Raw genomic sequence first — 144,179 nt, 5'->3', positions numbered from 1 at the left:
GAAGGGAGCTGATGACATCACTTTGGGACCCAGTTAAAAATGGTTCAAAGTGTAAAGCAACAGATACAAAAAATTTCAATTTTGTGCCAAGTAATTTATGTGTGATGTGCTCTGAAACTACTTTGAAAGTCTGACTGGTTTGACACACAGACTCTGATCATCATCTGTAACAAATACTGATAAATTTGACAATATAGAAATAGCTCACTCAGCTACATTTATATTTTCTAGCCATCTCATTCAGCAAAGCTTAAGTGGGAAAGTACTGGAACTTGTAGAGTTAATATAATTACCTCTTCTTGTGGCATATCCTTGAATAAATAATACAATGGTCACAAAAACTCTACTGTATTCCAAACAGCACTTCTAAAATATGTATTACAAGAATAATGTAGTGTGTGTAATACACAAGTAACAATTTTTAAAAGAACTGCACCTGTTATTGTTTTAACTCACTTAACTCTTGCAATACCTTCAAAGTTGAAATTAGGACCAACCATTAATATTTGAATAAATTTCTTCATGTTTTCTTCATACAAACCACTTTTTAACCCATTTAAAAGGTTTCATGTTGTTATTTGTCCTAAGAAACAGGTGTTAAGTATCTCAGGGAGACCTCGTTTTTCTTGGTATTCCAAAATCCTTTTGTTGCTTCTGAGTGATTATATTTAAACTTTTGTCACAGCATGCAACAACAGTAACTTCTTTTACAGTTTTTGAAATAATGTCACTAAAAAATTGTGTGTACAACTTTGGTACACTATAGCTGCAGTTTTGATGCAACAGCACTATCTGGAAACAACAACATAAAAAGAGAAACAGTATCTGCTGTGTTGCAAAAAGATCTTGCTGAATCACGCCACTCAGACACCACACTATTTCAGCTTTTGTCAATTGCTCCGATGATGAAACATGTTTACAGAATTTCTCTTGCACAAGTATCCGAAGTGGCATTTGACGAACAAAATGCTTGCACTGTACTTAGTCATCACTTTCCAGATGTAAAGGCTCTGTGACTCAACCAGCTTCTAAATCTTTTTTGACAAAACGAGGCCCAGGTAAACATTTCTTTGAAAGCTGAAACGCAAATTTATGTTTCTTCCCTTCCATATGGCTTGTTAATGCATCTCTACCCACATTACTTAAACCAAATGATCTTTGCTTAGTTTACAGTAGGCAAAATACTTGTCTTTTTTTCCATTTCATCTAACCATACTCAGTATTCTTCACTGAGCTACCACAGAAGGTTGAAAGTACATCTGCTACCAGCACTCATCTGTGAAAGATGTTTTCTTATTATTTAGGTACTTAATTACAAAAACTGCATGATTAATCTTATGCATATAAACATTAAAAACACAGAACTTGGGTATTGTGCTTAATAAAAGTTATACCATAACCTTAGCTCAACAAGTATAAATAAATATTGCTGCCATGTATTAACTGTTAAACAAAATTGCAATTCGTAACTTACCTTTCAACATATACTGAAACAAAAATGGTGACATGAAATAATGAAGCACAGCTCACTAACACAGGTTTTGCAAAGTGGAGAAATTGCACATTTTGTGATGTCACCCAGCTCAAAAAACTAATAGATGCCAGCCGCACTGCGGACGAAACGCCTTGCTTCACGCGACATCACCTGGTAGCAAGGCTCACATGTACTGAATATTTTTGTCTCCCTCTTGGCAAAACCTGTCTTAGTGAGCCGTGTAACACTCGCCACTAGTAGAGCATTTCAAACACTTCAGCATCTTTTACACGAGATCTGTATGACACTAAAAAAGTGCGCCTTTTTAGAGCTATAAACTGAAATCCCAGAAATAAGAAATATGAGGCCTGTCTATAAAGTATCGGACTTTTGGCCAGAAAAAATATTTCTAATATGTGATGGGGTTGGGATCCTAATCCCCTTCAATGTAGGCCCCTTGTGGCTGCACATACTTAGCCCAGCGATCCTTCCACTGCTGGAAACACCTCTGGAATTCTTCTTTTGGAATAGTGTTCAGCTTCGTTGTCATGTTCCACATTATCTCTTCTCTACTCTCAAAATGGGATCCTTTCAGAGGCGTCTTCAATTTTGGAAACAACTAGAAGTCTCAAGGTGTCATGTCTGAAGAGTAGGGAAGTTGGCGCATGGCTGTAATTTCATGTTTGGCCAAGAAATTTTTGATCAAGTGGGATGAATGTGCAAGGATGTGGTCATGATGCAGTTGTCAGTTTTTCGCCGTCCACATGTCTGGTCTTCTGCACCAAACTGTGTCTTGGAGAACATCTTGATAGTACTCCTTTGTCACTGTTTGTCCTTCTGGTGCGTTTTTGTGCTGCACAATTCAACAACATCTACACTCCAAGCAGTCTGAGGACTGCCAGAACGCTGATCACTCTCAGCTGATGTGCGGCCATTTTTGAATTGGTTCAACCACTCCTTAATTTGTGTTACACCCATTTCATTTTCTCCACAAACCTGCTGAATTTTACGAACTGTTTCACTTTGATAATCATCAAGCTATTGACAAAATTTGATGCAGTATCTTGCTCAACGCATTCAGTCATTTTGAGAGAATCAGTAATCCGACAAACACGTTGTTTAGCACCTCCCTCAGTGACCGACAGGCAGTGACTGATGCATTGGAAGGTGGGGACAACACATACACATAATGGTATCTTCCTTTACAGTGTACAATGGCACCGCGCTATCGTCTATTTTGCGCGGGAAAATCAGAGGTCGGATACTTTTTACACAGACCTCGTATGTGAAAAATTCCTGCTTTTTCCCAGAATTTTACAATTCCCTGATGTTTCTCAATTTTCCCAGTTTCTATGTTGAGTGGCTACCCTGCAGTTTGCTTTTCCTCAGCACAATGGCATCTACCAGCACGACAATGCAGCAAGTCACACAGCCCACAATGTACATGCTTGGTTACAGGAGCACCAAACTGCCTGGATTTAAACCCAATCAAGAATCTGTTAAACCACCTCAATCAGGCTGTTCACACCATAGATCCTTAACTGAGAAACACAGTGCAGCTGGCCACAGCACTGGAATTGGCATAGTTCCACATCGTTGGTGGTAACTTCCAGAACCTCACTGATTTTTCCTGCCGAAGCGCATGCAGCAGCTCACCTCACTTTACATGTAACTTTGTTTTGGTTTTTCAGTAGATCTGATGCAAACCTCACTTTACATTCTGTGTCAATTTCTTTACGTCTGTAAAGTTACAACAGCTAACACCATCAATAATGCATCTATCGGAATGGTGATCAGCCAGGCCATCATATTACACATGTCATCATCTCCTGACTCAAATCCTGTTCCTTTCATGAGTACCAACAGTTTGAGAAATAGCCAAAAATCACACGGAGCCATGTCAGAGTAGTAGGGAGGCTGCCTAACCATAGCAATGAGTTTGTTGTGGAAAGTCTGAATCAGACACGCAGAATGGGCAGGTGATTTATCACGTTGGAGCTAGTTTTTGCTGTACATGGATCTGGTTGTTCGCACTGCTCTGCACGAAGGTGACAAAGGGCCTCCTGATGCTGAAGAATTTCCACAGTGATGGATTGACCTTGTGCTGTGTATTCATGAAGCGCCACCCATGAGTGTCAAAGAAAACAGTCAATCTTGTCTTGACATTGCTGCAGATCTGAAGAGTGTGTGTGTGTGTGTGTGTGTGTGTGTGTGTGTGTGTGTGTGTCTCCCTCACTCAGCAATTCGGCAAGAATTTATTGACACATTCTCCTTGCACAAATTCTTAGTCAATACTGAGCGTACCGATCCCACACTGAGCTCATCCTGTTTGTGAGATATCGTAATGTGATATGACACACTGATGTGTGCCACTTCTGAAGCGGTTGTCCCTTGCGTTGCTTGTGGCATTGGCCCTAAAAGCCTGCTGAACTTTGCAAATGGTTTCCATTTGCATATAGCCAAGCCTTTGGCAGAATTTGATGCAACATTGCCACTCAATTTGTTCCACTTTATAACTTACAATTTGATAAGCACTCACTATGTGTCCTCAGTCACAGAGTGGCTGGCAGTGATTGATTTCTGCTAGCAGGAGAAAATTTGCAACTACACATGTATGTCCTCCATCAGATATCCACTGAAGAAAGGCTTTCAAGCTTCACAAGGTTATGAAGGAACACACCCCATATGCAGGGTAAGGTAAGGAGAAGTAGTGAATCTTTAGCAAGTGAGGGAATGGAGATGGATGGGTTTCAACAATAGTGGTAAAATATGTTTAGAACAATCAACAACCCACCATTTTGTCTGTTGTCAGTTCCACAATAAAAAGTAGTTCCACCGAATACCACATCTACAGTAAAAACTAATATTCTGATTATCTTGCCACAACTTTTACACATGTTGACGCATATGTTCATATACTTTTTCCATAAGTTTAATGAACACCAGAGATACATACAACAGAGACTTTAGTCATCAATATTGTATTCTCTGTCATTATTTACAACAGTTGGCCAATGCTGAGGTAACTTTTTGATTCTGTAACTGCAGAAATCACATGGTTCTGCGTTGAGTAATTCCTCTAGCTATGTTTGGAACACATATTCATCTGGAAAAAGTGTTCCTTGAAGGTTATTCAATAGAGAGCAAAAAAGTTGAAAATCTGAGGACTCAAAATCAGCTGAATAAGGTGGGTGCAGAATGACTGCCCAATCTAACTCCTCTATAGTTTTTATCAGTCTAGCAGAATGTGGGTAGATAATATCGTGGAATAGCATCCCTACATGCAGTCTTCTCGGTCATTTTTCCTGGGCTGTGTCAGCAAGACATCTCAGTTGCTGACAGTAAATGTCAGCACTGATAGTTAAACAGCAGGGAAGCAATTCATAGCACTCCACACCGTCAGTGTTCCACCAGAGACATAACATTATCTTTTGTGGATGCACGAAGGTCTGTATGCAGGGAGTTGCTAAGTGGAGTCACTAATGTCAAGATGAACAGCCTTAAAAGGAGATTTTTTTTTTTGCCGTGCTGTGTCCAATTACATTAATGCCACACACGGTGCAAATGTTTCTGGCTGTCTCCACTGCTGTCACCCCTCCACTGAACTCAAACAGAAGAATATGTCCTGACCAACTAATTAAGCAAATCTCTCAGGGCACTTCTTCCCACATCTCTGATGTCATCCTCACATAGGCCTACGATGCTCATCATGAAGCAAGCCAGACACACATTCCACAACAGCTGGTACACGCTTATAAGGAGGAAGAGGGCAGCTTGCACACATGCAGATGTGGTGCTCTTATACACCATATTTTCATATGAGGTAAGTTGTAACACAAAATCCTACAAATGTGTGCTGCTTCTACAAATGATGTAAACCGGTAAGGAGTCTACTTAGTTCTGCTTGTGACACGGAAGGTGATTCTGCATCTAACTGGCTTTATTCCTTCCCTGAAGCAGAAATCTTATGTGATTTATTCAGTCTATCATGCTTTGGAATGCACTGGAACGAGAAATTCCCTATTGTTTAACTTGTCGCAAAATTGAAGTAGATACTTCCTGTGAGTTAGTATGGGCAGAGGTCATTTTTGGCAACTGGAATAAAATAATAATTGGATCCTTTCACCGACCTCCCAATTCAGATGATACACTGGCTGAAAGGTTCAAAGAAAACTTGAGTTTGATTTCAAAGATGTACCCAGGTCATACGATGATAGTTGGTGGAGACTAATTTACCTTCTACATGTTGGCGAAAATATATGTTCAATTCCGGAGATACGCATAAAATATCATCTGAAATTGTGCTAAACGCATTCTCTGAAAATTATTTCGAGCAGTTAGTTCATGAGCCCTCACAAATAGTAAACGGTTGTGAAAACACATTTGACCTCTTCGCAAAAAATAATCTGGAGTTAATAACGAGCATCAAAACTGATTCAGGGATTAGTGAACACAGGGTTGTCGTAGCGAGATTGAATATTGTAATCCCCAAATCCTTGAAAAATAAGTGAAAAATATACCTATTCAAAGAAGCAAATAAAAAATTACTTGACACCTTCCTGAGAGAATCTCCACTCATTCCAAATTAATAATATAAGTGTAGACCAGATGTGGCTTAAATTCTAAGAAATAGTACTAGCAGCAATTAAGAGATTTACACCAAATAAATTAAAAAACGACAGAGCTGATCCTCCTTGGTACACAAAATGGTTTAGAACACTATTGCAGAAACAACGAAATAAACATGCCAAATTTAAACAGACACAAAATCCCAAGATTGGCAATCTTTTGCAGAAGCTTGAAATTTAGTGCAGACTTCAATGTGAAAGGCTTATAACAGTTTCCACAACAAAACTTTGTCTCGAAACCTAGCAGAAAATCCAAAGAGATTCTGGTCGTATGTGAAGTATGTTAGCGACAAGAAACAATCAATGCCTTCTCCACGTGATAGCAATGGATATACTAGTGAAGACAATGCTACCAAAGCAGAGTTACTAAACATAGCCTTCTGAAATGTCTTCACAAAGGAAGATGCAGTAAATATTCCAGAATTCAAATCGAGGACAGCTGCCAACATGAGTCACACAGAACTCAATATCCTCGGAGTAGTGAAGCAACTTAAATCAGTTCATAAAAGCAAGTCTTCTGGTCCTCCCTTTCGGAGTATGCTGATGCATTAGCTCCTTACTTAACAATCATATACAACCGTTCGCTCGACAAAAGAATCGTACTCAAAGACTGGAAAGTTGCACAGGTCACACCAATATTCAAGAAAGGTGGTAGGAGTAATCCACTAAATTACAGGCTCATATCATTAACGTCGATATGCAGCAGGATTGTGTTCGAACATTATGAATCATCTCAAAGAGAAACAGTCTACTGACACTTAGTCAACATGGATTTAGAGAACATTGTTCCTGTGAAACACAACTAGCTCTTTATTCACATGAAGTGTTGAGTGCTACTGACAAGGGATTTCAGATCAATTCCGTATTTCTGGGTTTCCGGAAGGCTTTTGACATGGTACCACACAAGTAGCTCATAGTGAAATTGCATGCTTATGGAATATAGTTTCAGTTATGTGACTGGATTTGCGATTTTCTGTCAGAGAGGTCACAGTTCGTAGTAACTGATGGAAATTCATCAAGTAAAACAGAAGTGATTTCTGGCATTCCCAAGATAGAGTTATAGGCCCTTTGCTGATCCTTATTTATATAAACAATTTGGGAGACAATCTGAGCAGCTGTCTTTGGTTGTTTGCAGAAGACAATGTCGTTTATGGACTAATAAAGTCATCAGAAGATCAAAACAAACTGCAAAATGATTTAGAAAAGATATCTGAATGATGCAGAAATTGGCAGCTGACCCTAAATAACAAAAAGTGTGAGGTCAATCACATGGGTGCTAAAAGGAACTCATTAAACTTCGATTACACGATAAATCAGTCTAATCTAAAAGCCGTAAATTCAACTAAATACCTAGGTATTACAATTACGAACATCTTAACTTGAAAGGACCACACAGAAAATGTTGTGGGGAAGGCTAACCAAAGACTGCGTTTTATTGACAGGACACTTAGAAAATGTAACAGACTTACAAAGGAGGCTGCCTACACTAAACTTGTCCGTCCTCTTTTAGAATACTGCTGCGTGGTGTGGGATCTGATGGAGTACATTGAAAAAGTTCAAAGAAAGGCAGCACATTTCATATTATCGCAACATGTGGGAGAGAGTGTCACAGAAATGATACAGGATTTGAGCTGGACATCATTAAAAGAAAGGCATTTTACGTTGCGCCCGGAATCATCTCACGAAATACCAATCACCAACTTTCTCTTCCAAATGCGAAAATATTTTGTTGACACCAACCTACATAGAGAGGAACAATCACCATGATAAAATAAGGGAAATCAGAGATTGTACGGAAAGATATAGGTGTTAATTCTTTCCGCGCGCTATACAAGATTGGAATAATAAGATAATTGCGAAGGTGGTTCGATGAACCCTCTGCCAGGCACTTAAATGTGATTTGTAGAGTATCCATATGTGATGTCATAAAACTAGAATATTTCATCTATGAAAACTTTCACATATTGTATGTGGACTGCTTAACAAACATTCCACCACTACTTGTCACCAACTGGTCACATCACCCAAAATTACCCAGGCCTTGAAATATTCAGCTGTATCTTTCACTTGTAATGTGTCTGCTGAGAAGGTGATATCCTATCAAAAAGTTTCAAGCCCACGTCCCTCAACCTCTCATATACACTCCTGGAAATTGAAATAAGAACACCGTGAATTCATTGTCCCAGGAAGGGGAAACTTTATTGACACATTCCTGGGGTCAGATACATCACATGATCACACTGACAGAACCACAGGCACATAGACACAGGCAACAGAGCATGCACAATGTCGGCACTAGTACAGTGTATATCCACCTTTCGCAGCAATGCAGGCTGCTATTCTCCCATGGAGACGATCGTAGAGATGCTGGATGTAGTCCTGTGGAACGGCTTGCCATGCCATTTCCACCTGGCGCCTCAGTTGGACCAGCGTTCGTGCTGGACGTGCAGACCGCGTGAGACGACGCTTCATCCAGTCCCAAACATGCTCAATGGGGGACAGATCCAGAGATCTTGCTGGCCAGGGTAGTTGACTTACACCTTCTAGAGCACGTTGGGTGGCACGGGATACATGCGGAGGTGCATTGTCCTGTTGGAACAGCAAGTTCCCTTGAGGGTCTAGGAATGGTAGAACAATGGGTTCGATGATGGTTTGGATGTACCGTGCACTATTCAGTGCCCCCTCGACGATCACCAGAGGTGTACGGCCAGTGTAGGAGTCGCTCCCCACACCATGATGCCGGGTGTTGGCCCTGTGTGCCTCAGTCGTATGCAGTCCTGATTGTGGCGCTCACCTGCACGGCGCCAAACACGCATACGACTATCATTGGCACCAAGGCAGAAGCGACTCATCGCTGAAGACGACATGTCTCCATTCATCCCTCCATTCACGCTTGTCGCGACACCACTGGAGGCGGGCTGCACGATGTTGGGGCGTGAGCGGAAGACGGCCTAACGGTGTGCGGGACCATAGCCCAGCTTCATGGAGACTGTTGCGAATGGTCCTCGCCGATACCCCAGGAGCAACAGTGTCCCTAATTTGCTGGGAAGTGGCGGTGCGGTCCCCTACGGCACTGCGTAGGATCCTACAGTCTTGGCGTGCATCCGTGCGCCGCTGCGGTCCAGTCCCAGGTCGACGGGCACATGCACCTTCCGCCGACCACAGGCGACAACATCGATGTACTGTGGAGACCTCACGCCCCACGTGTTGAGCAATTCGGCGGTACGTCCACCCGGCCTCCCGCATGCCCACTATACGCCCTCGCTCAAAGTCCGTCAACTGCACATACCGTTCACGTCCACGCTGTCGCGGCATGCTACCAGTGTTAAAGACTGCGATGGAGCTCCGTATCCCACGGCAAACTGGCTGACACTGACTGCGGCGGTGCACAAATGCTGCGCAGCTAGCGCCATTCGACAGCCAACACTGCGGTTCCTGGTGTGTCCGCTGTGCCGTGCGTGTGATCATTGCTTGTACAGCCCTCTCGCAGTGTCCGTAGCAAGTATGGTGGGTCTGACACACCGGTGTCAATGTGTTCTTTTTTCCATTTCCAGGAGTGTAATTCTTAACATCCTGAGTTTACTCCTACAGCCATTCTGCAGTCATTATGCCATTCCATGGCTTCAGGCTTCATACAATCACAGTCTCTCTCTCTCTCTCTCTCTCTCTCTCTCTCTCTCTCTCTCTCTCTCTCTCTCCCCCCCCCCCCCCCCTCTACTTGTCATTTTCCATCACTACTCTGTATCATGGTGACACAGGACTCTTAGCGCAGCCTTTAACCGAATGCTGTTCCTATGTTTGTAATAAGGTGTTAAATGATTTTTCTGGAGATATGCACTCCATTCTGAGCAATGATTGGTGAAGAGGAACACAGGTTTCAAATTTTGGGAGGGTTCAAAACTATTCCCCAAATTGTTAGGGATTGCTTTCAATGAGCAAATGACTGCATCTTCTGTGTTATTAATGTTAGTGGCACCCTGCTATACGTCAACTTTATCCTCGCACAGCAGATACATAGGGTAAATATTGCTAGACTCAATACTCCAAAACTTCATATAGCCAATAACATTCAACCCCTAAGGAGGTCAAAGCCCATTTACGGAACTAGCACATCCTGAATTGTTGAAGTGATTACATGGGTAGAGACTTTCCAACAATTCCATACACAATTTGTTTTTGTTAGGGGGAAGACAATAAAATGAGGGGTCTGTGAAGCTGTTGCTGCTTTTAATGATGGCAACATGGAATGTGTGACAGTGTACAGGACTTGATCCTGGAGTAAATAGCATCAGAGAACTTGAACAGATAGACAAGATCCGCAGCAATAAAGCAAAGTATGCTGCAGTAGAGGCCACCAAGGAGTCCACAAGAAATAAAAGAAAAGATTCTTGGAAAATGGTCAAGAGATGATACACATTGTAGTGTACAGTGCTTCTGAGTGAGGGAGAGGGGAGGGGGATTTATTTGTTATTTCAAAATTTAGAAGCAGTTGCAGAAAATTTACACTTTCTGTTAGAGTTTTCCCTAAATCTCAGGAATTACTTAAGGTAGTACAGCCAAATTTTCTGGGATTTGCAGCAAGCAGATACTGAGTCGAGCGCAATAAAATGAAAACAGTGTAATAATACAGAAAGCATAGACTGTTACCACAAAGAAGGGGGCAATGAGTTGCAGACTGGCACAATGAAAAGAATGCTAAAAATGTTTCTATCATTTTTTCATAGCACATGTTGCAATGCAATGTCTCCTGTATGTGGTGAGGAACAAACTAACCTTTCCATATTACCATTATCTTGCAACTTTCCACTGTTTGAAAAGCACAATGTAAAGTGTAACTAATTTTACTTTGGAGCAAGTACACAAAATTATAAAAAAATTTAACTGTATGGTTAAAAAACTGTATTTCCAAAACCAGTCACTGAAATGCAATAGTTTTAGTACATTACACTAAGAACATGATGTACAATGCCCATTAGCAGATCCAGGTCTATTGCTACAGTGATTTCTGAGATGCGAAAAAGCCAGTTAACACAATTTAACATTGATAATACAGGCATTCCAACTCCCCTTACTGTGTTGCGCTTCTTGCAGGTTTTTTCCACACCCTCCCAAAAATTGACATTAATTGTTAATCCATCAGGAAATGGTGGACAGTTAAAACTTGGCACAATGTGAAAAAAGTGGTGGTGGAGCGCCACTTAACAAATGGCGGTGGCTAAAAAGGCAGTGCTCTAGACACAATCTAGTTAACTCTCAAGCAGGCACACTGATTTTTGCAACACGAGCGAGCAGGCAGCCCACTTTGTACACATTTAAAGAATAGCTCTCTTCATGTTACCAAGAGCAATACGAATGAACAAAATCACAGTTTAATCTAACGACGGCGAAATAAACTTACGTTAAATGAGGTAACTGTTTCATTAGAAAATAATAAAATAGACTTTCATTACATGACTTACGCCATGTAAAAGTCTTACCCACAGTGACGCCAAACCCTACACATTAAATAGTGCAGTTGCATCCTATCATAGCCAACAGCTTATTAGATTGCTAATTATTTTGTATACAATTGTCTCAATGTGGGATTGTGCGACTAGCTCAGAATCTGGGACATTTTCTTGCATGATAGTACATTTTTTCTCACCTAGCGCACACTTTATTTTATACTACTGCTGGACATATGACAGCACAACTTAACACTGGTTTAGCTGAAGCAATAATGAAAGATTAGGTATGGGCTCACAGTTCCGAAGCAACAATGGAGCGGTACAAGACAATGTTATTTATGATTGGCATACTTTATACAGAATGTTTTTTATGATTTATACAAAGATGTGTCCACTTGAGGGTTAAAGAGACCTCCTGTCAGCAGAGGGCCAAAGGAGGTAGTCCAAGCTACTGAGAGAGGCTTAATAATCTGAAGCTTATTCCCATGAAGGGAGGACCAATGGTGATGCAAAAGTGACATCACCTCCTGACAGATGGCAATGCAGAGAACATCGGAGCGAATATACGAACTAGTGGGCTGAGGTACGAAGACTGCAGCCTTAACAGCAGCAGCCTCGTTCCCTGGCAGGCAGACATGACTAGGAACCCACATGAACAGCACAGTGGCTCTATCAAGAGTGAGCCAGTGACAGTTTTCATGGACCTGTTGTACTAAGGGATGGGTGGTGTACAGTGCACAGAGTGTCTGAGCAGAGGACACAATTGAAAAGCCTGTGTTGCCAGATGTACTCTGTGGTCTGAGACACGGAGAAGAGCTCGGCTGTAAATACTGAGCAGTGTGCTGAAAGCCCATACCGAAAAAAAGCAGCACCAATGACTAAGGCACACCCGACACCACTGTCAGTCTCTACAAAAAGATACTATCACGAAGTTCCATGCGGAGGTTGGTTGGCTGGTTGGATTGGAGAAAGGGACCAAACTACGCAGTCATCAGTCCCTCCGACTTTGGAATAACTAAAACCAATAAAACCTCACACTATAGGAGGGAACTACAATGGCCATAAAATTACAAACTAATGACAGAGAAGGAAGGAAGGAAGGAAGGAAAAAGGCAGAAGAAGAGAGGAGGGAAAGAAAGTGACTAATGACAGGAGGCTGAAGGAAGAAGCACAGGTATACAAGATAGACACTCAAGATGAAACAGACCTCACAAGGAAAGGAGAGGGAAGGGAAGGCAGAGGGCGGGGGTGAACCACCAAGCCCTGTCAAAGCCAGTCCAACTGGGGCAAAGGGGGCAGCAAGACAGGCTGCCTTCCCCTCCACCCACCGATAAGGCTGAAGGTCCCACCCTTAAATAAGCAATAAAAAAAACCATCACGAAGAAATCGTAAAACTAGATCAGCTGCTGGGGCATTGTCAGCTAACGCCAGGGGAAGCAAGTCAGGAAAGCTAATAGTCCGTCGAAGGGCACCTAAGTTGGATCAGTCCACTAACAGGTGAACCACAGCCAACATTGATCCATGACAACAGAGAGGGGGGGGGGGGGGGGTGTCCTCACGACGGAGGAGATAACCGTGAGTCAGCCAACTATGGGTGATGCGGAGCCGGCAAAGGATAACAGAGGAATGGAAGGAGGACCAATGCCAATAGCAAGAGATGCGATGGCCTCTTAGTAGCCAATTTAGCCAGTCGATTAGCAAGTTCATTACCAGAGGTAACAACATGGCCTGGGGCCTAAATGAAAACCACTGAGCATCCACGTTGATCAAGGAGAGAAAGGGAGTCCTGGATAGCTATGACCAATGGGTGGCAAGGGAAGCACTGTCTGATAGCTTGCAAACTGCTCAAGGAGTCACTACAGATAGTGAAGGACAGTCCTGAGCAGAAGCGGACATGGTCCAGTGTGCGCAAGATGGCTACCAATTCTGCAGTAAGAACACTACAGCCATCTGGCAAGGAACAAAGTTCCATGTGTCTCGCATGGGCATAAGCATAACCAGTGTGACCAGCAACCACAGAGTCATCAGTACAAATCACTTCTGAACCCTGGAATGAACTGAGGAGACAGTAGAATTGGTGTTAAAGGGCCTCCGGAGGGACAGAATCCTTTGAATTGATGGAGAGATCAAGAACGCGCTGTGGCTGAGAGATGCACCATGGAGGGGTACGTGTGTGAGCGGAGAAAAGAAGTGGTAAAGGGAAGTGCTGGAGCTCAGAAAAGAGTGACTGAATGTGGGCAGCTGTGGGAAGCCCACATAGCGGCCACTACCGCTGGAGGTTGATCTCCATGTCTGGATAAAGGAGACCATAATTAGGGTGCTTCGGGGCGCAGCGAATGCAGAGCACGTAAGATATCAGCTGTTGTTGGCACAAAACTCGCAGTGATGGAATCCCCACGTCTGCGAGAAGGCTAATACGGAAGGCACCAGTCGTAAGTCATACCTCACAATGGTGGATGGGGGTCTAACATCTGCAATGTCGAAGGCAACGTAGAACCATAGACAGGACTCCCGTAGTCTAAACAAGACTGGACCAGGGCTTTGTACAACTGCAGTAGAATAGATCAGTCTGCACCCCAGGTGGTATTGCACAGACATGTAAGAACACTGAGATGTAACCAGCATGGCCTTTGCAGCTGGCGAAGATAAGAGAGCCACGTCAACCAGGCAACGAAGACCAGACCCAAGAAGTGATGGGTGTCCACCACCTCGAGGGATTGGCCATCGAAGAACAGGTCCTGATGGGGATGGACTGTATGAAAACAGAAATACATGACACACAACTTGACCATCGAAAACTGAACGCCATGGGAGAGAGACCAAGATTGCGCCTGGTAGATTGCTCCCTGTAGATAGTGTTCTCCAGCACCCATGACGGAGGAAGCGATGTAAATACAAAACTCGTCAGCATACAAAGAGGGGGGACACTGCTGGCCCAGCAGCCACCACCACCAGTCCATTAATGGCTACATGAAAGAGAGGGATGCTCAGCACGGAACCCTGTGGAACCCCATTTTCTTGCCAATGGGGAGTGCTGTAGAAGGAACCAACATAGACCTGGAAAGAGCGACAAGAAATAAAGTTACAGATAAAAACAGGCAGAGCCCCATGAAGGCCCCATTCGTGAAGGGTGGCGAGTATGTGGTGGTGCCAGGTAGTGTCATAGGTATTATGCAGGTCAAAGAAGACTGCAATGAGATGTTGCCGAAGGGCAAAAGACGGGCGGGTAGCAGACTCCAGGTGGACCAAGTTATCCACCATAGAGCAGCCACAGCGAAAACCACCTTGATTCAATGATAAAAGTTTGCGGGATTCAAGGATCCGAGAACAGCTGCCAACTCACTGGGCATTCAAGGAGCTTGCATAGGGTGTTGGTAATGCCAATTGGACAGTAGCTATCCAACTGAAGCGGTGGCTTCCCATTTCAACACCGGAATAACAAAGCTTTACTGCCACTTGGTATGAAATACCCCCTCACTCCAATATACAAAGGTGGGCAGCCACCAGTAAGTGTTGGAGCAATTGGTTATGTATCCGATCGAGTCCACAACCCGGGTCAGGACAAAGGATGATGGTGCTGGTGAATTCCCACTCGCTAAACAGGGCATTATAAGGCTCCAAGCAGCGAGAAACGAGAGACAAAGGCAGTCGTTCCGAGCTCTCTTTCAGGAGGAGGAACGTGGGCAGATACTGAGTTGATGCAGAGGCTTGGGCAAAGTGTTGAGTGAAATGCTCTGCGACAAAGTCCGGATGGATAAGGACAACACCATGAACAGAAATTCTTGCAACGCTGGTGGGAGGATGATGGCCAAAAATTCGCCCAAGTTTCACCCGTATTTGTGAACAGGGGGTGTGAGGTTCTATGGCAGCCACGTATCATTCCCAGCAAACCCGTTTCTGAAATTTGATTAGGTAACAGGCCCGGGTGCGGAATCATTTAAAGACCAGAAGGATAGCAGAAGAAGGGTCCTGCTTGAAGTGTTGAAGAGCATAGCAGCAGTCTTATGGCCGCAGCAATCTCCAGAATCGACCAAGAGACCATCTTCCAATGGGGGAACCCGAGGAAGAAGGGATGGCTGAAAAAGCTGCGGAAAGAATGGTGGCAATCAAAGTTGTGTAGACTCAAATTCTGCTGTGTGGCAGTACAGGGGGGATGGTAGCAGAGGAGAAGGCACCACAATCAGCTTTAGAGAAGGCCCACATGGGAGGGTGGCGGAGCACGATAAACTAAAAGGAGGTCAAAACAATCGGGTAATGATCGCTGTCACGTAAGTCATCGCGGACACCCCACTGAAAGGAGGGAAGAAGGCCGGGACTGCAGATGAAGAGGTCAATCACAGAGAAAGTGCCGTATGCCACACTAAAGTGTGCGGGAGCACCGGTGTTCAGTAGACAGAGGTCAGGCCCTGCCAGAACAGCTTTAACTGTCCTGCCCAGGGCACTAGTCTTGTGACTACCCCAAAGATGGTTGTGGACATTAAAGTCCTCTAGAAGCAGGAAGGGAGAAGGGAGTTGTTAAAGAAGGGTGGTTAGGGCAAGGGATGTGGGCAGCCTATCAGGTGGGAGGAAGAGATTACCGATTGTGATTCGAGTGGCCAGATGGATTGTGACGGCAATTGCTTCCAGAGCAGTATGGAGGGGAACCCATTTACTAAAAATGTCCTTGCGGACCAAGGTGCAAACATCACCACAGGCCTGCAAGGGGTCAATTCAGTTCCAACAGAAAGTGTGGAACCCACAAAGGGTGGGTGAGTAAGAATTGATAAAATGGTTCTCCTGGAGAGCAATGCAAGCAGCAGAGTAGGAGGAAGGAAGGTGCTGCAACTTCAGGGAGTGCAAATATCCACTGGAGGATTCTCAGGCTGGAGTCCAGATGGGAAGCAAATGGACCAGAGACAGTCACGCCGCATAGTTGCCATCCATCATGGATAAGGATGGAGTTATGTCCATATAGGTGGGGTCAGACTCTGTTGGTTCATTGGCTGGATGGGGGGGGGAGGGGGGGGGGGAAGGCGGCACTTCACGGTGTACCAGAGGGGCCTTGCCCTTGTTCTTGTGTTTCTGCTTCTCTTGTGAAGGAAGAAAAGAGCAGACTGCAGCAAGGTCAGGCACGGAATTACACCTAGCAATCTTGGCACCCACTGGCCATGGATCGCACGGCTAATGTGGAGCTGCAGATCACCTTCCTGGGGGATGCTGTGAAAAGGAGTCCTGGGAGGGAGCTCCAATACCCGCGTCTACTGAAGAAGGGGAGCATTTCTCTGGCGGGAGAGGGGGAGCAGCACCTGAAGGGGTTGGTATGGGTACTGATGGAGAGGGGGAGAGAGAGGGTGAGGCAGAAGGTGTGGGACAAATGGGGCGCGGCTGGGAAGAGGAGGGATAAGAGGGTGAATGGATATAACTGAAGCAAAAGTAGAAGTTGTAGGCACGGGATGGAGCCGGCCGTACTTTCAACAAGCCTCTGTGTAGGTAAGTCGATCTAAGATCTTGTACTCTTGAATCCATCGTTCTTTCACATACACTGGACATGCTGGCAAGCATGGAGAATGCTGCGCATTATAATTTACGCACACTGGCAGGGGAGCACAGGCATTCCCCTCATGGAGCGGGCGCCCACAGTCACTGCAGAGGGGTCATTGGTGCAGCAGGAAGACATGTCTCCAAATCTTAAGCATTTAAAGCATCTCATCCGTGGTGGAATGTAAGGTTTCACATCACACCGCTACACCATCACCTTAACCTTATCTGGGAGGGTATCCCCCTCGAAGGCCAAGATAAAGGCGCCTGTATCGGTGAAATTGTTTATAGGGCCTCGCTGTACATGGCAGATAAATCTAACTCCTCACCGCTCGAGGTTTGCATGGAGCTCCTCGTCAGCTTGGTGGAGGAGAAGATCCCGGTGGAAAATGATGCCCTGTACTGAGTTCAAAGATTGGTGTGGTGCGACGGAGACTGGGATGTCACCGAGATGGTCACAAGCACGCAGGGCTTCAGATTAGGCAGCAGAAAATGTCTTTATGAGAAAGAACCGCACCGCATTTTACTCATTGATTCCACTTTGCCATACTTATCTTCAATTGTCTCCACGAAAAACAAAGGCTTGGTTGTGGCAAAACTTTCGCCATCTGTCCTGGTACAAACCAGGTACCGAGGGAAAGGTTTCAATCCAAGCCAGTGAGCTTGACCCTCTTCCCAGGGGGTGGTCAGGGAGGCGAAGGCCAAAGGATCAGAAGAAGGAGTGTCACTCTCAGAGACGGCCACAGAATGGCCAGGATGTTGATCCTTTCGTCGCTTCATGTGCAAGGCATCCAGCCTAGTACCACCCACTCCAACCAGTGGCTCGTCCTGTGGGCACCACCCAGCCACAGCAAAGGCCGTCTGGCATGGCGGCCATTGCCAGGAGTTTTGATGCCCCAAAGTGATGAGCATCGACTCCTTGGCATACACAAGGCATTAACAGCTCAGGTACTAGCAGTATGATCCCTGTGTTGTCATGGGGCTCTGCCAAGTGGGCACTTAACAGCCCCACCACAAGGACTGGCTACAGTGCTGGAGACCCAGGAGGAAGGGGGCCAGGGTGCAAGGGGGAAAAGAAGGAGATAGGGAAAGGAGCCTGCACCATGGAAACTAGGTTGGGAGTTCATCCCCCAATTGGCTCACACTGAACAAAAAACGGAAATGGCGGTCGAAGCCCAAGAGGACCAAAAACGCTGAAAATGAGATGGAAACAGAAAACCAAACAACAGCATATACCAAAACAAAGCCGGGAGGATACCCAGGTCGATATAAAGAAGGCCACCAAGAGGGAAAGTAGGGTGGCAGAGAGAAAGTAGCAAGAACAGGGAAGGAGAGGAACCAGGATGGTAATGCAGTCTGGAAAAAAGGAGACTGCAATAGCTCGGGGCCCTGTGTGTGCCACACAAGTACCCACAAAAGGGATTGTCGGCCCCCTGGGGGTTCCATGCGAAGGTCATGAAACTGAAAGTGATAGATAAGGCTGGAGTAGTGTCCTTAGGAAGCAAATGGAGGCCAAGGTAAACACGGGCCACCGTACGAAACCAAGGTGGTGAAGTGTTCACACCTAAAGGCAAAGTTGCAGGTAGCGTGAAGTTAAGCCACCAGAGCAAGTGCCGAATGTGGACTCCAGGAGGTAACAGAGAGGAGGCATGCACCCCACACTGGTGATCGAAGGAGCCATCAAAGGAGGAGGCATAGGATGGGTGGCCTCATGGCAGACAAATGGCATGCACATCTGCTGAGGAGAAAATCACGGCAACAGGACAATGGCAGTTCAGAAGCTTCAGGATACAGAATCTAAACTGGGCACGTGTAAAAGGCGCCAGTGGCCAAACGGATGCCACGATGGTGGCTAGTGTTGAGACAGCATAAGAGGAATGGATGTGCAAACACGTAAACAAAGCACCCATAGTCTATTTTCGAACGGACAAGGGACCGGTACAAACGGAGGAGAGTGGTGGTGCGATCTGCACCCCAGGAAGTACCACTGAGGACATGTACGACATCAAGGGACCATGTACAGTGAGCTGCCAGGTAAGACACATGGGAGGACCAAGAGAGTTTGCTAGAGAGCATGAGCCCCCAGGAATTTTATAGTTTCAACAACAGGCCCAAGATATAAAGATGGTGTGAGAAACCACTGTGCCACCAGAAATTCATACAAATGGTTATGGCAGTAGAAAAATGAAAGCCATTGTCAATGCTCCATGAATAAAGACAATTGAGACATCGCTGAAGACACCGCCATTCAATGAGACAGGCCCATGGAGAACTGCAATAGATCGCAAAATCGTCAAAAAAAAAAAAAAGGGAGCCAGAGATACCTCGTGGGAAACAGCCCATTATGGGGTTAGTAGCAATAGCAAAGAGAATGACACTCAGGACGGAATCCTCTGGCACACCGTTTTCCTGGATAAAGGTGTCCTAAACGACATAACCCACACACACCTTGAAAACTCAGTCTTTTAAAAATTCCTCAAGGAAACGGGGCAGGCAGCCTCGTAACTCCAACGTGTAGAGATTACGGAGGATACCAGTTCCCCAGCAGGTGTCATAGGCCTTCTCCAAATCAAAAAACTTGGCCACAGTCTGGGATTTCCACAGAAAACCATAATGACACGGGTGGACAAAGTGGCAAGATGATCAACTGCAGAATGGCTAGCTTAAAATCCACACTGTGCAGTGGTTAGTAAATTGAGAGACTCAAGCCATGATACCAGCCGAGCATGAATCATATGTTCCATCAGCTTGGAAACAGCTGGTGAAAGATGGTTTGGTTGCTATAAGGTAGGTGTGTGTTCTTATCAGGTTTAGGTATGGGTATGATGGTGACTTCACACCAATGACCAGAAAATGTGCCCTCTGCCGCGATGTGGTTGTACATATTAAGCAGAAAGTGCTTGTCCACAAAAGAAAGGTGCTGCAACATCTGAATGCAGACAATGTCTGGCCCTGGGGCGGAGGATCAGGATGAACTCAGAGCATTCTCTAGCTGCCTCATAGTAAAGGTGGCATTGTAGCACTCACGATTCTGAGAAGAGAAGGGTATCGCCCGAGCCTCCTCCACTCGTTTCCGATGGAGGAAGGCAGGCGGATAGTGGGAAGAATTCGAAATTGCCACAAAATGGTGGCCCAAGGGGTTGGAGATAGCAATAGGGTCCACGATGACATCGTCTGCTACTGTCAGGCTGGAAATTGGGGAATGGATCTTGGTCCCTGACAGCCGTTGGAGGCTGACCCACACGACAGAAGAAGGGGTGGAACTGTTAAAAGAACTAGTGAATGAAATCCAGCTAGCTTTTTTACTATCCCAAAGAATGCGACAACAATGTGGACGCATCTGTTTATAATGAATGCAGTTTGCCGTCATTGAATCACTGTTAAAAATGTGGAAAGAACACATCCGCATGTGAATTGTGTTGCAGCATGCCGTTGAGTGGTAAGGGTAACATCCGTAAAATATTCCACATGGTCATCACAACTGGGGAAATCTTGTTCTTTGAAGGTTGCCAAAGAGGAGTAAAGTTGCCAGCCAGCCTTAATAAGCTGCCATTTGGGTGTGCATGCAGGTGGGGTAGTAGCCAGCAACTGGAGAGCACATGGGAAACAGTCACTTGAGTAGGTGTCAGAAAGAACGTACCACTCGGCAGGATAGGCAAGATGGGCAGTGCAGGATAGGTCCAAATAGGAATAGGTGTGCGAGGATTTGGAAAGGAATGTGGGTCTTCCTGCATTAAGACAGAACAGGTTAAGTTGATTAAGGAGGTCATCCAAGTGGACACCTCTCTGACAGGTTCTGGGAGAACCCTAAACGGGATGATGTGCATTGAAGTAAGGGAATTGGGTGAAGTAGCTGCCCAATAAGCTGGAGGAAGTCTACCCTGGTGACATTGAATCACAGAGGGATATTAATGGTACAAAGGGAAAAAGTCAGGCGAGGAAAACAAAGTGAACTGCAACAGCTTTAAGATCGGTAGTCAGAGATGGGTTGTCTATGAACATCATCCCATATGAGCGGCATGACTCCCCTATAAGATGGAATGCCGACCTCAGAGGGAGAGTCAAAACAGACCGGGAAGAAATTCAAAAGCTCAAAACAGTCGTGAGGACGCAATTTTGTTTCCTGAAGGCAGGGTACAAGGGATACTGCAATTCTAAAAGCAGCCATAAATCCTCTTCGTGGGATCGAAGGCTGTGAACGTTCCATTGGAGGAGTCATGATGAGGAAAAAAGGAATGTGTGTCACCTTAGCGGCTGCCGAGTACCAGTCTTTGAAGACTCACTGCTACAGGGCACAGAGGCAAGAGGATCCTGCTCCATGAGCTGCACAGAAGCATCGGCTTTCTTATGCTGTTGGTCTGTGGAGTCAAACGCAGAAAAACGGTTGGCGGTGCGCACTGGTGACAGGGAGGCCGGCCGGGCAAAGGTATCACATGGTGACGTGTTGAACCTTTCGCTGGACGTCTTTGAGCCTTTCCAGTTAGTGAAGGAAGACTCAGATGTTGGTGGGCTGGAGGGACATAGGAAGTCGTCATGGGAGTATTCCTCCTGTCTTTTCCAGCCTGCCGGTTGTGTAGCTGGTGGCTATGCCCCTTGAGGCGAGAGTTTGATGGCTTGTTGCACAGCAGGACGAGGTGATGGCAATGCTACCTGGACACTGAGTTATTTCACCACCTCAAGGCTGAATTTGAGGTCACATGTCTATATGACCATGTCCTTCATGGAGCAAACATGGCAAGACTAGAATTATAGCTGCCAGACTGTAGAATGCAGGGTTTTATGACTAGCCATTAACTTGTGTGTGACTGGGTAAGACACTTTCTCATGGACAGCCCGCTCATCGAGATACGTGGTACAATCTCGAGAGAGGCAGCACGGTCGTCTTTGCAATATATATAGTGGCAGAAGGAGGTGTAAGCACCACTCTACCAAAGGTGCAAAAATGAGTGTGTTTGGACATTAAGGAGGAATCTACCTTTTTCGTCACCTGATGGACAGCAATGACACCCTAATCAGAGAGGTATGATTGGATTTCGACCTTCGTCAGACTGTCAAGCAGCCTAGTTTAAATAACACCATGGGAAGAATTCACAGTACTATGGGCCTTGACTCAAGCAGGATAGCTGTGGAGAAGCGAGGTGTCAAACAGTTGTGCTTGGAAATCAGAAGTAGTCTCTAAAAGGTAACTGCCATTCCATAAACAAGAGCAGGATTTCACAGGGCTGGCAATTGCATGAACAACTTTCTGAATAATAAACAGGTTTACGGATTTGAAGGACTGACCGCCCTCAGTGCATGAAACCACGAGAAACCATGGTGCAGCTGGGAAGGGTCTTTGAATCGTTAGCCTCATTCTGTTTACTTTTTGTAGACATGGATTGTGAAGGTGATTGGCTCATTGCGAGAAAATCCCCATGATTGCCAGCATCTCCGATGGCACACTCCTTCCAACTGGGGGACCCGTTCACAAGTGGGCGCACCTGCCTTACGTGATTGTTTACAACTCAGGTCACACCTCCCGAACACATGACAGAGGCCCAATCGGCAACTTGGGAAGGTAACAGCTCAGGCAATCACCCCTCCTTGGGCCTGGCCTGTATCAGGAGGCACGTGCAAACGCTACCCACTTGTTACCCAGTCACTTGTTACACGTCAAATGGGTGGGCCGGCCTTCAGGAGCGCCTACGGAAGAAGATGAAAAAGAGGAACCAAAACAGTGGTGAGACTTCTTATGTCAGAGATGACAACATGGAACATTCCCAGTAACACCCCAGATATGTCCTCCAAGGGAGGGGGGGTGGGGGGGGAATAGCAAGAGGACATACATGCAGCACGGAAGGGAAAAGTTGCTGCAAAGGCTGGGGCCCTGTTGTAGCCAAACACGAACCTGCCAAAGAGTGACGAACTCTCGGGTTGGAGGGGGCATCTCATTTGGTGGCATATGTGGGATATGTCAGACAAGTAATATAACACAGAAAGCAAGACTTGTTCTTTAATAAAACCTCTTACGTATCAATTACACTTAAGCTCTGGACAATTTTTCTCAACAACAAACGGATCTTCTGCTAATAAAGCTTGTTCATTTATATTCATAATTATACAAGATTTCACCTTCAATCAATGAAATGATTTATTTTCAAGAACTCTGGCTACAAAACAAAAAATACAAGATCTATGCCCAGAAATGCTGCTGCCCCATGCACACAGGGAGAGTCCTTGACATCAGCATGATGTCAGTACACTGCTGGTGGAGTACATTACAGCATTTCGATACATGCAGCCTGTGCCTTCAGCTTGCCTATCATAACTAATACTCAGGAAAGCCATCCTAAGGTTTTCATTTATGTACTGAATATCTTATTTTCTTTTTAATCTACATATGATGGGAAAACTAGTTCTTTCAGAATAAGTTTAATCTTAAGTAGCTGCTGTTGGTCCAGAAAACAATCTTGTGTGGAAACAAAAGCACCTGTAATGTACTCAATTCAGGTTCCCATACCTGGCGCACTGAATGTGTTAATTTATTTATTGCAAATGCAGTGCTCAAGTATCCAATTTTTGTAGTTATTACATGCATGAGGGGGAGTTGGAAAATACGTTTCCCCTGTCAACTGTGGGCAGAGTTGTGTGATAGGGGCGAAAGACAACATGGCAGATGAACACGCACGTGGAAGACACCGCTACACCATTGGGTAGAGGTCGACCACGATCAAGCAGATGGCACTGTCGCAGGCCTGCGCAAAGTGGAGGCGATCTTCTCAGTCTTTGCCCGGAGCTATGGAGAGAAGGTGCGTTTTGGAGTCACGGTCAAAGGTGGAAGTGAGAGCTGCTACCTGCTATGAATGGGCAAGTGGAGTATTAGGCACAGAAATTCATAACTGCATTGTTGAAATGTATGGGTCAGGCATGGTGTCGAGATGGTGCCAGCAATTCAGTGATGGATGTCAGCAAGTGCAGGACATACCGAGACCTGGACGGACATGCACGGCCACTACAGATGCACACGTCAGGAAGGTGAATGACATGATTAAAGCAAACCAAGGTATCACCATCGATGGAGTAGCGGCAGAACTTTGAATCGGACATGAGCGAGTCACAAGATCATCCATGACATTCTTTGATACAGGAAGGTGTCAGCACGATGGGTGCCCCGCCAACTGACCCCGACAAACATGGAACAACGCATGGCATTCAGCCTGGAACAGCTTGTGCATTACCATGAATCTGGCAATGACCTTCTGTTTTGGATTATGATGGGGGATGAAACATGGGTCCACCATTACACACCCGAATTGAAGGCCGCATCCATGGAGTGGAAACATCCGTCATTACATGTCCGAAAGAATTTCAAAAGCACTCCCTCTGCAGGTAAAGTGCTACTCATCGTTTTCTGGGACACAAAAGGAGGTTTGCTGCTGGACTTTCTGGAGAATGCAACCATCAATGCTGCACAGTACTGTGCCACTCTGTCGAAATTGAAAGAGGCGATTCGGAAAAAGTGGCCTGGTCTTCTCAGAGACCGCACACGGTAATGGCAATGCAAAACACAATTGCAACTCTTGGTTGGGAGCGCCTACACCATCCGCCTTACAATCCGGATATCGCACAAAGTGACTTCCATCTGTTTCCTGCTTTGAAGAGGACTCCATGGAAGATGCTTTAGCAGCAATGCTGACATCAAACAAGCCGTTCAACACTTCTTCCGTATGCAATAACCTGATTTTTTTCCTGGAAGGCTTTATGAAGAAGCTTATAAAGCCGCATGACAAATGTCTCAATGTACTTGGAAATTATGTAGAAAAATAAAGATATGCCTTATGTTTAATGTCTCATTTTCTCTCTCTCTATTTTCACAAAAAACTGACCACAGTCGACAAGGAAAACTTATTTTCCAACTCCCCACGTTATTAATGTACATTAGTTTCTCAAGCTATATAACATAAGAATCCATCACCCCTTATTTCCAGAGTGGCTCCAACAAATTATAAAGTAGATCAAATAGTTTTCCAGACGGGTGTAAGTAACTGAATTGGTTAAAGTACTGTACAGACATAGCGCACAATGTTCATCCTTCATTGAATGCTACTTTTAACACTTACGAATCTCAAATAAATGTACCCATTACAACCACAGATGATATAATGCATAAGCTGATAGCTTTACCTTTGACAAGCCCTTTAAAACATGCATGAAAGTTGTTAAAATTATAAACAAAGGAACAATGACTATTAATTTTATTTCCTGAGTGACAGCCCATGCTTTGGGGATTAAAACAAATCCCTTTTAGGAGTCAACCCTTTCCCTTTATGTGATACTCTGTGTAATGGCAAACCATTGCTACAGGAAAATAAAATGTGAAACTTAAGCATGCATTACTCTGTCTCCTTTACACAAAGGCACAAGGTACCATGCACCATATGGTGGCTTGCAAAATACGTATGTATATGAGATGATTTATTTCTGCAATCTTTACACAACAGCATGCACAGTCTCCAAATGTCACATCATTTAAATGGCAAGGAAATGGTAATTTATTTTCAAAATATTCAAAAGTGTCATTTCGTACATTCAACGTGTTAACAGTGACAAAACTTCCGAACTCTACAGGGCTACAAAATGGAAACAGATACAATGCTAAAATCTGGCATGGCCAGGCTACATCCAAATCAGAGATGGTGGATGAGATGGCCTGAATGACACCAGGGACACAAAACAGAGGTGCATCACGTATCACATACTGTATTTCCACCTACACAGTATAAAACAGACATAACAATATTATGGAAAGCAGAGATTGCTACTCATCTCAGAGGAAGTGTTGAGTTGCAGGCACTATGGAAAATACTGCTGAAGTATTTACTCTTAAGCTTTTGGAGAGGGTGATTGTGTGTGTGTGTGTGTGGGGGGGGGGGGGGAGGGTTATGTGAGTGCGTGCATTTTCTACTTCAGGCAAAGACCTTCGTCCACAAGCTTATGAGTAAATACTTCAGCAGTCTTTTTCATTATGCCTGTCTACGGCTATGCCTCATGTATGTGGTGAGCAGCTATATATCCTTTCCATAATAATGTCGTTATTCAATCCTGGACTTTCCATTGCTTGTTAAAACAGAGTTATTTTAAACTGCAGTGAATGTATGAGCACAAGCAGTTGTGACTTTAGATGAGGTGTGCTTTAATGCATAACTATTAGGCAACAGTCGCACATGATTCTAATATTTCAATGTTAGTACAAAATAAATGCTGCTCAAAACTATTTACCTGATATAAATATTAAAACAAGCACTCAACTGAATCATGTTTACACCATCTACAGCTGAGTTTGAAGTTTTGCTCTATGTCCAACTAAGACCTAAAGAAAAACAACCCAAGAGTACCTTACCAAACAAAACAAAAATGCCAAACACCACTATTTCCCCTCATAGGCAACTGGTCATCTAAAACTGTTTCTAAATTCTTACCATTTGTTCACAAATTATTTCTCAGTTAACCAAATAAAGTTTGACTTGAATGTAGGTCAACTCCATGTCGATCAGAATTGTAAATACAATTTTCTTCAGTGAGGTCCAAATTTGGGGCAGAATAATTGATCCCCCAACGAAAACTAATCCAGAAAAATTGCCACAATTACAATGTACACAAGATAACGTAAACAGGGCCAGATAGTGGTACTGTATGGAATAATTTTGAAGCATCTCCCGATCAAATGAAATGAAAATCTGATGTAGAACAACAACATAGGACATAAACAGTCATTCTGCTCATAGTCAAAAATTTGTTCTCACTGTACCTGTTGCAACGATTTATAAGAAGAACGACAGAAGATAAATATGGTAACTAATAGTTTACGAACTTCTGGCGCTAATCAGGGCGTAGCTACTATTAAATTTGTAAAACACGTCCACAAATACCAAAACAACACTTTCCCTTGTGGCGTTAATTCTCTATCACGCACTGAGTACAGTTGCCTTACCTTCCATGCATTCATTGACCGATTCAAAATCGGAATATGTTCTAGTTTCCGGCTTTGGTGCGGGTTGGATTAGAAGTATCGTGTGACTCTACAACAAAAAACAAACCTATGACAAGTACTGGTTCCATAAAATTTAAAAGCTGTAGAAATTTTACCAGAAACGAAAAAATATACAGAAAAAGTTCATTCACATTACAATACCATTTTCCTGCTTAGCAAGTAGCAAGACGCTATTAGCCAATAAGTCACCCTAGCCGCCTCTCACAACACCGTATTGCCCACAAACTTCTTGTATCATAAACCAAAGTGTTTTACCATTCAAAACATTTCGAAAAATATTATCTTTGCAGGCTAGACGCTGATAGTCAACATGCTACACAAGCCTGCACAGGCATACCTTCACAAAAAACTGGCCATCAAAATGGATTGTGGAAACACTCTCCGGGCTCATCTACTCTGACATGACAGTCATCAGGGTGACGTTATTTCATTCCATGGTGATTCTCTATGCACGTCTACAGAAAGGAATGTCCCCGTCAAACAGAGAAGTGTTTACTATTGTGGTAAGTCACCACAACAACACTTCGCTTAGCCAAATAATGGACGGTACAGGTGGGCTTTTGAAATACTGTATGTGATACACAAATTCGGAAACTTGTAACAGAATTAAGAATCTAGCAAGAGGTTATTAATATCCAAATGGAAATTCATAATGAAAGTATTCTGAAAATTGTGTATTTTCCTTATTGGTGAGAGGTGAAACAATATGAAAAATAACTTCCAAATATTTCGAATCTCGTCTGTATGCCCAAGTAAACATGCACATAAAAGTACCTTAAACAGTATTTAGAAGGCAATCTGTAATACCTTTTCGCTTTATCCATCGTGTATTGTGCTCTTCCCAAATACAAAAAAATATGAAAACAATTGTATTTTTCTCCTTTGGTAGACCCGGCTCTTTCGCTGTTAATCTGTTTACGTTCTTTTCTAAGCACAGTGTAAACTTTTTCTTTGTATAGGCACTGTAAAAACCAACACAATTTTTCGCTTTTATGCATTTCACCTTACACTCGTAGTAAAAATATCCAATATTCATGTAGCCTTCACAAACTATCACGAAATCAAAGCGGAAATAAAGATTAAGAGGCCTCAAAGCACAAAATCCACTGCTGTAACGTGAGTAAGCGCGGCGATAATATGTTCACTTCTGCTATTAGTACAAGACGTAACACCCCATCTCACCCTCAGACCCCCCCCCCCCCCCCCCCCCCCCCCCCCCGCCACCAACCAAACACATACACACACATCCAATGGTCATCTCATACCTTTTCTTCCTAGGACTTCTTGGCATTGTAGTTCCATCCAGCTCTGTTTGTGGTATACGTGAATTCAATCAACAGAGATGCTTTGTGGAACTTTGACGTTTCGTACCGTTAAGTCGAGTATAAATTGCTCTTCTACTGGCCACATAATATGCGCTTCCCCTACCACCACCCAAGAGTTTCCATAACTGCTGGTACTGGATCTGCTGTCATTCTGTTTCTGTTGGGTCTATAGCATATATCTTGGGTCGTTTGTTTATGTATGTGAACAGTTATTGTCATAATAAAAATATTTATCTTAGACTGCACAAATAAATACGTTGTAAAGCGACGAATTGTTCCTAGACTTTTGTTGACAATTCTGATATTCTAAGAGCGATCACTTACAAAGATTAATATGTACAACAGTCTTTACCCATTTAATAGAGAACATTAGAACTAAACCGATTCCTTAATTACACTGACAAAGAGACAGAGCGAAAAGATTCTGTCACAGTACTATACAAAATACAAAAAATGTACATATGAAATTGTTGTACATTGTTGTACCAAACAAGAGACAACTATGTAAGTATTATCAAACAGTCAATAGAAACAATGATCCATGAGAATCTAGTCAACGGCAATGAAGGGTATAATCTAAGTTGACCATGGAAATCTGCATTAGGTAGTATAAACTGAGAATGTAACCAGCAGTGACCAGCATGTGATAGAGATAAAGAACGCCTATGTAGAGAGTAGAGCTTGAAGTGCATGCTCCAGTCCGCATCCACTCTACTGCTGCATCCGCCAAACATTCACTCCACGCCTGCCAGCCGCAAAAGACCCAGCCTGATGGTGGGGATGACCATTCCAATATAAATAAAGCAGTATCAGGACACTTTTCCAGAAGATTGTAATACTCATCGAAAGGTAGTGATTTGTTAACACTGCCACCCAACTAGAAATCGGAGAGCTTTTCATTAGTACATCTATTTTGACGTTCTGATGACTTTTCTTAGAATCTTACAGCACAGTATATAATGTTATCTAACGCTGTCATCATCAATTTCTGTTAATGCCAAGTAAAGTGTTCTCTTAGTTTTGTATGATGTTCTGATTCGTTTTGTAACCTAAGGATTAGGGGACTTCAGTCTGCTTCCATCAATTAGTTTCTTAGGAATGGTTTCCAAAGTAACTGTAACTGTGTTACAGAATACATTGATCTTTTATTAACACCGAGGTTGTTGCATACATCTTTGCAGCTTGTATCTTGCATTCTTGTAATTTTTTCATTTATTACTTGTGTAGTTTTCCATTTATTTTTATTTATGTCAAACAAACCTATACTAATTGTCAACTGGTGATTATTGTGGTCTGAGATGACTTAGCTATAGGAATTACATTATGATCTGACATTCCTTATGTATCTACAACTCTTGTTACAAATCGTGTAAATCGAGCGAGATTACAGGAAGTGGCAAATGACTTACGTACAGTTCTAAACCCCCCCCCCCCCATGAACCATGGACCTTGCCATTGGTGGGGAGGCTTGCGAGCCTCAGCGATACAGATGGCTGTACAGTAGGTGCAACCACAATGGAGGGGTATCTGTTGAGAGGCCAGACAAACGTGTGGTTCCTGAAGAGGGGCAGCAGCCTTTTCAGTAGTTGTAGGGGCAACAGTCTGGATGATTGACTGATCTGTCCTTGTAACATTAACCAAAACAGCCTTGCTGTGCTGGTGCTGTGAATGGCTGAAAGCAAGGGGAAACTACAGCCATAATTTTTCCCGAGGGCATGCAGCTTTACTGTATGATTAAATGATGATTTCGTCCTCATGGGTAAAATATTCTGGAGGTAAAATAGTCCCCCATACGGATCTCTGGGTGGGGACTACTCAAGAGGATGTCGTTATCAGGAGAAAGACAACTGGCGTTCTACGGATCGGAGCGTGGAATGTCAGATCCCTTAATCGGGCAGGTAGGTTAGAAAATTTAAAAAGGGAAATGGATAGGTTAAAGTTAGATATAGTGGGAATTAGTGAAGTTCGGTGGCAGGAGGAACAAGACTTTTGGTCAGGTGAATACAGGGCTATAAACACAAAATCAAATAGGGGTAATGCAGGAGTAGGTTTAATAACGAATAGGAAAATAGGAATGCGGGTAAGCTACTACAAACAGCACAGTGAACGCATTGTTGTGGCCAAGATACATACAAAGCCCACACCTACTACAGTAGTACAAGTTTATATGCCAACTAGCTCTGCAGATGATGAAGAAATTGAAGAAATGCATGATGAAATAAAAGAAATTAATCAGATAGTGAAGGGAGACGAAAATTTAATAGTCATGGGTGACTGGAATTCGAGTGTAGGAAAAGGGAGAGAAGGAAACGTAGTAGATGAATATGGACTGGGGCAAAGAAATGAAAGAGGAAGCCGCCTGCTAGAATTTTGCACAGAGCACAACTTAATCATAGCTAACACTTGGTTCAAGAATTATAAAAGAATGTTGTATACATGGCAGAATCCTGGAGATACTAAAAGGTATCAGATTATATAATGGTAAGACAGAGATTTAGGAATCAGGTTTTAAATTGTAAGAAATTTCCAGGGGCAGATGTGGACTCTGACCACAATCTATTGGTTATGAACTGTAGATTAAAACTAAAGAAACTACAAAAAGGTGGTAATTTAAGGAGATGGGACCTGGATAAACTGAAAGAACCAGAGGTTGTATGGAGTTTCAGGGAGAGCATAAGGAAACAATTGACAGGAATGGGGGAAAGAAATACAATAGAAGAAGAATGGGTAGCTCTGAGGGATGAAGTAGTGGAGGCAGCAGAAGATAATGTAGGTAAAAAGACGAGGGGTAATAGAAATCCGTGGGTAACAGAAGAAATATTGAATTTAATTGATGAAAGGAGAAAATATAAAAATGCAGTAAATGAAGCATGCAAAAAGGAATACAAACATCTCAAAAATGAGATCTACAGGAAGTGCAAAGTGGCTAAGCAGGGATGGCTAGAGGACAAATGTAAGGATGTAGAGGCTTATCTCACTAGGGGTAAGATAGATACTGTCTACAGGAAAATTAAAGAGACCTTTGGAGAAAAGAGAGCCACTTGTATGAATATCAAGAGCTCAGATGGAAACTCAGTTCTAAGCAAAGAAGGGAAGGCGGAAGGAGTATATAGAAGGTTTATACAAGGGCGATGTACTGGAAATGGAAGAGGATGCAGATGAAGATGAAATGGAAGATACGATACTGCTGGAAGAGTTTGACAGAGCACTGAAAGACCTGAGTCGAAACAAGGCCCCGGGAGTAGACAACATTCCATTAGAACTAATGGCGGCCTTGGGAGAGCCAGTAATGACAAAACTCTACCGTCTGGTGAGCAAGATGTATGAGACAGGCGAAATACCCTCAGACTTCAAGAAGAATATAATAATTCCAATCCCAAAGAAAGCAGGTGTTGGCAGATGTGAAAATTACCAAACAATCAGTTTAATAAGTCACAGCTGCAAAATACTAACATGAATTCTTTACAGACGAATGGAAAAACTGGTAGATCGGACATTGGGGAAGATCAATTTGGATTCTGCAGGAAAATCTTAGAAGAAAGATTAAGAAAAGCCAAAACTACGTTTCTAGCATTTGTAGACTTAGAGAAAGCTTTTGACAATGTTGAATGGAATACTCTCTTTCAAATTCTAAATGTGGCAGGGGTAAAATACAGGGAGCGTAAGGCTATTTACAATTTGTACAGAAACCAGATGGCAGTTATAAGAGTCGAGAGGCATGAAAGGGAAGCAGTGGTTGGGAAGGGAGTGAGACAGGGTTGTAACCTCTCCCCAATGTTATTCAATCTGTGTATTGAGCAAGCAGTAAAGGAAACAAAAGAAAAATTTGGAGTAGGTATTAAAATTCATGGAGAAGAAATAAAAACTTTGAGGTTCGCCGATGACATTGTAATTCTGTCAGAGACAGCAAAGGACTTGGAAGAGCAGTTGAACGAAATGGACATTGTCTTGAAGGGAGGATATAAGATGAACATCAACAAAAGCAAAACGAGGATAATGGAATGTAGTCAAATTAAATCGGGTGATGCTGAGGGAATTAGATTTGGAAATGAGACACTTAAAGTAGGAAAGGAGTTTTGCTATTTAGGGAGTAAATTAACTGATGATGGTCGACGTAGGGAGGATATGAAATGTAGACTGGCAATGGCAAGGAAAGTGTTTCTGAAGAAGAGAAATTTGTTAACATCGAGTATAGATTTAAATGTCAGGAAGTCGTTTCTGAAAGTATTTGTGTGGAGTGTAGCCTTGTATGGAAGTGAAACATGGACGATAACTAGTTTGGACAAGAAGAGAATAGAAGTTTTCGAAATGTGGTGCTACAGAAGAATGCTGAAGATTAGATGGGTAGATCACATAACTAATGAGAAGGTATTGAATAGAATTGGGGAGAAGAGGAGTTTGTGGCACAACTTGGCAAAAAGAAGGGACCGGTTGGTAGGACATGTTTTGAGGCATCAAGGGATCACAAATTTAGAATTGGAGGGCAGCGTGGAGGGTAAAAATCGAAGAGGGAGACCAAGAGATGAATACACTAAGCAGATTCAGAAGGATGTAGGTTGCAGTAAGTACTGGGAGATGAAGAAGCTTGCACAGGATAGAGTAGCATGGAGAGCTGCATCAAACCAGTCTGAGGACTGAAGACCACAACAACAACAACACAGTTCTAAAAATATAAATTAAGATTTCCACATAATATTATCTCATTCTGCTTGTAAGACATGCAGTTTAATAAAATTTCAAATTGTTTCATAAGTAACATATTGTCTGAAGTCCAACTATCCAGATTATCAATTATCTGGATCATATGATTATTATAGTATAAAGAACACTGCACGTTTCTCTATCGCTCTCAAATCAATCTGCAGTGAATTTATTAAAGAGAAAATCATCCAGTTAACAATCAATCAAACATTTTTTGTAGATGCAATATTTACATTATTGTGTCTTTGGTGTCCATCATTCATTGCAGCCTACATCAACCTGTGTCATTACCTCAACGTTTACACTGATTTGTCTTGAGTGTGAGTGTGTGTGTTAATTTACTGTGCTGCATACCCCATAGTCCACAGATTAGTGTCAGAGCTCGCACCAACACTGGTCATTATTTATACTACTGTGCCAACACAGGAGCCAGCATTTAGCCCAATTCGTGTAGAGCCAACATAAACATGTCTGATGCGTAGCTCATGGTCAGTGCATTTGCTGCTTTGAGTATGGATAATATTGCTTCACTGTTTCTCAGACAAAATATTTGATCAAGTGAACATCCGCAACCAGGGAACATATTTTAGAATAAAAATTCCATTTCAGATGCCAGTAATTTCTTAATTTATTCCACAACCAGTTTTAAAGCTTTAAGCTTCTTCACATGCACCAAATAATTATAGGAACATAAATGTGCCTTGTTGTTTTGTTGGTAGACAAAAGAAAACCCCTTGCACAATTAGGCAAAGGCATCAGTGCTTTGCACTTAGCTGAGGTGTTTAGACTGGGAACATCGACCATTTCAGACATAAAAAACCAAGTCCCTAAATTTAAATTATGTATTTGTCCTTGAGAAAGAAGATGGGAGTTCGTCGAGAAAGGCAATGGTTACAGCAGAAAACAAAGAGCTTGAAGGCAGCATTCAAAAGATTTTTACAGCAGCAAGCATTGGAAAACCCTCTTTCAGGGCTGATTGTTTGTCAAGACGCAAAACTTTTAGCTGAGAAAATCGATAGTTTGTTTTATTAATGCTCTTCATTGGTATGCAACCGAATTTCATCCTGACGACGAGATGGTCCAGCTGGCCGCAATCTTCTGGTGAGATTGTAGGTGCACTGTCACGCTATAACTGAAGTAACATTATTTTTTTTCCTTTATTGTTATTTCAACACCTTTACAAGAAAGGTAGGTCGGCAGCGGTCAATCTATGCCGCTCTTCAGCCATAGATAATACAAACAGTACAGAAAGAGGCATAGAACTACAAAACAAACATGTTGGATAAAAACAGTAGACAGACATATTAAAATACATGGAATCGTCCACAGCCGCAGTGTCCGAATAAAAAACGTTCAGCACTTGCACACAAACAGAGACAACAGAAATAACACACATGAACGACTGAGCACAAACAGTGAGACACTGAAGCATTAACACAAAGGCACACTCTAACACTGACAACAATCTCCGGAGCACGAATATTCACTGTTCACGCACAAATCTGGGGACCTGCCAAAGGGATAACGGTTTGGGTAGGAGGGAGAGGGGAAAGGTGTAGATATCAGTGGCAGAGGAGAGGGGAGAGGGAGCAAAGAAGGTTTGGGGGATAAGGGAAGCCCCGGGGGAGAGGAGTGGGGGAGGAAGAGAGGAGGGAAGAGGGTGCCCTGGGGGAAAAACACAGGTGTAGAGAAGGGAGTATCAAAGTTGGTAGATGGAGGGGATGAGGGCATCATCAGGGAGGGGGAGTTGGCGGAAGCCACCTTGGGCAAGGGTATGGAGGGTGGAGAGATAGAGAGTGGGTGGGATGTGGGAATACAGGCGCAGCAGTGGATGGGGTGGGAAAGGATGGGAGAGACAAGTGGGTGAGGGAGATCAAGTTTGTGGGAACTTTAGAGGATCTGTATCCGTTCAAGGAAAAGGAGTTGTGGGAACGGAATTAGATCATACAGGATCTGTGTGGGGGAGGGTAGGCAGAAGCAATAGGCGAGGAGGAGAGCATGGCATTCCAGGATTTGAAGGGATTTGTATAAGGTAGGAGGAGCGGAGATCCAGGCAGGATGGGCATAGCAGAGGATAGTGCGGATGAGGGATTTATAGGTGTGGAGGATGGTGGAGGGATCCAGACTCCATGTGCGGCCAGAAAGGAGTTTGAGGAGGCGGAGTCGAAAGCGTGCCTTGGCATGGATAGTTTGGAGATGGGGGTCCAGAAGAGACAATGGTCAAGGGTGACTTCAAGGTACTTGAGGGTGGGTGTAAGATTGATAGGACAGCTGTAGATGGGGAGATAGAAATCAAGGAGACGAAAGGAAGGGGTGGTTTTGCCTACAATGATCACCTGGGTCTTTGAAGGATTGACCATGAGCAACCACTGGTTACACCAAGTGGTGAACTGGTCAAGATGGGATTGGAGAAGGTGTTGGAAACGTTGCAGGGTGGGGGCGAGAGCAAGGAAGGAGGTGTCATTGGCGTACTGGAGAAGGTGGAGTGAGGGTGAAGGCAGTAGAATGTCCACTGTATATAGAAGGTAGAGAAGAGGGGAGAGGACGGAACCTTGGGGCACACTGGCGGAGGGGCAGAAGGTGTAGGATTCTGTGTTATGGATGGTGACATAGGAAGGCCGTTGGGAAAGAAAGGACCCGATCAGAAGGATGTAGTTAATAGGAAGGGCGAAGGTTTGGAGCCTGAAGAGGGGACTGGAATTCCATACTCGGTCGTAAGCACGTTCAAGGTCGTAGGAGAGGAAGATGGCAGAGCGAAGGGAGTTGAGTTGTTCGGAGAGGAGGTGAGTGAGGTGAAGGAGAAGGTTATCGGCAGAGAAGTAAAGTCGAAAGCCACATTGGGTAGTGGGAAGGAAGTGGTGCGGTGGAGATGCTGGTGGATGCATTGGGTGACGATGGATTCCAGGACCTTGCCAAAGACCAATGTAAGGCAGATGGGATGGTAGGAGGAGACAGCAGATGGCAGTTTGACGGGTTTGGGAATATCAGGATCATGGAGGTTTTCCACAGGTCAGGGTAGAAGCCGGTGTACAAGACCACATTATAGAGTCTGGTCAGGGTGGAGAGGAAGGAGGCGGGAACTTCATGGAGGTGATGATATGTAGCACGGTCGTGACTGGGAGCGGTGTTGCATTTCGTGCGGAGTCTAGATATGATATCCTGGGTGGTGATCGGGGCATTGAGTTCTGTGTGTGTAATGGTGTCCAAGTACTGGAAGCCAGGAGCGAGTGGAGGGGCAGAGGTGTCAGTTTGATTGTGGACATCAGGGAAGAGGGAGTAATCGAAATGGGGATCGTCAGGGAGGCTAAAGATATCGGAGAGGTAAGAAGCAAAATGATTGGCCTTACTGAGGTTGTTAGGAAGGGGGTGGTCATCATAAAGGAGAGGGTAGCAGGAGGGGGTTAGGTCCAGTAAGGCGACGGATGGCTGACCAGTACTTACACAAGTTTATAGGTAGGGTAGCATTAAGACGGGTGAATGTCTGTCGCCAGTCCCGGCGTTTCTTAGCCGCGAGCAAGTTTCGGATGTGTCATTGTAGTTGCCGGTGGCGTCTTTGTGTGTCCCGGTCACGTGTGTGAAGGAAGGCACGGTAGAGACGGTGGGATTCATGGAGGAGGAGGGCGGCCTGTGGAGGTAAAGTGGGGTGGTGTGGGTGGATGGCGACGGTAGGGATGTGGGCCTCCACAGCCTCAGACAAGGACTGATGGAGAAAGGAGGTGGCATGGGTAACGTCATCAGGGTGGTGGTAGGCGATGGGGTGGCTATTGACCTGGGTAGTGAGGGTATCGCGGTAGGTGTTCCAGTCGACACGGGAATAATCATGGACATATTTTGGGGGAGGATCGATACTAGGATCAGGACAGAGGTGACGACCGTCTAAAATGGTGAGGAGGCCAGGGAGATGGTCACTGCCAATAGGTCAAGGACGTCCACCGCGATGCGCCAAGGAGGTTAGGTGGGGATAGGACGACATCGGGAGTGGTATTGGATTCGGGGCGGGTGTGTTGGGGAATGGGTATGAAGTCAGCTTGGAGGGTGGAGAGGAATCGATGCCACCGCCATAACTGGGCAAAAAGTAACATTAGATATGGTGGCTTCTTTATACACTGGAAACAGACGACTGCGCATGCATGAGAAGCGAAAGGGCTTCCCTCTGTGAAGCGAAGACTTACAGCGCCGCCAGCGATATAAATTAACAAAAGTGATGAATCGCAAATTAAGACGCTGCTCGTAGAAAATCAGACCATTATTTTTTTTTATACTTGATAAAGTAGAATTCCAGCCACATACCTGCGAAGACTCTGAACATTTATTGCGCCACAAAAATCTACATAATCACTTCATTACAGTTGGGTTCATTTAAAGCGAGCAATGGCTCGCTACAGAATTTCAAGGGAAGACATGGTATTCGTGAATTGCATTTAAGTGGTGGAAATCTATCAGCAGACCCAAAAGAAACAGTACATTTTACTGAAAAATCCAAAGTTGAAACAGAATCTAATGCTCCTGAATTGTTATACAAAGTAGATGAGAGAGTTCTTAATTGGAAGGCTTTGCCTGAAACAACTTTGGCTTCTTGAAGGGAAACTATTGCTCCTGCCCATAATGTTAGTAAAGACGCTATTACCATGCTAACTGTGTTAACCCTACAGGAAACCACAAGATACTTGTTCTGTTGATAGGAAAACTGAAAAACTCCAGGCTTTCAAAAACGTTAAAAAAGTTTCCATCTATTACAAGAATCAACGAAAGGTCTGGATGACTGCTACTTTGTTTTGCAAATGATAGTATTCAATTTCCATACCTGATGTAAAAAAATGCCAAAAGATCGTGGGAAAGTAGAAAGTAAGTTCATGTTAAATCTGGATAATGCACGCACCCACCTCAAGCAAAACACCTTCCTGATAAAGAAGATGGAGGTTTCAAAACACGCTTCCTGCCCAAAACATAACGACTTTGCTACATACAATGGACCATTCGGTTATTGAAACTACCAAGCAACGTTACAGAGGAACTGCTGTTGAGGAAGCTTTTGACAGAAGATGGAAATGAAGAAAGCATAGTGGCTCATCACCAAAAATTGGTTTTACAAGACTGTTTTTAAATGGAAGTCGAACCATGGAATTTAGTGAAGATAACCACATTAAAAAGAGCTTGGAAATATTTGAAAGGCATTTCAACCAGTTATGAGGTACAGAAAGATGAAGATGAAAAGAACAAGTGTGAAAAAGTAGAGAAAGAAAAAGAAGTGGCAGGGGACGAAATATCATTTGAGAATATAAAAAAGATCCTTTTGAAAAGTCCTTGATGTTCCGATTAGTGTGCAGCTGTTGCATGTGAATGGCTTGCTTGTGGTTCTTCAAACCCGTCATTCCAACTTCTCAGCAATGAAAAAAATCATTCAAAGTGTGAGAGAAGGAACTGAAGGCAGATGACATTTTCACTGAACCAGATGCAGGACTGTCAGCTGGTGAGGCATTTACGTGTCTTGACACTGTGCCAACATAGGTGGAACGGCAGCCTGAGTGTCACCATACACAGCTACTAACTGTTAAGTGGATGTGAGATGTATCTGCATGAAAAGACTGAAGATAACAAAACAACTCGCTCTGACCATTGTGTTCGTAAATAGACGCTGTATGTAAGTACAACTCAGTAAAAAATCTAAACATCATTCTTTTGTAGTCATTAAGGTAACATTACAGCAGTATGTATGCAAAAATTTACCTTTTTTTAAAAGAAGTTATAACATTAATGGTATTCTTTAAAAAATTGTAATATATATTTATCGCTTTTGCTGGTGGCAAAGCTTCTGAAATGGTAAAATGGTGCATAGAAAATATTTACTCATGGATAATGAAAATATATATTCCGCCAACCAGAATCAGATTCCTATCAGACGAAAAAGAACGTTGATCAATGGCTTTGTTTAGTTTGCGTAATTACATTGCCTGGATACTGACAGAAACAGCTGGTAAAATAGATCACAGGGACGCTGAAATAAAAGTTTGTTGAAGTAATAGCCATTTAAACACTAGTAGCGGTCGGCCTTGAGCACCAAACAATTCGTCGGCAACTCTCCTTTGATGCAACCTGACAATATTCTAAAATGGGGCATAATAGTTTGGTATGTAGAGTTAATGAAAAATGAAAGTAAATTGTTAATTTAAACACAGCTTTTATACACTCCTGGAAATGGAAAAAAGAACACGTTGACACCGGTGTGTCAGACCCACCATACTTGCTCCGGACACTGCGAGAGGGCTGTACAAGCAATGATCACACGCACGGCACAGTGGACACACCAGGAACCGCGGTGTTGGCCGTCGAATGGCGCTAGCTGCGCAGCATTTGTGCACCGCCGCCGTCAGTGTCAGCCAGTTTGCCGTGGGATACGGAGCTCCATCGCAGTCTTTAACACTGGTAGCATGCCGCGACAGCGTGGACGTGAACGGTATGTGCAGTTGACGGACTTTGAGCGAGGCCGTATAGTGGGCATGCGGGAGGCCGGGTGGACGTACCGCCGAATTGCTCAACACTTGGGGCGTGAGGTCTCCACAGTACATCGATGTTGTCGCCAGTGGTCGGCGGAAGGTGCACGTGCCCGTCGACCTGGGACCGGACCGCAGCGACGCACGCCAAGACCGTAGGATCCTACGCAGTGCCATAGGGGCCCGCACCGCCACTTCCCAGCAAATTAGGGACACTGTTGCTCCTGGGGTATCGGCGAGGACCATTCGCAACCGTCTCCATGAAGCTGGGCTATGGTCCCGCACACCGTTAGGCCGTCTTCCGCTCACGCCCCAACATCGTGCAGCCCGCCTCCAGTGGTGTCGCGACAGGCGTGAATGGAGGGACGAATGGAGACGTGTCGTCTTCAGCGATGAGAGTCGCTTCTGCCTTGGTGCCAATGATGGTCGTATGCGTGTTTGGCGCCGTGCAGGTGAGCGCCACAATCAGGACTGCATACGACCGAGGCACACAGGGCCAACACCCGGCGTCTGGTTCATGGTGTGGGGAGCGATCTCCTATACTGGCCGTACACCTCTGGTGATCGTCTGATATTCACAAAATTCTTTAGTTCCCTCTTTTTATATTTCACAGATAGAGTTATCTTTACGTTACCACGTACCCACGAAATAATCCCATTCTGGATACGGATTGGCAATGAGCAAGCACAAACAAAATCCAAACAACACAGACCACGATCACGAAATTAATGCATGACTCCGAAATTGCATGTGGCAAAAATCTAACCTCCTGCTCGTCATTAACTCACATAACTCATGGTCTCACATTATTTAACTTATAATGGATCGCGTTGATGAAATTGTGCCAGTATCTCTTTGCATAGCAATTTTCTAATTTAAAATGGAATTCATATCGACTCACATGAAATAGATAAGCAAGAGATTAGGATACACATAAATATTCTCATACAAAATAAAATATCAGTCCAATAGCACCTTGTACTAGATTCTGCTTGAGTTATATACTAGAAATGCTATCTTTCATGCTGCTTACATACTAATATTTACAGTTTGAATATAGCTATTATGTGGTCTGTACATCTTCCTTTCAATAAATGATCAGTTCAGTTTAGTGTCACCCTATACAGCACAAGTATGACCAGAGAAAGCATTCTGTTTACATGAAGTTCACTATTAGGTTTAACTGAACATGACCTGTACATCTTCCTTTCAATAAATGATCAGCTCAGTTTAGTGTCACCCTATACAGCACAAGTATGACAAGAGAACACACTCTGTTTACATATAGTTCACTATGAGGTTTAACTGATTGTGCTTTACCTGGTAGTATTCAATGTGTAAGTGCATCACATTATTTATTCCATAGAAATTAAATTTGGAAAAAAGATGTTTACCACAAGATAACCTGTTACACTGAGTATTACTGTCTCTTGCTCTATGTACACTTAGTTGCAGATAACAGTTTATCTGCTTATGTTTGTATTAGGCAGGAAATTATGAAAATGTAACTGTATTTCTCATTTGGCCTTTTTTCATCCCTTTCCCTTATCCTATACTTTAAATGATCTATAGAGAAATATCTTCCATAATAAATTTGTCAAACTTCTAGACTTCATACAACGAAGGGTGAAAATTATTTTTTCACTGACAAAATACTCAGTCCCTTTTCCACATTTCACAATTTTAGTGCCATAGTGATACTTTCTCATTATATAGTGTAGAAGACAAGGGGTTATTATTAGGAAATTGGTGCGAAATTGTGATTTAGTGTGTTTCAGTGTGCAATGCTCCAGCCTCACGGCAGACGGTGGACGAAGGCTTTTTCCAACGAGCGTCGGTATGTGTGTACGTGTGTGGAAGCCATCAAGAGCCAGAATGCAGCATTAGCAGAATTACGCAGGCACAGGCTGCATGTGGCGCGGTTGCGTTAGCCAACTCATCGAGAACGTTCTACTAAACACGTTGCCGCGTAACAGGCGGATTCAGCAGCGGTCTGCACTATTTAAGGGCATCATAAGTGGGCGTTGGCAGTGGTTCGACCGATTGGGCGTTCGGCCGCTGTTACATCGTCGTCATCAGTGACGCTGTCCCCGAGTACCGGCCGTTGGAGGGTGTTGCTGGCTGCTGCACCGGCGACTCCCGGCGTCGTCACGAGCCACAGCATCTGCAGGAGGCGAGCTAGGCCACGCCTTGTGCTGCTAACCTCCTACCGCCTGCGCAGCCACTCACCGAGCACGGCATCGCATCAGCACGTCTCAACCACGATATGTGCGGTGGGGCTGAGCTACCGGAAAATGTATTGGAAGAACCAACAATAAAGAGGAAGATTGCTGAAAACAGCCACCTTCTTCTACCCAGCCATGCTGTACAACCCTGACCACATCACCTGCTCCGGTCATCCTACTACAAGTGATGTCAGTTGGGCAACCTGTGCATCATACACCCCTGTTACAATTGGTGACAGTAGTGATCTTCTCCTTGGATTTGGAGGAAATTGTGGCTGGTAATCGATGAGGATATGTGGCACCTGAGAAGGGGAACAATGGATCAAATGGCTCTGAGCGCTATGGGACTTAACTTCTTAGGTCATCAGTCCCCTAGAACTTAGAACTACTTAAACCTCACTATCCTAAGGACATCACACACATCCATGCCCGAGACAGGATTCGTACCTGCGACCGTAGCGGTCGCTCGGTTCCAGACTGTAGCGCCTGGAACCACTCGGCCACCCGAATGGCAAACAATGGATCAGCAACTCCTGCAGCATGACAAGTAAGTGCCAGTTTTTCGTTTGGTGGTTTGTCTGAACCTGTAGCATAGCCTGTCTTCCCTTCCTGTTCTTCTTTCTGGGCTTACTGTAGTCTTGTTTCGATAGCTGGTAGTGATGGAGCAGTCTGTGTCAGCCGAGGTGGCTATTCAGCAGCTACTTGAGCGAGTGTCAGAATTAGAGATAGAGCTTGCTCAACTAAAGAAATGAGCAAGGAATGGTTTCCTGTTAATGCAGTAATTCTTGACACTAACGCTGCATCTTTGGTCACCCCTTTCTCGGGAAAAGCTGCGGAGGATGTTATGAATTTTTTGGAGAACCTGAGCACGGCCGCTAAATAGGGGTGCAGAAACACTTTTGCATGTGGCTAAGTTCAAAGTAACTTGGGATGCCAGAGCATACTGTTGTGGTCACATGTAGTAAGCGTTGCTTCACCCAGTGGAAAATGGCAAAACAGAGGCATGCCGGCGACTGAGGCATTGCGAAGTAGGCAAGGACAGATAGCATTGCTGAAAGGAGCAGTCTACCAACAATAAAGAGGAAGATTGCTAAAAACAGCCACCTTCTTCTACCCAGCCACGCTGTACAACCCTGACCACATCACCCGCTCTGGTCATCCTATTACAAGACCCAGCGTCGAGCGAAGCCTGGAGAGTGCTGAGTAAGGGAAGTGAGGCCAGCACGCCAAGTTACACTGCAATATACTGCAGGAGTAATAACAAAAAGCTACCACTGAGGGTAAAAAACGTCCTCCTGCCGGATATAAATAGTGGAGCGCAAGCAGCAAGAGACAGAACCCATTAGGAAGCAGTTCGGATCTGAGGACTGACGTGGTCCGTGTCCAAATGTTCAATCTTCGTAGGTGACGATTCCGGATGTCTGTTCCAGCTCACAGGAGTCATCCGTTTGCTGCCAAATGTCAACTTCAGCTCTGGAGGTCGGCCCGGCTGACTAACTACAGTGAGAACTTCCAGCAGGTCCAGCCGCAGCGCGGTCTTGGTCACAGGCGCTGCCAAGGACTGACGCCCGGACTTCACACGGCACGTGGTCCGTCCATGACGGGACCACGCGGACATCACTACTGACGGCTTCCCAGCCTCCAGTGCAGTAGGCATCGGTAGCTGACCTCATGGCGACGCGGCTCCGTGGGCGTGGCTGATCTGGAGCACCGAGTGTCGATGAGTTCATGTCAACCACAGGACATCCTGGTGGAGGGTTCCACAGGGCTGGGCAGCTACGACGAGGGAGAAATTGTAAAGAAAGTTCAATAAATAACTCCACGCCATCTCAGTCTTTGGCGCAGCCACTGTGTCTGCTCCTAACAAGTGGTGCAGAAGTCGTAACAAGTGGTGTCAGGGTATACCCACGCCACGACTTTCACTAGCACCATGAGGAGTAACCGAGAAACACCGAATAGGGTGAGTCCAGCAACTGCCTTCTCTCTATGTTTTCTGTGTAGCTAGACATGTCGAGGGTAACGTTTCAGGGATGTGAGAGTGTCATTTGAAAGGCGTAGCAGCCCTGTAGACATATCACAGTTTCGTGGGAATGATAGTCACATTAACTTAGTACTATCTAAATGTGTAGTGTGCCGATTAACAGGTCACGTCGATCCTTGCGATAAATTTGTACGAAGCACTTGTGATGTGTGTGGCTTCTATGGTCATGTAACAGGGCAATGTGGTAAGTCTAGATGGCTTAACATTCGACGCGCTAGGAATTAACTTGCTTTTGGGTAATACAATTTTATTTTTGTGAGGTGAGGTATACCACACGGAAAATGCCAGAGACATGTGCAACTGGGACAAGTAACGCCATAGTCGCATTGATAGAGCAAGTTAAGAAACTGATTGAAGAAAATAAGTTGCAAAAGCAGCACATGCAGAGGATGGAGCAACAACTGTTGCAAAATACTCAATCTGGCTCGGTGTAATGACACATTCCGACGCAGAGACATACAATACCTTAAAGGCTGCGCCAAAGATTAAATTGAGAGGCATGTAGATTATAGTCTTTGTAATGTTCACGTTGGATTCTCTTTTGTTTCATACTCCGAGAAGGAGCTAAGAGACACTTTCGATTGTTGCCTTGTGGAGGACAGACGTAATTTTGGAGTGTGCGGAAAGGCAGCCACATTGTTAGTAATTATGGTTTGTGCGACGAGCAGAGCATGTCTTATTGTCTTGTGAATAAATAATAGTGAGAAGTATCGAAGGGTTACGAAAATTATTTAAAACAACGTAGCATTGTATTCTTTGGTTTCCACCGTCTTCGTGAAGTGAACCGATGCCGACTTAGGAAGATACACATGGTCAACAAAGAGAAGAACATCGATGGCGACTAATGAATTAATATTGTGGCAGAAGGACTAATTCTACGTCAAATGTGAGAACCCTGATTAAATCAACAATGACGTAGAATTCAAAATGTAACTCGTCTAAAATCGAGAAAAGCTTTATATTATTTCAGATAACTATGTGGCGTTTCTAAATTCCATACTTCGTGAGGAAGTATTTCGTTTCTTCCGTTTTTCAAATAAAGGTTATGCTCCTTTTTCGATTAGTTTAAAACACAATAAAAATAAAATAAGGCATATCAAACGCTATTGATTCATACCAATGTGTGAGATATAGCTCAAAAGTTTTCTTTCCCACTTAATCCTGCTAACTCAGCTGTTTGCACTTCATAGAAAGAAACTGAAATTTAAGGATACTTCAGTATAATTTCTTGTTGTTCAAGCCCATAATTTGATTCATATTTAACAATAGCTACATGAATTTCCATATATTCTACTATAATTTTACCTTCTTTTGGAAGTGTATCTTTTATTTCAACTCCACCTCATCAGCCCATATAAGGACGAGGATCTCAGTACTGGAACTCCAAGTAGAAATTACAGTATGATCAATTTCCCATAAAATTTCTTTATAGTCCCTAAAGAAACCACCAAGTGGATAAACCACTTCATTTTTCTTACTCTTCACTTTACCATTATTATGTATATCCCACTCCATAAATATTTCATCATTAAGACATGAAGTGAAATACAACAAAATTGATTGTGAAATAAAGGTATGCTCTGTTCTAGAAACAACATTATTTCCTTTCCTTATGGTTATAAAATCAGATGGCTTTACCATACAATTACCACCTGGATTTCATCAAATTTTTATCATTTGTGAATAATCTGTTTGATCAGCTCCAGTAACGCTGAAGCTCATATACAATTGAAAATGTTTAGGATGACGCCATCTGTCTGCTTTGTATCCTTGTTAGAAATATTTAGATTGTTTTTTTATTTCTCGTTCACAGGGATAGCTCTATATCTTGTTTATTACTTGTTGAAGATAACAATTTATTAAGCCATTTGTTACAGAAATGTGACAGTAGCACCACTGAAGCCAATCAAATTAACAGTTTCGTCAGTTGCAATTATTTCTAATTCCTGTATAGCATCAAAAAATGGAATATATACAGGCTAATGTGGTTTATGAATTATTGGTCCACCAAATTCAGCATTAGGCTTGTATGAAGCAATGACATTAGTTTATTAATGAAAATGATCAGTATGTTTCTCAAACATTCCATCAGATAGATTAAAATTTATGTTGATTAATTCGAACAGAATAAACTTACCAACATCATTAGCAACTGTTCTTTATTTAGCTTCAATAGTTTGACCATTAAATACAAGCACACTTCCATATCAGCTTTTAAATCCATTTTTAATTTAAGATCGGTGTCTATAATAATTCTGTTCAAAATTTAATCTGCTTTGAAGTAATATATAGCTTTTTTGAATGAATAAATTTTTCCAAGCTTTTCATACAATAGTTGAAAATAGGAATTTCTATCATTTATCCATCACAATATAATTTATTACTTTTGGTGTAGTACTTGGAACTATAAATGCCGTATAAAAACCAACTAGTGCAACATTGCTACAACTTTCTCACATTGGTAGACTCACTCTCTTTTCGAGAACAGATGATTACCACTCAATTGAAATAGGTGAGTCGTTTAATGTTACTAAAAATTTATTGAATTAAATGAAGACTGATTGGGAACAAAAATAGGAATTTAAGAAAGGAGAAAAATAAACATGGTAAATTTTTACCTAATTCTATTCAATGTGTTATAATAGATCCAAATGGTTGTGCAAAACTAACTTTAATGATTGACAATTGTATTGTAGCTCCAGGATGGGTAAACTGGAATGAGATAAATCAATTTTATGTTTATTCAAAAAGTTAGATCAGCCAAACTGTCAAGAATTTATTAAAATCTGTGAAAAAGTTGAGGATAAAAATATTGAGCAGATTACTATGTTTATTGTAAATAATGATAAAATTTCAAAACTAGATCAACATCAAGATAATTCACTTGTACTATTCGGTGACTTCATTCTTGAAAATCAAGATGTAGTTAGAGAAAGTTTTGCTAGAGGAAGACGTAATGATTGGATTGTTTTTCTTTAGCTCTGACATATTAAAAAATTCCAAAACGATTAGTAAGGGATAATCTGAATTTTTAAGTATTTTTAGACAAGATGAGACAAATTTAAATCATATCTATCATTATATTTAAAATTATAGTGAGGGGAAGGAAGGAAAGGAAAGGGAACATATTACTGATGACAGCTGCATCAGGAAATTACATAGAATCAGTAACGACAAGTGAAAATGTGTACTGGACCAGATCCTGCTTAGTAGGCAGGTGCAGTAACCCCTGGGCTGTCCAGGACGCAGTGTTGTTGTAACTGTGCTGACTATCTTGGCAAAGATCTATCTGCAGTTCATGTCGATTTTCTCCATGCTCGCTACTCTGAAATTCCTACAGGAGGTTGGCCATACTTGTGCATTTGCACTGAAGATCCATTAAACATTTAGTTGAATCAGTTATGTGACTGCATGGTGTTTGTTCACTCAGACAAGTCCAGAAGTATAGACAGCACACAGAATCTGCAGCTGTGATACATTACATATAAATTGAAGCTGGAATGGGCAGAAAGGATAGAAAATGGTGAGGATTACTGATGTCAGCTCGTCCTTCAATTTATATATAATGTATCACAGATGAAGATTTTTCTGTGTTGTCTATTCTTTTGGACATGTCCAAAGGCACAGATGTGACACTTTCATATAATGTCTATCATGATTCTGTTCTTGGTGATTTAAAATTTGATGATTTTAAAGAAATGTATAGTAAATGCTGGAATTGTCAGTTTGGATTTTTTATGGTAGATATGACAAGGAAACCTAATGAAGGAAATATATATCATATAATAGATTTTGGTTTTATCCTTATTGAATGAGTACTTTAAAAGGTGATACACCTATTCATTACATCATTGTGATGGTATTTTACTTGAACATAGGAATGCATGTAAAGAAGCTCTTGGCTATGTAATACATATACATAATTATAAAAAAAATTATCAACATTATACTACTTGCTCATGGGGCTAGTAAAAAACTAAAAGTGGGCCAGATATATGTGGCTGCAATATTTTTATAAATGTACAAGCAGAATGAATATAAACATTAATTTTTATAAATCCATGGATAAAAATAAGTTTCATTAATTTTTTATCCTCAATAAATGTTTGAAGAATGTGCCTCAGAGATTGTTAAAAAAGCTAACTGAACTACGAAAAAACTGAAAAATCGAAAGAAGGATTCGAGTATCAGAAAAAACAACCAGAAGAGTACACTAAAATATAGAAAAGAAGATAAATCTCTTATTGATGCAATCGAATAAATCAAAGAAAGAATTATAGGGTTAGGTGATATTGTTCTGAAAGCTCTTGAAGAAAATAAAAGGATGAAAAAATGTTTCCATAACGTCATAGATATTTAGAAGAATTAGGAGATGTATCAGGATCATCCTAAAGAATACAGCTATACGCTAAGTGAATTAGAAATACAAGATTTATTGACAAAATATTGGAAGAGATTGAAGACGGAGAAAAGGTAGCTCAAGCTGAAAGTTGGAGTAATAAAATAAATGTAAGTGAAACAAAGTTATAGTGTATTAATCACAATGAAGATAAAGTTTTTGGATTTTACCCTGTTAGTATATTTAAACACATCTGCGATAAACAAGTAAAATTTGATGGAGATAAGCTAACGATCAATGGAAAGGAATATGAAACTTACCGATGGTGTAACGAAAGTGTTAACTAAAAAAATTATTACAGATGATAAGGGTAAAAAATTTGATGCTTTTGAATTATCAAGTTATACAGATATATCATTCAAGTGTATTATATACTCGAAGGAATCATAATGAAATCAAGATATCAAAACCAATACATTGAAAAGTGTATAAACTGTTGATGACTACTTCCCAAAATTAAGACGCCTACAATCAAATACAGATCACGATTTTCAAAACTGGTAGTAGATTTAGACTCAAATGATGAGAAATGAGGTGAAGGCTTAATAAAAATTATACAGAAAAACAAACTAAATATGTTTGGATTAATGATGTTAGAGATTTAATCGATAGATTAACAGTTATTCATACAAATAATTAGATGGAATTAAAATTATCATAATGAAAAAGTAGGTTTTGTGTAGGTCTGGGTTGTTTGGGGGAGGAGACCAGACAACGAGGCCATTCGTCTCATCAAATTATGGAAAAATGGGGAAAGAAGTCGGTTTTGCCTTTTCAAATGAACCATCCAGGCATTTACCTAAAGGGATTTAGGGAAATCACGAAAAACCTAAATCAGGATGGCTGGACTCAGGATTGAACTGTCATCCTCCCAAATGTGAGTCCAGTGTGCTAGCCACTGTGCCACCTTGCTCAGTGAAAAAGTGGGTATGGCACAAATGTTAACAAATAAATTTAGTGATTTGATTATCAATAATCCTAAAGGAATTCCATATTTGATCAAATTTTTAAATATATTGGCACACATATTTTGGAAAAGTGAAAAGCATGGGACAGGAATGGGTAAACTGAACTGTAATGTACCAATGCCAGAGATACATCTACCATTCTATGCATACTACAGACTTTTTACTAAACTTGAAGAAAGGAAGAAAGATTAGCAGGTGGCGATAAAGGCATAAACCCACTGGACAAAAAACATGGAATGGTATTTATGGATACTATAGATTTAGAAAAATACATGAAGGAGATAAACAGCTTCAGTTCGTTGGAGAAGAAAGAGTGCATGCTTCTGGTGCATCAACTGGAGAAAAATAGCCACAACAACAGTTAGGGGACTAATACTTGGAATGGAAAAAATTTGGTCTGTGTTTACATGTTGATGAAAATGGTTGGGTATTATAATATGTATGAATCTTAATAAAAAATTTTGTCTATATAAGTAAATAACTTCATTATTGATTATATTTCCCTACCTAGAGGCAAACATACTTTAAAATCGATTAAAATCAAGCTAAATAAGTTACACAGTATTGAAAATAATTTTAATGATGTTCAAAAAAGAAAGAGAGATAAACAGACAGGCAGAGATTTGCTTTAGTATTAGATATATCAGGTTGAAAAATTGTCAAATGTTTAACAAAAACGAAATGAAACAATGGAAAATCCAGGATGGAATGTAACAATTGTAACAAAAAAGAAAAAACTTTCAGGAGTAACAAAACAAGGAGGCTTATTATTGGCGCCATTACCACACCTAGCAACGTTTGGTTCACTAGCAGGCGAAGCAGCTGGTACTGCAAAAGCAGTAATAGACAAGAAAAAAGGTGATTAAAAATTAGAAGAACTAAAAGACATAATTCAGCAATGGAGAAGAAAGCTTGTGCTTGAATAAAAAAAATTGCAAAAAGTAATTCGTAGGTATTCTAATGCATTAAGTAACATTGATATTGAAAAATTAGCCATATAATTAAAACTTAAATTCTTATATGATGTTTTTATGATTGATGAATTACCTAATCATTCTACAGAATATTAATTTGGAATAATTCATTTAGATATATCTGATAATGGTCGCCCGCATTGGATCTGTTATTATAAGAATAAAGATAAAATTTTGTTTGACCGATTTTAAGGAAATATTACTTAATAAGTGGTTAAATATTTTGGATCAGGTGAGCTGCACTGGATTGTCCATGAATACAAAATTTTATTGAAGTAATTTGTGGTCATTTGTGTATATTTGTTTTAATATTGATGACAAATTACAATGATTTTAATGAAATTTAGCATATAGTAAATAGACATGTTTGGAAATAAGCTGCAGCTCAAGGGCACTATAATTAATAAATAATTAACTTAAATGAATTCGAAGCTATAATTGATCAAAAAAGTTTAATTGGACTATTTCATAATGAATTACGTAGCAATTTAAAGTGACTAAAAGTTAAATTGATTTTATAGGTAGACACTCAGTAGAAAGAAAAGCCATTTGCAAATGGTTACAATGCAGTTACCACACCGATCTGAAAAAAACTGATTAAATAATCATGTCAAAATCTGAATATACATCTATTTTAACAAAAGTGTAGAATTATATTACTAAACACAAATTAAGCAAATGCAATGCAAAAAACAAATAGAAAAAGCATTTGTGGATTAATTCCCAAAGTCACGTTTAACCCCATACCTAAGCTAATTAAATCGTGTTCTAAATAAAACATGTGATAAATAATCGAATTTTCAATTATGACTGGAGACAAATAAAATATGCACACTTTTGAGTATGACTTCAGGCTTAAAAGAATTATTGTTGTTTCTAAGAACATAAACAATAACAATTCTATGAATTTGATATTACAATAAGTCCATCTGGAAAGTGATATGAATTAAATAAAAGAAAAAGAAATGTGTATAGCATGAATGGCTGGGAGAACCCAGAGAGTGGGTTTAGCCACTGAACTGGAAAGGTTTTCTCTATCCTTCGCACCTTCAAGCACCTTTCCTTCATAATGAGATCTGTTTGCATATATGTATCACTTGTGTGTGTGTGTGTGTGTGTGTGTGTGTGTGTGTGTGTGTGTACTGTCATATTTGTGTCTGAGATGGTGTGAGAGAAGGGAGAAGGTGAAAGCCATTGCCTGCACATAGCCTACTCCTCTTGAAGAGCATGGAGGTGGCCACCAAACCTATTGTCCTCATTTGGTGGAAATATCACCACAAGTGCGTCACCTGCCCTCACTTCATAAGACACTGCATTTAAACCACGACATTGGCAGAAGCCTGCTGACCAGAAACTTCATGTTAACACCTCTTTTGCCCCTGCTGGACAAATTCTGGAAATAAAAATTTCCTCCACCACCAGGCTCACCTCTAAGTATACTGTCTTCACACAGCCAAATAAATAATAGTAATCCATCAATAATGGTACACAAATCAAATTTTTTAATCATAAGATTAAAAGATAGATTTAAAACTGTACCATTTGTTGTAAAGTAAATTACATTCGATTAAATAAATTTAATAAACTTAAAATTTAAAAATTTAATAAATATTTATTTAAATTTAATAAACTCTAATCTGTATAAATAAGTGTATCTGGTGCTTGTGGTGCAGAAAATATACTGAGACTCGTCACCCTGAAAGAGTCACTAGTAAAACTGGAAGACAGAGGATAGAAGGTCTCTGCACAGAATACAAGCTTAAAAAGTAAGGTCAAAATTTATTTAAAACATTTATATGTGATGGTCTGAATATTTGTAAAAATATTATTAATGAATCACATAAAACAATGAGAGGAAATTTAAATTCAAGAAATGTTCTTCCTTCAATATAGATGGTTTATGACAAACAAATCCGGTACATATGGATTATGGAAAATGAAACAGAAATTCAAAAATATATGAAGAATGTAACTATTTATTATGTGTTCTCATAAATTGTTTACACTGTTCCAGTTAAAGATGAAAAATGTAAAATACACTTTATGGTTTTGAAAAAAATTTAGGGAGATAATTCCAAGAAATTTATAAATATATAACAGTAAATAATTCTATAACAAATAATTTCTAGAACTTATGAAAAAACATATATAAATCATTATTCAACTTTAACTGAGTTAAAAGCGTCTGTTGTAGAAAGATTAAGCACCTCAAGGAAAGATGTGGAAGAATTTGACTTCTCGGGAAACAATAAATGGTTTCAACTTGATGAGAAATATGCTGATACTTACAATAATACAAAGAATTTAAAAATAAAAATAAACCCAGTAGAAGTGAATGACAAAAATTATAAGCGAGCTGTCATTCCATCTAATGCTATCTCTAAATATAAAGTTGCCAATAAAGTTACAATTAGTTAAAAGAATTTTTGATACAGGTTACACAGCTAATTGATCACCAAATATTTCTGAAATTGAAGATGTTGTTCATTCTATTCCACCCATAAATAAATTAAAGTTTTTGGGTGGTGAAAAGAATGTAATGAAATTATTATGAGTAACAACATCAGAAGACAAAATCCCCAGATATATACCTACTTCAGACAGTTTAAAAAAACAAGAAGATATTGTATATATTAAGTGGTTTTGATCTGATAATTCACAAAATAGTTCGTTTAGTAAGGATAATGTTATTTTATAAATTTTCTGGCTGCTTCTTTTTTGGATGAGAAGATTAAAAATAAGATAATCGATTACGTGTGGCCTAAAAGGTGCTTCTGCCACAGTATGAGAATTATTTATGTGGTCTAAATGGAGAAGAAATTTGTACTGCTTATCAATACTTTGAAGAAACAAATGTAAATCACTTACTGTTGTACTAAACATTTATTTTCGATCTGGATTAAAATAGTTATAAGAGACTTACCATATCTCCATCTTCATACTTCCCATTATTATATATCCTTTAGATTGAAGAAGGATTTATAGTGTTTTCTAACCACATTCATTTTATCAGGATATTCTTTATAAATTTCAGAAATAATTGGGGCTAGTTACTCTCCAGAAAGATTATCTATCACTATTTAATCAATTGTTATATTGCTTGAGTTAATTGTGAGTTCTTGAGTAATAATAACATGTTGAACATACTCTGCTGGCGTTAGAATATTGTCTTAAAACTTGTTTTTAAATTATTCATTATTGCGATCATGTTTGTGCCATAATGGATTATTTTCTTCCTCAACAAAACTATCTAGGCAGTCTTTTGTGTCATCAAATTTTGTATTGTATTTAAACAGCACCACCGTATTGGATATGGAAGTTAGATCTGCTGCAATATTTCGGTGTTCACATGTTACAGTCAGCTGTAGGCTGGATTGCAGTAAGTTAAACGAACCAGCAGTTGCGAAGTGGAATGGCAGTCACAGGGGCCATCAAACTGCGGAAAAGGGCAAAGGTAGCCATTCACATAGAACATGTTACAGGAATAAGGGGCCCTCTGGTGTTGGGCGTATGTGACTCGGAGCGATGCGTTAGCAAAACAGAAGCCCTCACCTGAGTATAAATAGGTGTTGCTTACTAACAAGATTCATTGAAGTGTCTCACCTATCCTGCTCGACCGAGTGTGTCACACTACTGCCTACACACGGCAGCAGATGGGGCACCAGTCTCACAGTTCATGATGGGTCTCTGGTTCGATCCTCTGAAGCCAAAGCTGGGCAGTCAAGTGTGGCAGCTATCCTGGATGGCGATGCATGTCACACTGTCGGGCTACACGCAGCTTCAGATGTGGCCACAGTATCCCAGTCCACGGCAGGTCGTGGACTGCATGGTCCACAGCCAGCCAAAAGAGGCCATTCTTCGGCTCGCTACCACAGACATTCGTCTCGGCTTCCTACACACGCTGGAGACTTTCGTTACGACGAGCTGAAGAGTTCCAACGCCGTATAGAGTGGGCGGCCGTTGCCTCCGCCTTCCCAGCCAAGGAAGAAGCTGCAGTGGGGCCCACCTACGGCTCCCAGCGGAGCAGGGTAGAGTCAACGAGGACAGTAGCCACTGTTGAGTCGGCTGCTGTTGCAGCCATCCGGACGTAATCAGAACTCTACAGCTGGCGAACAAGGCCGGCACGACACAGCGTTGCGTTGCACAGGTCGCTGCAGCAGTGGCCTCAGCAATGCGGGGCCTGTGACGCAGACCAAGGTGAACAAAGTTCTGTAGTGGAAACGAATAAATCATTTGCAAAGCTCGGACTAGTTTTAATACCTCACATAGTGGCATCCATCCACAACACTATACTTTATTGCATTCTTGTGTTCTAAAAGATTTGAAAGCAGATTTAGATTGCTTTTCGGTAAGTTCGTACTTGATACACTCTTTTGTGTACACATGATAAATTATTTCATCAAATGCTCTTCTGTGTTGTATGGAGGTAGTCTATATTTGTTTACCTTTATAGCTGCTCCTCCAACATAAAAGAATTGATCTTTATGTGGTTTATCTTCGGCAATGATGTAGATTATATCATAAAAATTATATTTTATATATTTTGTAGTTTACATGTCTTAATTCTTTACTCTTTGCTTTCTCTTCTTTTAGTTGCAGAACAAGTTGTTTTTGTTCTTTTTCATTAATGACTTATTTTCAAATTCTGTATCTGGTTGTTCTTTTCTTATTGAGTTTCAGTATTTTCATATTTTTTCATATTTTTCAAATAATCATTAAATATATCTTCAAAAGCAATATAGTGATTTTCAATTTCACTAGCAACGTTTTTTAAACTAATTACAATTTTCTTGAAGTATTTTAGCAGGCAATAAAATCCACATTTTTGGACTAAAATAATAGGAGCTACTATTTTTGCTTCATTCTTAATATATTCGTATTCTAAAGCCAGTGGATTATCAATTTTATTTAGTGTACGCTAAGTTGCGATTTTTTAATGATTTCATATAATTTGACTAAATTTGAATACTTTTTTCAGGCCTTCCACTCAGAAGACATGGTCTTCCATAGTGAATTAAACACAAAGTATCATTAGTAATCAATAAATTTTTGTTCAAATAAAGAAACTATATATCTTTAAACCAACTGTTTAAATTTAGTTGGTAATTGTTCATCTGAATAAATTCAAATATATTGATAATAAGTGCTTCAGCAATAGATAGTAGGTAAAGGTGACAGCCATTGCTGTCTTTGGACTGCATCCAGTATTAAGTCTGCATTAGCTGGCGCTGGTTCCATTTAAAGAAAACAATTTTATTAGAATTTTTATTTTTACCAATAAAATTTTTGTGTATACATGTGTCATACAATGCAAATTAGAAAACTAGAGCTTTTATATTTTGTATCCATATGTTATTCTACTGATGTTGTATGTTTATTCATAGATTAATTAACTGGCAAGAATGTGAATTATTTATACAGTCTAAATACAATGCATACAATAAAAACAGATGTAACTTAATTTTTTAGTTTTCCAGGGTCTAGCTTCCCAGACCTAATAATTCCATAAAACTCAGACAGTTTTATATTTCTCTAATTTAAAAATATTTCTTTTATTTCTCATAAATGGTGAGCTTAAGAGTAAGCAAATTAAAAGCTAGAGCAAAGCAGCTAGGAATAAAAGGATACTGTTAAGTGTTAATTATTTCCTGTGTCTTGTAATACATTATCCAAGGTGTTCTTATATATGTTCCATGTTCCACACAATAATGCTAACGTAGTTACTCTGTGTCATTCAGTTGTTTTCTTACCCAGGCATGCTGTAGTGCTGTCCATAAGTGAATGATATATTAAAGTGTTCTCCTTTATATCCTTAAAACAAGAATTTATCAAGAAATACTCTAAACTGAGAAAACAACAAATTATCAGTCTTGGGAATGAACTAAAAACTAAAAAAACTAAAAAACTACTATTTATTGAAATGATTCATCTATCATTTGTGTAAAAAATTTAAATTTTGAACAATTACACTAATTGTATTTAAAAAATTGGAACATACTGAGCTACAGTTGATGATTATACTTTAAATGAAAATCCATCTGGCTGGACATTTGTATCAAAGAAAAAAATTAGCCGAATATTTAAATGACAGTATTGAATAATAAATTAGACTGTAATAATATATCAGTGTATCAGTGACTAGCTGAAGACCGTGTAGAGCATTTCAAGATAAAATTGATTGGGATAAAATAACAGTGATCAAGAATTGTCAGAAGATTTTATAATGGAATTTAGAGTAAAGTATTTAAAGAAAGACATAACTGAAACAAAATTTTAAGCTGTCAAAATTTATATGTTTATTTTTTACAGAAAATATTAGAATTTTATGATATAATGGATCAGCTTCAAGGTAACAATCATTCTGTATGTTTAATTGATCAAAGTTATCAGTATGTAAAAACTGTAATCATATTTTCATAGGAAATATATTGATAAATGATTAGTAGATAATTCTTCTTGCCCAATTTGTAGAAGTGCTGTTAAAATTTGTTTGATGAGGAATAATTAGTGAATTAATCAATTACACATGTGTGTAATCATTTAAAACATTGAAATAATTTTTGCAACAAACAATTCTTAAAGTTTATTTAATTATTTGGTGTAAACACACTTAATGAGGAATATAATTGATCTTCAAATTTCTTCACAATTTGGATGACTATCTTCGATTGTTGTGTTAATGACATAATAATTATATTCAAAATTTGAAAAAAATTATTTTACAAGAACGAAATTTGGTTTTCATTTCAGATCAAATGTTTGAGGAACAACATGAGCTAATAAAGTTTTTTTTTCTCTGTTTATTTGCTTTGTTATTCCAACAGCATTATCAAACATTCCATTTAAATTTTCCATTGGTCATCCTCAATTTTGTTTATATTTTCCAAAAGAATTATTTGCCCTCACTACAAGTCTGTAACTTCATGTTGTACCTGTTTATGAATTGATGGCGAAACTTCTTCATAAAACCAATCTTCGAAATTTTCTGCAAAGCTCAATTTGGATCTCGTAATTAAAGAATGAAGAACAGGTTTTTTGATAACTTTTGTTGTATTTTGTATACAGTTTTTTAACATAGTCTTCAATTGCATTCATAGGACAAATGTATCCTAAAAGTTCAGCTACTTGAATTACACAAAACTATGGATTATTCTTTTCATCAATAATCATAAATAGTAGCTTCTTGTTGACAACGACAATGACTGACACCTTTATGAAAGTAATATATATTAGGTTTTATTATTAAATTTTAAGTCTATACCAATAAAGGACCTCTTTCTTTTGCTGTTACTGAAAATAATAGTTGGAATCGATAGGAGTGAAGCAATAAAATATTTTAATGATCATGGTTTCATAGGTTTTCTGGACACATACAGTCTTGAAATAAATGGTGAGTTAAGTGAAGTAACTTAAAATTTTATGAATGAACCTCAGTGCAGTGTAATAGATATAAATGCTGACAATAGAACTAGGATGTATAAATGGAAAATAAGAAATGCAAAATAAGATATGGTATTTAAAGGCACCACTAAAAAGCTATTACAAATAACCAAGGCTGGATTTCATTAATGGCAAAATTACATTGAGATTCAGTTTCATCAAGATAACAATAATACTGATATTTTAATTAAAGTAAAATTTATTTGCGGGTTTATGAAGTATTTGGTCACTGTTGTCCAAAGAATCTAGATAGAAATGGCAATGGGTAATGTCATGCATTTTTAACAAATATGAATTCTGTAAATACATTTTGATGAGGAAGATTCATGGTACTTGTAGATAGACAGGAATACAACAAGATAAAACAAATCAATGTGAAGTTTTGGTTTATGAAATTGGTCATGCTTAAGGTTTAGAACACAGAGATGTTAACTGAGAAATAATGCATAACTAGTACAATGGCTCACATTAAGAATGATCTCAAGATGACATTGACACTATCTGGAGCTTGTGTGGTAAAAAGGTTTCGACAGCGACACAGCCATCTATGCATAAAAACACCAGTTATTTCATCTTAACTAACAGAATCTTTTTGTCAAATTAAGAATCTCAGTAACTTATATTTGTGAAAGGAATTTAATATATATTTTTGATCAGAAGTGGGTGTGGATAGGGAATGATATGAAATCACTAGTTGCTTAACTAGTTGATTAACGTTCTATCACAAGTTTTACAAAAATAGATGGAGCAGATCAAAGGTCAGAAAGAGTAATTGTTTTATTTGTTGACAGTGTGATATATATGATTAATCTGTATACATTACAATTAATACCAGGATATCCTAAGCCAATACAGGATTACATTAAGATTTAAAATTAAATGGAGTAGTAAACATACATAGAGGAAAAATATCTCTTTTTCTGATGAACATTTCTATATATCGATAGATGACTGTGATTTTAAACATCAAAGACGAGGTGTTATAACTAGAGAATTTGCAGGGTCGCCTATTGGAATAAATTCTGCTTTTAGGTACATAAGGAGTCGTCTTATTTTTCAATGGATGTTACATACTGTGAATAAATAAATGAATTCACAAAAAAAGATAGACCTGGTACACCTGATTTAACTTTATTTGGTATTGATTGCAATAAACCATCAGCATTAGTTCATATTAAAACATACATCTCAAAAAATAGAACATTTTACTTTTTCCTAACAATTGTTTTTTACATATTGATGGAAGCCAACAGTCAACAGTTAAAGCAGTCTTTGCATTGCGACCAATATAACCTGTGTAAATATTGTAAAACTGAGAAGTCAGCTGATAATTTTACTTCACAAAGGTATACAAAAGATGGTTATAAAACGATGTGTAGACAATAATAAACGAATTTTGTATAAGAGTATACAATAGTAGACTATTACCTTGTGTGTGTGGAAAAAATGTTTGTATGTATTATTATAAAAATCATTCGCAGTCAATTTCAAGTGAAGAACATTTGAATATTTTGCTGTACTTGAAAAACTTAGAACAACAACCTGAGACACATAACACACAAAAAATGTTGATTGTTAAGAGGTTAAAGAAATAGAATATATTTTACAGAAGATCATCATGTAAAGACAAACATACAAGAATTTGTAAAAAAAGAACTAGAGAATATATAAAAAATAAGAACTCTAGTGGGCCTTTTTTAAACTGCCTTAATGAATATACTTCATGCTAAAAAAGAGACTAAAATGGAGCATTTCATGGTTGTCCAACTTGGTGATTACTGCAGAAGAAATAATACAACTAATTACAACAGACTGAGAAAAGATGAATTAGTTTACAATATTTTTTTTCATTTCATCAAGTATCATTTGCAAAGACCAAAACAGACAAAAACTTATAACTAATGTAAATTGTTTTTACAGGTTTGACAATGGTTTTTTTGAAAGTACTTGACTGCTAAGACAAGGAAAACTAGTGAGACACGTTCAGATTTATCCATTCAGGGGTAATCTACTATTAAACATACCATCAAAAAACAATTCATTGGAGATTAAAGAAATAAAATCTAAATTATATGAAAAATCTTAAATTTGGTTTGTTGACTATGAAATTGCCTTTAACTACGATAATAGTAGTTAACCTGATACTGTTGGTGAGAAAAAATATTATATAATGAAACACTTAGTACTGTGGTAGCTAAAAGGAAATCTGATTTTAGAAAAGGAGATAAGCTAATCCAAAATACTTTTATGCAATTTCTACAGCATATAAAGCATCAAATAATTCTAAACTATCTGCTCAAGTTCCTGCAATAAAATCGGATATATATTAACAGTTCATTAATCTATTGTTATAGCACGTATTACATTTAATATTTAAATGTTGGAATCCGATTATGTATAAAAAGGCACGAAAATATTAAATTTAGCTTATGAGATAAGAGCAAAGTGATGCATTACTACAATTAATAATAGTGATTATCTGTGTTGTCCTAGAACAATAATAGTTGTATTAACGTATCAGAAATAAAATCTGAGACATAGGACTAACAACATGTGAAATTAAAAGAAATAGAGATGGAAATAAATACAGATACAAAATAGTTAAACTGAATAATATGTAAGCTTTTAGGTGAATACAGTGAAGAAAAATTTACTCTAGACAATGTCGAAAATGTTGAGTAGCTACTGAATACTCAAATAAATGTTGTATTCACTGAAAATTCCAATTCAGTTATCAACTGTAGTCAAGAGAAATCACTATGTCTGCATAAATATCTAAACCAATTTGTTGTTATTTACAGTATGTCAGCATTCTTTGCATACTCTTATTTCTGTGGAAAATGGAACAAAATAAATAACAACAAGAATGAAAATAAATACCAGCTGAAAAGAAAAATATGTATATTATATAAGGATACAGAACACAGTACTGTGGAAAGTAAGATGTGTTGTAGAAAAACTTATTAGATATTGTTATAATGAAGAATGCTTAAACAATCACTAAGAAGTTTGTTTTATAGCTTATAAATGTGAAGAATGTAAAATAATTTGTTTGAGATAGAAAGTAAATATCTGTGGCTTTGAAAGCTGTAGAAACTGTCATCAACAAGTTTTAAATTAAAACTCATAAATGTTACATGCAATACAAAATGCATAAAGGTGGTATTTGTGAAAGAAAATTTGTTGTTGTTGTTGTTGTGGTCTTCAGTCCTGAGACTGGTTTGATGCAGCTCTCCATGCTACTCTATCATGTGCAAGCCTCTTCATCTCCCAGTACCCACTGCAACCTACATCCTTCTGAATCTGCATAGTGTATTCATCTCTTGGTCTCCCTCTACGATTTTTACCCTCCACGCTGCCCTCCAATACTAAATTGGTGATCCCTTGATGCCTCAGAGCATGTCCTACCAACCAATCCCTTCTTCTGGTCAAGTTGTGCCACAAACTTCTCTTCTCCCCAATCCTATTCAATACTTTCTCATTAGTTATGTGATCTACCCATCTAATCTTCAGCATCCTTCTATAGCACCATATTTCGAAAGCTTCTATTCTCTTCTTGTCCAAACTATTTATCGTCCATGTTTCAAAAATTTAGTGAAGAATGTAAAGTAAAAAGTTATCATAAATGTAGTAAAACTAGTTGTTATATTAATGGAGAATTAGAAATATATTGTGTTTTTGAATATTAGAAATGCGATAGTATATTAACAGGAAGACAGTGTAAGTATCGTGAAACAGAACGCCTAAAGAGATTTCTTTGGACAGATACAGAAAAATACATGTGGTTTGATAATTAAGCTCTATAAGAAACAGGAGTACATATTCCAAATCTCATAATAGGCCGCAATTTTAATTGTGATACTATGTACAAACTTGAAACAAATGATGAATTCTGTAAGCGGACGATATCTAATGACCATAATGATAATACATTTATTGCCCATTATGCTAAAGGATATGATTCACAATTCATTTTGAAGTTTTATGTTGGAAATAGAATAAAGCCTTATACTATCTACACAGGAACTAAATTAATGCTATTTCAGATAAAACAGTTAGTTTTAAAAATTGCATGTAGCAGTTAACTCGTGCAAGTTTGTCTCAATAATTGCCCAAAACATTTTATCTGAAAGAGCTGAAGGAATGAAATTTCCTGCATTTGTTCAGTACATAGGAAAATAAAAATTTGTAGGTTAATTCCTGATATCAAATATTATTTTCTGATGCTATGAAACCTAAAGATAGGGGAATATCTCTCAAATGGCACAGTCAAAAAGTTGAAGAAACTCATGTGTTCAATATGAAGAAAGAAATTAACGAATACTCTAATTCTGATGAGGGTATATTAAGAAGCGGTTGTTTAGAAATAAGAAAACAATTTCTGGAAACAGGTAATTTAGATGAATGCTGTTATCTAACAATTACTGCAGTTTGTTTGGCTATAAACTGACTAAATATTTACCTAATAGAAAAACTGGTGTATCGGATAAACAACAAAAGGGAAGTTATAGTAAAGAATCTATAGTTTTAACAATAATAATATTCAGCTCCTCTTAAAGTAGATGATATAAACATATCAGGAGCTAAAGTAGATGGTTTTGATAAAGAAACAAATACCATTTATTAATACTGTGGCTTTTTTTGGTGTGGTTGTAAAATCAATGGCTGATTTATATAAGAGGACCTCAACTAGAAGTACAGAAATACGGAGTTCATGATATAATTTAGTTGAGATGTGGTAATATAACTGGAAAACGTTAGCTGTATATAAGAAACTTAAGAAATGAAAATGGTTACCAAAAGTTGTTGAGCTCCTGAATCCAAGAAATGATTTTAACGGAGGTCTTACAAATGCAATGAATTTGAGAGCTGAAGCAGATATAGTTAACACAAAAATAGGATATATTGATGTGTATAGCCTCTATCCATGCGCATTATTTTATGATTATGATCCTGCAGGTAATCCAATAGGAATAAATAAGCCAATACTTTATTCTAAAAAATGGTGTGGGTTTATAAAAAGTTAGGTAGTGGAACCTACAGGATTCTACCATCCTCTTTTACATGTATGAATGAAGAGTGCTAAAAATGAAAAACTTTTGTTTCTTTTATGTGTAAAATGTGTAGAAGAAAGAACAAATAAATGTAATCTCAATCATGATGGAAGGAATTTTTATTATATCTTGAACAACTTATGAAGTGATTAAAACTATTGAAAAAGGATATAAAATTTTAAATATCAGTAAAGCAACATGTTGTTTACAAATTACATGAAGACTTCATGAAAAAAATTAGAAATTTAATTAAAAAAGTAATAGGACATGTATGTAAGATGTAAAAGAAAAAATAGATATTAGCTTAGATCATGTTAAGGTAGAAGAAAATACAGATAAAGAGCTCCTTTTGCTAAGATATGTTTAAATTCATTATGGGGAAAATGAGGGCAAGGACAAAATTTGAGAAAAACTGAGAGTGTTACAGATTTACAAACATTTTAAGAGATACTACTGGATGATCGTTTAGACAATGACAATATGTTTCAGATGAAGATCAGTTTCTAAGATTATTATGTGGAAAATAACACAGCTAAAAATATTTTTATATCAGCATTCACCACATCAAATGGAGGACTCAGATTATATGATACGTTAGATGAACTAGGAAAAACAATTTTCTGTTTTGATACAACAGGTTAGTGTGTATTGATAGTGTTAAAAATACTGTGTAAAAAGTGTGTGTGCTAGGTTAATGGACTGATAAACTATGAAATAGCTGTATTATAAACTGGGTCTCGACTGGACCTAAAAGTTATCATTATGATAAAAATACAGAGATGAAAATAAAGGGATTCCACTTTAAATTATAAGAATATTAAAAATCTAACAGGTGAATGCGTAATAAAATTAACTGAGGATGAAGTGAAAGAAAAGATCCAATTAGAAAATAATCAAGTAACTAGATATGTAAATACTAAAAATTTAAACAACAATTAGTTAATAAAAAACTCTCCATTCAATATGATACAATAATAGTTCTAAATAATTATTATACGGTATCATACATATTTTAAATTTTATTAATGAATTTTTAGTCTACATAACAATAGTACTCTATTTAAAAAGATTAGTGGCACACAAGTAATTTTTTAAAATAATTTACTGGTTGTCAATATGTGAATACTAGATACGTAGATGAAACATGTTTAGAACTGAATAATGAATTTAAAATTATTTTGCCAGGCAGATATTTAAAATTAATTAGTGATTGGGATTTTCAATTTTTTGGAGGATGAAATATGAAACTGAGATACAGTGGAATGAAAAAACTAAAAAAATGGAGTTAATTTTATCATCTCGAATTCATTACGTAAATTCCTTAAATTTTTGGTCTGATTTTTTCACGTTAATCTCATGTGAGATGGCCATTCTTCACTTTACTTGATACATGACAATGAATTGCTTAAAAATTAATTCAAGTGCACCCAAAATGCCATTTTTTTCAACAAAAAATTTATTTCATTGCAGACAGATTTTATTTAGGAATGAGAAAACTTCTCTAAACTTTAAAAAATGATTGTAGTGTGCTCGAAATGTCCATTATTTTTGATGCAATATGTAATGGTAAGTGATTATGTTGAGCATACTAAGCATGTTTTTAATGTACAACCTTTTTATGAATTTATAGGCTATATATTTTTATACTTATATGACAATTTAAAAAATTCTTTTATATATATATATATATATACTGAAGGGTAAAGAAACTGGTACACCTGCCTAAAGTTGTGTAGGGCTCCTGCAAGCATGCAAGCACATTGAAGTGACCCACCACAACATGGCATAACTTGACTAAAGGATGAAGTGGTGCTGGAGGGAATTGATGGTATGAATCCTGCATGGCTGTCCATAAATCCTTAAGAGTATAAGGGGTAGAGACCTCTTCTGAACAGCGTGTTGCAAGGCACTCGTGATATGCACAATAATGTTCATGTCTGGAGAGTTTGATGGCCAGTGGAGATGTTTAGACTCAGAAGAGTGTTCCTGGAGACACACTGTAGCCAATCTGGATGTGTTGCATTGTCCTGCTGCCCAAGTCGATCATAATGCACAATGGACATGTATGGATATAGGTGATCAATGCTTTCGTACATGTCGTCTACCAGAGTCATATCTATATGTATCATTGGTCCCATATCACTACAACTGCACACACCTCACACATAACAAAGCCTACACTAGCTTGAACAGTCCCCTGCTGACATGCAGGGTCCATAGATTCATGGGTTTTTTCTCCATAATCATTCACGTCCATCTGCTCAATACAATTTGAAAGGGTAAAGGAGTTGGTATTCAGCTCCAAAAGCAGATATCGATGATGTTTCTTTGAATGGTTCGCACACTGACACTTACTGATAGCCCAGCATTGAAATCTGTAGAAATTTGCAGAAGGGTTGCACTTACATCACGTTGAACGATTCTCTTCAGTCATTGTTGGTTCCATCCTTGCAGGATCTTTTTCCAGCCACAGTGATGTCGGAAAATGGATGTTTTACTGGATTCCTGATATTCACAGCACACTCGTGAAATGGTTGTATGGGGAAACCCTCATTTCATCACTAACTCAGAGATGCTGTGTCCCATCGCTCGTGTGCAGACTATACAGCATCACGTTCAAATTCATTTAAATCTTGATAACCTGCCATTGTAGTCGCAGTAACCGATCTAACAACTATGCCAGACACTTGTATTATGTAGGTGTTGCCGACTGCAGAAGTGCCTGTTTCATATCTTTGTTTGTGAAGGGTAAATTGGCTGGGCAAATAGCAGGAAAGTTAGAGGGGGGAGGCACTGTCATGAGTGGTAAAATGCCAGTGGTTATAGGGTTCAGAAAAGACTCTTTTTCAGGGTAGAGAGGACAGAAAGAAAGCAAATTTTAAGATAGGTTAGAACTGGGACAAACCTTCAGTTTGAGAAAGAAGTTAAAAAGTATAATTCCAGCTTATTACATCAGCATAAACAGCTACTGGCCAAGAATTTTCAACAGACAGCAGATATTTTAACTCTACCAAATTTTAATTCAGTCAATGTGAAACGTCAGCTATCTTTATTGCATCAAAATATCCGAGGACCGAGAAATAAAATTAATGAATTAACTATCTGCATAGATGAATTAGAGTCTTCCAATCCAGCTGACATTATCTGCCTCTCTTAACATCATGTGACCACTGGTATAGAACTTTTAAGTTTAGGTTAGCATCTCACTTTTGCAAATCAGAAATGGTGTTGCCACATTCGTCAGGAACTGTCATAAATTTAAGACCATAGACATTCATAAATTTTGACTGGAACATCATACGGAAGCATGTGCAACAGAATTAAAATTTCACAAAAAATCCTTCATAATATTAAGTGTATATCGAGCACCTGCAGATAACTTTAATCTGTTTGTAAACCACGTTGGAGCTGTACTGGCCCAATTAACAAAAAAAAAACACAAAGAAATAGTGGTTGCTGGTGATTTCAATGTAGATTTCCTTAAAGACTCTCCCAATAAGAACTTATATGAGTTAGTAACACTATCATTCAATTTAATTCCCACTGTAAAGTTCCCCACTAGGGTAGCCACTTGCTCACAAGCAGCCATTGATAATACCTTCGTAGAAAAGTCCAATGAACAAAATCATATCACAAAACCAATAGTCAATGGCCTCTCAGACCATGACATACAGTTCCTTCTGTTAAATGTTAATACTGAACAGGATATAAAATCTGCTAAATCTGAACTCAAGGGGGCAATCAATAAGCCAAAAATTGATTATTTTAGGAGACTCCTCAGAGACATTCACTGGACTGATGTTTACAGTACTCATGGCATGAATGAAAAATATAACAATTTTGCTAATAAAGTGCTTACCTTATTCGAGCACTGTTTCCCCCCCAAAACTTACCAAGGTTAGAGCAAAGTCCACAAAGAAGCCATGGATTACTCAAGGAATAGGGGTATCTTGTAAAACAAAAAGAAAACTGTATCTGTCAATCTGAAACAGTCTCGATGTTGATGCTATAGCACATTACCAAAAATTATTAAAGATGGTAATACGGATGTCAAAGCAAATATATTACAATGAAAAGATAGTCATATCAGATAACAAAATAAAGACAATATGGGATATAGTGAAGGAGGAGACCTGTATAAGCAGACATGAAGAGCAACAAATAGCATTAAGAGTAAATGATACATTGATGACAGATGTGTAGTGTTGCAGAACTTTTTAACAAACATTTTATAACTGTTACTGAAAAGATGGGGTTGTGAGGTTCGGTGGATGCTGCTATGGAATATCTCAGACCAAACATTTCAAGTAACTTCCATAATATGAATTTGACCCTCACTACCCCAACAGTTACAATGTCCATCATAAAATCTTTAAAATCAAAAACGTCTAGTGGGTATGATGAAATATCAACAAAGTTAATTAAAGAATGTGACTCTGAGCTAAGTAACATATTAAGCTATCTGTACAACGAGTCATTTATCAGTGGAATATTTCCTGAATGGTTGAAATATGCTGAAGTTAAGCCACTGTTTAAGAAGGGAGATATAGAAATAATATCAAATTTCCGTCCAATTTCACTGTTACCAGCATTCTCAAAAATTTTAGAAAAAGTAATGTACAGTCGGCTTTATAACCATCTTATCTCAAATAACATCCTGTCAAAGTCACAGTTTGGTTTTCTAAAAGGTTCTGATATTGAGAAAGCTATCTACAGTGAAAATGTGCTTAATTCATTAGACAAAAAATTGCAGGCAACTGGTATATTTTGTGATCTGTCAAAGGCATTTGACTGTGTAAATCATAATATCCTTTTAAGTAAAGTAGATTATTATAGTGTAACAGGAAATGCTGCAAAACGGTTCAAATCTTATATCTGTGGCAGGAAACAAAGTGTGTTATGAGGAAAGAGACATGTGTCAAGCTATTAGGCATCATCCAACTGGGACCTAATTACATATGGGGCTCCACAAGGTTCATTTTTGGGGCCCTTACTTTTTCTTGTGTATATCAATAACCTTTCATCAGTAACATTACCAGATGCCAAGTTCGTTTTCTTTGCCGATGATACAAACATTGCAATAAATAGCAAATCAAGTGTAGTCTCAGAAAGAGCAGCTAATAAAATGTTTGTGGACATTAATCACTGGTTCCTAGCCAATTCTTTGTCACTAAACTTTGAAAAAACTCACTACATGCAGTTCAGAATTTGTAAGGGGTGTCCCACGAGTATATGTTTAACATATGATGACAAGAAGCTAGAAGAAATGGACAGTGTTAAATTCTTGGGATTACAGCTTGATAATAAATTCAACTGGGAGGAGCACATCACAGAACTGCTGAAGCATCTTAACAAATCTCTGTTAGCAATGCGAATTTTGTCAGACATAGTGGATATAAAAGTGAAAAAGCTGGCATACTATGCTTACTTTGATTCCATAATGTCATATGGGATTATTATTTGGGGTAATTCATCAAGTCAAGCTAAAGTTTTCCGGGACACAAAAACGTGTAGTAAGAGTTATATGTGGTGTGAACTCAAGAACATCCTGGAGAAGCCTGTTTAGGAATACTAACTACTGCTTCTCAATATATTTATTCCTTAATGAAATTTGTCATTAAAAATATATCACTTTTTCAAGCCAACAGTTCAATTCATGGAATCAATACTAGAAATAAGAATAATCTTCACAAGGATTTAAAGTCACTTAGTCTTGTACAAAAAGGAGTGCATTACTCAGGAACACACATTTTCAATAAATTACCAGCAGGCATAAAAAGCTTAACAATCAATGAAATTCAGTTTAAGAGAAGCCTAAAGGATCTATTGGTGGCCAACTCCTTCTACTCCATTGATGAATTTCTCATTAAAACCAACTGATTTGTGTGTATGTATAAGTACATTATAACTTCTGCACCATTTCAGTGCAGTAATGTGTTCATTGTAAATAAGTATTATAGTAGTTGTATTACATGTTTATTACCTTATAAATAAATAAATAAACTTTTTTATTTTAAATTCAGTGTATTAGTATTTGTGAAATGAATCTTACAAATAGTGTTCATTAAAAAATGACAATCATTCCACTTGGGACCTGTGGAATGGTACATTAGCTTATTTGTTTTAGTTGTAAATATTTATCATATATTGTTGTTTTTCTGACATGTTCTACTTCCTGGAGGACCTCCTCACCATGGATCAATTGGAATGAAAGTAAATCCAATCTAATGATATATATATATATATATATATATATATATATATATATATATATATATATATATATATATATATATAAAGACACAACTCATCACGTTACCACTTTTTTGGCAGAAAATCAAAGTCTTTATATTTTGACTTTCAGTCACTTAAATGAGAGATATTATTACTAATAATAAGCTGTTTGAGTATCAGCCAGCTACACTGACAAATAACGAACTTTTTAACAACTTAATTTTTCAGAGACTAAGTCCCATACAGCTTCCAATGTATAATAATTTTAACGTTCCTGCCTTAATCTCTGACCGCTGATGCCATCAACCTCTAGATGTACACCGAGAACCAGGGGCTCAAGGATGCAACAAATTGATAAAAAATTACTATACTTAGTGTCATGATGACTATTTAGCAACAGCATGATGTGTTGTGCAACGGCGTGGTGGGCGGTTATAGGGGGTGGGTCCTATCTGTACGCGTATGATTATATATATATATATATATATATATATATATATATATATATATATATATATATATATATATTGCATTAAGGATTAAAAACATGTCTATTGCACTCAGCTTACCCATTCTGGATGTATGAAGCGCTGGTTAGTATCCCATCTGGAACATCAAATGTGAACGAGAGTTGTGTCTTATCGCACCCCAAACCATAAGGCCCCACGTTACGCCACTGCATATTCGACAAATGCACTCTACTATACCCCCGCCGGCGAAACATTGCACTTGACAGTTCGCTTTTTGTCTAGTTAGGTTGGCTATACTGTAATAGCGATGTTGCAACAGCAGCCTCTATACACACAGCAGACGATACAGTTTTCCGTCCCGTCTCGTAAATGCAAGCGATTGAGCAATTACAATGTATATAAAAACTCGTTTTTAGTTGTACTACAATGACAGGAAGTAAACAACCGTATAATAATGCATGTAAAAGCATAACAATGCGCACCCTTTCGATAACGGAGCAAAGAAATACAAAAAACAAGCATCTGACGACTGGTACTTTAAAATCAATAATGGACGTAGTTTACAAAATAAATAATAACTGAGATTGCAATAAATAACCAATATTAGAATTTTTTCACTCGCCAATTTACAGCGATAATGGCGCAATTCCATCCAGCTCGCCATCGTCACTGTTGTCCGATTCATCGCTAAAACCGTCTTCATCGTCGTCATCGGCAAGACAAATCATTAATTGTTCATGGCCACTGATAATGCCTTCTATTGTCTGTGCTGCACGTATAAGCTTCTCGACGTGCTCTACTTTTTTTCTCCATGAGGCTGCATCCACAGTCACAAGAGCTTCACGCAACAGCTTTTCCACCTCTGTTATTGTAAAGGACTTGTTGTTGTTCCTTATATACATTTTTACGTCCCTCCATACTAACTCAATAGGGTTGAAATGGCAGTGATATGGTGGCAGCCTTATTACAGTATGACCCTGCTCCTTGGCAATTTCGTCTACTACATATGTAGGTGTCGTAGGCTTATTTTCTTTAACAAGAGAATATAACAGAACCTTTGTCATACCCATATCCGCTGCAATATTTCGAGCCTGTAACCACTGCACCATAACTTCTTTCCGATCATTTGTAGTTGGGGCTTTGTTCTGTATCACCGAATGATATGGAGCATTGTCCATTACAATTGTTGTAGGGACAGGAAATTGTTTTAAAAGGTTCCTGAACCACTCAACAAATCGTGCGTGATCCATATCTTCATGGTAATCACCAGTCTTTTTTGATCTAAAAACTAAAAGTGCGTCAGGGACAAAACCACTGGAGGAGCCTGCATGGACCACAATTAATCTAGCGCCTCTTCCCGTCGGCTGATGGCCGCTACTGCTGGGTGTGTTATCCGTCCAACATTTACTGACAGCTTCCCTGGCATTAACCCACGTTTCGTCTAGCCAAATTATGGAATGAATGTCTCTGCCCACAATTTTGTGCAAGAAAATGCTACGAGCGGTAACAATATGTGCCCTCTCTAACAGTACTTTGCGTCCGACTAGCGTTTTGTAACGGAAACCCATATTTTTAGCACAATTTTTAGTGATGTTTTACTACCCCTGAAGAGTTCACTTTCTTTTAAAGAGATTAATAACTTAGCTACAGTCGGATACTCTTTTCTGCTGTAGTAAGCATAAACATGCCTACGAACTGCATCAGTCTGGAAAGAATCTAAATCTGTGATAGGACTACGCCGCTTTTTCTTCTTTCCCGGGGTTGATAAAAATGTATTATTTGATCCAGACAGCTCGGAATCATTACGGCTCACTTCAGTATCTTCCAAGTTTTGTAGTAATACTCCCTTACTTACTACCGTTCTTGCACTAATACCAAGAGTTTTCGACGTACGTTCCACCACTTTGTCGGCAGGAATTGATGGCTGTCCATGAATGCTTACGTAGTTTTTCTCCTGCTCGTAAAACTCACGAGTTCTGCGTAGCAATTCCAGTGCCTGGCTGTTTAGCGGCACCCCTCGACGCAAAGGATTGTCACTAGGTGAACGAAGTCTTTTCGATGGCATTTTGCAAGTACGTAAACTCACAACGTAACAAAAGTCACAACGATATAGCACACAGTACAACGAAAACACGCGGTAAACAACACACAACTCACGTTGTATACACATTCACTAAACAAAGCCGGCAACGCGGGAACTTTGACGTCACAGCAATTGAGTAACAGCAGTGCTCACTGCGCTGTGATTGGCTGGCGCCCCACGCTGAACGCCTAGCGCCTATCGTTCTTCACTTGTTACTCTCTTACGCTGCCAACTTCATACGCAAACGTCAAGTGCAATGTTTCAGCGGCCCGGGTATAGACAGCCCTCTTCAGTTTTATGTTGTATGCTCATACGACCATGACTTGCATGCAGGCAGAATCTGCCTTTCATCACTGACGAATATGGCTGGCCATTCCATCTTCCAAGTGATCCACTGATGGGACCACTCGAGCCATGCTGTGGCGAGAGTGGAAGACATGCTAGAGGTGTTAGTGCCCAGTGTCCCACTGCTAATAACCAGTAAACAACAGTGTGTTGACATGTCTGGACTTAAAAGCTGTCTTATCTGTGCCGTGGTAGCTGTATGATCCACCACTGCTGCCCTTACACTACGACGATCCTGGCGGGCAACTGTGCTGTGTGGACACCCAGACCCTCATCTACAGGTGTGAAATGTTCATGTGAACACTGATACCACCATCGTTGCACATCTGATACAGCGTGTCCAACGTGTGTGGCGTCCTTTCGAACTCACTCGGTGGGGTGTAGGAAACATGAGTGGGTCTCTGTGATATGGTTCCGTGCATGCTTCACACATTTGCACCACACTAAGCCTTCTGGCCATGAGCATTCTCTGTTAAAAGATAGACGCAGATGGGGCTCTGATATCTATGCCACTATGCTGTTTGTTGGTGGACAATGTTGAACTCATTATCAGTACAGCTACTATCCCCCAGGTAGCATATGCCGTCATTGCATCAAAATCGATGTCATCTTCCCAGGTGAACATTTTTTTCCTGGCCAATCGTCCTGTGCTCACTGAATTTCTTGGTTCCTTGTTTTTTTGGTATTGGATTCATTTTTGTCATCAGAACGTTGTCTGCCTATTCTCCAATGTCATATATTTTGTTACATAACCTCATACATCATCTTGGTTCAGAATATTTCAGTATTTCTCGTGGTATTGCGTCTATACATACCGGTTTCCCATGTTTCATTGGTTATTTCACTCTTTCCTTCTTCCATTATGAGTATTGCTTCTTTCTCATCATCATTTACACTGTTCATGGATTCAATTTCCAGACTTTTTGGTTTTTCCCTATGTCATATCGCTCTTTTAAATAGTCTTCCCATCTCTGTAGAATGTCCTCGTGAGTTTTGTACATTACACTTTCGTCTTTATTGAGAATTTACATGGTAGCACTTCCTGGTCCGATTTGATCCCAATTTTTAGTCTATACTATGCTGTACTGTAAATTGTATCTTCCCTCAATCTCCACTTCATCAGTCCATTACCAATACTCGTTGGCTTTGTCTGGGGTACTTTGTCTAGTGAAATGTTGGTGAATACAAGTATTATCGTTATTGACGTCTGCACCTTGTATAAACACAAATACGACGAAAAGCGTAAGAGCACAGAACACGGACGTCTTTTCATTTTTTCATTTCATTTCATTTATTATCATCCTTTTCCTCATTTACATGATATAAGAATTGTTATAATACTGTCCAAAATATGCACAACGGAATATTACAAATTTCTATCAAACACACATAAAATTAACATTGTATAATATATTGAATATAAAAATATTGCATTAATGTGTTGTTCTTCTACATGCTCTTTTAACATGTACCATATGTGATGAATTTATATATATTTAGAACATGTTTGAAAACACATATTACACATAATCTTAGAGTTAAAAGTGTATAAATGAGACATAGAACTGACATTGAGAACAACGTGATACTGGCAATACAACTATCAGTTAGAGATTTAAGGATTCAAAATATTCCTCTATGCTATAAAAACATTTATGTATCATAAACTATTTTAATTCTGACTTAAATTTTCCTTTATCTTCTGTTCCCCTGATGCAGAGTGGCAGAGCATTATAAAGCTGTATTCCACAGTGGCTTGCATGTTTTTGAGTTTTTGTTTTTCTAGTTCTTTCTACATGCAGATTCTTACAGATTGTAGTCATGAAGATCTGAATTTACACGTAAACAACTCAAGTGTGTTCTTGTATGAAGTATGCTTTTAATATGTACAAAGGTGGTACTGTAAGTATGTATAGCTGGATTAACAAGGGCTTGCAGTGCGTTTGTGGGGAGTTGTGTGTAATAATTCTAATGGCCCTTTTCTGTAATTGAAAAACCTCTCTCAAGCGACATTTAGTTGCACCCCAGAATTTTATTCCATAGGATATAATAGAATCTAAATAAGCCATATACACTAATCTTGTACACTCTGCACTGCAAACTCTAGAAATTATTCTCAGTGCAAAACGTGCTGAATTGAGTTTTTTGGTTATGTGTGTAACATGGTCTTTCCAGCTCAAGTGCTGATCAATGTACATGCACAAAAAATTTGTAGACCAAACTTTCTCTATTTCATGGTCACTCAATGATAAATGGTGATCATCCTTCTCATTTACTTTACCATACTGTATGTAATTTGTTTTATTTTAATTGGGTGTTAACTTATAAGCGCAAAACCACTGTTGAACACTCTTTAGAACCTGTAAAGCTCTAGTGAATAAGGATTTGCTATCATCACTTATAATTATGCTTGTATCATCTGCAAATAAGGTAATGTTTGAAGATCTGTTGGGCCTTTCAGTGTCGTTTATATAGATTAGGAATAATAGAGGGCCGAGGACACTACCCTGTGGGACAGCTACTGCCTCTTTCTTAGCATCAGAAACCCACTTTATTTTTGGCTTATTCTGGGATGAGGTGAGTTCCACAATCTGAGTTCTATCTTGGGGATAGGATTCAAACCATTTCCTGATGCCTATTGGCTCCAATTTGTCAAGGAGAATTTGATGATCGACTGTATCGATGGCCTTGGAAAGATCTAGGTTGATTCCTACCACCCATCTTTTATTGTCTAAATTTCCAATAATTTCTTGCATATAGGCCTGTATAGCTGTTTCTGTGCTGTAACCTGTATGAAAAACATATTGGTAACAATTTAGAAGACTGGAGGTGTCAAGGTAGCTTATGAGTCTAACTTTCATCAGTTTTTTAAAAAATGGATAAAAAGGGAAGGAGGGATATAGGTCTACAGTTTTCTACCTTATGTTTATCCCTATTTTTGAGTACCGGTTTAACCTTAGAAATTTTCAGCCTTTGGGGGAACACACCTTCACTGAATGATAAATTGGCAATGTGTACCAGTGGTTCCAAGATTTGTGTGGTGACTTTCTTTATTGTTGTCACTGGCACTTCGTCCAGTCCTGCAGACATTTTGGGTTTCATACTGTTAATTACTTTCAGTATTTCATATTTATTAGTGGAACTTATTATCATGCTATTGACTACTTACTTTTGGAGCTGTTGAGTTCTCGTCTTTGGCAAAGCTCTTGATTAATTTATCAGGTACACTTAGAAAGTAGTTGTTAACATAATTTGGCAAGACTTCTCTCTTTATTTCAATGTTGTCACTAGTTTTAAGTACAATATTCTGGTCTTTAGAGCTTTTTCCTATTTCTCTTTTAACAATTTCCCATGTGGTATTTGATTTATTGTCTGACTTCCTTATTAGTCTATCATTACTTAATACTTTTGCTAGATTAGTTACCCTTCTATATACCTTTTTGTAGTTACTAACATGTTTTCTGAAATTAAAGTCAGTATTAGTTTTCATTTCAGAGTTCAGTCTTTTCATAGTCTTGGAAGGGTTTTTAATGCCAGATGTAATTCAAGCATTTGTGTGTCTATCTCTAGATGCGATGATTTTAATTAATCCTTTTGGGAAGTACATTTAAAAAACCGAGCGAGGTGGCGCAGTGGTTAGCACACTGGACTCGCATTCGGGAGGACGGCGGTTCAATCCCGCTTCCGACCATCCTGATTTAGGTTTTCCGTGATTTCCCTAAATCGCTCCAGGCAAATGCCGGGATGGTTCCTTTGAATGGGCACGGCCGATTTTCTTCCCGGTGCTTACCTAATCCGATGAGACCCATGACCTCTCTGTTTGGTCTCTTCTCCAAAAACAACAGCAATATTTCAAAATTTTTCGTGAAAAGAGAGGAGAAAACATTGTATACAGCATCTGTATCAGTTTGTGACAATACTTTTGCCCAAGATTGGTTAGTCTGTGTTATACCAAATTGGTTGCAGTTTTTGGGAGAGAAAATTCTCTTATACATATGATGAACTGTTTTTATATGTATTGGAACTGTGAGCACTTTAATAATGAATCCGTTATGATAAGATATTCCTAGGTCAATATTCAAAACTTCTTGTATCTGGGCTTTCAATATTTGAAAATATATTGTCTATAAGACTTTCTGAAATGTTTTTTTACCCTTGTAGGACTGTTTGTATTAACTGGGCATGCACAGTGGCGCTTGTTTCCTGACGCACTCTGGCAACTGCTCTAACGAAGCTTATGTCTACGCTTGGCCAAACCTGCGGTCTCCTACAGAGGTCAAATACCAATACATAGCCAGTCTCCGGGGAAACGTTTGTATTCCTGCGCGTGTCGAAATCAGAATCTTTGAATGTACCCAGAAACAGTAAGGTGCTGAGATCCGTGTAAACTGTGAAGATTGAAGGCGGAAGAGTGTATGTTGCTGCATGTGTGCTGTGGGTCGTGTTGAAGTGTAGGTAAGTGAGTTCTTGACAGTGTTTGGCAACAAAAAAAGAGTGCGTTTGATCATCTTTTACTGGATCTTTCTTTAAAGCAGCAACTGGTAATAGAGACAACGTCTAATCAATTTTTGTATTTATAAGTCTGTGTTTATCAACAGTGTCTTGACTATGGGAGGAACGCTGTTAGCAGTCTTCAGGAAGATATTCAGCATTGTCGGCAGTGGGTTGCAGTCGAGTGTGTTTGGTTTGACTGTAAACAAATGATTTTTCAAACAGCTGAAACAGGACGACTGAAGTGAACTGTAAAAGTCAAATTAAACCCGTTTTACGGATTGAGGATTTAAGTAGAACCCTTTGTCTTTGTCTGTTTAGGACGGTGACACATTTGTGCTTTTTCTGTGCGTAGTGGTTTAAGTAAGTAGGCTACTAATCTTATGGAGCGACCTCGTTGGCGGTACATTTTAGTCATTCTGTAGGTGACAGATTCCGACATAATGTAGACCTATATCGTGTAGGAGAGAGATTGTGCACAATTAGTGCTGTTACTGGTAACCTTTTTCCTCTGGTGTTGCAGTTCTTAATATTTTATTACACGAAATCGCACAAAAAAGTTTCTTTTTTTCCGTAGCATGTAAGCCATAATCCAACCCTATCATGTAGTTGAGTAAAAGAATAACATTCTTCCCACATTGTTCATGGTGAAATATATGATGGTGATATACCGAAAACTCATCCTATGTTAAGAAACTCAAATTTACTTTCATGGACAGCCAGACTCTTCATGTATAGTAACCACCGGAATGTGTAGCCTAATATGTTGATTGGGAGTAGGTAGTTGATGTCCACCTGAAGCAATTGGCCGTTAATCCTCGAAAGTTACAGTAAAACGTGCTAGAAAGGCTACTAGTGCTGATTTATATGTGGCAATTTGTAGTTTCGGAATTTAAATGGCATTTTGACTTGCGATTGGCATTGGATTTCTTTGCGAAAGTTGGAAGCAGTAAATCTTGGCCAAATGAAACATGGAATGTCCCAGCACTTGTAATGTACATTTGTCAAACCAACAGTTGACTGTTCAACATTATATAAAAAATGTCGTGTGGCTGGAGTGCCCAATGTGTAACTGGTAGGGCCTATAATGCCAACATATTGGATACAATACAGGAGACCGGTTGAATTGTAACTTGGAGGATTTTTGTGCTTATCACAAAGTTTGTTTTTCTGTTTCATATGTGCATCATAAACTGAAAGGTTTGTGCTTTGATACCTCGTTCCCCAGTGTAGATGATAAATCTCTAAACAGCATAAGTATGAAAGATTAAAGCCTAGTTTTACGAAGATAGTTTCAGGTGAGTCATAGTATTCAGAAGTGTAATAGAACAGAGCAAAGAGTGTCAAAAAATGGAAGAAAATGCTGTAAAGTGTGTGTACACTGCAATTCAGTTAGCAAAAGAAATGCAGACAGACCAACTGAGAGACAATGAAATTATGTATTCATGACTGGAACATTTGTGTAGGCCCTACAGTAGTAGTAATGTAGCCAATTAGGTCAAATTTATTAAGGGAGAAAAATCGCTGCAAGTAACAATGGGCCTGTGCTATTCTGAATATTACTAGTTTAGCCTGAATATTATTGTTGTAGAATGTTGACTGTCAAGCAAGATATATTTCTGAGATCAGTACATTCGTATGATTTTAATGCAGGGTAGCAACAACAAGATCATTTGCCATACTGGATTTCAAAATGCGGTTGATACTGTATGATATTCACGAGTGTTTACAAAAAATGTGATAAGATGTAATCTATATGCTCAAGAACACCTTGAATTATTGATGAATGGAAATCAAACTGTAATCCTGGATGGCTTGAATCAATTGAGAAAAAAAAACTAGTAAAAAATTCCCCTAGCTTGCTGTAACGTTATTATAAGAGGAAAAGGCATTCACGCTTTACAGTATTTTAAGCTATTGATAATATTGCTATTAGTATGAAGAATGGAGTAGGTGCCCAAGTGATTTTGCACAGCCCTTAAGTCTTTTGCGGATGCATATTGGTTTTAACACTTACAAATGCAGGCGCTCATGGACACGGTAATGGTTGGATTACTGTGGCTGTATTTTGTGGTCCTAAAGTAGACACTGTAGCAGAGCTGGAGACTTTTAACAGTCTAGAAATTATTGCTTATCGGACATTTCAGATATGTGAAGACTTATAACAGTGATAGAGGTACATCTCATATTTTTAAAATGCCATTGGTTCTGCCCTTCCCCTCACTGTATCAGCTGCTAGGGTGACCATGCTACTTCCTGTCTCTGTCATCCTGTCCATTCTACCTCAGTGAGAGTTGTACAGGAGATCCAGGTGGCTATGCAGACTTGTGACTTTCCATATTAGTACCACGGTTGTGAAATCATCCAGCTCCATGGTCACACCCTCATCTTCACCTGCTGCAAGCTTAAACCATACCAACAAACCTTTGTTGCACCCGTGAAATCACATGCCTTGCAAACAGAAGTGTGGAAATCCAAAAAGGAATACTCCCGCGATGACTTTCTTTGCACATCTAGCCAGCCAATGTCTGGGTGTGCACCGGACAAGGGTCTAGGTTCTAAACTGTCACCAAAGGCAAACGATCTTCCCCTTCTCCACCTCGGTACTCTTCAACGATGTCATCATGTGGTACCCTCCATGTTAGCAGGATGCACCGCCAACAACGAGTCCGCTGACCAACTGAAGGTGAATGCCAACACCTCTATTGAACTAATGGACCAGGATCTACAGTCTCTGAACCTGGCTGTTGAGCACGTTTGGATTCTGGCACTTGGCAGCCAACACAGTGACTGCCCCCTAACTTGACCCATCTCCTGCCTATCATTGAATACAGTTATTCTCCAGTGCAACATTCACTGCATCAGATCCAGTAAGAATGAATTCCAGCTCCTGCCTGCAGGACACAAAATTACACCCTCATGATCACTTTCACCTCCTACATCTCATTTCAGTATAATTTGACCGTCCCATGACGCTAATACTCCGGCTCGTTGGGGACTCGTGTTGTTCATTTAAGAAGACATATGTAGTCCACCATTTCCTTACAAACACAGTTTCAAGCTGTTGCTGTCCATCTTTCCCTTCCTGGTTTCACCTTCTCTCTTTGCAAGATCTGCCCACCCTTGTCTTTTGGTGTTACCAGGGCAGACATTTTTTCAACTTGAAACTTCCTGGCAGAAAAACTGTAATCCGGACAAAGACTTGAACTGGGGACCCTTGCAATTTTGGAACTTATTGCTCAACTTCCTCCTCCCGTTTTGCTGTTTGGTGGCTTCAATGCTCACCATTCCCTTTGGGGCTCTCCACACCTCTGTCCAAGAGGCTCTCTCGTTGTAGATATCTTCAGCCAGATCATTTCTTTCCAAATCCATACACTCTTTTTGCCATGTGGACCTTTTGATATGTATTGTTCAGCTTGCTCGTCGTCTCAAGTGGTCTGTTCTCCCCAACACATACTCAAGTGACCATTTACACTGTATCATTTGTTTGTTACTGCCTATCCCATCTGTACATCCCACCAACTGGCAGCTGTCCAAAGCTGACTGGCAGCTCTACTCCTCACTGATGACTTTCGATAAACACCCATTTCCCCTGCATTGATGATCAGGTAGAATACCTTACAAACACTATCCTTACTGCCGCAGAATGTTCGATACCTCGCACCTCTTCCGTGCTGTGATGTGTCCATCTCCTAGTGGACTGAGGAATGCCACAGTGCAATCTGTGTGCGGAGACAAGCTCTCCATGTTTTTAAATGCCATCCCACGTTGTCAAACTGTATCCATTATAAACAGCTAAATGTGCAGTGTTGACACATTTTCAGGGATAGCAAAAATGCTAGTTGGACTTTTTTCTTTTTTTCAAAGCTCTTTTAACACTTTTAATCCCTGTTCTGTTGTTTGGGATAATCTCTGTCGTTTTTCTGGAACCACTGCTCATTCCCTGGTTCCTACTCTGACCACAGTGAACAATGTCATCGTAGACCCTCTTGATATCTCCAACAGCTTGGGCCGATATTTTGTAGATGTGTGGAGTTCCACTGACTACCATCCTTCCTCTGAAAGGAGCAGGGCGATATCTTTCTCCTCGCAGAATCATGAATGTTACATTTCTGCTTTTACTATGAGGAAGCTTAAACATGCACCCTCTTTGTCCCAGTCATCCGCTCCATACATACAACCACACTTGGACAGATGCCACATGACTTGATTAATGGTTGGCTGGTGTGGTGGCTTGAGTCTTGGAATCTCCTCACAAATGCCAAATATGGTTCTGTAGATACCATTCTGCAGTTGACCATCTCATCTCCTTGTCAACTCATATTATTATTAACATTTTTTGCGGAAGTGCCAAACTGTGGCTGTGTTTTTTGATTTGGAGAAGGCATGTGACACCTGCTGGAGGACAGGTATCCTCCATATTATGTGTGAGTGGGGCTTCCGGGGTCACCGGCCCCATTTATCTGGGAATTTTTAAAAGACTGTTTTTAAGGCACATGTGGTTTCATCTCTGTGAGGCACTTTTGTCCAAGAGAACAAGTTGCCACAGGGTTCTGTGCTCAGTGTCATCTTATTTTCCATAGCCTTTAACCCTGTTATGGATTATCTCCTCACGGTATCTCAGGCTGTTCTTTCATTGATGACTTTGTGGTCTATTGCAGCTCTCAGTGAACGTTTCTACTTGCGTGGTGTCTCCAGTGATGTCTTGATCATCTTTACTCGTGGAGCATAAACAGTGGCTTCTGCTTTTCCAGTGACAAGACAGTCTGTATGAACTTCTGGTGGCACCGGGAGTCTTCCCCTGTCTCTACTACTTGGCCCATTCCTTCTTTCATTTGTTGACGCAATGAAATTCTAGGGACTCATGTTTTATAGGAACTCTGTTGGTCTTCCCACATCTCTTACATGGCAGCTCATTGTACTTGCTCCCTCAGTGTTCTGTGTGTTGTATGCGGTACTTCATGGGAAGTGGGTCAAACCATCCTCCATTTGTACTGGTCCCTTTTCCATTCAGAATTGGATTATGGATGTATAGTATATTTATCTATGTCCATCTGTCTTATATTGTCTTAACACCATCCACCATTGCAGGATACATTTAGTTACTACTGCCTCCCATACTAATCCTGCTAAAAGTCTTTATGCTGAGGCTGCTGACTTACTGTAGCCTCACAGTTGTTACGCAAGCCATCTGTCTTCTATGCCCAGTCACCTGTCCTGTGCTCTCTTTTTTTTGACAGTTCAGTTGATCACCAATATGGGGTGTGACCATCTTCTCTGTTGTCTCCTGGAGTTCGCTTTCATTTGCTGCTTCGATAGCAGAGCTTTATGCTTTCTGCCATGGGTGCGAGCTGTTCACCTCCCTGGCTTTGTGCTAAGGTACGTGTTCATTTCGGACTCCATTCGTTTCTCAAAGTCACTACTCCTGGAGAGGTGTATCGCAGCAAGTTTTTTGCACTTTGAACGCAGCTCGCGGACAGTTGTGTACACCGATGGTTCCAAGACCAGCCACAGTGTTGAGTGTGCATTTGTACTTGGTGCCGATCCTTTTCAATATTGGGTTCTTGACCAGAGCTCGATTTTTACCATAGAGCTCTACGCCCTTTATCAGGCCACGCAGTACATCTGGTGACACTGGCTTCCAAATTGTGCCATCTGCTCAAATTCTCTCAGTACTCTCCAGAGCCTTCGCGTGCTGCACACAGTCCACCGTTTAGTACAACGGATCTGAGAATGCCAATATGCTGTTCCTGTAGGTTCCTGATCATGTCGGCTTCCCAGGGAAGGAGGCTGCTGATGCTACTGCAAAGGCTGCAGCTCTCCTCCCTTGGCCTGCCAGTCATTCTGTTCCCTCAGATGGTCTTCGTATCACTGTCTGTCAGCATATAGCATCATTTTGGAGTGCACAATGGTCTTCTCTCCAGGGGAACAGTCCCTGTGACATTAAACCTCTCCCAATAGCATGATTGACTTCCTCTCTGCCCTCACATCATGAGAAGGCCATTTTAGGCCGGTTGCATATAGAAAACTGTTGTTTTAGTTACCACCATATGTTAACTGGTGAACATCCCCCATTCTGTGCCTTCTGCTCTTAACCCTTGGCAATGCACCATTTATTGATCCGGTGCCCATTTTTAAACTGTTTACATTTACGTCTATGTTTGCCGTCTACTTTTTCAGATGTTTTAACAGATGACATGTTTTCTGTCAATCATGTCTTACTTTTTATTCATCACAGCAGCATGTTGAAGTAAATTTGATCCCCTTGCGGGGACCTCTGCCATCTCAACGATGTTTTGAGAAATTTTCTCTAGGGACGTTCCTTGTCCTTAGCTGCTCCTCTTTTAAAGTTGCTTGGTTGGGTTTTTGCCTTTTTTGCCTCAGGTGTTTATTTATTATTTGTTTTTTCTTATGTAATGATTTGGATGCTTATGGCCTTAGCAGTTCTGCACCCCGAAAGCACCAACCAACCAACCCAGTGTGCTTCACTTCAGTGAATGCTTCATAGAATGTGCCATCTGTATTCTTCCCACCAACACTAACTTTTCAGAATTGTGCAGGTAGGAACTCTCCATGCAACTTATCCGTAGTTCTCATAATCCCCCTGAACTCAACCTTCACTAGTCCCTATCCTGTAGTTTTCTATACGTTTCCCTGCTCCTATTCCAGCCAAACACATGCATTCTATTCCACCAGCACACCTGCACAATCATTTCGCTTTTTCTGTTTCTCTCCTTTATCTTTCTGTGCTTCTCTCCTTTACCTTTTCCTCGACCCGCTCCCCCCAGCCTGCCGATGCTGCACAAAGCAGCCGACTATCCAGTCTCCACCATATCCTTGCATGTTACCGCAGGCAGCACTAGTATCTTTCTCCACCCTTCCCTGATATCCCCCTGAGGCTGTGTGTGTGTGTGTGTGTGTGTGTGTGTGTGTGTGTGTGTGGGGGGGGGGGGGGGGTGGTCTATTTCTGATAAAGGAATTAGTCTGGTAGGTAAATAATTTCTAACCGTCTTTTTGCAGTGTTTGTCTGCCATTTAACATTTTAATAAATAGTTATCACATATTAAAATTACATTATTTCATGCCTTGTTGACAAACATCACTCATTTTGATTGCTAATTTCATTTAGAATGTTTGTATTCATATGTTATTTCTTCTTGCAACAAACTTAAGAGAAACAGGACAAAAATATTTGCTAAGTTAAGAAACTACAGATTCCAGTAGAGTCTCTTCACCCACGTAAAAAGAAGTGCAGTAGCATATCAAAATGTTCAAATGTAGTGCAACACACTGTGTGTTACATTGTTGTGTTAAAACACTTTTAAAATGATAGTTGTACTGTACTTCGTATATAATTTTGTTGTTATTGTTTGGGTCATTCCTTGTTATTATTTAGCATTGTCTGTTAATTTAAGACAACTTGTGAATTTTGTATGTTTTAGGGTTGGATTATTTGCAATGGCAGTCTACAACAACAGAGACGTTGAAGATCACAAAATAAAGGATGAGGTTGCAGTTGGTGAGGTACAAATGCCATCTCACAATCCACTGAAAAGGATACGCAACAAACAGCAGCGTGCGACTATGCTCATCAAGAAGCTTCGTGAAAAACGGAAACAACGTAAGAAAGACCGCAAGGCCAGGCAGCAGCAGGGCCTTCCCAAGCAGGTTCCAAGGACAATTGAGAGTATGCGAGAGCCAGATGAAACAGCTCTGCCCTTGTAAGTTCTCTCTGTTATATGCAGCAACATCATTGTTTTCAGTCCATCAAATTTCACTTAAACTATTTTAAGAAATGTGTCCCTGACAGTAGGTACTCTACTGTAACACTTATGATTCCAATCTATTGAGTTGTGGAAAGTTTCATCTGTACCTTGTGAGCACCTGGTAACTGTGGAGAATGTCATATACATAGTGTGGGATCCTTGTGCTCTTAAAATGTTCACAATCATTGCTTGGTTCATTGTCTTCAGGTTTATGTTAATTTCCTGAGTACAAGGAACACGAAACTGCCACACATTCATATTGTGTGTATTAGGTAAGTGGAAAGAGAATAATTGTATTGCAAGGAAATGACCAAAAATCTTCTGAAAAATGGAATCTCAAAAACCTTGTATTACTACCAGTGGATTGTCCAGCAAGATGAAAGGCCACTGCCAAACTGTGGCCAAGAGCAAAGTGGACCACCCAGTGGCATAACACGCAACTGAACATAACCTGCTTGATTTCAGTGGCTGCTTCACAACACAAAACATCTGGATTCTCCTCTGCACTACCAGCTTTTCTGAACTGCGCAGATGAGAGTTGTCCTTACACCACTTTCTCCCCTCCTGAAATTATCCTGGCGTCAACCTACAATAACCTACTATCCCTTCCCCCCCCTCCCTCCCACCACCACTCATCTCCCAACTTATTCCTCCCCTCCCCCCCTTTCCATCCTGTCATCTCTTCTCTATTCACATCCCCTGATCTCCACTGTACATCACTCTCTGCCAAAGCACTCACCAGTCTTTTCCCCATAACCTGCTATTCTTCCTCACTCCACTCCAGATTGCTGATTTTGCTCGACGCAGCAGTTGCATTCCGACTAGAGCTGCTGCAGATAGCAGTCATTTGTGCATGAGGTGTGCTTTCTTATGTGGATGTGTGTGTTTTCTTTTCTGAAGAAGGCTTTGGCCAAAACCATAGTGTGTAATAGTCTATTTGTTATGCTGCCTGCATCTGTGTGTCATCTTTATGGTGAGTAGCAGTCTATTTTTTTCATAATATTATGAAAACTGTTGTAGTTGGAGATTACATCTAAGCATGATAATTTTTGAAAATTAATTCTTAGTTACAAGAAGAGGTCCCTGTGGGGATTGACTTTTTGAAACCATCTATACAACGATGTAGGTTAGGTTCCTAGGGATCTCACCCTGCAACCTTTCGCCCTGGTGGGCCCTTGTTTGTGAGTAATCAGTGACAAATGTAATTTTGTGTATTGTTTGACCTAAAATTTTAAGTTTTACAAGTGAAGATATTGTAGTGCAGTGGCTGACATGCAAAAGATTGTGGCTTCAAATATCGTCAGGTATATTGAAATATTTTTGTGTTCACGAATTGAAATGACTTTGATCGTTATCTTTATTCAACTAATTTGTTTGACTGTGATTTAAAAAAAAATGAACACTTTGTTACATCATTTTAATCATTGTTATAACTTTTAGGATCACTTTTATTTTTTCTCATTATTTTGTTTTCGTTTGTAATCTGTGCCTGTGATTTTAATTATTTTTGTTTATCTGTCACAATATTTAAAAGTGTGAAAAAGTCAATCATTTAAAAAACAAAAGATGAAGTAATTTATTTATATTGGCTGTGCTATGGTGTCAAAAATGTTTTTTTGGTTATGTACAAGATGCACATTTTAATGGTAATTACCATACAAACTTTTAAAACACAAATTCCTATTGCACTGTGGATAAAATAACTCAGATGAAGATTTAAACAAATGTGGAAAATGAGGAATAGATATAATGAACGCAATAACTTGGACTAAAGTACAAATATGAGATGATCAAATGGAAGTTAAAGTAATTTAGTTAAAGGTTGTTGTGGTCTTCAGGCCAGAGACTGGTTTGATACAACTCTCCATGCTACTCTATCCTGTGCAAGCTTCTTCATCTCCCAGTACCTTCTGCAACCTGCATCCTTCTGAATCTGCTTGGTGTATTCATCTCTTGGTCTCCCTCTAGATTTTTTACCCTCCACCCTGATATCCAGTACTAAATTGGTGATCCCTTGATGCCTCAGAACATGTCCTACCAACTGATCCCTTCTTCTAGTCAAGTTGTGCCACAAACTTCTCTTCTCCCCAATTCTTTTCAATACCTCCTCATTAGTTATGTGATCTACCCATCTAATATTCAGCATTCTTCTGTAGCACCACATTTCGAAAGCTTCTATTCTCTTCTTGTCTAAATTATTTATCGTCCATGTTTCACTTCCATACATGGCTACATTCCATACAAATACTTTCAGAAATGACTTCCTGACACTTAAATATATACTCTATGTTAAGAAATTCCTCTTCTTCAGAAACGCATTCCTTGCCATTGCCAGTGTACATTTTATATCCTCTCTACTTCAACCATCATGTTGTTTTGCTCCGCAAATAGCAAAACTCCTCTATTGCTTTAAGTGTCTTTTTTTCTAATCTAATTCCCTCAGCATCACCTGATTTAATTCGACTACATTCAATTATCCTTGTTTTTCTATTTGTCTCTAAAGAATTTGTTAGGATTTTGCTACTGTGACTTATTAAACTGATAGTTCAGTAATTTTCACACCTGTCAACGTTTTCTTTCTTTGAGATTGGAATTCTTGTATTCTTCTTCAAGTCTGAGGGTATTTCACCTGTTTCATACATCTTGCTCACCAGATGGAGTTTTGTCATGGCTGGGTCTCCCAAGACTATCAGTAGTTCTAATGGAATGTTGTCTATTACGGGGGCCTTTTTTTGCCTTAGGTCTTTGAGTGCTCTGTCAAATTCTTCCCAAAGTATCATATCTCCCATTTTATTTTCATCTACGTCCTCTTTCATTTCCATAATATTGCCCTCAAGTACATCACCCTTGTATAGGCCCTCTATACAGAGGTCGGCAACACGTTGATCGTGACCTGCTGGTAGATCGCGCATGCTTACTTGGTAGATCACGTGAGTACTGGGAGTGCAAAAGAAAAATTGTTGAATAAAATCATCAGTTGTTTTCCGTAGCAGTAAAAATGCTATCTCATTGAACACTAGTTGTTTTCTTCGTTAATAACAGCATAGAACTGGTACCAACATCTACCTTGAAACCCTAAAATTTTTGCCACTGCACTGTTTCACTCATCTTTGTGAAATGTGTTTGATACGTGTCAGGAGAAGGTGGTGAGTTTTGTGCTATGTACTACCAACTTCTGTGATGTAATAAAGTGTAGAAAGGACATAGGTTGAACTTTTTTTTGCCATTAGTACTCAGCACTGAGCATGCGTAGTAGCATACCTTATTGACACTTTTCGAGACTGTACAAGTAGTGCAGCAACTTCACGCATAATGAGTTATGTATCAAAAAAACATAAAATTTGTCATTTTCATTCCGAATGTGAACACAAATTTTTCATAACAGAAAGAAATGGCACATGCATTTGTTTATTGTGTGACACTAAGATTGCATTTGTGAAAAAGACAAGTGCTGAGAGACATTTCAAAACTGTGCACCCACATGATAACACTGAGTTTCCTATAAACTCTGAACTGAGGAAGGAGAAAATCAAGAAACTTAAAAATCAATTAAGAGTTCAACAAAGCATGTCCATGAAACCAGCAGACAAATGTGTTTCTGCCACTCTTGCTTCCTATTGTGTTTCTAATGTATTGGTGAAAAGGAAGAAACCCTTCGAAGGTGGTGAATTCATAAAAGAACCATTTCGAGAAGCTGACGACGGGTTGTTTCATAATTTCAAGAGCAAGTCTGAAATAGTTGCTGCCATTGAATCCCTTCAACTTTAATCAAGAATGGTCACAAAGAGAGTTGAAAATATGTCTAATGATGATTTCTCTCAACTGAAAACACATTTGGATGAGTGCTGTTGTTTTTCAATGCAGTTAGACGAGTCCATTGATGCAACAGGTACTGCTCAGTTGCCACTCTTTGTAATGATGGTTTTTAATAACTTTAATGTCAAGGAAGAACTTTTGAAAGTAATTTCTTTGAAAGGCCATACAAGAGGAGAAGATATTTTTTGCCATGAAGCAACTCATTCTGTCAGAGAAAATACCTATCTACAAGCTTGTAAGCATTACCACAGATAGAGCCCCAGCCTTGAAAGGTTCTAAAAGTGGTTTTATTGCTTTGTGCCAAAGAGATGAAAGTTTTCCACCGTTTTTAACTTATCATTGTATTTTACACCAGCAGTCTCTGCGTGGAAAGTTTTAAAATTTGAATGAAACTGTGAATACTGTTGTAAAGATAGTCAACAAAATTAGGTCTCACTCTGTTCAAAGAAGACTTTTCAAAGATTTAGCAAATGAACTAGAACTACAGTATGGAGATTTACTGCTCCACACTGAAGTGCATTGGTTCAGCAAAGTAGTAGTGCTGCAACATTTCCACAAGCTTGTACCAGCTATCAATCTGTTTTTCAAGAACAAGATGAGAATAGTCTGTCAGCTTGTATTGAAGATCCTCTCTGGCTTATGAATTTTGCTTTCTTAATTGACCTAACAGAAAAGCTTAATGAGCTGAATTTGAAATTTCAAGGCTATGAGAAAGATATTGCTGATATGATATCTGAAGTAAATTATTATACTGAAAATTTTTTTGTGGGAGCATTGCCTTAAGAGGGGTGAATTAAGACATTTTCCAACTCTGAAGACACAAATAGAAGAAAGTGAGATACCTTACAATAGTGAATGTCGTGCAATAATATCATTAAAAATGATCTATTTCTCAAAAGTATTGCAGAACCCAAAACCTGTTGGCCTCTTAATTCCTCAGGAGAAATTCCATATCTTAGTTAATGCTGCTCTTAGAATAAAGGCCTACCTGTGTGAATCACAGTTTTCAAATATGAATTTTATTAAAAATAAGCACAGAACAAGGTTGACTGATGAACATCTGGACTCGTGTAGTCGACTAAGTGTAACAAGTGATATACCAAATAAGGACATTGTTGACAAAACAGCTACTCAGATTTCACATTAAATGTAAAATCATTCTTGTGTTATTAAAGTAAGAATATACTTGAGAATATTATGAAATATAAAATTCTTATGTTTCGAATAAATAGTGAATATTTGAAACTTTTATTTTAAATAGTTGTTTTACAGTACTGGTATCCAAAAATTAAAAATGTAGCAATTGAATTTTTAAATCTAGATCACTTTGATATTTTGGTACAGAATAGTAGATCATGAAGGCTTTGTGGTTGCCTACCCCGGCTCTATATGCTCCTTCCATCTTTCCACTTTCCCTTCTTTGCTCAGGGCTGGTTTTCCATCTGAGCTCTGGATATTGATATAGGTGGTTCTCTCTTCTGCAAAGGTCTCTTTAATTTTGCTGTAGGTGGCATATATCTTACCCCCTAGCAATATATGCTTCTACATCCTTACATTTGTCCTCTAGCCATTCCTGCCTAGCCATTTTGCACTTCATGTCAATCTCATTTTTGAGACGTTTGTATTCCTTTTTGCCTGCTTCATTTGCTTCATTTTTATATTTTATTCTTTCAGCAATTAAATTCAATATATCTTCCATTACCTAAGGACTTCTACTAGCCCTCATCTTTTTACCTACTTGATCCTCTGCTGCCTTCACTATTTCATCTCTCAAAGCTATCCATTCTTCTTCTACTGTATTTCTTTCACCAGGATTTGTCAATTGTTCCCCAATGCTCTTCCTGAAATTCTCTACAACCTCTGGTTCTTTCAGTTTATCCAGGTCCCATCTCCTTAAATATCTACCTTTTTGGACTTTCTTCAGTTTTCATCTACAGTTCATAACTAATAGGTTGTGGTCAAAGCCCACATCTGCCTCTGGAAATGTCTTAAAATTTAAAACCTGGTTCCTAAATCTCTATCTTACCGTTATATAATCTAGCTGAAATCTTCCAGTGGCTTGAGGCCTCTTCCACATATACAGCCTCTTTTCATGTTTCTTAAACCAAATGTTACTATGATTAATTTATGCTCTGTGCAAAATTCTACCAGGTGACTGCCTCTCTCATTCCTTAACCCTGATCAGTATTCACCTATAACTTTTACTTCCCTTCCTTTCCCTACTATCGAATTCCACTCCCCCATGACTATTAAATTTTTGTCTCCCTTAACTATCTGAATATTTCATTTTATTTTATCATACATTTCTTCAATATCTTCATCTGCAGAGCTAGTTGGCATATAAATTGTACAAATCACAGTAGTACATATTGTGATAGGTGTCGCCTTTGTGTCTATCTTGGCTACAGTAATGCATTCACTATGCTGTTTGTAGTAGCTTATCTGTGCCTTTTTTTATTTATTATTAAACCTACTCCTGCATTACCCATATTAGATTTCGTTTTTATAACCCTATATTCAACTGACCAGAAGTTGTGTTCCTCCTGTCACCAAACTTTACTAATTACCACTACATTGAACTTTAACATATACGTTTCCCCTTTTAAATTTTTTAACATACCTGCATGATTAAGGGGTCTGACATTCCACACTCCAATTCGTGGAATGCCAGTTTTCTTTCTCCTGGTAATGACGTCCTCCTGAGTAGTCCCCACCCAGAGATCCAAAAGGGGGACTATTTTACCGTTGGAATACTTTACCCAGGAGGACACCATCATCATTTGACCATACAGTAAAGCTGCATGCTCTCGGGGAAAAATTACGGCTGTAGTTTCTCTCTGCTTTCAGCCTTTCACAGTACCAGCACAGCAAGGCCGTTTTGGTTATTGTTACAAGGCCAGATCAGTCAGTCATCGAAGCTGTTGCCTCTGCAACTACTGAAAAGGCTGGTGCCCCACTTCAGGAACCACACTTTTGTCTGGCCTCACAACAGATACCCCTCCGTTGTGGTTGTACCTACAGTATGGCTATCTGTAAATGCTGAAGCATGCAAGCCTTCCCACCAATGGGAAGGTCCGTGGTTCATGAAGGGGGGGGCGGGGGGGGGAGTTTAAGGTTGAAAAATAAAATTTATGCACCTAACAAGAACCAAACCCACAAACTTTTGCGTGTCACTCTGGTATGCTAACCATTGTGTTACAATGCTACTACATGTAAAACTTCCAAATTTTAGGCTCTAAAAGATTACACATTTGTTTTTTTGCCCTCCATTGGTTACTCACAAACGAGGACACACCAGAGTGAACAGCTACTGACTGAGATAGTTGGGACACTAACCTACATCACCATTCATATCTGCATCTTACCAGTTTTGCTTATGTTACTGAGAGATGAAGTATGAAGATGAGAATCGTTCAAAAGTGCTGAAGGTTTCTCACTGAGCAGTGGAGAAATGCTTTCTATGAATCATATGGAGAGAAAGAAACGGGAACAGCCTGGAGGGTACCATAGTTAAAACTGCAGTGGGGAGCTGTACTAAAGCCCTAGGATGCCTGTGTGCCACCTGTGATTCTTATGTCAGTGAATTTTGTCGTGTGTCCCAATCTCATTTGATTACTTTTTGAAATGGAAAGTTCTGACACAGATATACTGATAAATTGTCTTTGTTTATTCATTGTAACTGACAGTTAATTGAAACTAACTAACAACCGAACATTGCTGCCCTCCTGCCATCCTCGCAGACACAGCCACAGTCACTTATATAATAGCTCGGCAATATATAGTACTCATAATATTGTTATAATTAACATTTTATGTAATTTACAGCAGAGAAAATCGTGTACAAATCGTATTTATGTGCAACAATACACTATGCATAGAACGTATTTTACATAGAATTTCATACAATACAGAGTCTTCCAATGTTAAATATTAAATTCTAAATGACTTTTAAGATTTCGACTATTGATCTTTACACATGTTTTAACTTTTAAGTCACATTTTTGTCTGCAACAAGTTGCTTTGTACATTATGTTATACTTTATTAAATAGTTGTGATTTTTATCATACTGACTTTCTAGAACTTTCTGAATGAAGATTTCATAGAAAAAATAACTGTCATATAATTGAGTTATTATTCTTTCGAATTTGACTCATCTTCATATTGTCACGTAGAAGATGGTGTAACTAGATAAATGACGAACACTAACTTCACTTAACGAAGGTTTATTCAGCACTTACACATACAAGAGTGCGGACCGAATTGCCCCCGGCCAGAACACACACAGTATATATACAGCTACAGAACATTCCAGTACAACAATTGTTGATGTTTGTGGATACTTCTAGAATTTACTCGAACTGAAAATAGAAATTAAAATTGTACAGGCGATGTGAGTTTTGAACTCGTGACCCACCATGCAACAGTTCAGTATCATAACCACTACACCATGGTGCTACTCAGCTTCTTCTGTGACATTGCTCCCTCCTTAAGAGAACAGTGTCTTGTTATTACGTCCTAGTCCAGGAATGGCTCATTGGTCCTGCATACTCAGACTTCCAATGACTGGTGATTGCCCTGGTGGTGATCTTCTTAGAACTTCTTTTGCAACTAAGCTCTTCATCACCTTTCTGCTTGTTCCCTGACCTTGGAACTTCGAATTTAGCCTGGGTGGCGGAAACCGTGTAGGGATTCATTCAAAGGACATGGCCCGTATCTCTGATCTTTTGTTGTCTTGCATCGGGGTCGAAATCTTCAACTTCATAAGTAACATCAGACAACTGTCTTACAACATTATAAGGTCCAAAGTAGTGCCTGAGGAGCTTCTCAGAGAGATCAACCTTACGAACAGGAGTGAAGATCCAGACAAGGTCACCAGGCTGGTAGACAACAGGGTGGTGACTCGCGTCACACCTTAGGCGATCGCTTTCATGAGCCTGCAGCGTGCGGAGTCGGGCTAACTGCTGAGCTTCCTCAGCTCTGGTTAACACCTGGCTGATGTAGACGTTGTCCACGTCATCAGGATGTAACAGAAACACAGTGTCCATCGTTGTAGTCGCCACATGCCCATGCACCAGGAAAAATGGCGCAAATCCTGTGATGTCTTGTTTGGTGGAGTTGTAGGCAAAGATCACGAAAGGTAGCACCTCATCCCACTTGCTCTGCTTAACATTGACGAACATTGGTAGCATGTCGGCCAAGGTCTTATTAAGGCGTTCAGTAAGCCTGTTAGTTTGCGGGTGGTAGGCAGTCATCATGTGATGAGTAATGTTGTACCAACAGTTTATCTCTGTCACAAGATTCGATTGGAAAAACTTTCCCTCGATCCGTAATTAATGACCTTGGGGCACTGTGTTTTAATACAGTGTCTTTCGCAATTAATTTGACTACCTCGGATGCTTTGGCTGTTTTCACAGCTTTTTTAATGGCATAGCATGTAAGATATGCATATGGCGCAGATCACAGCAAGACATTCTCTTTCTGTAGTTGAGTGGTTTCTCTCAGCTTTTGTAAGTGTCCTAGAAGCATAGGCTGTAACCTTCTCATTTCCATCTGAAATTTGGACCAGAACAGCACCGATCCTATACCCACTGGCATCTGTGTATAGTTCTGTAGGTGCTGTCTCATCATACAGACCAAGTACAGGGTTAGTAGTAAGAGCTTTTCGCAGCACATCGAAAAAATCTTGTTGAGCACCACCCCAGATAAATTTAGCATCAGCTTTTAACAACTCTTGGAATAGCCTGGTGTGGATATAAAAGTATTTGATAAAACGACGGTAACAAAGAACATAATCTGAGGAAGCTTTTCACATCTCGAATACTGTTAAGAAAAGGAAATTCTGTTATATATCTCACCTTTTATGGATCTAGCCACACACATTCTTTTGCCCGGGGGTCCACACAACTCTTTTGTGGATACGGGTGTAGCGAGCACGGGACCCTGAGCTTATGTGGCCCTCCTTCCTTTCCAGGCTGCATACTTTCCTTTTCCGCATCCTCCCCATCACCCATCTTCCCCCCTCTCCCCTCACCCCAACCTCTTCCCACCTCTTCCCCCCTCTCCCCCCCCCCCCCCACCACCTCTTTCCTTCCCTTTCTCCCCCTCTGGGAGTATGTTTTGTGCCTGCGTCCAGAGACGGACGCTCGAAATTGTAACACATTCTTCCCTTTCTCTTCTTGCAAGTCTTCATTCTTCCTTTGTCCTTACCTCTTCTCTTTAACCCTTTTCTCTGCTGCGGCGTTTGAGACCTCTCTTCTTTCCTTTCCCTTTCTTTGTTTTTCCTTTTACTCTTTTTTCCTCCCTGTGCGTGTCTGAAGGCCGACCTATACATTTTCATGCGTAATTGGTGACGGGGTACCGCGTAATTCCCACCCCCGGGTAGACAGGTACGACATGTACGTACCCCCTGGTAACAGCCAGGCCCAGGGAGGGGTGATTACCTGAGCTGATACCTTCCGAAATTGCCGATTGGTCCCTCCGTCTGTTTCTCGGGAGGTGTGACCTGTGGCGTGAACAATCACCTAAGGCGGGAGTGCCCTCAGAGAGGGCCCCCACAAGGGAGGAGCGCGCCATCGGAGACGCCGGTAATCATGGGGATACTTCCACAATGTTTTCCTCATCTTCTACCATGTCTGCTCACAAGCGTTAGTTCAATGAGTCTTAGCCACAGACAGTTCTTCCATCGTTGCCACAGTTCCTTGTTGTTTCTCGGTCTGACGAAGGTCACGACTTCTGCATGGTCAACCCTTTAATTATTCAGAAAGGTGTCGACGCAATTGCAGGTCCTGTAATGTCTTCTTACAGATTACAAAATGGCACCTTGTTGTTAGAAACAGTCAGTGCCCTCCAGGCACAAAAATTGCTGCGTACTCCACTGCTACACACCTTCCCTGTGCGGATGGAAGCACACCGCACTTTAAATTCCTCACGTGGGGTCGTTTATACATGCTCCCACGACGGATTGTCTAACGAGGAAATTCAACACTACCTGTCTGACCAGAGCGTAACGGCTGTTCATCGAGTCATGAAAAGGGTTGACACGAACATCGTTTCAACCCGTACTGTCTTCTTGACATTTGACAGAGTTCATCTCCCATCGAACATAAAAGTGGGTTATGAGAGAATTTACATTCACCCTTACATCCCAAACCCTACGTGTTGCTATCGGTGTCAGTGGTTCAATCATACCAGCTAGTCCTGTTCCAATCCCGTCAAATGTGTTAAGTGTGACAAGGATGCCCATGAGGGTGCTTGTCCACCTCCATCCCCTCGTTGCATCAATTGTATGGGTGAACATGTTGCTTCCTCTAGAGATTGCCACATTTTTAAAGATGAAAAGCTCATTCAGGAAACCAGAGTGAAGGAAAAGGTGTCGACCTTTGCTGCTCAAAAATTATTCACCAGTCGAAAGCCCACTGTGTCTCAGACAGGTAAATACAGCACTGTCCTTGCCTCTCCTCGGCCAACAAATGAGGCAGCCACGCAGACTCATGATCTCACGTTTAGTGCCATGGTCATCATATCAGCCAGCGCAAATATCGCCTGTTCAACCTCCCCACTTTCGCCTGTTCGCCTACTCACTCTAGGGCTCACCACCCTTCATCGGGTTGTGCTAAATCTCGAGCCCCAAAGTGAGACACCCGGACTTCCAAAAAAGAGCCTACTCGTGAAGATTTTTTACATACCCCAACTCCACAACCGTCGGTTCCTCCTTCATCTAAACATCCTGTTTCCAAGAAGGCTAATAAGAAGCCCAGTTCCTCTCCTCCTCTGCCACGGCGTGTCTCATCTACAGCACCACCTGGCGGTAGCCACCCTTGGCCGTCTTCAGGGTCGCCAAGGCGCACTGCTGGCGGCCGATCAACCGGCCGATCGCTGCTGGCAGGAGCTGCTCCTGAACAACCTATGGATCAGAATCTTCTGCCTTTGGCTGAATGCCGTTCCACGCTGTCGGTCGCAAGCTCTGAGCAGTCGTTGACGGCAACCTTGGTCACATTCTTCCATTTTCTGTCCACCCTATGTCCATTATCCATTGGAATATCCGCGGCATTCGAGCCAATCAGGATGAATTGTCGATCCTCTTATGATCCTACTCGCTGGTCATCTTCCGACTTCAGGAAGCAGAGCTGTGTCCCCACGACCGCTTTGTTTCCCTCCCTCCCATTTTCAGTCAGTCCAATTTGATCTCCCCTCTGTTTAAGGCACTCCAGCACATGGAGGACTCATGATTCTTCTCCATGAAACTCTCCATTATCCCCAAATCCCCTTAAACACTTCCTTCCAAGCAGTCGCTGCCAGTCTTTCCCTTTCTGGATACAACTTCTCTCTTTGTACTGTATACATTCCATCGTCCACACCAATGGCACGAGCTGGTCTCCTTCATCTTCTTGGTCAGCTGCCACCCCCCTATTTGCTGGTTGGGGACTTCAATGCCCGCCACCTGCTTTGGGGATCACCACATCCTTGTTTGCGTGGCTCACTTTTGATAGATGTCTTCCACCAAGCATATCTTGTTTGCCTCAACACTGGGGACCCTACATTTTTGTCTGCCTCCAGGACAAATTTCTCTCATTTGGACCTTTCGGTAGGTACTGTTCCGCTAGTTCGGCGCTTCGAATGGTTTGCCCTTGCTGATACACACTCGAGTGACTACTTTCCATGTGTCCTTAGATTGCAGCCGCAACTGCCATATATGCTGGAAGTTTGCCCAAGCCGATTGGACACTTTTTTCGTCTATCGACATTCGATGACCGTCACTTTTCGGCGACGTGCTCTTCGTGTTTTCAGACACCATCCCACTTTGGCCAACTGTATCCGCTATAAGCAGTTCCGTGCGCAATGCCGTCACGTCATATGCGATAGCAAGAGGGCAAGCTGGGACTTCTTTACTAGCTCATTTAACACCTTCACTCCCTCCTCGGAAGTTTGGAGTCGGATTCGACGGTTATCTGGTGCGCCTAGTTTCTCCCTGGTCTCTGGGCTCACTGCCGCGCATGATACATTAGTGGACCCTGTTGCAATTTCTAACTCATTGGGTCAACACTTTGCTGAGATTTTGAGCTCTTCAAATTACCCGCCAGCGTTTCTCCCGAAGAAACGTGCAGCGGAAGTGCAACCTCTTGCTTTCTCCTCTCAAAATTGCAAAAGCTACAATACTGTTTTCTCCATGCGGGAACTCCAACATGCACTCTCTTCTTCTCGCTCCTCCGCCCCAGGACCGGATGGTATCCACATCCAAATGTTGCTGCATTTATCATACCATAGTCTGCGTTACCTCCTTCGCCTTACAATCGAATTTGGACCAACAGTACTTTTCCCAGAGGATGGTGGGAAGCTATCGTCGTTCCTGTTTCGAAACCTGGAAAGGACAAACATCTCCCCTGTAGCTATCGCCCCATTTCTCTCACGAGTAGTGTATGGAAGGTTTTGGAGTGTATGGTGAATTGCCGTTTAGCTTGGTGGCTGGAGTCCCACAGTCTTTTAACACCCGCCCAATGCTGTTTCCGAAAGCATCGTTCTGCAGTTGACCATCTTGTTGCTCTCTCCACTTATATCATGAACAATTTTCTCCGGAAACGCCAAACAGTAGCAATATTTTTTGATCTGGAGAGAGCATACGATACCTGTTGGAGGACAGGCATCCTCCACACACTGTTCTCTTGGGGCTTTCGAGGTCGGCTGCCCCTTTTTCTTCGCGAATTTATGGCAGAGCGCACATTTAGAGTGCAGGTGAACACTACTCTCTCCCGTACTTTCTCCCAAGAAAACGGGGTACCCCAGGGCTCCGTGCTGAGTGTTGTACTGTTTGCCATTGCCATAAATCCAATTATGGATTGTCTCCTTCCTGATGTCACGGGCTCCCTCTTTTTGGATGATTTTGCGATCTACTACAGCTCTCAACGGACCAGCCTTTTTGAACGACATCTTCAAGGATGTCTTGATCGCCTCCACTCTTGGAGTATCAAAACAGGCTTCCGCTTTTCTCCCAGCAAGACAGTTTGTGTTAATTTTTGGAGTTTCTTCCACCTTCCTTACATCTAGGACCTGTCAACCTTCTGTTTTCGGACGTCGCTAAATTCTTGGGTCTTATGTTTGACAGAAAACTATGCTGGTCCTCCCACATTTCCTATCTTTCGGCTCGCTGTCTGCGATCCCTCAACACCCTCTGTGTCCTGAATGGTACCTCCTGGGGAGCGGACCGAGTGGTCCTTCTCCGCCTCTATTGCGCCTTAATGCGCTCAAAATTGGACTATGGAAGTATAGTTTACTCCTCTGCTCGGCCGTCTATTCTTAGACATCTCGACTCTATCCATCACCGTGGATTACTTTTAGTGTCTGGAGCTTTTTACACCAGCCTGTGGAAAGCCTTTATGCTGAGACTGCTGAACCTCCGCTGTCCAATCGGTGAACTGTCCTGAGTCGTTATGCTAGCCACCTCTCTTCCATGCCCGCTAATCCGGCCCACAACATTTTTTTCAACACCTCCTTGGATTTAGGGTATGCAGGCCGCCCTTCCTCCATACTACCACCGGGAGTCTGCTTCCGTCAACTGCTCCATTCTCTTTTCTTCCGCTTTCCTAAAACTTTCTTGACAACATGGGGTACAGCACCGCCTCGGCTCCGTCCCCAGACCTGCCTGCTCCGTGACCTTTGTCAGTTTCCCAAGGAATGGTACCTTTTTCACTTGTTTATCGTCGGGCATTTGCTGCTCTATGTGCACAAATGAAGGAAGCCACATTTATTTACACTGATGGCTCAAAAACATCGTTTGGTGTAGGGAGTGCCTATATTGTTGGCGACACCCCAAATCGATTTCGGCTTCCCGACCAGTGTTCAGTTTATACTGCGGAGCTTTATGCTACTCTCCAGGCTGTCCAATACATCTGTCGCCATCAGCGGATACAGTATGTTATCTGTTCAGATTCTCTCAGCTCTCTCCTCATTCTCCAAGCTCTCTACCATGTCCACCGTCTGGTCCACCGGATTCAGGACTGCCTACACTTGCTACACTTGGGAGGCGTCTCTGTGGCGTTCCTCTGGATCCCAGGACACGTTGGTATTTGTGGAAATGAAGCGGCTGATATTGCAGCCAAGGCTGCAGTCTCTCTTCTTCGGCCAGCTATTGGCACGATTCCCTTTGCTGATCTACGGAGTGTTTTACGTCATCGTGTTTTTCTTTTATGGCACGCACGTTGGTTGACACTTGCCAATAATAAATTGCGGGACGTGAAAGCTCTTCCCTGTGCTTGGACCTCTTCCTTCTGAACATGTCGTCGGGAGGAGGTAATGTTAACTAGACTCCAGATAGGGCACTGTCTTTTTAGCCATCGACATCTTTTAAGTGGCAATCGTCCCCCACTCCGTCCCCAGTGCTCTCAGCTGTGGACGGTAAGACACCTTTTACTTGAGTGCCCCTATTTTACTCTGTTACACGCCCGTGTACAGCTATCGCCTGATACATCTTCCATTTTAGCAGATGACACGTGCTCAGCCGATCGCGTTCTTGAGTTTATTAATGCCAGTGAGATGACGTCAGTCATTTGAATCTCTTTTTGGGGACAACCAACCCCCTTCTATAGTGGTTTTTTAAGCTTTCCTTCTGCTTTTAGTTTCTCCAATTTTTTGAGTTTTGCTCCCATTGCTGCTGGTTTCCAGTTTTGTTTTTTTACCTTTTCCTAAGTCACAGGCCTGGGCGCTAATGACCATAGCAGTTTTGTGCCCTAAGACCATAACAAAAAAACCTTCTTTTGATACAAGCTGTCAAAGTATTTTGATTTCTTTTGCTCCGAAGAGGCACTTTTCTTGGATTAAGTTTCAGTCCGCCTTGTTGGAGATACTTAAGAACGGCCCTCAGTCTTTTTATATGTTCATCAAATGTCTCTGAGAACACTATAATGTCATCTAAATAACAAAGACACATTGTCCACTTCAGGTGACATAGAAGATTATCCATCATCCATTCAAAAGTTGCTGGTGAATTACACAAACCAAACGGCATTACCTTAAACTCGTACAGGCCCTCAGGGGTGATGAATGCAGTTTTCTCACAATCAGCCTCATCTACTTCGATTTGCAAGTATCCCGAGTACATGTCCATGGTTGAGAGAAACTTAGCCCCCTTCAGACAATCTAGTGTATCATCAATTCGTGGAAGAGGGTAAACGTCCTTTTCAGTTATCTTATTAAGCTTCCTGTAATCAACACAAAAGCGCCAACTGCCGGCCTACTTCCTGACGAGGACCACTGGTGATGACCATGGGCTCTGCGAAGGTTGAATGATGTCATTCTTCATCATTTTCTTTACCTCGTCGCAAATTATTTGATGTTTGTTGCTGACACACGGAATCCTCTCTGGCTTATTGGCTGATGGACTCCAGTGGTAATCCAGTGCTTCACCATTGATCTGTCTAATTTGCTCTTCACCTGTGGATTGAAGCATTAAGAGAACTCTTGAAGAATGGCAAGTAGCTTCTTCTGTTGTTCCTTAGTGAGATCTGGTGATAGTCGAGCTAGAAGATCTCGTCTCATAGTGGTAGCACTAATTTCACCCACAGACCCAGCATGGGAGGTTACTATGATGCTTAGCTGTTCTTCACTTAACGGCTCAGCTTTTGCCATGCACATGCGTCTTGGAAGGACCTGCGGTTCTCGGAAACAGTTAACTATGCAGAATTCTTCAAATCCATTCTTAAACGAGACGACAGACGCTGGGATGACCAAGTTATTCTTCAGTGGTATGCTTTTCACACATTTCACAACAAAATCCATAAGTTGATCCATGGCGTGATGCTTGACTGTTACCTTGCTATCGCTGACGGCAGTAATGATCACTTCACCCAGCACACGTAGTCTCCACACACTTGGATGCGCATCTTTCTGTCCACAGTATCTCACCTTGTCTAGCATAATCTTCGAGTGACCACAATCTGTAATTGCCTGAGAAACTTTCAAAAAGTCCCATCCGAGAATGATGTCATGACTACTCTTGTAAGACGATGAATTCTAAGGGCTGTGTATGGCCACTTATACTTGGACGAATGACAGATCTTCTTGTTGGTTTTACATATTTCCCATTAGCCACCTTCAGCAGAGATGTTATATTGTCAATGAATACGGTTTTCTGCAATTGGTGACAGTACTTCTTCGGAATGACTGAATATAATGCTCCAGAGTCCACAAGAGGTTGGGCTGGTCGGCCATCCATGAAGATATTGACGTAGTTTCCTATCATTCTTGTAGTGATCGATGGCAGAGGATTTTTCTCTTTGGCGGCCTTACCTCCAAGGAAGGTTGCACCCTTTAGTTCCCCAGGTTGTGGCGGCTAGGTGATTGGCTGGAGCTTCTAAACAGCAATGGAGAACTAGATTGGCGTGTTGGGGAGCATCCTCTCCAGCAGCTAGCTTGCGGCGATGGTGACCTACGTTATCCTGCACCCTTATCTTGTTCATCTTCGTCGTCCCGGAGTTGGCGTTGGCTAAGATCGGTCGCTGTCTTCTGGTGTGGGCATCATCAGATATCTGCCGCCCTTCTTGACAATAGCGCACCACATGTCCCGGTCGTGCACAGTGGAAACATACTGGTTGGTTATCCTGGGTCCTCCAGGTGTCAGTCTTCCTTGGTGCCCAAACAGGTTCCTCATGTGGCATTGTAGGAATGTATCTCTACCTGGGTCTCAACTTTTTCACCGTTTTAAAGGGAAATGAAGGACGAGAGATTGGGTTCAATGTCTGTTCCACTTCCTTCCTTACGACCTCTTGAAGCATCTCGGTTTTTCACTCGCCGTGCCATCCAAAAGCCTTCTGTACATCCTTTCTCACTATCTGACGAAGAATACTCGGAAATCAGTTGCTTCCTCCATCATAGACATCAATACAACATTTACGAGCCGTTCAAACTCCTTGCGTGTTATTCTTTTTTGATGCATTTTCTCGATATACTGGCACCATTTTATGAAGTCGTCTACTGTCGAAACCTCCTTCAGGAGTGGGGCTTGATACATGTCCTCAGCAACACCCTTCATGAGATGTACAACGTTATCTTCCTCCTTCATTCTAGGATCCACTATTTTACACAGCTCCATGACATCTTGAATGTAGGATGCCTTAGTTTCTCCTGGACGCTGTAGCCTGCACTTTAATTCATCCTCAGCCTTGCACCTCCATCGTTGTGCGTCGCCAAAATACTTGCGCAATTCCACCTGGAATACTTCCCAGCTTGTGAACTTCTCGTCGTTGTTCTCATACCATTACTTGGCAGTGCCCTCTAAGTAGAAAAATGTTAGCCAAACACATGGTGTCATACCATTTGTTAAATTTTGCTATACGCTCATATACCTTCAGCCACTTGTTTGGATCTTGGTCATCGTCACCAGAGAACGCTGGAAGGATGTCTCATGTGGTGGCACACAGTTGCTGTCATCGTAATGTCCTCTTCTTCTTCTGTCTCCGATAGATTGCAATCTGTTGAATATGGCTCAAACTCGGGTTTCTCTCCACATAAACGGTGGCTCTGATGTGACCTGATGGGAGCCACTGTGTTGTCAATAATGTGCGCTATCATAAGTTCCAATACCCAGCGTCTCCACCAGAGTAATGTCGTGTAGAAGGAGTAATTAGATGAATGTTGAACACTAACTTCACTTAATGAAGGTTTATTCAGCATTTACACACACAAGAGCGTGGAGCGAACTGCCTCTGGCCAGAACACATACAGTAAATATACAGCTATAGAATATTCCAGTACAATGATTCTTGATATTTTTGGATACTTCTAGAATGTACTCAAAATGAATATAAATATTAAAAGTGTACAGTCCACATGAGTTTTGAACTCACAACCCTCCATATAACAGTTTAGTATCATAGCCACTACGCCACAGTGCTACTCAGCTTCTTCTGCGACAATATAACACAACTCATATCTTTCATATGTCGCCAGGGCAGATGATAAGTTTTGTCACATCTGCTATTTTCCAGACCCGGTGAAGAAGATGAAGAGTTGGAAGCTGATGCAAGATTAGATGAGTTCTCCACCTACTTCCAACGTGAATATGAACCAAAAGTTCTCATCACATTCTCTGATAATCCACTAACACGAACCCGTGTGTTTGGACGTGAACTGTGTCGCTGCATACCTAATGCGGTGAGTTGTAATTGTAATATGATTCTAACACATCAAACTGTGCAAAATTTTGCTTCAATTGTGAATAGGAAAGAGAACTGTGTTGCATTTGCACAGAAGCCACTTCTGAAAATTTTGTCTGTCATGAGATTCCCTCTCTTTGTGTTTCCTTTGATAGTTGGTTCTTCTTACTGCTCAGTGTCAGCATCAGAAACTGTACATCAAAATCCAGTGACAGAGAGTGAGAACTGAAGCAGAATTTCCAAATAATACAAAAGGTAACAAATTACAAATGAAATAATAAATATTTCAAATCTGGTAAATGGGAACGCAAAGCACAGGGAATCAAACAAGTGCAACTGCATTCTCTCTGATCATGAGTAGTTCCTTTTAACTGCATAACTTTGTACATTGTAGATGATAGGATAGGAATCACTCCATTTGTCTCTCTCTTCACACTCTTTAAAAGTATCCTGATTCTGCAAGACTGTCTGATTGTTCTGACACCTATTCTCAGCCCATTTAAAAGAACATAAAACTCATTGAAGTCAACAGAGACAGAAACTACCTATATTGAATTAGGATAGATAAAAGGATGAGCGGTGGCTTTACTGAAGAAGTGTGTTTAACCTAAATATAGATTGCTTGACAGGACTTTGTATCACACTCGGTCCATATAGTCCAATGTCTGTAATGTTGCCTTGTCACCCTGTCCAAATGGGGGGCCTCCTTTGTGATCCTCCTGTCAGCAAGCATATTACAGGTGCATTGCTCTAGCACTGTAATTGCTGACATTCTGTTATGGTATGTCCAGAGATGGTGCTAAGCAAAGAAAGTTTTTATGATTTCATCCCAGGTACTGATGGTGTGGGGTGCGTTAGCCTTCTTCTGTCTAGATTTCAGCTATGTACATTAAGAAGACACATGCTAATAGATATTTTATATTGTTAACCAGTACTGGTTTTGGACATCCTCTGATCAGTTCGACTGTCTCATTAATGGAAATACAAACATGCTAGATGCACATAGAATTGTATTGTGCATCATGCTTACCTCAGTAGATATAAACGTGTCATGGAGAACTCTAGTAGTTTTTTAACTTCAGCCTTTACCTCACAATTTCACCAGCTTTATAACGTATATGTTATATACAACAACTCATAAATTTACAATACGTCATACAAATGCTCTTACACAGCATAGCCAGCTGTATATTACTGAATGGTCTACAGCATCCAACAGTGCTTGAAAATGACAACATGTTGAAACTGCAATCACAATAAATAATGTTTTAACAACCAAAAGCGCAAACGATCCAGTTATCGTCAAACTAGTATTATCATTTGTATTTTTTTCTTGTAACTATTCAGTTGACAAAGTTTCAGTTACCATTACAATAAATAGGTAGGTGGCATCAGTTTTTCTTTCTTTAATTGCGTTCATTGTACAATATGTCTGAGTTCAACACTAGTCTTGACATTATGTTGAATGCTGCCTTCTTCCAGTAGTGGAGAATTCTCCTCTCCTGCAAATTGGTGTACATCATCATGTTAGATATGTATACTCCACACATATACTGGTTGTATTGGTGTATTATTTCTGGTTTCATTCCTATTTTTTTTGTTGGACTTGGAAATCACCAACACCAGCTTCAGTAGCCAATAAAAAGACAGGAGTTGGCTGCCGTTTTTACTCTCAGTATGCAAAAGCTAGTACCGAACCTGACCTACTATTCATCTTTTTCTTAGCTCTAAATTTCCTTTTATATTGGCCTGGTAAAAATTTTGTGCTATTCCGTACAGTGCCAGTAATGTAGGCACCTAATTTGAAAAGGCTGTTTACAAGTCATACAGACTAAAAATATTGTCTATGATAACCTTTGTGCAGACAATTATGTAAACAAAATAGTGATGTAAATATAAACACCATAACTTCTGAACAACACAGTATCCTAAGGCATATCTTGCAATTTCATTCTTATGTTCTTGGTTCTTGGCATCTTTGTAAGTACAAAACACAACACAAGAGTGTGGTATGAAGTCATTAGCATCATCTAACAGCGAATTTGTAAGGTAGTTGAAACTAAACGAAGTATTGACGAATTTGCATGCGGGGAGTGTGTGGATGTAAGATAGATAACTTGACATTTGAAGGGTTAATGTACACAATGTGCTTTGGGCTCTGCAGCCACCTGCCCCAGGGCTAAAGCAACTGGGAGCTAACCTTCTCATGACGTTTTGTGCGTTTGTTAAACACGGAGCAGAGCACACACTTCAGCACTGCAACAGGTTCATTCACTGCTGTAGATCACTCGGTATTCTATTCGGAAAGGACAGCTGTCCTTTGGTGGAACAACAAATGCCAGTCTGTATTCAAGAGCAGGTGGGAAGCTCTATGTAGATTCAGTGCCGGCCAAATCCAGAGAGTCGTACAGCATATTGAGTAGTCAGTGCAAAATGGTGCCAGACTATTAGAAAAAGCAAAAAGAGGTTGTGGCAACAGTGTCTGCCCACCACAAACTGTCCCAGTGACTGTTCAGCCATAGGGGAGACCATAAGGAGGATTTGTGGGAAAAGAGGGAGACCACAGTGACTGCTGTAATGAAACATGGTAGTCTCAATCAACAAGCAAGACATTGCGCAGACAATGACAGCCTGTTTTGCCACATTTACCGCCACTGACAGTCAGGATTCAGCTTTCTGTTACCTACAAGGTGTGCACTGAGAGTGGCAGTTGGTACCAGTTTCAGGACTGATTAATGCAACAGCTCCCTGTGGGAGCTGGATTCTGCATTATTTGTAGCTCATGAAACATCACCTACTGAAGATAGGGTCCAATATAGTATGTGACAACATGTCACAGGGCAGAGCAAAGAAACCCTCAACATTTTTAACCTTATTTGGATAGCAGGACCCTTTTCTGACATATGGTGAGAGCAGTTTAAATTCCACTTTTAAAACTTTGGATGGACCACACATACCGGCATAATTTTTGTAATGTTCCCCTCACTGTATGGAAAAGACCTTGGACCAGATGGTCAAACATCGCCTTGTCTGGACCTTAAAATCAGGTAGCTCTCTAGTTATTTTCAATAGTTGTTTTCAATGTGCGGTCAAGAGATATCACTCCACCTGCCCATCAAGGAAGTGGCTATACGGCAAGCATACCTGCACTGTTGTTAGGTACTGGATACAGTTTTTGGAATCCAGAAGGCCTCCAGTACGACTTGGAGGCATATTATACTCGGACAGCTCAATGAATGCAGTTTTTGATGAGGTCTTCCCATCTGTATAAGTTTCTTCCTCTCACTGAGCTATTTTAGATAAATAAGTCAGTGACATCCTCTCTGATTTCTTTGATCGGGAGAACATATGCAGACTGAAGCAGTGAATGAAACTTTGTACAAAGGCCGGTATTTGAACCCAAGTCTGTGCTTAATAAGCATATGTGCCGATCCCTACACCATGCTGGCACAATGGGTTTGCACAACTGCACAGAAAGCTCTAGCACGTCTCCCACCTCAATCCAAATTCCAGTCATGCCTCAGCTCACTTGGTGTAGCTCCCAAACTCGAACAGTGTCTCTGTCCTTTGTTCCTCCTTGTGCCTTGCAACAACTACTTGCCACTTGCAACTAACTATTCGATGGTGGGAGTAATCTAAGGAGAACAGAGGTCTTAATTTCTCCATCAAGAAGTCTTTGATGTGCTCTTCTTACCCAGTTACGTTAAGTTTTAAACTTGACTGAGTTCCAGGTGAGGGCAGTTCTTAATTTTAAAGACACACCTTAGGGATCTGAAAAGAGTGTCCCTAAAAGCAGTCAATCTTTTAAAAATGTCTCCAACACTATTCAGGGGTGGCAGTTCTAAATTGTCTGCTCCAGTATTAAGGGGCCTTCATGTGATCTCGTCTTGATGATGGGTACATGATGTACAGATCTGCATCACTATCTTATTTAAATTATTGGACATGGTGCATGATAAAAGAATTCAGTTCGCCATTGGAACTTTTAGTACCAGTAGCATACTGTGCCTTGGTGTTCAGGCTAGTGAGTCACCACCCCACACATGGTGAGGACTTCTCAGAGTGCGACAGACCTATGAAACACTATGTTATACACAGTGTCATACCACACTGTTGCCTGGCCACCAGGCTTTTTCATAATCGATGAGTGATAAGAGGCCTTATGGGATTCACACAAAGGGTTGCCTTTCGGGGATGGGTGCAGCTGGTTTTAATGTTTTCTGTCCAGGTTCTAGAGAGGCACAGACTATTTTAGACTTACGCATTAAAAGAAAGACTGCACTTCAGATTTTACACTTGAATCTCTGTTTTTTTTTTTTATCATTTTGAATTGGCATCTTGTAAAGTTCTTTACATTGATGGCTCCATATGAGGGGACTTACTTGGCTGTTCAGTAATGTTCCCTGAGATTAGCTTTAGGACCTGCCTTCCTTGTGAATGCAATGTATTTACTGCAGAGCTCCATGTGATCCTGAAGACACCAGAGCAGATAAGGCATTTTCAAGGCAAATGGATTTTCCTCTGATCTGATTCCCTTACTGCACTACAGTTGTTGCAGCACATGTACCCTCAATGGAATGTCGCCTTGTTAATACACAACCATCTGCATGTCTTACAGCAGCTGGTGAAGCAGATGTCATTGCACTGGGTACTTGGGCAAGTGAGAATTTGAGGAAATGAAAAAGCAGAAAATGCCACCAAGGAGGCCTGCAGGGAACAAGATTTTAAACAGTGTGTCCTTCTCTGCATGCTGTTGTTTCTCTGTGAGTTGGAAATCTGTGCAATTGTGAGAAGGAGTGGTTGCTAGTGAAGGACAGCAGGTGGTGAAGCCAACTATGTGGCTGTGCTTTTCTCATGACAATAACTCATGGGATGAAGTGGCCCTGAACCACTTCTGAATTGGGCACTGTCCCTTAAAGTATGGCTTCTTCCTCCAGTGAGATAATTCTGTGGTTTGGGGTGTCTGTGGTGTGCTAACCACTGTACGCTGAATTTTAACACAGTGCATTTTCCCTTTTATTCCAGTAATCAGCCAGCCCCAGCTATCTGTGATTTATTTTAATTCTTTCCACTGGTTTTTCCCTTTGGTTTGAAAGGTCAAGATCTGACAGTATGATTTTTGGGCATGTGCATGAGTTTGGAGGGTATTCTTTGTTTTTACATGTGATTTGTGATGTGCTAATTTTATAATTGTCTTGAGAATCACAATGTATAGACTATGGACGGAGGGAATAGCACAACTCTGCTTACATAAAAGTCAATCACAGACTTAATTAAATATCTGCATTCCTTCAAACTTTTAACAATGAAACTCAGTTTGAAAAGGGTAAAAAGGCACAGAAAGAGGTGCCAAAAGTGCCTGGATACGTGAAAATTATTACTGGGCCAGTAGACAGTGCTCAGTCAATTGAGGCTATGTAAGTAAACAGAGGACAGGGAATAAAGGAATAAAATGTGGAATTGAGAAGATGTACATTAGAGACGTGCTAATGATGGCACATGGTGGCAGATTAATTTAGCAGTGGTGTGGATGCATCAGTGGACCAAGTGTGATTGTAATTTCAAGTTGGCATTGTAATTCCATTTGATCTGATCATCATAACTAGTGAGCATCAAGAGCATTACCTTTTTCTTTAACTGACTGACAGTCTTTTATCAAACCTTGTGGTGCCTGCAGCACATAGTTAAACTGCCTCAACATAGCTTTTAAAAGGTAGGAATATGTGGTACCTGGAAACTGATTGAACCAGCTCGAAAAATGTATCTTGATAGGAGAAAACTCATGTTTCAGTGAGGCAGAGCTTTTGCCATGGGGGTTATTTAACAATTTGGGTTTCAAAGAATAAGGCAGCTCAGAGGGCAGTATCTTTCATAGTCAACCTAACTGTGCTCATGTTAACATTTTTGGGCAGGTTGCTTAGGCCGGTATTTCACTATCATATATCTTTGACAAAGATTTTGTTCTCAGGGTGCCTCACATTGTAAAGCGCCTCATCAGCTTCATACATTTCTATTAATTTTGTAGTTGACAGCACACACGAATTAAACTTTGCAACCATCTTTACAAACACACTACTGGTGACAGAAAACTGCAGCGAAGCTAGCACTCCAAGTGGTAACATTTCACATTGCAGTGAACAAAAGACAAGCTACTTTTATGGTCATATCTACAGCGAGGCCCTAGATTTGATAATATTTATTTGATGACAGGTGAGATTTGACAAAGTTCCCTATTACACCATCAAATTTCTCTGACAAATATTTCACATATCAACTTTGACAAAGAAATGTGATAGTGTAATACCAGCCTTAGTTGTGATGGGTTACCAAACACTGACTTCTTACAGCCAGAACTGCTTCTCTGGCACGTCTCTGGTATATTCAAGTGCAGAGGACCTTTCAAACTTCGCATGAAAGGCTCTCTTACAATTGAAAATGCGATGTTGATTAAAAATTACCAACTTCTGGCTTAATGGCAATTATGACCGACCAAACTTATGGACAATATCTCATTTGAGAGGATCAGTACTGCCTCTTTGGCTTCTCTTGTCTGCCCTTGCAATGCACACAAAACCTCCAGTAAAAACATTCTCAAAATTAATTAATATCATTTCTAGCTGTAAGGGCTTTTTAATTTCTAATTAATCTAATTCTGCTGTTACAATGATAATTTATCAGTTCTGGTGAGTGAGTGATCACGTGTGCGCCCGCCCATGACTTGTGGTAGGACAATGGCTTCAGTAAGAAGTGCCATACCATCAATTCTGCTTGAGTGTACTTTACACACCAGCTCAAAACTTGCTTCTGGGCCACTTCCATTCCTTACAATTTTATAGAGAAATTAAATTGGAAGAATTGGTCAGTGTGGCTTATTCACAAGACCTGAACTACCCATGAATGCTTGCTTAAGACACATATGTAAAATTCATTATTAAGTTACTACAAAATGACATTGAGGCATTACAATATGAAATATCAACTTTGAAGAAATAGAATGACACATCGGTAAAAGAAAAATTTGTCCTGTGTGTGTAAAACCACCAAAGCACACTATGAAAATGTATGTTCAGTCTTTAAAAACAGTAACATGTCCTCAGCTTCTGATGATGTCACATGAAAAGTATGGCCAAACCATAAATTTCCACTTGGAAAGCAGTAGTCTCAGAATAGAAAGTCAACATAGTACAAAAGTAGATCTTACAGTGACAAGAAATATGAAGTATTTAGGCATTATTTAAATGAAGATTCATGGGAGCAAATTTGTAGTCCAAGAAGCATATTTATAAAAATCAATATATTTCAACAAAAGTAATAAATTTTTGAAAATGTAATGTAATTTAAAAGATAAAAAATCTACTTGCAAAGTGGCAGCAGGAGAAAAAACATAGAAGTTAGAAAATGTGGAAGCTTTCAGAGCCAGTGGCTCCTTCTGGCAGAAGGGTAGAAGGAGAAGTAAGAAGAGAGAAGAGAGGAGGAAAGGGACTGACAAGATTTAGGAAAAGGGGACATGGGCGTACCCAGTGAGGAGCAGCCCCTCCCCCCGAAGATATTTGTAGTTTTTTACTAGTTTACTGTTTTATATAAGAAATGCTGCACATTTTCTCAGATTGTACAAGTGCATTCTTGTATTTAAAATGTTTATTAAAAGCAGTTTTTCACTGGTTTACTGTTTTATTTAATAAGAAGTGCTGCATGTTGTCTCAAGTCCTTGTTTCCTGAGACTAGTATGACCTAGTAATAGCAATAGAACACAATGTGTCCCCTGGGTCCATATTGGCTCCTATCCTGTTTTTAATATATGTAAATGATTTCGAATAAAATGTCAGCACCAGTTTGCACGTTTTATTTTAAAAACCATGACTGATATGCCGTTGTGTGTCCTTTCAGGATATCTGACATACAGTGTAGCTAATGAATAATGGCCTTAGTGGTTGAGACTGGTCACTGTCTGTAAAATAATAAGAAAAGTGCTACTAACACTGGCATTTGATTCAAAATCAATGCTAAGGTTGTGAAACCTGTGTTAACACGCTCCACATGCTGGACAAGAAATTAATATGTAAATTGCAGATTACTGTAATCTTATTAACAGTATATATGAAAGAAATATTAGAAGAAAACATCAAAACAGTAACGGAGAGAATATAGTAGAGTATTTTGAGGCAAATGATTTATTTATAAACTTGGAAAAAAAAACTGTTGCACTGGACATATCCGCCACACAATAGGACACGAGCTAATTCCTATATTGCACTGAACAAACAGTCAATCTTCAAAACAGATTGTAAAAATTTCTAGGTATATACATACAACAGAAAGTATTAATTAGGAAAAGTACTAAAAGTAATTCAAAGATCATCATGCAGGCAGCTATTTAGAGAAAGTAAAATTGTGTCATTCCTTGTATGTACAAATTAAAAAAATTAATTATTATACAAGAGAAATTGAACATCAGTGAACTTTGTACCTTCTGTAATGAATCCTTCATAGCTATTATAGAAGACAGACAAATTATGTACATGTTTAGCATACAAATCCAGCACTATTCCAAAAAGGCATAACTACTGTATAACATATTACCGAGCTACATAAACATAATTACAGATGAAGTTAAATTCTAATCTTCAGTGTAATAAATGAATGATTGTGTGGCATTGATAGCCGGGAGTCCTAACCTGGGAAATATCGGCCACCAAGTTGCAAGTCTTTTCCATTGAAACCACATTGGGCAACTTGCATGTTGATGATGATGAAATGGTGATGACAACACAACACCCAGCCCTGAGTGGAGTAAATGTTTGACGTAGTAGGGGATAGAAACTGGGCCCGCTGCATGGCAGTCGGAGGTGCTGACCATTTTGATAAAGAGGCAAACTCTTTAGTATAATATTGTATGATTGTGGAAGTGTATCTAGAAAATCAAAATTGTATCACTTTTTGATGCTATATTTGTAAAATGTTCTCAATAGTCATAGGAAGAAGAGAAAATGTGGTATTATGTAATATTATTTTTAGTTGAAAAACAATTGTTTTAGTGCAACGAATGTTTGTACCACTTAAAAACTGATTCAATGTCCTCCGAATACCAGATCTAAAGGACCATAAAATTAATTAATCCAGTTGTTTGATAACGTTCATGGTTGCCACAAGTTATGTAAATCAGGGAATTTCAATCATATCATGGAAACATCAGAGAAATCTGGAGGGGGAGGGGAGGGGGGAAATAAATAAACCCACTGGAAAAACCTCGTTTTTGTCTCGGTAGCATGAAATTGTTTGTTTACCGAAATTTCATGCTTCGTCGCTGGCTGGGCTCAGCTGAGCACATGCGACACTCTCTGACTTATTATTACTGCTTCTCCCTTTCCCTTGCAGTCAGTGCTGCCACCACGACTTGCTGCTAGCCTAGCAGCTGCTGATGAGAGGTAGGGTGACATCAGGAGGGGTTTGTTTAGATGTGATTCTCAAAGCTTGTTGACCCAGCAGCCAGAGACAAAGGTCATGTGTGCATGAGCTGTGTGTGAGTAAATGTATGTGCGTTCTAATTTTCTGACAAAGGCTGTAGCCAAGAATTTAGTTGTGAGAGTGTGATTGTCTTTTTTATGTGCCTGTCTGTGGCTTATTGGTCACCTTTACAGTGAGTTGCTACCTATCTTCATTAGTATTGATTCTCAGAGTATTTGCACATGTTATCTGTTGTGTGGGTGATCAACGCAGTCCATTTCATCAACATGGTGTCTGTGACACATGAATATCTGGCCACACGAGTGGACTTCCATGATGGGCCAAAACCGCCATTTCTGTGGGTATCTCTAACAGTTCGGACCTGCCAATATGAAGCCCATTGTTTCACACTAATGTGCGGGCCCTGCCTGTCAGATCTAGTTTCACTGATCTGACCACAGGCTGGGTCTGTCTGTGTGTGTGTGGCGTAATGTGGCGGATTTTCATAGTTTATCCATGGACCCAGAACTGTGGCACTCCTCAGCAGGCCAGAGGCCACGGAATTGCAACTGTCTCACCACAAGTACATTGTACAATATGACATTTTATTTATTCTAGAACATTTTGGCATTTCGAAAGAAGTTTATATATTAGAAAGTTTGGATGATAAGAAGAAGAAAACTGTGGCTGTTACTGGCAGTTTGTACGCTATTTACTCATGTATTTCTTGAAAGAAAAATCACACAGTACCTATAGAATAATAGACATAACACAGTGGGTAATAACCAACAATAATGGAACTTAGTAAAACCAGCATTTTATTCGCGGTCACCTTCAGTGTTGGTTTACCCAACTCTTCCCCATCTTATACATTTCTGTCAAGAGGCCTACTTTTTCTGAGATTATTTCTGAAAGCAGTGGAGGTATTTTAAATCTGTCTTGCGACTCCAACAAAATGTGTATTTTTGTCACCAAATGTGTTTTGCTTTATTGAAATAAAATAACATCAGTGGTCTTAATTATACCATTTGGCTTGCTTTCTCCATCTAAAAGCAGATGTTGATATTAGTACTTAAGATTTTTGTTCACACGTTTAGAAATACAGAAGTCCTTACATTATTTTTTGTCAACTTATGTCTTCACTTACCCTTGAGATCTCAAAAATTGTCAGGGAAAAGTGCTAAAACTTGTTTGGAAATCAGGGAAATATCAGGGAATTTCACATGGGGAAACTTGTGGCAACCTCTGGAAACTATGACTCAGTAGTCTGTGTCAGACCCAAAACAATGCTGCATTCAAAAGGAGTCTGAATCTTATTATCATTGGCAGGGCTTTCCTCTCAGTAAATTTTTGCTATCTTTCTTTTGCCCAATGAATGATTCTCTCTGCCCTCACTCAACTTTGATTACCTCATTTCTACACATTCCCCTCCCTCCCCCTCTATCTTTGCATCCATTGCTTTCTTTCTTTATCGCTGATGCTAACTTTTCCCTTTTACTTCCTTGGCCTTGTCTGTACAAGTTAACTGCTTCTCTGTTGTTGTCCCCATTTGACAAAAATATTTTATTTGAGAAGTGTCCTGGTATTATAGTATTAATTATTTTCATTATCTGTCATTGATTTTCTGTGCAAGAGTTAACATTGTATAGAATGTCAGTGCAAATTCTTGGGCAAGATTTGAGGAAGTGCCTTAAGCCCCTGATATTGTCAGTCTTTCATCTTCCATTTTGCTGAAGAGATGGGGATGTCAACTAAATTACTATTTTTTCAGATAAAAATTATTTATTCTCTTTTTCTAAAATTAATTCCAAACAGCCATATTGATTATATTCATGTTTTATTATGATTGATTTAGAAGCACCAATGACTAGTGCCTGATGATGACGCTGCCAGAACTTTGAAATCAATTGTAGTAAGTGAACTTCATCAAGTATAGCTGTTTGGAATTCATTACAAAACAGAGAGACTAAATAGTTATTTTACACAACAACAATGTTGTCAGATTTATTAAATATAATCTATTTCAGTGGTGTTCAAACGTGTTTCACTTTTGAATGCAAATGACACATCACTGATACATTGAAAATAGAATTTCCCACCTGAATCCTTGCAAGTGTATCTTGTCATTTCTTACAAATTCTAATGATCATGTTCTAATGGTTAACAACAAGAGATTATTATTAGTAGTAGAACTCTACTATTTGGACATGGGCTGCCTTTCTTCCATCTCGTATCAATCCTGACATAGAGTTTTGAGAGATTTCTCCATTCTTGAATTACTTTTACATGTTAACCATTCCTCACTTTTACTGTGTTTCTTTGGAAGAAAGATTTATTTCTTTTGCTTTCTTGGAGAAATAAAATTTTAACAATATAGTGTCAGCAATGGTTTTTCACTTTCTAACTGCTACTGTAACAGTTACTATTTCAGTGGTTTCTTAGTAGACTGTCATGTTACTGATACTTTTACTATACCCTTGTAGGTGTCAGCTTTTGTGAAAGGCAAAGTGTTGGGCTTTTCCGATCAAGCACACAATCTCCTGCAAAAGTTAAACTTGTAAGTCCCTTTGCTTGACCTTAATTCATTATCATATATGTTGTGGCACCAGAAATAACACTACGGTGGAACTTTGATTTTTCATTCCACAATATTATGTTTTTTGCAATTCTACATCATAAATTCGTAGTCCCTGTGTACAACCCATAAGATCAATGTTGAAAATTCCCTGATTTTATGTTTTTTCCTAGTAAGGTTTACCTCGATTCTACATTCTTACATGATGTCTCTCTTGACTTCATCCCGTTTTCTTCCTATTGACATTTGATGTCACTGAATGAGTTATATGTGGCACACAAGGCAGTCAGTTTGCACTGCGAGTGGTGATTGAGTTAAGGGATATTTTAGGCCATTGCGGAGAGGAAACGCTGACATAATACATGATTATGATTGGCAATGCCAACAAAACTTGCTGCATTTAGCTTCACCACATGATTATAATACAACTACTGCTAGGTTGCGGGAGCAATTGAAAAACAGGACAGTGGAAGCGAAGTGTTCTGGACCAAGCCAATATGTGACAAAAGTGCCCAGCCACCCACTTTTCTTGTGCGACTTATAAATCAGTCTCGTCTTTTTTAATGTATTTCTGATGAATGGTATTTAGCAACAAGAGCGATCATCAGCCTTTTAAATTCAAACACTGACTCACAAAGAATATGCTCCCTCAGAATCAGGTAAAAGGACATTACCAGCTAGGGAGCTCTTATTGGCTGGTTACTTGTTATGTCACCCAACAGCCAGCGCAAACTCCACACCACTCTGACACACATAGTAAGTTTACAGACCTTAGCCAATGAAACATTCAAAATTCTTAAAGCAGTAGGTTATGGACAAACACAGAAGCTATAAAACAAAGTCGGTGCAAGAATTTCTTGTCCTGCTAGGTAGCAATTTTACCAACACGCATAATGTCAACTGACATAACCAAATCACAAGGACATAAACAAAAAAGGAATTTCAAAATTTTATCTCCTATAATAGACCAATTAAGAAAAAAAATGAGTTTTGTAACTGTTAATACTGTAGAGTATGTAGTTGAAAAGACTACCACTTTTGCAATGATGTACGAGGTAACTGAGGCATTTCCCAACTCACTATTCCCACAAATTATACTGTAAACACACAGTTTTGACGGTTCTGTCATTTTATGTTCACCTCAAAAATAGCAAAAATTTAAGAGTTTACATGGTGAAATAAACTGTAAACTGTGAAATACGGTGAAAACTACTGGATTACAACATCTCCGATATTTGTAACATTTTGGGTGTTTGTTTTCCACTTGCGGTGTAACATGGTGACATCACAATAATGCTGTCTCTTCTAGCATAAGAGTGATGAACCGCAAGCTTACTTGGTGGCTTGTTCCAAAGTACAGCTGATGTGATCAGTTTATAGCAAACCCTCCACTACCGTGCATTCGTTTACTTGCAGGAGTTCTCCCTGGAGTCTTGAGAGAATCTGGAGTGTACGTGCCTCCACCGACTGCAGGCAACGTAGGCTACTGCATTTGCTATGTGTGGCACGACAATTAAGAAAACATTTTCAGTGAACATTTTTGCGATAGCTTGTTCACCTTTGTTGCAGTCCTCAATGGTTTTTAATGCAGTGTGATGGCAGACAGATTGTTATAAATGTGGTGGGCTGCTGGGACAGAGGATCACTGAAATCACAGCAGGCTTAACTTTGTTATATTCATTGGTATAAATAAGGACAACTTGAAGGAAAACTTGTGTGTATATATGTGCTTTCACGAAAACTTGTTTTACACTACAATAAGAGTCAAGTGTGAAGTGTAAATGGTGTGTGTTGGCAATGCTGCGCAGAATGCTCCATTTTGACAATTCAGTACAATGAGCAAGTAAATGTTTTCAAGCAATACACTGGATGTCACTGTGCTCTAATCACCAGTGTGTGCTGTAGTACTGCTGGCTACACAAGGAAAACACACACCTTCCACATGTTAAGCTGCATCCACACTGTCACTGCAAACGTGTTTCAGTTGGAAATTTTGTTTCCTGCAGTGTTTCACATCTGTTTCCAACTTTGCTGCCACAGAGACAAGAAACAACCATATCTCAGTGTATTTGCATCATCTGCAAAGCTATTTGTTGTATTGTTTTTGCATTGTGTGCCATGTCATGTCCCAAGATGAGGGAGCTGTAATATATGGTGCTGCATTTTTAATACTTGAAGGTTTATGAAAACAAAATGAAAGGCATCTTCATCTTCCTTTGTTTATCATGACTTTTGGCCTGCAGGCCATGCAGCCATTTTTCAGAGTTTTACAGGAGGTGGTTTTGTTTATCAAAAATTTCGTAATTGGTTTTAAAACTATGGTATTATTTTGATGAGGGAGAGTTTTTATAGAAGTTGGTAATGGTTGATAACATCACATTAGTTACTGATTGAAATCAGTTTGTTGGTTTGCATATACTCATTGTCATTAGTGAGGGAAAACATACTATAGAAGAACTGGTGGGGAAACTTGCGACATTTGGGAACTGAATACAGAAGACCGTTCTAATTTCCATAATTTCACTCATATGTCACCTAATGATTTGGAATTTCTGGCAAATATGGTATCAACCTTTCTTAAAAATAGACAGAAATTTCAGCAAGCAGTGACAACTAGACATGCCGCTAATCTTAGTTTTTTGGCAACATGATTTTCATTCCAGAGCCTCGAGTATTCATTTCGCATTTCAAAGCAAGATATGACAAATGACCTTATTTTCTTTTCTTCACTGTCTTTGTCAGTATTCTAACAAATGTAGCAGCAGTTCTCTGCAGAGGGTCTTGTGTTTTGTTGCTTTTCTTGTACTGATTGCTTCACGTATTCCACAAGCAGCCCTTAGCCTTGTACAGTGACAAAAACTCGACGGCTTGCAGTCTCGTTCATTGCATAACCCCTCCCTCCTCTCCTGCCCCTGGAAAAACTTAACACAACAAGGGAAAATAAAAACCTAACAACTCTTTATAACAGGTTACACATTGACATATAAATATACTCTAGCACCATACAGCAGTGACATGCGGTAGCTGACCTGAAACATTGTTTCCTTTGATCTGCACTATCATTGTTATGGACAGATGTTTTCACTCGTGGAAACATGTTTCCAAACCGTTTCCACATCAAGTAGCCTGAAAAATGTTTCATAAATGTGTTTCAAGCTCAGTGTGCATGCGGTTTCAGAGTCTGGTGCCTTTCACTGTTTTTGGTTTAATTCACCATGTTCATAAATTTTTGCTTTTTTGTGGGTGAGCACCAAGAAAAGATCTCTCAGAAATGCATGTTTTGACATATAATTTGTTGTTGTAGCATGTTGGAAAATAGCTGTTGCTTTATACCTAGACACCAATTTCAATTTTTTGATAAGTTTTTACTTGCTGTTACAAAACTATGTTTTTTTAAGAACAGATGAAATTCATTGCCATGAATTATTGTATAAACATTGTATTGTACATTTAATTTCCTTCGCTTATACATATTTCATTCAGTGTATTGGTGAGGATTACGATTTTTAATTGTGTATGACAACTACATATGTTTTTGCTTGTATTTTTCATTAAATAGGGATTGTGCGTAGCTTATAACAACACATTTTTATTGTGACAATCACACGCTTATCATTGTTATTTGTCTGTATGGCAGAAGCCTGTTGTGATTTTTCTAACGCAGTTGTTCCTGGATGAACAGTGTAAACTAATTTAGATTGAAAGCCCAAAAGTAAAAACAGCAATATATGAACCAGAAAAGAAACTTTGTGTTACTAGTGTACAATACTAGAAAAACTGGAACCTGGCTGCCAGAAATGTTAAAGAACATGGAATTTGTTGGATCATGGAATTCCTCTCCAACTGAGGTAGTGCCCTATCATCTCTAGTAGTTTTTGTGTTCACTGTACAGTAAACTCTACTCTTAGTTCCTTCAGTGTCCTTCTGTTTTACACTCTCTCTCTCTCTCTCTCTCTCTCTCTCTCTCTCTCTCTCTCTCTCTCTCTCTCTCTCTTCCTGTTTCTTTCATTTTCCTGTATACTGACAAAAGAACAAATTCAGAGTGTCAATTAGAAGAAATGTAAATGTAATGTTGTAATACACATGTATGTGCAAATAATTCATGTGTTTTATCCTCAACATGTTTGAAAAGAAGTTTCGAGCACCTACTGTATTTGATTATCTGCTACATGCTTTCTCTGTATGGTTTGTGTGGTTGTATATTTTGCTATTACTGTAGTTTGGGTTCTCCCTAACATTTTCCATCATTATATTTATTTCTTTGATAGCTGTGCTGTACATTAAACAAGGTATTTAAATTGTTACCTGTTATGTACTAGAGCATACAGGTGTATGTAGCTTGTCTTACATTAGAAGTTAATTTGCTTTCATAACAGATCACTCGGTACCGTAACCGATCTGGTGTGAAGAAGATGGTTGAGAGTTGCAAACGAGAAGGCTTCTCAGATCTGATAGTAATCAATGAGGATCAGCGGCAGCCAAATGGCCTACTGGTTGTTCACTTACCAGATGGCCCAACTGCAAATTTCAAGCTTAGCAATGTGAAGTTAACCACAGACCTCAAGCGCAACTATAAGGAAATATCACAGCATAAGCCAGAAGTAAGTCACACTTTGTAAAATTCTTACATTAATATTGACTAAAATAATAATTTTTTGCATGTATATAATAACTGGGTGGATAAAAATCTATACTCCAAGCAGCAGTGGGAGAAAACACAGTTAAAAGTTATAGAAATGTGCATGCTTTCAGAGCTACTGGCTCTTTCTTCTTACAGAATAGTTGAAGGGGAAGGAAGAGGGATGAAGGAAAAGAACTGGTGAGGTTTAGGAAAGGGGGAGGGATACGCAGAAGTCACCCAGAATCCTGGGTCAGGGGAGACCTACCAGATGGAATGAGAAGGAAAAACTGACTATTGGAGACTGCACCGAATGAGATTTGAAATACACTCAGATGAATGTACATTTCCATAACTGTTACACTCATTTTTTCATGAGTTGCTTGGTGGGTAGATTTTTTATCTATCCAATTATATCACATTTGGTCACCATTGTGTGTAACACCCACATAAGTCAGATGGGTAAATATGAAAGAAAAGTAGTTTCCATGAATTAGGGAATGAGGCACTAAAACTAGTAAAAGAGTTTTGCTATTTGAGCAGCAAAATAACTGACAGCTGAAGTACAGATAATATAAATGGAGACTGGTAACAAGATAAAGTATTTTCTGAAGAAGAGAAATTTGTAGCATTGAATATAAATTTAAGTGTTGGAAAGTCTTCTCTGAAGATATCTTGTCTAAAGTGTAGCCTTGAATGGAAGTGAAGTGGGGACAGTAAACAGAATTCAGACAACAAGAAAGTACAAGCTATTGAAATGTTGTTGGAAAATGCTAAAGATTAGATGGTAGATCGAATCACTACTGAGTGGGTATTGAACTGGTTTGGGGGGAAAAAGAAATTTATGGTACAACCTACTACAAGAAGGAATTGGTTGATAGGACACATCGTGATGAATCGAGGAATTGTCAGTTTGGTAATGGAGGTAAGTGTGGGATTGGTAAGAATTGTTGTGGGAGACAAATGCTCAAATACAATAAGCAGGTTGAAACAGATGTATGTTGCAGTTAGCTATGATAGACTAGTGTGGGGAGATGATTTGGACCACGTTCAGACTGAATAAAACTACAACAAAGACACAAGAAAGGAATTGTGAACAGGACAAAGAAATAATGTAAAGTTAAGGTAGAAGTGGGAGTAAAGTCAAAGAAAATAATAGATCAGTGAGGTTGACAGAGTACAATGAAAAATTTAAGACAGGTGTAGCAAGGTAAGCTCATAGAGTTAGAAACATTTAAAGGGCAAGGTAAAAGTGCAAAGAGGTAGAGATGTATAGTTTGGACAAGAGTAGAATGCTCTATGTGTACTGATAAACTTGTATTTTTCTCTCATTAACTTCCTTTGCTTGCTGCTGCAAAATTTACCTCTCTCTGTGTTGACTGTATTGTGTGGTGACTTGCAGGTAATACTGAACAATTTCACCACTCGCCTGGGCCACACTGTTGCCAACATCCTAGGTGTGCTATTCAATCCAGACCCTGAGTTCAAAGGCAGGCGTGTCGTCACTTTTCACAACCAGAGAGACTACATTTTCTTTCGGCACCACATGTACCAGTACAAGTCTGCCCAGAAGGTGTCCCTACGTGAGTTAGGTCCCCGTTTCACTCTACGACTACGGTGGTTGCAGCATGGCACCTTCGACACGAAGACTGGAGAGTTTGAGTGGGACAAGACTGGTCGCCGGCACACATTGGAGGCTTCAAGAAGGAAGTTTTACCTGTAATCTTTTGTGCCGAAATGACTGTATGTGTGCGGAGGGTACTGGCAACGTCCGCACAAAAAAACAGGATAGAAATTTACACTATCAGTGAAATAATGTAAACTGTTTAGTACATACTATATGTAAAGCAAGATTTCCTATGTGAAACCATTACAAAGAATTAGAGCTCAGGAGAATAAAAACTGAATGTATTGGTATTAACCCTGACTCTCTGAAAATCAATTTTCAGTGACTGTTTCCTATGTTGTTACCTTAAAATTGAGAACACTTGTGCTTTTGAGAAAGCAGCTCCAGGTTTCAAAGCTGGGCTTAACAGTTTTAATTATCTGTTTTTGCTGCAGTTTTTGCCAGACTAAGAACTTAAGGTAAGCCTTTTTGTAGGTTAAAAATGATGTCACAAGTGCACTTATGTCACAAGTGCACTTAATATTGAAAGCTTCTGGCAGATTACAACTGGGTGCTGGGCCAGGACTTGAACCGAGGGACATTTGCCTTCTGTGGGCAAGTGCTTTATCAACTGAGCTACCCAAGCATGACTCATTCTCACAGCTTTTATTATGCCAGCAGCTCATCATCTTCTGTCCAAACTTTACAAAAGTTCTCCCACAAATCTTGCAGAACAACACTCCTGGAAGGAAGGATATTGTGGAGACATGGCTTAGCCATGGCCTGGAGGATCAATTCCAGGATGAATTTTCGTTGTGCGCTGATCTGAAACTTTTTGGGAGGTTAAAACGGGTTATGAGTTGTGCTCGGTATGATAGAGCCGTTGTTCGACTTCCAGTCTGGCACACAGTTTTAATATTCCATGAAGTTTAATATCAGCAAACTCTCTGCTGCAGAGTGAAAACCCATTCTGGTACTCAATATTGCTATCGGTGTAATCTTGAACAGAGATGGACAAGATGAGGCTCACTCCAGGTATCACACATGATACACTCTTGGGCAACCAAGGACCATTCAGAGGGTTTCAGGACATTCACTTGAACACTGTCGTTTTAAACTTCATGCTTTATTATAACAGTTATTTAGTAAATTGTAGCATCATTTAATAGTCATGGGTGAATGGAATTCGGTAGTAGGAAAAGGGAGAGAAGGAAACGTAGTAGGTGAATATGGATTGGGGCTAAGAAATGAAAGAGGAAGCCGCCTGGTAGAATTTTGCACAGAGCACAACTTAATCATAGCTAACACTTGGTTCAAGAATCATAAAAGAAGGCTGTATACATGGAAGAAGCCTGGAGATACTGACAGGTTTCAGATAGATTATATAATGGTAAGACAGAGATTTAGGAACCAGGTTTTAAATTGTAAGACATTTCCAGGGGCAGATGTGGACTCTGACCACAGTCTGTTGGTTATGACCTGTAGATTAAAACTGAAGAAACTGCAAAAAGGTGGGAATTTAAGGAGTTGGGACTTGGATAAACTAAAAGAACCAGAGGTTGTACGGAGTTTCAAGGAGACCATAAGGAAGCAATTGACAGGAATGGGGGAAAGAAGTACAGTAGAAGAAGAATGGGTAGCTTTGAGGGATGAAGTAGTGAAGGCAGCAGAGGATCAAGTAGGTAAAAAGACGAGAGCTAGTAGAAATCCTTGGGTAACAGAAGAAATATTGAAATTAACTGATGAAAGGAGAAAATATAAAAATGCAGTAAATGAAGCAGGCAAAAAGGAATACAGACGTCTCAAAAATGAGATCGACAGGAAGCGCAAAATGCCTCAGCAGGGATGGCTAGAGGACAAATGTAAGGATGTAGAGGCTTATCTCACTATGGGTAAGATAGATACTGCCTACAGGAAAATTAGAGAGACCTTTGGAGAAAAGAGGACCACTTGTATGAATATCAAGAGCTCAGATGGAAACCCAGTTCTAAGCAAAGAAGGGAAGGCAGAAAGGTGGAAGGAGTATATAGAGGGTCTATACAAGGGCGATGTACTTGAGGACAATATTATGGAAATAGAAGAGGATGTAGATGAAGACGAAATGGGAGATACGATACTGCGTGAAGAGTTTGACAGAGCACTGAAAGACCTGAGTCGAAACAAGGCCCCTGGAGTAGACAACATTACATTGGAACTACTGACGGCCTTGGGAGAGCCAGTCCTGACAAAACTCTACCATCTGGTGAGCAAGATGTATGAGACAGGCGAAATACCCTCATACTTCAAGAAGAATATAATAATTCCAATCCCAAAGAAAGCAGGTGTTGACAGATGTGATAATTACCGAACTATCAGTTTAATAAGTCACAGCTGCAAAATACTAACGCGAGTTCTTTACAGACGAATGGGAAAACTAGTAGAAGCCGACCTCGGGGAAGATCAGTTTGGATTCCGTAGAAATGTCGGAACACGTGAGGCAATACTGACCCTACGACTTATCTTAGAAGCTAGATTAAGGAAGGGCAAACCTACGTTTCTAGCATTTGTAGACTTAGAGAAAGCTTTTGACAATGTTGATTGGAATACTCTCTTTCAAATTCTAAAGGTGGCAGGGGTAAAATACAGGGAGCGAAAGGCTATTTACAATTTGTACAGAAACCAGATGGCAGTTATAAGAGTCGAGGGACATGAAAGGGAAGCAGTGATTGGGAAGGGAGTGAGACAGGGCTGTAGTCTATCCCCGATGTTATTCAGTCTGTATATTGAGCAAGCAGTGAAGGAAACAAAAGAAAAATTCGGAGTAGGTATTAAAGTCCATGGAGAAGAAATAAAAACTTTGAGGTTCGCCGATGACATCGTAATTCTGTCAGAGACAGCAAAGGACTTGGAAGAGCAGTTGAATGGAATGGACAGTGTCTTGAAAGGAGGATATAAGATGACCATCAACAAAAGCAAAACGAGGATAATGGAATGTAGTTGAATTGAATCAGGTGATGCTGAGGGAATTAGACTAGGAAGTGAGACACTTAAAGTTGTAAAGGAGTTTTGCTGTTTGGGGAGCAAAATAACTGATGATGGTCGAAGTAGAGAGGATATAAAATGTATACTGGCAATGGCAAGGAAAGCGTTTCTGAAGAAGAGAAGTTTGTTAACATCGAGTATAGATTTAAGTGTCAGGAAGTCATTTCTGAAAGTATTTGTATGGAGTGTAGCCATGTATGGAAGTGAATCATGGATGATAAATAGTTTGGACAAGAAGAGAATAGAAGCTTTCGAAATGTGGTGCTACAGATGAATGCTGAAGATTAGATGGGTAGATCACATAACTAATGAGGAAGTATTGAATCGTATTGGGGAGAAGATAAGTTTGTGGCACAACTTGACCAGAAGAAGGGATCGGTTGGTAGGACATGTTCTGAGGCATCAAGGGATCACCAATTTAGTATTGAAGGGCAGCGTGGAGGGTAAAAATCATAGAGGGAGACCAAGAGATGACTACACTAAGCAGATTCAGAAGGATGTAGGTTGCAGTAGGTACTGGGAGATGAAGAAGCTTGCACAGTATAGAGTAGCATGGAGAGCTGCATCAAACCAGTTTCAGGACTGAAGACCACAACAACAGCAACAGCATTTTTTGTGAAAAGTCACTGCTTCTGACAGTAGTGAGCAATAAATACTGATGGGCTGACGAATATGATTGTCTTCTTTCTATGGGATCTTAGAGACTAAGCCTTGAGTTGCAGAGGTTTCCTCATTGTTGACACATATGTTCTTGTGGGGACGGGCTGCGTAGCATTGCTTATCTTCAGGAGTTGCCATTGATTCCTAGCATTGCACTTGATAATTTCTGTTTTCCGCCAAAGTTGCTCGAAGTGCTAAATACCTTCCCAAACATTGGGACGCCATTCTTGGCGATTCAGTGCAGTAGATTCCCCATTATCAGTTGCAGTTTGACAACTTTTCATGTTTTCCCTTAGTAAATCTTTGTCTCATTTCTGTAGTCTTCTTAGTTTTCTTTGACCCCTTTAGCTGGGAATACATAATTTGTTTCAGTAGACAGGATTCAGGCATACTCCGGTGATTAAGGGTGGCAGTGTGGTACTAGTGTACAAGACTCACACTCCCCCTTGGCTATCGAACTTACTTGGAGTTGCTTCGCTGATCTTTTCAGGATAGCCGGCTGCAATGTCCTGCACAACTTCTTCTTCGAGGATAAGATTCTACTTTGGAGGAATTTTTTATAGTTTTAAAGTAACTCCATACATTCAAGAATACTTTGAACTCAGTCTCACTGTATTTTCATCACACATCACAGTTTTCATACAACTAAAACATTTTTCGTAAGCTCGACAACTTCCAGTCCATCAGAAACTATCACATTCATTTTTCCATAAATACAGTCTACAAATCTGTCAGAGTTTAACAAGTCAACTGTCTTGACCTTATGAAAGTAAGAGAATGAATGAATAAGTAATTGTGTCTTCTCTTCTTTCAACAACATTCAAATGTTCACACAATAATGTTTGACATTGCACGGAGTACAGCGCGTTTATTCCTCGAGCTGTACGTGTAACTTCTCAGGTGGGCTGAGTGACTACCTGCCCGCGCCGATCATCTGTCTGATACACGTCCGTCCTGCACACGTAATTGTTGTGCAGTAGACACATTCTACTTTACCACACTCATCTCTAAAATAATGTGTATTTGAGACAGTGGAAATATGAGGGTCTCTAGAATTTACCCCAAAATTCTTGAGGCACTGCATATCCGTCCACTTAGCTTGAAAACACAATATTATATTTTATACATGTTCATTATGTACATCAGTATTGTATTCATATAATATTATTCTACATTTCCATCAATTTATACAACAATTGTCGGGTACTTAGTGTATAGCTCTCTTTCCTTTTCCATGTTAATACCATTATAATCATGGACCTTTTGATCAATGTAAACTTTGTAAGGACAAGAATCTTTCTGTCCCTTTCCAATCGTTAATTCGAAGTGTGCATTACCCAAGTGTATGCTGTTGTTTACTCTTACTTAGCGTACTACTTTTTCTAAATATGGATTTATTCAATGCCTTTTACAATCTGGAGGAACTCTGGATAAATAAAGGTGTTCTTTTCAACACATGTATCTTCACACAAACATAACAATGCGAGTGGAAATGACAATTGAAACTTACCAGAATACTCTTTACAAAATGTGTGACTTTTGTCACGATACTGTCCTTTTCCTTTAGGCACAGTACCTCTACCTCACATATGGGTTGATACTATGAAAGCACTTCCTCCTTCCATTTTGGTAGGTACGCCTCTCTAAACAAATTCCTAATATACGATGGTACAGGTCAATCCCCTTCTTGGTACCCCTGCCTGCACAGTATAGGTCAGCCTTTCTTGGGTTCTCCTACCTACCCTTTTTCACCCAATCAGTGCTGGGTGCGCCCTGCTTCTCTTTCCTGATTAGGCTCCATTGTCCATTGCCCTAGCATACATCTTGATGTACCCTAGAATTCGAATACCTCTTAGAGAAATTAATGTCCTACTTCACTCCTTACACTCGCCTCTCAATACTTTCTGTAACCCTTTAGAGTCCTCCCCTACTCTTCCAGTTCTATGTTCCCAATAGACACCATACTTGAAAATAAGACTTCTACTTATACTCTGCTTGTCCCATTATCCTACAATTCGTCAGAATAGTCGTTAGACTGACACCACTTCTGTCCAGTTAAGTGTACGATGTAGCATAACGAACCACAATATGTTCCTCCTCTTCTCATGTACACATACTAGTGTAATACCGTCGTCATAACCATAAATACTCTTAGCTTGTACATATATAAATATATCCCTGTACATACCTTTACGTGATGTGAAACAGTCACCGCACATAACCAGATGCGCATACCTATCACTGTGTGCACACTTTTCTCTTTCCAACACTTGATGGTTCCCACATTATCTTAAACTGTGCTCTTCCTGTTTGTCTCTTTGTGTTTCATTGTGTGTATGCGTATGGGTAGTTGTGTAGCCTGATTCTTCAGCCAGCTTATGGAAAATAAGTTGTAGGTTATAGAAGACCACAGAAATTGAGAAGGACTTCAGTGATAGCAGTGTACGCATATGGACAGGGGGAAAGATAGACTGGTACTCCAAAGAGAAGTAAGAAAGGAAAAAGTAGAAATCGCTGCTAAGATCGAAGAAGAGAAAGAAGATAGCCCCAAAGACAGAAAACCCTTTCCACCCCCTTTCCCCAGGATCCTCACTTCGCTAGTACTTGAGTGAGAAGCCGGAGGAGGTATGATGATAAACGTCTCCTGCAGAACGGACATTCTCACCTTCACCTTTGAAGTCCCCGAAGAAAGATCTTAGCAACTCCTATGGAACGGCAATGGTGAAGAATCAGTCACACTTGTCTGCGAGGGTCGTTTGAAAGGTGTGAATGTATGTAGTGCTAGTCATGTTTGTACCTACACTACCCACCCCTTTCGAAATTTATACAAACCCTCCCCATTCCTATCCCATTTCACAAAAGTATAAATTATCCCATAATAAGTAGAAAACTATGTATCATATCATTATAAATAGAAACTATGTATCATATCATCACGAACATCTCATTATTCCTCTTACCCTGTATCGTATCATTCACATCATTTTTCACAAAGGATATATAATATTCAGTAGTAAGTAAAAAACTATGTATCATATCATTGCAAATATAGAAATATCCATATTATATCATATCTTCGAATAATTTATGCTCGAATAAGACCAAACTATATGTTGGTTGGCTAGGCATAAATATGACCTAACTACACGCAGATGGTGGGAGACTGGCTGATTAGGCAAAAATGTAACCTAACAATCCGTGGAGATTGCATCAGGCTGCAGTTAACACTACAAACAAGACCCTAGGACCAGTCACGAAGACCAGCTATGGCGCTCCTGGAATAACCGAGGAGGATGTTTCAGTGGGTATAACTTTTTCTGTTGCCATTGTATGGAAAACTTGTGAAGAGATTACATTCAAAGACAACTTTTGGCAAAAATAAAACTTAACTGCGATTGGATTCAAGATCCTTGATGACTAGAGTGGAGCATGCTGTCAACTCACCTTTACATCAAGACTAGAGCAGAGCATGCTATCAGTTCACATATTATGATATTTTACCCAATGCTTCACCCTTGACTTGATATAACAACCCAATTCATCACGGTGAATATACAATGGAGAATCACAGTGCCCATAAACAAGTAAGACTGTGTATATTGATGAGATCACACAAAGCAGTATGACCTTGATATCAACCCTGCTTGTCCGTGACGTCTAGATGAGTATGCCCAAGTACTAACTATATGACAGTATAAGAGGAAGAAAACAGAATACAGGACAGTATAAGACTTTAAAGAGAATTAGATGGAGGAAAATGAATATAGAAGTAACACCAAACCCAACTCGGGATCCAACGGTCTTCACTCCGCCCATTAATGTCGCTGGGGAATAATGTGACTTTGCCTGGATCCCATGGATCTGCTCTTAACCTCATTTGAGCAAGTACAGACCAGCACTTCTCATTACATTTTGTGTGAAAGTCTCCCCCTCAACAAAACAATTACCACTTTATTAGTCAACACTATGTTCTGTGAAGCTACCCTCTTCTCTATCTTATTCTGGATAAGTTTAAATTCATTCCACAAAATGTTTATGCCTTTTTTTTTAGTCATCAAGTTCAGACATGGTGGAACGTTGTCTGTGTTTACCCTTACGGCAACTTTCCGGTTGATTTAATTTCTCTACCTGTTCCTCCAGACAGCTTATATTTATGATGTCTGAGATTGCTAGCTTTTCATTAAAATTTCTCTCTACCACATCTACACGAGTGTTGACCCTTGCAATTTGCAATTGGACAAAAGGGATCAGTTTGTCTTGTCTTTCCGTGGTAACTTTTAAGGTATGTAATCTCTGTTTCACTGCATCGACTAACATTACACGCACTTTGAAATGACCCTAACTTCTCATTAAATTCAGACTCTATATTGGTACACTTGTCCTCAATATCAAATTCTAGTTTCTGGGTCAACTTCTGAAATTGATCATCCTGCTTTTGGCTAAAGTCTGTAAACAGTTGATTCATTTGTACATTTAATTCATTCTTTAAATCTACTTATAAGTTTTCCGCTTTATCATTTAACACCGTAAATTTAGAATTTAAAGCTTCACTCTGTGCTTCTAGTTTTTCATTTAAAGAAACAATTTGATCACTTATTTCATTCCTCAAACATGAAATTTGAGCAGTTGAAGTGACACTCTGTGCTCCAAACTTTTCACTTAAAGTAACACTTATTTCATTTCTCAAAGAGTCAATTTGAGCAGTGGTGGCTACACTTTGCCCATCTATTTTTTCACTTAATGAAGCATTCTGAGCATCTAACTTGGTATTTAACTTAGTATTCACTGAGTCTAACTTTAGACTTAGTCCCATAATTAAATTTGCTACTTCAGTCCAGTTGTTCCTCCTCCATAGTCCTAATTTTCTTTGATGTTGTAATCATTAAAAAAAATCACCTCTGTAAATAATGACCACCCTGGTTTACATTCAAATAATTATTATCTTCAGCTCACCTGGCATAGGATTGTAGCCTGCGTAGGTGAGGTGTAGAAAGGCACCAGTGAACCGCATGGGTGCCAGCAGTGTCAAATGTTGGTTGCGGCGTCAGCAGGCGCGAAGTCAGCAACTCAAACAGCAACCAGCAACGATGGTGGGATACTGCGACTACGTCGGCATCGGCTGGTTTCTGCATTGGCATCGGCTAGTTACTGCGTATGTGAGGATTGCTTCCTCCCCACAACCAAATCTTAAACACCACTTGCAGACCAATTTTTTCATCTTGTTATTATATTTTGCTATGGCAACACTCAACTTTTTCTCTTCTCAATCTTCTTCAAACTAATTCCTCCTTTTCATGTCCTGCTCACTTTGGTTGCCATTTTCTGGCAGTTTTCATTTGACGATTTACTTTAGCAGTTAATCGATTAATTACACAACAGCTATTGTACACTTCAAGTGGACAAAGCAACTGTACACACTGAGATTCTCTCGATGCTTTGACACATGAATATTGATGTTTAGTAAGTTCCCGTACATCTTCTTGATATCAGAAACTATTACATTAATTTTCAGTAAATACAGTTTTGAAATTATCTCAAGTTTAACAAGACAACTGTCTGGACCTTATGAAAGTAAGAGAATGAATGAGGGCTTGGCGACTACCTGCCCACGCCGATCATCCATCCAATACATGTCCATCCTGCTCACACATAATTGTGGTGCAGCAGACACAGTTCTACTTTACCACACTAATCTTTAAAATAATGTTTGTTCGAGACGGTGGAAATATGAGGGTCCTTAGAATTCACCCTGAAATTCTCGAGGCACTACAATATGAAGAATGTGGCCCGTCCAACAGAGTTGATGCTTGATGATCATGGCTTTCATACTCGTAGAGGTTGCTTTTTCCAGAAAACTGATGTTAGTTCACTGATCTTGCCATTTCATCCCTAGGAGCCTTCTTGGGCAGTGCTGATTGTACATTTCCAGACATTGGATGTGCGTTCTGTAACTAGTCCATTCTTTGCACCCATATGTGCGAGATGGTATAACAGTATACATAGAGCTTGGTCTTAATTCTGATGTTATGGTTATCAAAGACTCTGTACCGAAGACGACAAAAAGACATACTGGGCTATTTAGGGTGGTATTGTACTTCAGTATCAATATTTGCATTTGCTGAAAGATGGCTGCCAAGGTACGGGAAGCATTCTATGATCTGTAGGACTTTGCCTTGGATTGTGATTCTTGGGGGCATGGCAATGGAGAGCTGGGTGCAGGTTGGTGCAAGATCTGCGTCTTCTGGATGCTAAGGCTTAGACCAACGCTTGTGTATGCTTCGTCAAATGCATTTAGGATAGTTTGCAGATCTTCCTCCGAGTTGGCAAGAATGACATTATCATCTACATATTGAAGTTCAACGATGACTGTAGCGGATACTTTAGTTTTGGCCTGTAGTCTATTGAGATAGAATATAGGACTGGTAGAGGGCTGTTCAATGTCTATGTTTTACAGCTTCCCACCAACAAGTTGAAATATAGTTCCAAAAAATATTGAAAACAAAGTGGGGCTACTCCAACCTTGCTTCACACCTGTTATTATTTAGAAGTTCATCACAAGGCTACTGTTGAGAAGAACGATGCCATTCATGTTATTGTGCAGTAGTCTAAGAGAGTTAATGTACTTCACAGAATAGCCTATTTTAGCTAAGATCTCCCACAAGGCATTTTGCTTGACTGAGTCAAAAGCTGTGTCAAGATCTATGAATGCTACGTACAGAGGATGTTGTTATTCTTTACACTTCTCCTGCATGTCCGGCGCAGAAAATTACATCTGTACTGTGATTAAGTCAAAATCCACACTGTGTTCCAGGTAAACAAACTTCAGCGAAAAGTTCAATTTCTTGTAGAGGAGAGGCTTTGCCAAGATGATGCTTTTGTAGGTTCTTGCAGAGTTGTGGAAAGTGTTGTTTCATTGATCTCTCTGTCTTTATTCGAGAGTTCGTGGAAATGGTCCTCTCGTCTTGTGTTAATGGAGTTGCTGTCATCCAGGTGGGTAGAGCCATCCCTACAGTTAAGTGGGTTTAGACCTTGAGTTATTGGGCCATGTATAGTTTGCATCACACTGAAGAAAGCTTGAGTGTTAGTTTCTGCTAGATGTTGCATTTTTTGAGGTACCATCATCCCCCATTTGTTATTCAGAGCACGAGTTTTCCTGTGCCTTCCACCTTCGCTTCTTGATATTCTCTTTTCTTGGTTATTGACTTAAGATTGCTCTGCCAAGGCCAGTGTGTCTTTCTCTTTTTGTTTAGTAGTACCTGAATTTCTTGGTCATTTTCAAACAACCCATTCTTGGTGTTTGGTCTTCCAGTATCCAACTTATTCTCAGCAGCTGGCATTACTGCAGCCTACAGTGTTGCCCAGAGTTTTTCAGTGCTGTCAGGATATTTATTTGGTAGCCTTCCTTCCAATAATTTCTGCAATTTCTGTTCATTACCACTGTCCTTAAGATGGTGTGTGTTTATTTTAGATCTTGTAAGTTTTCTCTATTTCCTCCCTTGTAAGTAAATGGTGAAGGATCATCACAGACTATCAGTCGGTGATCGATCCAGCAGTCATCAGCACTTGTTGGAGCTTTCATGATAATGACATCGGTTGGTCTCTGGCATGCACATTTACTTAATCAGTCATGTGCCAGTGATTTTAGACTGTGGATGTTGCCAAGAGGTTTTAAACTTCTCCTTCTGCCTGAAGATGGTATCAGTGCTCTGAGCATTTTGTGACCTGAAGAATTCAGTTAGAATTGCACTTCCTTATCCCCTCTTTTCCAATTACTTTGGGCAAAAGTGTTGAGTCTCTACCAACTCGTGCATTGAAGTCTCCCAAGAGAATGATAAACAATAAAATACATTATTTCTTATGGAGTAAGGAGGAAAATGATATCATTAAAGATTTTTTCATGTCATCGGGACACACTATAGAAGAGTATGGCACTTACTTGAGGCATTGGCCATGAATTTTTCTGTAGACTGATAGAAATACAGTTAACAGATTTCCAAAATAATCTTGCAGTCGTAGCAGCCTGTTTCAAATTCAGACAAGTTTGATAACTGTGCTATTTCGTATTCTGTTATTGGTATGTGTAAAATGGAAGACAATTTTGTGTGCCATTTTCGGAATGTATAAAATGAAAAATTTCCTACTGTAACTTCAAAAGGCTGTATTACGTCAAAACTAAGAATACTTGAAAGCACAGAATTCAAATATTTAATTAAAGGATGTATATACAGCCACTTTTGTTGCTCAAAATTTTGTCTATTGATCACGGTTTCAATTGCACTAAGGCAGTCTTCATCAGAATAAAAGTTACAAGGAATACCTAAAAAATAATGACACAGATTGAAATAATATATACTTAATAGGATTACTTCTGTAAATTAGGTACAAACAGAATGTACATTACATGCAATCACACCATGGTTTAACATGTCTGAGCAAAAGTGCTCTCATCAAACAGAAATGTCATAGGAATAAAAACTAAAATGTATTCCTATGACATTTCTGTTTGACAAGGGCACTTTTGCTCAGCTGTTTCAAACCAAGGTGTGATTACATGTAATTTACATTCTGTTTGAAAGTGTTCTAAGGAAGTAATACTACTATAATAAAGTGTATATTACTGCAATTCACGTCATTATATTTGTAGGTATTGCACGTAACTTATTATTTTGATGAAGATTGCCTTAGTGCAATCGAAACCGTGTTCAATCGACAAAATTTTGTGCAATCGAAGTGGTTGTATATACGTCCCATAATTAAACAGCATACAGTCTCTGGATCACAGCCAATCAAATGTTTAAAATGTCAAGAATTCAAATATGTTGCTACAAATCAGGGGTGGGGGGAGATAACATTTTCAATGGAACACTGTCATTTCGATTTCACTGCATCACAGATACAGTATGAGTGTAAATCTGGAAATAGAAAATCCAGTAATAACATGTTTTATAGCTGATCATTTATTTGCCACTAGTGCTATTTCATGAAGAGAATTACCAGTGTTGGCTATTATTGCGCATCTTCAGATCTACAAAGTTGGAAACAAAAAATGGCAAATACAAAGAAAGAGTCAAGCTATGTCACTACTTGATACCTCTGATGAGGTGCTCCCATTCAGCAAACACGGTGTAGCAGCCTACATAAGACTCCTGCAACATGCTGGACAACTGTGACTCCAGAGTAAAACAGAGACATTTGACTGTTTCCTTGGTGTGACCAGAACAACTGGAGATAATGCTGATACACATCATCTGTGGTGCAGTACCCTCCAGACTGCAGCTAAGGAAATTTTATATGTTGAGAAATGCCATGAGAACAGTTTTGATTTGGTAGTTTTTACATGTGTTATTCTAAATTATTTTTAATATAAAACTATGCCTTTATTTTATTAACTTCAAAAATGTTGCCAAAATAGTTTTAAGAAATTCAAGGTTTTCATGTGTTTGTGAATGTGTGCTTTTACAATGTTAGTCAATTTTTATGTAAAAAAGTGCCTTACTGAAATATGCACGGGTCAAAGTTAACTTCATGTTACATTTTCTGTTTATGTATGTACTCCAATATTTTAGAAATGACTTCATTGTTACAAGACTTTTATTCGCAATCGTGACTTCAGCCAGTTGTGCTGTTATTTAGTGACAGCTCACTGTGAAGTGCACCAATGCATGATCATTTTGTGTAAGAAGACACTCTCTCCATGTTTACTTACACATTCGATATGATGGGAAACTTCATCATTTATGTGAAAAGATGTACCACTTCATGTAACAATTCTTATCTTGATTTTTGCTGTGTGTCCACCAAACAACAAACTTTTTGGCAATTCATAGTGTTCTATACGTGCTATTGCAGAATAATTGTTTGCTTCGGGGTATTTGTACGTGAAGGCATCTTTTTGTTACAAAAATCTGTGATACATCCGTTTCTGTTTTTTTTTTTTTGTTTTTTTACGTGGAAAAGCAATTTTTAATAATCTTTACTTCATATTACACACATTTAGTCTGCATTGTTAACTTGCACAACAGAATAAATTGGCTTGTATTTCTTTATAACTTCCTTGGATAAGTAATGTTCTTTTCTTTAAATGTGATTTATTTTTTGATGTAGTCACTGCATTCTGGAAAATAGTGTTCAATAATGAATCACTGTGTGGTGCACATCATAAAAGCTGTCTGACCGCTTCCAAACTATAGTCTTTGATTCCACACTGAGGATAGCTCTGATGATGGGGGCACCACAGTTATTGCTGACACATAATGAACTTCTATGTTTTGCATTTTGTGGCAGTTAAATTCAAGAAATAGTTCATTTAATGCAATGGTATGGAGAGTTTAACATGGAATAAACCTCTATAACAAACCGCTCAGTCACAATGTGTACTGCACCCTGATGAGATGCATGGCTGTTGAGGTGAACAGTCATAGCATGCAATCTCAGTTGTATAAGGCTTACCTAGGCACTTGGGGCTCTGTCTAGGTGGACTCTTACTTCTCTAGCTGCTCATGGGACAAAGATGGATCCTTCGAAATCTTCTTTGCCTCTTCCAAGCAGAAAGAGTGGATTGCTAGTAGGTACCAACACCAAATTCCACAAGAGGGCGCGTGTAGCCAATCCTCCTGATTCAGGAGCGAAGTCTCAGGGTTTCCAGACTAGTAACAGAACACATGCTGGCAGTCAGAATGAGTTTTTAACCATTAAAAGGAAAGAAGGCAGCTTTGAGAAAGTTTCACCTTTCTATATTTGAAAAGTGCTCAAGGGCGCATTGCTGGCAATTTGAAATCTGTTAAGCGATTGCATAATGGGACGCTGTTGGTGGAAGCCGCTAGTTCCCAACAAGCTAAGAATCTACAGAATGCACAATCCCTTGGGGAATATGCCTTCAAAACTGAGCTGCACACCACCTTGAATTACAACAAAGCTGCTGTGACATGCAGGGTTCTGGTGGACATTCTGAATGAGGAACTGAAAGATGAGTGGGCTCCAGAAGGAATACATGAAGAGGGTGGATGGGGTTCTTTTTAAGTCTGACTCCTTTATTGTGAATAGCACAAAACTCTGAGCATATTAAGGCAGGTTTCTTTCAATTAAGCGTACAGCCTTATGCATCCAACCGAATGCACTGTTTCAAATGCCAGCACTTTGGGCATACTACAAGTGTGGTCAGACAGCCCATGAAGGTGTCAATTGTTTGTCTTCATTGAAGTGTGTGAATTGCTCTGGACCTCACCTCGTCTGGAGCCGGGACTGCAGCATGTATCTGGAAGAACGGAAGATACAGGAGCTTAAAACTACTAAGCCCGTCCCCTATACTGAGGCAAAAAAGCTCTATAAAGTCATGCTGCCCCCCCCCCCCCCCCCCACTTCGTTCTTGATCGTCCACTCTTATTATTCCCTCTTGGTTGTTGTACATATTGTATATGACCCGTCTCTCCCTATAGCTTACCCCTACTATCTCGCTCCAAACCTGAGCCTCCACCCTTTGTGGACTACCCTGCCCATCAGAAAGTCAGGATCAAAGCAATACCACCCTGATAGATGGCTCCCATTATACAGTTGAACATGAGTGGATTCAGTACACACATGGAGGTACTGAAACTCCTAGCGCAGCAATGCCCTCTGTGCTTGTGTTTTCAGGAAACACATTTCAAAGCATCTGATGCCCCTGCACTATAGTGCTATACCCTATATTGCAAGGATGATCTCACTGGGGAAAGATCCAAAGGTGGGGTTGCTGTGTTTGTCGATAATGGGCACTACTCCTCTGCTCTTCCCCTGGATACCGACCTGCAAGCAGTTGCAGTTGAAATTTCTGCACGTCACCAGCTTACAGTTTGTTCTCTTTATTTACCCCCACTGGATGCAGTAGACTCTAAGGCTCTCGCAGATCTTATCGCGCAACTCCCCCAACCATTTCTCATCCTGGGAGACTTCAATGCCCACCATGTACTGTGGGGCTCAACATTTATTTGTCATTGGGGTTAAGTTTTGGAGAGCTCCTGACATCTCGAGAGCTGTGTCTGCTAAACACTGTGCTGCTACTGGGTCATTCTCAGCCATCAACGTATCTCTCTGCTCTCCAGCCCTTGCCGACTCTGTTCACTGGGAGGTCATTGATGACCTTCACTCCAGCGATCGCTTCCCAATCCACCTTCAGCCACTTGATGGTGTGTTGCTGGAACAGAAGCCACCATTGTGGATGATTGGCAGGGCTGGCTGGACACTGTTTGGCCAGTTGGCCTGTTTGAACACCGTAACAGTGTCCAGGAAGGGGTGGATCACATCACGCATGTGATTCATCATGCTGCTGATCTATCCATACCAACATCTTTCGGCTCTCTTAAGAGGCGACCTGTCCCTTGGTGGACAGAGGAGTGTCATTTAGCCATCCAGGACAGGCGTGCGGCTCTTCGATGTTTTAAATGCCGCCCGACAGTGGACAATCTCTCAACCTTTCAAATCGTGAGAGCCAAGGGCTGCCATGTCAAAGAGAGCAAAAAGCGATCATGGCATGAGTTCGTTAACTCCATGAATCATTCCACTTGATCCACAAAAATACAGGAAGCCATCTGGAGGATTTTCAGTAAACACAGCCAGTTACTCGGTCGAACATTTCTGAGGCCTACAACTCCCCTTTCTCCATGCGGGAGCATGAATCAGCACTGACTGGGACTTCTGACACTACAGCCGGTCACAACCATTTTCGGTACTGCATGCTTCGACATCTGCCAGCAGCATCAAAGGAAATCCTCCCCGAATGGTTTAATCAAATATGGCAGACAGGTGTCTTCCCCAACTCGTGGAGGAAGGCCGTTCTAATCTTTCTCCTCAAACCAGGAAAGGACTGCACATGTCCCAATATTTATCAGAGTATCGCCTTGATGAGCTGTGTAGGAAAGACCCTGGAATGGATGGTTAACCATCGTCTGGTCTGGCTTTTAGAGACCAGGCACTCTCAGTGTCGATTCTGAAAATTTCAGTCCACGGTCGACAACCTGATTCTCCGTCAGCATCACTGTATTGGCATATTCTTTGATATCCGTGAGGTGTACAATACTATTTGGAGACACTGTATTCTCACACAACTGCAGCAATGGGGGCTTTCGTGGCCACCTCTCCATATTCATTCGGTCTTTCCTATCTCAGCCCGAGTTGGGCATACACTGTCTGATCAATTTGAGTAGGAGAATGGTGTCTCCCAGGGCAGTGTTTTAAGTGTTACCCTCTTTGCCACAGCCATCAACAGTATAACATCTACTGTAAGGAGTCCAGTACAGTGCTCCTTATTTGTGGAGGACTTTGCTGTTTTCTGTTCCTCCTCCAGTGATGCAACAGTGAACCGTCAGTTGCAATTTACAGTGCTGCTTTAACTGCCTACCACCCTGGCTACTGGAGAGGCCCAGAGTGATTTTAAATTTGGTGCAGTACAAGAGAGACTGCACTCCTGCTTCCATTTTTAATGCAACATTTTCTGTCTTTTTGTCTGAGCACCAGGACTCTGTAGCTGTTTTTACAGATGAGTCGAAACGGGGATTCTGTTGGTTGCTCTGTTGTTTTTCTGGATTGTGTCCTCAAGCTCCAACTGCCTCAAGCGTTTTCAGTCATTGATGCAGAACTGTCTGTGATCCTGCGGGCACTGGAGCAGATGAGACACTCTTCCTGTCCTAAATTTCTTGTCTATTCCAGTTCACTAAGTGCCCTTCATTGCAACATTTGTATCCAGCAGATAAAATAGTCCAGACCATCCAGGGTGCTCTTTTCCAACTACAACGAGGTGGCTTTCTGCTGGGTTCCAGGGCACATTGGCATTGCTGGGATTGAAAGGGCACATCTCGCAGCCAAGGAGACGTGTCTCTATCTGCAAGTATTTCAGTGTGCCGTCTGCCTGTACGCACTCACCTCGCTGTTCAGCTCATTAGTCAGGTGTTGGTGGGGGGATGAGTGGCTGGTAGTGACTGACAGTAAGCTCTATTCAGTCAAGCCCACACCGCATGTGTAGTGTACTTCCTTCCAGCCACTTAGACAGGACGAGGTTCTCCTCACTCGGCTTCGGATAGGCCACAGTCCTATGATGCATGGCTTCCTTCTCCAGCGAGATGACCCTCCAAAATGTGGTACTTGTGGCATCCAGGTCAGTGTGCGACACATTTTATTGGATTGTGTTTTATATTCTGACCAGTAGGCTGCGGCTGACTTGCCGGCAGATCTGCCATCTCTTTCAGGAAATATCCAAATTAATGTGGTTTAAGTTTTAAAGTTCTGTGACTTGTCCAATGTTTTTACCAAGATTTTAGGGAGAGGGTCCTAATTTGTTCACAGGGTGACTGGCTCGCCCCCATATTTTATGTAAGTGGCCAGCCAGTAAAAATTTCCTGTGGCATCCTTGATGCTCCTTTCTTGTTTTATTTTCTTCTTTCCCGCATTCTTTGCATGGATGCTTCTATTTTACCAAATTTGTCCACATTTGTTTCTTTTAATGTGTGTCAGGGCAATGATGACCTTGATGTTGAGTGTCCGTAAGCACCAACACACACACACACACACACACACACACACACACAACACACACACACACAGTATAAGTTGTTTACAGTGTCAGGTGCCCAAGAACTTGCATAAGACTTGTGTCATTGTTCTGTAAGCTGGCAATACTGCTACCAGTTATGCAAGGAATGCCCTACTGGTGGCAGACAAGGGAAATGCAGCCACAATACGAGTTAAAAGTGGCTGCCCCCTTGCAACATGCACTGAGGAATAACAGTTTTTTGTCATACATCTTGTGAGCAGTGAAGGTATGAAACCTATTGAAATCTGCCAGAGAATGAAGGTCCAGTATAGTGATGCACATCTGTCATTACAGCAAGTTTATGTGTGGACTAGAATGTTTGGAAATGGAGTGACTTCTTTGACAGATGCTCAGCACCCAGGTCAGCCAAACTAACTTGTAACACCAGAGTCTACTGCAGCAGTTGAAGCCACTGTGGTGGCAATGAACATCAATCATTGTTCAGCACATCACATTAGTCATGAATTGCTTAAGTTTCGAAAAATGTTTGCAAGATAAGTGCCATGGCAGCTCACTCCAGAACTGAAAGAGCGACATACTGGTATATGTGAAGAACTTTTGTGATGCTTTGAAGCAGAAGGTGATGGCTTTTTCACGAGAATCATTACAGGAGACACATTCAGGTATACTGTCACCAACCTGAAACAAAGAGAGCAGGTGAGGAACTGCACCATTCCTAATCACTGAAACCCAAGAAGCTAGGGATGCAGCCGTCTGCAGGAAAGGTTTTGCTGACTCTTTTGGAAAGAATGAGGCATTGTTTTGGTAAACTACTTGATTAGGGAAAACACTGTCGCCAGTCTGCCATATTCCAATTTTTTTTTTTTTTTTTAAGTAATCAGATGCAGTCTGCCAATACAGCAAAGCAATGTGGAGTTATGAAACACATCTTTGATCTGCACTTTGATACTCTGCCATACTCACCAGACCTCACAAGTAGTGATTGCTGTGTGTTTGGACCACTCAAAGAGTCAGTGAGAGGAAAAAAAATTATGTTCTGATGAAGAGGTGCAACAGGTGGTGCAAAGGTAACTGTGCACTTGATGAAATCCTCCCCCAGAGGAATCCGTGTGCTTCCTGCGCACTGGAAGAAGTGTGTTGAATAACAGGGAGATAATGTCAAAAAGTGATACACTTGTGTTAGACATTTTTGAATTTTTTTTTAATATTTAAGGTTTTTATTTGATTTCCCCTCCCACCAAGATTGAACTTTCTGTATGGTTAAACTCTTCAAACTTCCTATTATTCTGTCTATCCACAGAAAATTTCTTGTGGAAATTTCTACACTTTTTTCAATATACAAAACAATTTACTGTTCACTGTAAATAATCTTTCCTTTCTTATCACATTCAGTCAAGCAAATGACATCTCTCTGCTTCTGATGTTCATATTTTATTTACTATGTTGCATAACCTAGGTATGTACAGTCACAATGAAATTGAGTGAGGTAGTAGTTTCATAATTAATTTTAGAAAAAGGAAACATGCATGCAGAATCTCAGTTCCACAACTCGACTGGATATACTTACCTTGTGACTGGTGGTTGTCAGGGTTTGCAAGTACACAGCTTCATCTTTTGATTGGTTACAACTAACAATCAATTTATTATTGTTGAGTATAAAAACAAAGACATCCAACTGCTGCCTCAACCAGCTTGCCAATATATTATTTAATACAACAGAAAAATCAGAATCACTGGTTTAATTAACTCAACACTCCAAAAACTGTCCATATGATTTCGCCACTTTCAACTGAGGCAGCTGCTGCTTTTATTCTGGTGGCATGTGAAGTCATTCCCATGGTATCAAATGAACGCTATGCCAGAATTACAAAGTGACTTATGAATCAAATTAATTTTTTTAGTTTATAATTATGTTGAAGGTCAATTTTCCCAATGATTCATTTGGGCAAAATATTATTCTGAGAATTTGAAGAAGGCCTTTACAGATTGCACATTCTGTTTACATGAAAAGTGTGTTTGATAGTGTGACTGAACTTGATTGAATGAGTTATAGATGTTTTAAGCAATTAATACTTCAAAGCATCTTAAAGCGATTCTTCCAATAATTCTTGGTAGAACAACATAATAATAAATGAAAAGTATGCTTATGTTATACAGGATTACTGTATTCTGGTTAATCGGTTTTCAGCTTATGAGGCCATCATCAGTCTTGTAAGATAAAGTTTGACGATAACCTCGTAAGTCAACTTGTTAACCTGGATATGGTAATCCTGTAGAACATATGCAATGTGTAGTGCATTAAAAGTTGCGCAACATAGGACAACTCTATTATTTGTGCTGATACTGAAAAGACTATAGAGGGCATCATTGTTTTAAATCATGAGTTTAATTGTTGTGACATAAGATTCACTGTTCACATAAACTATGTGGTAACTTTATTAGTCTGCTTGAAATCACAAACTTAGGGAAAATCGCTTGACAAAATGACAGAGACCAATAAATGTCATAGCGTACACCATTTAGGACTTAGTAACAGAACTGACAGTCACAGCATCAAACTGAAACAAATTAATGACTTGGAACTGCCATTTCCTGCAGCTGTACCACTTGAACATTATTGGTGGAATTGTTCAGATTGATTGCCATCTGTTGATGGGGCATCCAAACACACATTCACATAACAGTTGTGCACTGCACAGCCTTCACCGATGTTTTCATGCAGTGTTTGGGGTCTGTCCCTTTACACTATTGATTTGAGATGATCCCAGAAGAAAAAGTCAAATGATGTCAAATCTGACGACGTAGGCAGCCATTCCACTGGACCCCTTTGACGTATTCAATGCTGAGGTAAAACACTATTCAGCAATTTGCAATTTGTTCGTCTGAAATACAGTGGTGAGAAGCTGGAGGAGATATGATGTTTAACGTCACCTTTGAAGTCCCCGAAGAAAGATCTTAGCAACTCCTACGGAACGGCAAATGGTGAAGAATCAGTTTCTCTTGTCTGCAAGGGTCATTTGAAAGGTGTGGTATGTGTGCAGTGTTAGTCATGTTTCCAAAAGTGGTACAAACCCTCCCATTTATCTTACAATTCACAAAAGGTATAAAATTATTCTATAAAAATAGAAAATTATACACTACGATAACATAATTGTTTAGTCATTCAGTTTATACTATTTTTCATACACACATAAAGTACTTCATTCAGTTTATGATGTCTAGATACTACTTTGCTTGAATAGTACCATAATATTACTTTTATACAAGTAGTATTTTCTATTCGTTTCATTCCATGTTTAGAGATCACTGTTCACTTGTGATTCTCATAAATTAATCACTATCTTTTAGTCATATTCAGTCACTTAAATACTAATATGATAGGATAGTTTAAGAGGTAATGAATAGATTACGAAAGGGTTGAAGATTTGAAGGGAATTTGGTGTAGGGAAACTAATGTGAAAGTAACACCGAAAACAACTCAGGAACTGATGCTCATAACTCCGCACGTTAACACAGAATGTGAACGTCCCTGGGGAATGGATGTGACTCCGCACAGATCCAATGAACCTGATATTAACCTCACTTGAGCAAATGCATACCAGTACCTCTCATTAAATTTTGTGTGAAAGTCTCTCCACAACAAAACAATCACCACTTTACTTGGTAACACAATATTAGGTAAAGTTATTCTATTTTCTACTTTGTCATAGACAAGTTTGAATTCTTCATCCGTAATCTTGCTAGCATCATCAGGTTTGAAAAAAGCAACAGTCAAAATGTTTCCAGAGATTTCTCAATCTATAATTATCTCACAAGGTTCCGCCAGACTACTTACATTTATCATGTCAAAGTTGGCTAATTTTTCCCCGACATTACATTCTACATTATTTACTCGTGAACTGACAGCTTGTGTAGTAACAGCTCTTATACTAACACCTGGGATTTTCAATGGAATAATCAATATTAATTCTTTAGGTCAACCTGTGCTCTCTTTCAAGATATTCATTACATTTAACATTACATACATTTTCACAAGATTCTAATTTAGCGTCAAATTTAGTTTCCAAAGCACATACTTTCTCTGAGTGTCTACTTTCATGTACAACAAATCTATGATTGTTGTTTGGCTTTTTTGAATTTCATTCAGATCATGTAAATGAGAACTTATAGTGTCTACCTCTTTACTTAAGAGTTGCACATAAAACTTTAGTCTGGGCTTTTATAGTTTCAGTCTCTAGTACCTATTGAGTGTATCAAGTCTAGGTTTTTCTTGAAATTATCATCAAAATCTCTTCTAAGAGCATTAAAAAATTCCTTCTGGTCTTTGAAATAATTGTCTATTTTTTCATCTAAAGTGTTGATCAAATTCCCTAACTCAGACCAGTCAGGCCCTCCTTTAGCAATTCTCATAGCCACTGCTTGTTCTGACGTTTCCCCAACTTTCTGAATATTATCCATTTCTCTATTTTTCTTCTACCTAGTGATTATCTAATGTAAAATACGATATTGTGTACAATAACTACACCCATACTGTATTGTCCCGCAGGTCTTTCAACTTTACCAAACAGTTATTGGCTTTCGCTCACCCGTTGTAAAGGTCTAGGCTGCATCAGTGAGGAGGTGTAGAATCGGTACAGATGAACAGCACGGGCGCCGGCAGCATTGAGCGGT

General features: G+C 40.0%; 1 protein-coding gene across 1 annotated transcript; it reads left to right on the top strand.

The window, feature by feature from the left end:
- Positions 1-76,062: 76,062 nt before the first annotated feature.
- Positions 76,063-121,621, top strand: LOC126284947 (probable ribosome production factor 1). Its single transcript, XM_049984222.1, has 5 exons — positions 76,063-76,301; positions 83,780-84,058; positions 102,896-103,061; positions 119,459-119,683; positions 121,103-121,621. The coding sequence occupies exons 2-5, from the start codon at positions 83,796-83,798 to the stop codon at positions 121,421-121,423; spliced, it is 975 nt and encodes a 324-aa protein (XP_049840179.1). The 5' UTR covers positions 76,063-76,301; positions 83,780-83,795; the 3' UTR covers positions 121,424-121,621.
- Positions 121,622-144,179: the final 22,558 nt, after the last annotated feature.

The sequence above is a fragment of the Schistocerca gregaria genome, chromosome 8 (assembly GCF_023897955.1).
Source record: "Schistocerca gregaria isolate iqSchGreg1 chromosome 8, iqSchGreg1.2, whole genome shotgun sequence".
Lineage (NCBI taxonomy): Eukaryota > Metazoa > Arthropoda > Insecta > Orthoptera > Acrididae > Schistocerca > Schistocerca gregaria.
The sequence above is the reverse complement of the archived record's forward strand: the minus strand, read 5'-3'. Positions and strand labels throughout refer to the sequence as shown.

Bases quoted from the DNA above. Each gene is read 5' to 3' on its own strand.
- LOC126284947 (XM_049984222.1), top strand. From the start codon at position 83,796: ATGGCAGTCTACAACAACAGAGACGTTGAAGATCACAAAATAAAGGAT. The intron at 103,062-119,458 runs GTGAGTTGTAAT...CTTTCATAACAG, and splicing joins GTCGCTGCATACCTAATGCG to ATCACTCGGTACCGTAACCG. The intron at 119,684-121,102 runs GTAAGTCACACT...GGTGACTTGCAG, and splicing joins TATCACAGCATAAGCCAGAA to GTAATACTGAACAATTTCAC.